Below are 144,179 nucleotides of genomic sequence, written 5' to 3' on the forward strand. Positions count from 1 at the left end.
TCACCACAAAGAACCTTTTGCGAAACAGAAAGGTTCTTTATGGAACCATTTAGACAAAAACGTTCTTCTATGGCATCCTGAAGCACCTTTATTTTTAAGAGTGTGTGTTTTAAACTCTCTTTTAAGACGTGTTATCGCCTACCTCTATAACACATTTCATTCAAACTGGTAATTCAAATCCTTTTTGCATAAAAAAACATCTAAAAATATACACGACAAATTCAATCAAATTAAACATTTAACATGTATTTTATGTATCCGTTTAACACAAAGGATGATGACTATATAATAATGATATTGATATTTAGCTGCTTTCCTTTAATTCTCTCTTAAATTGTTGCCATTTTTCTCCAGTTGTGTAGTTTTTGTCTTGTTCTGCTAAAAAGTAAGACTACAATGACTTTGTCCCTTGGCATGTTGGGTAATCTCCCTCAGCCCTCTGTACGCACCAAAATCACAAACCAAACCAGATGAGAAATCACACAGTGGGGCGGTGTGGGCACAGTGTTCACATCTCTGTGGTCTCATGATCTCCTAAAGCCTTTGTTTAACCCACCATCTCTCACAGCTGCTAAATATTCAGCGTGTTTGTTAGCCTGTTTGACAGGAGTTAACTGATGCTCGTATGAAGGTCTGGAGCATTCAGCTGATCTACCAGAAGAACATCAGAGGTCAGTTTTATGGACTTTTATCAACTTCGTATCTCAAATCGACCCAAATTAGCCGATATTTACAGTTAGAGTTTAGCTCATTGAAAAACCATGGGATGAGAAGTGTTTGTATTTTTAGAGTGTAGTATGAAAAAAAATGCTATGAAGTCAATGTTTTGGTTTCTAGCATTACTCAGAATTTTTGTTTTGTTTTGTGTTTAACAGATGAAAGAAACTCATACAAGTTTGGATCAACCTTAGGGTGAGTAAATGGTGACAACTTTATTTTCTGTGTGAACTGTCCCTTTAAAGTGAGTTTATGCTGAAAATAAGAACAAATGTCTGCCAATGGAGTCAGAAAAAGGAAGTTAACAAAGAGGTAATGGCTCTCATTTTAAGCATTAAAAAACCCCACTTAATTTGGATGAATATGCTATAGCATTTTGTATCTCTGAGGAAGAACACTTTTTACATTGTTGAGATCATTGACTTCAACGTCTTTCCTCAAATTTTTATTTCATCCAATCTTCATCCGATCTCAACATTAACCCAAACACTTCTCTTCCAAAGATCAAGAAGTTCCAGAAAAGAAGAATAAGTTCCATGAACAATGTATAAATGTTTTTTTGCGCTGATGTTTAAGAATGTTATTAAAGATCAGATAACTCTGATTGACTTTATTTTACAGTCCTGTTCCCCATGTACATACTATGTACTTATTATAGTTATTACAATAACTATGTAATAACTAGGTACTAACCCTGAACCTACCCCTAAACCTAACCCTACCCCATGTAGTTACCTTGTATTACCAGAACTTTCTTAGATAAATGCACTGTAAGTACACTATACGTACATGTTAGTACACGTACTGTAAAATAAAGTGCAACCGAAAGTTCTATTAATATAAATAAAAGAATGTTTCTTGATAGCTTTGATAGAACAACCAGAGAACGCTTCCTGTGAGCTGGTCGTGACTCATTTATTACTCCTGCAGAATTGTAGGAGAAGTATCTAATAGTTTGAAACACATTTCCTGCATTGGGAGATTTAATTACAGTTTGGTTAAATGCGGAATAAAAGTGACACCGATTTGCATATTCTGCTCTCTTAAGTAGATGGCACTGATGACGAATGAGCAGATTTACCAGCCGTCCTGATTTGATGTCTGAAGCGAGCCTGGCGAGGACACATCAGAAAACTCTCGTACTTCCTGTAGCAGCTTCAGAACCGAACCACAACTCTCACAACCAGACGCATCTGCATCGCCCCGCGTCTGGACGCCCGAGGGTGAGTCTGACACCAACACACATACAGCTACAGCTATAAATATACATTGTAAATGCTATATATTAAAAAAAAAAAAAAAGGAAGAGCAGATCGTTGTTGTGCGTCTAAATCACTTTTACCTTGTTTAGCTTTTAATCTTTCAATGCTGCAGGTGGCTCTTATTAGTGCATCAAAAACAAATATATATGCTAAATTAAGTGTAATTTTGGATCTTTTATTTTCCTTTTACACCAGTTTAGAGAAACTTGGTCAGAATGTAGTGCATTTGACACGCTAAACGTTAAAGTGTATGTGGAGAGCTCATGTGAACAATGCCTCTGTGATGATCTGGATGATTTAGGAGACGTTTGGAGCTGCAGGTGAGCCGGTGCAGGTGTTGATGCTGCTTCACGTCTCTAAACCTCAGATTCTGTTGTTCTAACTGAATTCAGTCTTCGACAGCTGCATCGCACTCAACCGCACACAAAACATTCAAATCTGTTCTCTACATTACTGTCGTTCGAGCAAGCAATCTTCATATCAGAGGCAAAAACCTACAGCAGGGTTATTTCTATATTAGTATTCATATATTCTCATAATAATTGAATATTTAATTCTTTACGGGTTAATTTTCTACTGATGTGGAGAATTAAAGAAAATAATATACATTTTAATTCACATAGTATATACTGATATTTTTCTATTTTCTTATTTTCTCTTTTCTTATTGTATAAAATTACAATATTTACCTTCCTCGTTTATCATCTAATATGGAAAATTGCGAAACGTAACAATACTGATTATAGCAGCTATATATTGAATACATTCATACGTTGTTTAATATTATGATAATTGCATAGATTCATATAATATATTAATATCATGAAATAATACTGTCACCTAGCATCAAATTTTGAATCAATATATATTGAATATATCATTTTCTGTATAGTATTTTTTCTACGGTTAGGTATGAATGCTATATCCTCTTATGATGTATTAAATGTAGTATATGTATTATATTTTGATATGTTTATCTATTATATGTTTATGTCTTATTCATTAAAATATTATATTGAATTATTATTATTATATTAGATATTAATTAAACATTTTAATATTATACGTACATTTAGCAGACGCTTTTAACCAAAGTGACTTACAAATGAGGACAATCGAAGCATTCAAAATCAACAAAAAAGCAAAAATACTCAAGTGCTATGACAAGTACATGTAACATTAATATAATTATATATATATATATATATATATATATATATATATATATATACATTTCTTTACATAAAAATAACTCAAGCACATATAAAATAGAAAAAGACTAGAGAAAGCAAGTGTTAGGGGCCTTTTTTAAATTTACATTTAAATTAATTATTTAATAATAACACACACACACACACACACACACACACACACATATATATATATATATATATATATATATATATATATATATATATATATATTATTAATTATATTTCATATTATTTAGATTTATTTATTAACTTATCTTCTAATGTGGAGAATCTAAATAATATTTTTATTAGTTATTTTGAATAAATAAACTCATTAACAATGATTATTATGAATAAACGATTAAAACATTTGGGATTTGTTGTGCTTTCATTTCAGATTGTAACTTTACCTGATCTGACGTGGCTTCAGTCCCGCTTTTAACAATGCCTCGATCGTTCCTGGTGAAAAGTAAGAGGGCGGGGCATCACTCCACACGCTCCGCCCACTCTCAGCATCAGCATCATGACGGATGGACATCCAGCAGGCGCTCTGCGGCTCTGGAGCTGCTGCCGTGCACATCCACCGACGACAGCCGAACTCATAACAGCACCGAAGCAGCTGGAGATGAACCCCAACCCTGGCCTTCATCCACTGCAGGTACATGAAGAACAGGAACAGCTCAGCACTGTCTAACACCAGCGCTGGCTGGAAGAGAGCGGCAGATTGAGCATGATATACGCAATAAATGCATTGTTGGAGTTTCACATGAAATGTCTAGACAACTCATTTAGAAAATAGGATCTGAATTACAATCTTTACTCATGAGAATATGACAGCCTGAGAACTTAACTTGAACAAAACTCCCGCAAATGATCAGCTTGAATGACTCACCGTGATATTTTTTTTTTCCAAGAACCAAAAACCTCACCACTATTCTGGTTAATTAATAGCCCAGCTAGGTCATGAAAATGTTTCATCTGAATGTTCTCGGAATGTTCAAAATGACTAGTTAAAAAAAATATATAATTTTTGCATACGTTAAGGGAACATTGTGTATTCATTTTGCAAACGTTATAGGAACGTTACTTTGAATGTTCTCTGAACGTAGCAATATTTACATTTACAATGAATCATTTAGCAGACAATTCTATCCAAAGCGACTTGATGTTCTCAAATTATGAGAACAATAGAAGCAATCAAACCAAAAAATAGAGCAAAAAGTGAATTTTCATGATTGTTTAATAATAACAAAAACATTTCCAGCTGCCTTTATACTGTGCTGTTTAGTTTTAACAATATATTTCCCATAATGCTTTGCAGAGAGAGAGCCTGAGAGCTGTAAAGGCCGAATCAAACCAAGGGAAATATAACGATAACCATTTATATACATATAAATTTAATCTATTCTACAGTTATAACAAAAATGACACAAAGTAATGTGCAAACGTTTAAAGCGACAGACAAAACGGCAGTGTGCTCTAGGAATAAACTAACCTGATCTCATTAATGTGCATTTCAAAGGCATGATTCTAATGTTTCTTTTTCTACTTTTGCGTACATATGATACAAAACTGGCATCAGGGGTGTGGTATAGGTGTGTATTATATGTATGCCAAAAAGTGTATTTTATGCACACCAACAAAGTGTATATCATATGCACACAAAAACTGCTAATATATATATATATAAAAACTTACATATCATATGCATACCAAAATCTTTTTTTTTGCATATAAAAAGTATTGTTGTGTTTTCATTCGGTACTGTACTGTACCAAATCGAACCGGTACTGTACCGAAGATACCATTCGGTACTGAAATTTTCAAAACGTCCATTTTCTACTAAGATTTCACTGGTCATTGTATTCACATGAGTTTATAAGGCCCTTTTGTGTGACTGTGTGTGCGCTCGGTGAAGAGTGTGAAGAAATGATCACTAAAGCAAATGCAGACATATTTGTTGAACGCAGGAAGACAATGACCAATCAGTGCTGTTTAAGAATCTGGTCAACAGCGCACACATCTTAGCATGAAATGGATGTTTTAAAAATGTACTTTTGACAACACTAGTAAGTTGCATGTTAATACACACCCAAAAAAAGTGTTATTGATACACATTTTAAAGAGACCGGGCTCAATAAACAGATTGTTAATATAGCTGTTGGTGTGCACGGTCCTTAATTAAGAGACTGAGTGAGTCATTAAATGTGTGGGCTCCAAAAGTGATTAAATCCTTATACTATGCAAAAACATCACTTTTTATTTTGTTTTATTTTAATTAATGTTGTCTATAGTCCTTTTTGCATTCTAAGATGAATCATATTCCATTCTCTTGTATTGTGTGTGATGGTAGTGAAGCAGTCTGGAGTTTGTCCGTTGTCTAAGCTGTCGTGCTCTGTTGTGATGGAGAGACAGAGCGAGCTGGAGTGTCTGATTCAGGCTTTGCTCAGTCACCATCAGCTGAGCAATGTCCAGACGCCGCTGTGTGAATGTCCACTCTGTGAGAAGGTGAGGAACGGCCGTGTGTCCTTTACTGAACTACCCTGATTGCAATTATTAGCCACATCTGTTTCCGCCTTGGAAATAAAAAACAAACAACAATTCCTAATTTTCCTATTCAGAATTTTGACCTTAAATTAGGCAATTAGGCTACCTTTCTTAGCTATGTTCAGTGGGGGGGACAACACTATCTCTTGACAAGTTCGTATGTATTTTAGGAGGTCGCTAATTTGTACAAATTCGTATGACCTCACGCATACAAATTTGTAAGATTTGTCTAAACTCCAGGGACGGGTAAGTTTAGGGGTGTAGTTAGGTGTAGGTCTTTTGTACAGATTCATACTAATTTTGCAACTCGTAAAATATATACGATTTAGCAAAAATCATATGAATTTGTATGAGTGAGGTCATACAAATTTATACGAGTTAGCTACTTTGTAAAATATGTACGAATTGCTGTTAGATTGTACGGAGCCCTGCACATGAAATGCAAGAAAAAATAAATAAATTGTGAGCACGATTTACTAATTCGTTCCCTCAATGTATTTAAATGTGCACACGAGTATCATTGCGCTCCCTCGATTTACTATTGCGTTAGCTCGAAGGAACGAATTAGTAAATTGTGCGCACAATTTATGAATCGAGTGAACAAAATAGTAAATCGAGGGAACGAAATAGTAAATTGAGGGAACTAAATAGTAAATCGAGGGGACGCGATAGTATTCGTGTGTACATTTTACGGTTAGGAATGAATTAGTAAATCGTGCATACGATTAAAGGCCTGTTCACACCAAGAATGATAACTTTAAAGTTAACTATAAAGATAGCGATATTAGCCTCCACACTAGTGAACGATATTGTTTGTGTATTCTAAGCGAACGCACCTCTGCTGCTTTAAATTCTCGAACTCATTACAGCAGGATTGATTCTGATTGGTTGGCAATATTTTTATCGTTCATCAGAAAAAAAAATCGTTCTGAAAGGGATTCCAACGATATCGTTTCTCTGTGCCTTTATCGTCATAGTTGTGGTGTGGACTCCACTATTCTTTAATATTGAGAACGATTTTTTTTTATATCTTTATCGTTATCTTTATAGTTATCGTGCTTGGTGTGAACGGGCCTTTAGCCTACTATTTTTTTAAGCATGCCATGTGCGGGTCTGCGTAAGATTGGGCTAAAAAAATTAATTAAAAACGGAATTTTGAAATTAAAATATTAAAATTAAAAATTGCAAAAAATTCTGAATTGTAAGATCCCAAAAATGTAGATTATTGACTTTTCTATTTATTTAATTATTATTATTTTTTTACATCCCATGGCTAGAAGAATACCTATATTATGCAGATGCAAAGCATATAGCAAGAACAATTTATAAAATAAAAATGAATCGAGTCAAATAAAAAGATGTACTGATCTGATCACGATTTAATGATTTGAAAGTTCAGATTTGACAATGATTTAGTCCTGATCTGATCACCTGACAGGATTTTCACAACTCATACAAAATCACATTTGGGTTTGTGTGGGTTTCATGCTCAAACATCTCATGCTTCATATGTGATGACATGCACATTTTAAACCCAGAAGTTGATACACCTCACAGATCACATGTGGTTTAACAATAACACATTAGAACAATGTAAAACACATTGTTATTTCCATTTGTGATATGGTGTGATATTAATATTGCTATGTCTTCTGTAGCTCCTGTCTTCTGCTGTGAGTTTGGCATCGCACTTGTGCAAGTCACATGTCAACAGAGCTGCTCTCCCATTGGCCGACTCCCCAGGCCACCCCCAACAGCCTTATGGTTACAGACCAACAGGAATACTGAGGGTGAAAATACTAAACAGCTGTCTGTATACAAGTACATACTGTACAGAGATTATTAGAGTTAACTAAAAAAAAAATGCAATAACTAAAATAAAATAGTAAGATGTAGTAGGTTATCCAAATATCATGCATTCAGAAAGTTACCATGCTGCATGAAGAGTCTACATACTATATACAGTATAACTAGTTTGGCAGTACTCTATTCTAAACACAGCTTGTGTGTTTCAGGAGCGCAGTTTTGGTTGTAAGGTTTGTGGGAAGGTGTTTAAGAGGTCGTCGACTCTCTCCACACACCTGCTCATTCACTCGGACACTCGGCCGTTCCCGTGTCCCTACTGCGGAAAGAGATTCCACCAGAAATCTGATATGAAGAAACATACCTTTATACACACAGGTAAAATACATAATGGGGTTTCCATTGACTTCAGAATGCAAGATGCAAAAAATGTCACCTAAAAAAAATTTGTTCCCATTTGCTCCAATAACCGAAGAAATTTTTATTTTCAAATGTGCATATTTTGTTTTACAAATACACTCACAGTCATGCTAATTAAATTTAACATTTAACTACTTTAATGGCAAGAGTACAGTAATATAACAAACTGTAGATAAGTGTGCATACACACAGTGATACTGGAGGTCCAAATTCAGCACACACCTACCTTATTAAAGAAAAGCAGAAGAACTTAAAATATGAACATTTCACAATAAGTGTTTGAGAACTTCCCATTTGATCTCCACTTGAATATACTGTTTTCCAAAGCAAAAATGTGATCTGTGTGAAAGACTGCTTGTATTTCAAATTGGCATGTGTCATATTAATATAATTAATTGTTTTATTCATAAATACACTACTTTGTAACGCAATTAGTTTTACAGTTTACTGCACTTTTATTATTCTAGTTTTACCTAAAGCATAGCGCATTCACAGAAATTAATTAAAATGCAAAATAAGGTGGATAGTGTTGCACAACTGAAAATGCAGGTTAGCATACTTGCACTTGTTTAAGGTTAGATTAGCTGCCTGTGTAGTCAGTAGTAAAGCAGTAGTATTAGGGGCAGGGCTAATGCGTGTGACTGCTGTCATCTCTCAGGTGAGAAGCCTCATGTGTGCGTGGTGTGCGGTAAAGCATTCAGTCAGAGCTCCAATCTGATCACCCACAGCAGGAAACACAGCAGCTACCAGCCCTTCAGCTGCTCACACTGCCCTCTCAGCTTCCAGAGGAGACTGGACCTACAGCGCCACCTACAGACACACATGCAGAACGACAGCGCACTGTATCATGGGACCTGAGAGAGACCAGCTGCACCTCAAACACCTTGGGTGGCTTAATGTACAAGGGTCATGTGATGTTTTACCAAAAAGTCCACTATATATGTTTATGAAAGATGTTTGCACCAAAACAAATGTTTGCTTATGTATATCTATCTTGATTGCACACAATGCATTGTGAGATCTGTCAACAGGCTACACATTACTGTAGATTTATTGCTTCAAGACTTATGATTGGCTGCTCATGGTTGTGATGTCATAATCATGGAACGTTTGTTTCAGAAGATTTATAAAGGAACAATAATCTCTCTATGCACATGATAGGGCATTTAATAACAAATGCAGTAATGCAACCGATTTTTAAGGACATTAATCTCTTTTTGAAAGTACAGGTATGTATTCTCAAGCTCTTAGCAGAAGTTTTTATCTTGTTTTAAAGTAGGGTGAATTCTGCAAAAGTGGGACACTTTTAGGTAAACTGATTTAAATACAAATAAATAAACTCTTCCAAACACATGTATGCTTTAAACAAATTCTCAAAGTCTCTTGTATCCCTCAGCATGTTTTTGAATATCGTTTGATGTTTTAAACATACAGAGATTCAAAAATATTAAGTACCCATGTTTTTTTTTCTTCTTCTGGGTTTTTCAGGTAAGTTGGGAGACATTTGTATTTAATCTGTGCTTACAAAATACAATTTCTTACAGTGGGTTGTGTTATTGAATTATTAAAACAGTCGAACAGAAGTACAAATTTAAACAACTGAAACATTCCAATTGACAATAACTGAATAATTTCAGCAGAAATACAATATACTATGTAGTATAAAAATGACATGATTTCTACTTGCTTGTGTGTTTGTATTTAACTGTGTGCTTAAGTGTGTGTGTAATACATGCTTTCATATTGGTGTGTTCATGTTGTGTGTGTGAGACATGCTTTCATATTTGCATGTTTATGTTGTGTGTGTGTGACATGCTTTCATATTTGCGTGTTTATGTTGTGTGTGTGAGACATGCTTTCATATTTGCATGTTTATGTTTTGTGTGTGAGACATGCTTTCATATTTGCATGTTTATGTTGTGTGTGTGACATATGCTTTCATATTTGCATGTTGTGTGTGTGACACATGCTTTCATATTTTGCATGTTTATGTTGTGTGTGACACATGCTTTCATATTTGCATGTTGTGTGTGTGGCCTTTTTTCATATTTGCATGTTGTGTGTGTGTGTGTGTGGCATGCTTTCATATTTGCATGTTGTGTGTGTGTGTGTGACACATGGTTTCATATTTGCATGTTTTGTCTGTGAGTGTGTGTGGCATGCTTTCATATTTGCATGTTATGTGTGTGTGTGACACATGCTTTCATATTGGTGCATTTATGTTGTGTGTGTGTGACATGCTTTCATATTTGCATGTTGTGTGTGTGACACATGCTTTCACATTTGCATGTTGTGTGTGTGTGTGACATGCTTTCATATTTGTGTGTTTATGTTGTGTGTAAGAGTGGGTGTGAGCAGGCATGTGTTTGTTTACAGACACTTTTTATTCACAAAAACTTAATAATAAAATAAAAAAAATAATCTGCCTACAGTTTGAGACAGTTTCTGTAAAACAAAATAATTTCTCACATTAAGCAATGTATTATCTTTTAATTTATAGGGTGTCCCGCTTTAGCTGAGTGCTACTGTCTCATTTTATCTAACATGTTCAGGTGAACTGGAACAGTAACAAAACTTAATGTTTAAAAAAATATAGAATAAAGAAACATGTACATCACTGCATAAAATATAAGGATCACATGAATGCAAGGGTAACACTTTAGAATAGGTGACACCTATTAGTTGCTTATTAGCATGCATATTACTAGCATATTAGCCATGCATTAGTGCTAATTAAGAACATATTAATGTCTTATTCTACTTTACCTTATTCTACATCCCTAATCTTACTCAGTACCTAAACTTAACAACTACCTTACTTACTATTAATAAGCAGCAAATTAAGAATTTATTGAGAGAAATGGCGTAGTTAATAGTTAACAAGTGTTACCTATTCTAAAGTGTTACCAATGCATGTAATAAAAAATTATTTTATAGATTGAATTACTGTTTGTATTAGAAATTAAACCTTAACACTTTTAAAAGGCTTAAACTATGTACGGGGCACCTAATGTAACTTAACATCTGAGTGTGAACCACGCCCATATGATTCAGTTTAGTTCAAATTAAGTACTATTATTAAAAATATTTCAAGACCACCCATTATTAGTAGTATTTTTTTTTAAGAGCAAAACACCAAAAGCTTGTTTGTCCCATTTTAGCTGATGTCCGGATTTTGCTGACTTCACTCAACATAATAAAATATCCTTTCCAAACCTTCACATAAATTTATTAAATACTGACACTTTAAAACATGATTACTACACAGTGAATTAAAAACAATTAAAGGACTGAAACTGAAACAGATTTAGGAACATTAAAGGACAAATCTATAATAGTTTTACATAATTTACGCTCTTACATTTAGCAGCACAACAAAAGCAGCCAGTAAAATACGTTAAAAGCACCTCAGAACAGTGGTACACAAATTCAGCCTTAAAGAAAGCACATGAAGTTTGACCGTTTCTGTCAAATATGATGGTCATTTCTCAGATAGCACACGTACATCTGTTAAAGATCACTTGATCTGGAAAGCATCTGCAAATATCTGAAAGACGTCTGCAAGATCTCAGTTTTACATTCATTCGAAATCACAAAGATCTTAAAGACATCTAACAGACATCTATTTGACATCTGATAGGAATAGACGAGTAGATGAGCAAACGCTTTTTAAAAATACGTCTGGCAGATGTAAATGCAGACATCAGACAGACGTCTCCTTGATGTTCGTGTGCTATCAGGGATATCTTTAGTCCACCTCGTGGAAACCGCCCGTTTGCTCCTTCAGTGTCCGCGAGTTTCGCTGTCCTGTCGCGTGGTTTCTATAATACCGTCTCTCTGGCTCATATCACGCCTCCCTGACAAGCAGGAAAATATGTGTTAATAACCAGCTGTCATGAAGAAAAAAAATGCTGTTAAATTACAATGTTGCGCGAGGGTCTACGTGTTTGTACCTGTGTGACTGTAAATGCACCACAGCGCCCCCATCAGACACAAACCCATAACAAACGCAGAGAACACCACCATTAACACTGGACTCTCGTATGTTTCTGAAACACAAACCAGGTAAACAACAGTTTCCACCTTATTTTTAACAATTATGATTGTGCAAGGCCTGTACTTTACGCAACGCTAACTCACAACCAATTTGCACGTATTTTACGAGGTGGCTTATTCCTACGAATTTGTACGACTTCACTCGTACGATTTGTCTAAACCCCAGTGACGGTTAGGTTTAGGGGCGGGGTTAGGTGTAGGTCATTCGTACAAATTCATACGAATTGTGCAACTCATAAAATATGTACAATTTGGCAAAAAGTGTGGTCGTACGAATTTGTACGAATAAGCCACCTCGTAAAATATGCACGCATTGCCGTAAGATCGTGTTGACTTTTCGATATTCGATATCGATATTTTTTAAATCGTAATCATAAACACAGTTTATCCCCCTGATAGCATACGTATATCACAGAGATGTCTATTTGATGTCTATATTTACATCCGCAAGACGTATTATTTTAGAGCATTTGCTAATCTGCAATTCGCTTATAGGATGCTTTCTATCAGATGTCGAATGTATAGGTTTATTAGATGTCTTTAAAATGTTTATGGCATAAAAGAATGAATGTAAAACTGACATCTTAAAGATGCCTGTCAGATGTTTGCACACAGCAGATGCTTTCCAGATCAAGCGATCGCATGTGCTGTCTGTGATGTACGTCAATGGCGAACAACTACTTAAAAATATTTCTTAAAAATATCTTATTTTATGTTTAACAGAAAAAAAGAAACTCATACACATTTGGAACAACTACAATATGAGTTAATGATGACAATTTTTATTTATATCTCTTAAAAAAATCCTTGCATGGCAATTATTAACCAAAAATGATTCATGATGGGTGAAACACACCGCTGTGTGCCGGAGTCTGTTTCGACATCTCAGCAGGCTTTTGAGAAAGTTTACCTGATAAACACATACACAGAGACACAAACATAAAACATTAGTTTAGTGTTAAAGTAATGCAAAACGTTTGCGTGAATGAGAGTTGAGAGCGAGGGTGTGTACAAACCAGCAGGGGGAGCCAAAAACCCAGCAGAATACGTGACCAACACGGGCCGAGAGAGATTCCTGTACTCACACTGAACCATAGAGAGAGAGACATATATGAAACGTTTACTAGCAGATATTGACAGATGTGATTAGTAAATTATGTTATTAGTGTTCGTTTCTTCTGATTTTCTTCTTTTGATAATTGGCCCTATGCATGAGTTTGCCTTTGTGGCAAACACAACTTAGTACAGTGTATGGAAATTGTGACAGGACAAAGCAATGTTGATGCATTGTGTCTTTAAATGCCTTTAAAGATTATAGAATTAATTTAATGGTATGCTATTGCGAAAAAATGGTATGATTTAATAAGAGAGATAGCAACTTGAGTCATTAAGACACCTGGGTAATAAGAGTCATTCATCATGAATCCGACTTTACTGATGATTTGCAATCAGCAAAAACACTGAAACATGAAGACATGTCAATTTATTGTCTTGTTTTAATCATTTGAATAATGCACTGCATGCATTTATGAATGCTTCGAAATAGTGAATCTTTTTGCGAAACCGATTTTGATTCAACCGATTCAAAGATTCAAAGAGCTCATTTTCCCACACGAGTGTTTGTTACCTGTTGAGAAGCAGTGGTGTGTGTGAGAGCAGGTATCTGAGGGCCGTCTGTGCAGATGCGAGGGGTGGCCCTCGAGGGTCCCTCAGCTGACGCACACAGACGCAGACGGCAGTGCAGGAACTGGATGGAGTTATTAAAGACGGGCCGCAGGATGAAACTGAACTGCAGCGTGTGTGCGCTCTCGTGTTCGTCCTCCCGTCTCCTCCGTCTGCGTTCTTCAGGTCTCCTCACGCCGAGTCTGTCGGGTCTCTTCACTTTATTATTTCGCCTGGCTCTCTCGTCTCCAGGGCGGCTCGCCATCTGTCTCCAGCGTGAGAGCGGCTGCGACAGTCTCCTGTCGTCTTTCCCTTCAGTCTTCTCATCTTCCTCATCGTCCTCATCGTCCTCGTGTCCAGTGCTGTCTGTGGATTCCTGGGCTTCTCTGTGGCTCAGTTTGAAGGACGGGTCAGATGGACAGGAGTCTCTGATGATGGACCAGCCGCTGTGAGCGTGTGGATATGAGAGAGGAGAGACCAGACACGACTGGACCTCCACGGCCTCCGAAACACCAGAACCCACCGAGATCTGACACAGAGAAACAGAGAGAAGTGACCTTAGTCAACCACTCAAGACAGCCCAGCAAACACACGGAAATAACAGCATATCAACCATCCATAAAACCCTAGCAAACACACAGCAACATGAAAATAATAGAAATGTAACACTATTTGTTGTACAAAAGTTACTTTTTTTTTCTTTACTATTCTTAATCACTCAGAACACATTAGCCATATGCTAAAAAACATTTTAGCAATCTTATAAACGTACAAATAATCTTGTAATTTATGAATAATTCTAACAATATATACCACCTTATTAAACGTAACACTAATATATTTTTAGATTTCATCTGTACTATTCTTATGCATTGATTTTTGTTCAGTTTGTTCCTAAGTGCAGGTTGCTTACAAGCTCTGACTCTGAACTATTATTGTTATATATTAGATTTATTTGCTGTTATTTATGGGTAATATATATTTATATATATATATTATGAGTTCTATCATTCACACAGCGTACGTGGAAAAGCTGTAAGTGTAGTTTGTTATGATGTCCGTTTGTGGCCTTGATTGAGACACTAATGAAACCTCCATATGGCGACAGGAGTCTGACGTCCTTGAGCTCTTTTAATCATGTTATGGACTCCAGTGTTGTGCTATCATCCGCTCTGTCCTTCACGAGATGCCAGAGAGGAGACAAGCGCACGAGTGCAACAGATAAGGCTGACCTGCACGTAGACGCGGTCGTACGCGGTGATCACACAGGGCCCCACGGCTCTCCTCTCGTAGGCCTCGGTGACAAACAGCTCCATGGACAGCACCGGAGCGGCGTGGCCTCTCGGGACCCAGGGACTGAAGCGCAGCGCCTCCTCAGGCCTGGAGGACGGAGCCGTGACTGATGGTCTCGCAGGAGTGACCAGAGACGATTCACAGCTGATCTGAACACAGAGAACCCAGACAAGAAAAGAGAAACGTTTGTCACTTACAAACTGTTTGTGGTCAGTTAGATTTTTTATTCATGCTTAATTATTGTATGCTACTGCCTTAACTTATTCTTTTAGGGTTTTTTTACTGTCTGTTGTGTACAAGCTTTGCTGACTTACTGTTGTTCGTGTACAGTTGATCAAGTAAATGCAATAAGAGACTTAATCTGAATTGTTACATATGGTTTCAAATCAGTAAAATGTGAGCATCCAGTTCCCATAAGAGTTCAGATGCTGGTACTCACATGAATGGCTATCAGACTGGTCTCGTCCGACACCTCCACGTCTGTCTCATTGTTCAAACCCTCGGATGGTTTCCGTTTCCACAGGAACACCTTAAAAATACAGTTTAGATACACAGCAGTAGGAAATGAGCTCCATCACCAAAGCTGTTAATAATGGTTTGTTCAGCTGTATCTGGTTCAGTGTGACCCGGGTCATCTGTTTTTGGTGTGTGGTTACAGCTGACAATTTGATAATCTTCATTGATGGCGAGGCGGTGTGACCCAGATCGGGTTTATTTACTGCACCACAGGGCCATTCTACTTTTACAATCACTTTATGGTACTCTTTGAACTTTCTTTTTTAATTAAACCAAATGACAGAATTTTATGCTGAAAACAAGACATTGCATCAGGTACACTGATTATATACATTATTTTTGTGATAATGTATCTCTCACTGTATTTGTGTAATGAACTCTTCTGTTCACTTCATCCATTTCTCCCTCCGTCCCACAGGAAATGACCGGGAAAAGCAACAGGAAATGGCTTCCATTAAATTCACCGTGGCAGTTGTGATCTCGCAGGGTCACTGCCGACACTGGAAAAATCTGTGTGTACATAAACAATTCAGTGCATCAAATTCTGACATGTGAAGAATATTGAATAATGTTACACACCTTTTCAGGAATTTGAAGTTGGTGAAGTTGGTTAGTTTTTTATAGTTTGTGAAAGAAGTCTCTTCTGCTTACCAAGACTGCATTTGTTTGATCAGAAATGTATTAATATTTTGAAATATTATTACAATTTAAAGGAACTGTTCTGTGAATATGGTGTAAAATGTCTATGATTAAAGCTGAATTTTCAGCATCATTGAAATTATCCTTCAGAAATCATTCTAATATACTGATCTGCTGCCCAGGAAACATTTCTGATTATTATCAATGTTGAGAACAGTTGAATTGTTTATTTAATTTTTTTTGCAGAAACTGAGATACATTTTATTTTCCAGAATTCTTTGATTAATAGAAAGTAAAAAAAAAATATTAAATTGATTTTGCAACATTTATTTTCATTTAGCTTAACTTTAAATGTGCTAAAATAATTACATTTTATGGAGCCCCTAAAGCGACATTTGCAAAAATGTTTTTTTTTTTTTTTTTGCGCATGAGAAACATTTTGCAAGCTCATGCATTACAGTTTGTGTCACTTCTGCCATCTTACAAAGAAAAAAAAGTGTGTGGATGCGCATGAATGAGCCTAATTGAGATCTGTTTTAAACTTGGCCTTCAATATGAAAACATTGTTTCTGTTCTTGCATTCTGTCACAGATAAATAATCTTATGCTGCTCAGTGATGATTTATCTGTGTCGGAATGCAAGAACAGAAACAATGTTTTCATACTGAAGGCCAAGTTTAAAATAGATCACAATTATGCTCATTCATGCAGATCCCTGCTCTTCTTTTCTTTTTTGTAGGGATGTACATCTCAAATGCGATACGCATCTCAATGCATAGCCAACAATGTGATTCATTAAACATACATGAAGCGGCTATTGATGCGATACGATCCCCTCCCATTACGATGCAATGCGATCCGATTTGGATTCGATTCAACACAAAGCAACTCAATGCAATGGAAAAAATATGATTGCTTTTATTTCTTTGATTCAGACAGACAGCAAATCATAAATGAAGCGTCTTCTGACTTCTAACGCAAGCTTACCAAAAAAGCCAGGCTTATTTCCATTAGTCTGAGTCATTGTAAAATGATTTGGTTTCATAAAGCAATTTTTACACGGATCAGCCTCGCTCTAGTGACTTATATAAAATCACTAAACAAAAATAAGACTAAAAAAGACCACATTTTAACTGCTATAAGAAACACACATTACTTCATTTGATCTTACTAATTAGGACCGTATTAGCTTACTTTTTATTCACCCATTACAATAGTCTCTTTACAGCTACTGATATCACAAAAATACACTCATATGAATGTTTAAAATTCTACAAAAGGCACATTTAATGTCCAACAATAAATATTTTAGCAGAATAGTTATATCTTACTCAGAATTATTTACGCTACTATTCTATTGCCCACTCCTGACAGATAAATGTATATATATATGTATGACTTTCTAACTTGTACAGATGAAGAATATACCTGTGATGTGTCAGTTATGCACACAGGGAAACACAACATCTCAAATGCATTAAACAGCACAAATATATACTGTTTGCCATGCTGGATCAATTTGATCACCTCTTTTCCCAGGTCTCTGTTGTGTTCTTATACATCATATTCACGCAGCAGTAACAGTGATGAGAGAACGTGCTTGAGAATCAGTTTAGAGAGGGGAAATCAATCTACATATAAAATATTGGTCACAGAGTATTGGTCACTTTCTAAACAATAAAAGTATAGCGCATTCACTAGTAATTTTATATATATATATATATATATATATATATATATATATATATAAATCAGTTTTTACTGATGCAAATATGTTTGAAACGATGCATCGTTATACAAACGCTAACTTGTAGCTGATGCACACATTTTAAACCGATGCATCGCATCATAAAGTTTTCTGCCGATACATTGAGCGAATCAGTGAATCTTTCCATCCCTTCTTTGTTAGATGGCAGAAGTGAAGCTAAAATATTCTCATGAGCTTGCAAAACTTTTTTTTTTTTTGCACATATCCCTTTGTGGGCTCCATAACATTTAGACTAATAAAAATTCATAAAAATGATATGGACATGAAAAAGATCCAAAACAGCTTGATATGAGAAAAATACAATTGCGAAATTATACTTTGATTAAAATGAACAAGAAAGCTGAAATATATATATCCAGCTTTGATGAATAAAATGATTTCTTTCTTTCAAAAAGATATGTAAACACACACACATTTACTTGACAATGTACCTACAAAAAGGCTAACTTTAAGAAGAATAATGAAAGCAGTAGTGTGGCAGTGTGTCTATCGGTCACCTGCAGCATCTGTGTGTCCACAGTAACAGTAAGAGCTCCGCTCTCACAGTGACAGCTGAGCGCCTCGCTGCTGACATCCTGCCCCCCGTCTGAAGACCTCAGGTCTGTGTCTGACCCTCCTGAACCACAGAGACGGCCCAGTCACAAACCCTTCCTTCTAAGATCACATCTCAATCTACTGAACGCTTTTTAAACAATACTTCATTAAAGTGCAGTATTAAATAGATTTAATCTAACCTTTAATTCAATCAAATAATCAAGAAAATGTTACAAATCAACTTTTCCACCTTCTCTTAGCCTGACGACGAAGCGATTGGCCAGATCAGCCTCAGTGTACGAGGTCACTTTGGGAAAGCCGTTCTGATTGGCCCATTCTAGAAGGTCGGGGGTGCTGAGGAGGTCAGAGGTCACGGTGCTGGTCACGCTGAGGCTGGGGGATTGAGTTCGGTACGGCGGACTCACGCTGTTGGACGACTGAACGAGAGAGACGCAACTGTTCATAGCTGAAGAAAAGCGCACAGGTTAGAAATGCAAATGTAACTTACATAGACCCTGACGTGGCCTTTGACCTCTGGAGCCACCAGAGCCCAGTTGACTGGAACCGCACTGCTGAGGATCAGGACGATCCTGTGATACACTGAACAAGCCACTGGAGGCAGCAGAGAGACAGACACCTCCACCTGCAGAGAGCTGAGAGAGAGAGAAGCACTTTAACATTCATTATTTCATTTTTCCCAGTATCTGTGGTGTGCTGTCAATTATGAGTTTTCAGATTTGTTAAATAATAAAAGAAACCAGCCATGGTCTTATTATCGAGACCTGGTAGGGAAACAGAAGGTTTTAATATAGAAAAATGAAACTTGTGTTTTTATTAAAATGAACCGCAATGTTTTACACTGATTCTTTTATTAAAACTTTTTTTTTATATTGTTTTGTTGTCCTCTTAACGCATGTATTTTCCTTTCGATATATAGGTTTATTTAAGTTTAATAAATTAATAAATGGCTATACTTTCCTTAGCTTTTATTGTTATTTTATAACCTTTTATGACTTCTATTTTTGATTGAATTTTATATAAATGATTTTTTAAATTAAATCTAAAATTACATAATTTTTATATAAAGCAGTTTGAAATGTGTATGACATTGTTATTTTATTAATTAATTTAAATATTCAGATTAATAATTTTATTATTAATTACATTTATTTATTATTAATGGAATTTTATGCAATCTCTTTATTATTATATTTTATTAATTTGTTTTATTATTTTAATGTTAATATTTTTTTGTTTTTGTTTTTTGCACAAAAACAAATAAATATGTGGAAAAATGATTATTGTCAACCCTCTTTCTAAACCTCTCCCTAAAATGTCCTGTTTGTAAGGGCGTGCCATTCAAGGCTTCCTCAGTAATTGGCCACTGTTATGTAACATCATCATGGCTTTTGACAACATGATTAAAATAAAGTGGTCCATTTACTTACAGTGTGTGATGCAGCTACAGTCTGATCTAGTACTGCTTCATCTTTCAACAAATGTTTCTTTGTGAACTCTCCATGACACTGTGCCTCGTTTACAAAACGAAGGGTGTTCGGCAATGAATCACCTGCGATTATGAACGTGATATTGCATAGCTTGTCAATGAACTATGGCTCGGTGTATTACATGCCGCTCCATCTGAAAGCAAGAGCTGAGATCTACTACTAATCACAAAACCGGCTTTACTGACGAGATGTGCATGAAAGTCAAAAGATCAAGACAAAATTTGATTTGTCGTCATGACCCATTTAGTTCATTTATCCATTTCGTCAATTTTAATTTCTTACTTTTTATTGATGACTTCTAATTTTATATATCTACAGTATATAAAACTCACCCGCACAGACCGGATCCTGAGGACCAGAGGCGGATGATGTGGACCTCTGTCTCCATGGGCTGGTCTGACGGGACACAGCCGTGAATCTCCTGCTCCTGCAGCTCTGAGGCCAGATAGTTTTGGGACAGAAACGGAGACTGCAGGCGGCACTCGCTCGGCATGCTTGCATCTGGAGTCCAGACGGAATGGAAATGAAGACAAAATAAAGCACACCCCAATTTTCAGACAATTGAAATAAAAGGATGTGCGTGTGTTTTTACCCTCTCCCAGACGGAGGTAAACACGGTTCGCGCGCACAGTGTGTGTGAGTGACGAGACGGTGGCGTGACGCTGGAGGACCCAGCGCAGAAGGACCCGAGGACGCCGTGGCAGAGAGGGAACCTGTGTCACGCGGATGGACAAACTCGAAGAGACGGCTGTGGAGTTGAGAGACACCTGGGAGAGCAGGTGAAGGCCTGCATTAAATGTTTCTCTAATGGCAACAGGATGGCAGTTTTGTCTTCACAAGACATTAATCCCATGGTCCACCCCCCCAAATGTCTGTAATAGCAGTTATTTTGTTTGTTGAGTTAATTATATGTGACCCTGGACCACAAAACCAGTTTTAAGTGTACATTTTCAAAGTTAAACATTTAAATAATTTCAGATGATTTATACACCATCTGAAAGCTGAATAAACAATATTTCCATTGATGTATGGTTTGTTAGGATCAGACAATATTTGGCCGAGATACAACTATTTAAAAATCTGGAATCTGAGGGTGCAAAAAAATCAAAATACAATATTATGTTCTTAGCAATGCATATTACTAATCAAAGATTACGTTTTTATATATTTAAGGCAGAAAATTTACAAAATACCTTCATGGAACATAATCTTTACTTAACATCCTAATGATTTTTGGCATAAAAGAAAAATCGATAATTTTGACCCATACAATGTTATTTTGGCTATTGCTAAAAATATGAAAAACAAATCATCTAATCTGAATCAGGAGAGAAATCTGCAAGATGTGGGTGGAAATTGATTTGATGTGAGAGGAGAACAGGGGATGGGCTTTTCCCCCTGGAGGAAGCATTATTATGGATTATGGATTAGTATTTTGACCAGGAGTGAAGTAAAAAATAGCTTAATTTAATTTAATTTATTTATTTTTAATCAACTGTTTGGACTCTCATTCTGACGGCACCCATTCACTGCTGAGGATGTATTGCTGAGTATGTGATATAGTGCTACATTTCTCAGAATCTGTTCCAGTAAACAAATAAACTCATCTACATCTTGAAATGCCTGAGCGGGAGTCAGTTTTATAGCAAGTTTCTATTTTAGGTTTAACTTTTCCTTTTAAAAAACTAAATTAAACAGTCAGATCAGTAAGTCAGTTTGGGACGATAAGCAACATCACACACCTGCACCAGCACGTTGATGTTGTGCGACAGTCCTTCATTCTCCAACACCCAATGCACGGCATGCCGGGAGCTCAGCACCAGAATCACCGGCCGGTTGATGGGCAGAGAGACGGTCAGAGGTCTTAACACTACTGTTACCTGCGGACAGGACACCCAAATGAGACGTCTGGACACCAACTGCAAAAATACCAGCTTACCAATGTCTCATACTTGTTTGTTGGAGGCTTTGCCCACAGAAATCACGTGGGTCTCTTTAGCTCCACCCTCTCTGGCCGCACAACCTGGTCCCGCCTCGAAGCGCTCCAGTTGAGCCTGCACTGGATGCAGCGCCCCCACAGGCCACATGGAGCACTGCAGCTCTCTGCTGGACACTGATACACACAGAGATGACTTAAAGGGGTCCCAAACTGAGAAACCAGAATTACCTCTATCTTTTGACATATTAGGTACAATGATCTTTTGGTCATTTTACTATCCCTCTTAATTACTAACCCAATTCTATTAATTTTGGTGATTTTAACTTATCTGTCAGGGCAACATAATTTTCAATTGATTTAAGTTTTCATCTAATATTTATATTTTAATTTAGTTTTTTTTGTGCTGTGGTTTTAAATAGTACAGTCCCTTGATATGTAATTATTAATACTGCATTTTTACCATCCATAAATTACATCTTATTACTGTACCCTGGTACGTCACAGTACTCTAAAACACACACATGCTAATACTTACTCATGCATATTTAACGCAACAGTTTACGTCCAACTCAGAGACGCAAATGAAACTCGCACTCCCTTCATACACGGCGCAGGACACTGTTAATGCATTCGCACAAAATCACCACACAGCTACGCAAGCTTTCACACGCAGCCTTGAGAAATGTGTCTGGCTGCTCTCTCTTTCACCTGCAGTGTACCGAAACAGCTGAACCCACAGCTTTATCATCTTTTGTATTCTGACTGAGTGACCCCTTGGGCATTTTCAGGTGAGTTTTACCTGCACTTCTGACCACAGCCAGCAGGAGGAAAACTAGAGCACCGCCTGTCCGGGGCATCATCCTTCAGCACTTCACAGATTTCAGACAGAATTCAGTCTCACTCCAACATGAACTGAGGGATGTGAAACTGAGAAAGACAGAGGTGCAGAGACAGAGGGAGATTAAGACAGAACCTTAATACCAAGATTATTTTTTTATGACTTAAACTATATTTATTTTAAATCATACGCTCATAATAGTCATAAAATAATTTTTTTTTTTTCAGTTTAAGTATACAAACTGTCCATAGCCTATATTTTGTGCCCACCACATGTTCTGCATACTAAATTAAACCAATTAATTTATAAAATTATTTTAAAATAATTGAAGAGTTCAGATGCAAAAGCCTCAAAGTTGCTTTTGATGTTTATTAGTTTTTTTTTTCTTCAAAAATTAGTGCATTTTTATCAGGCTCATATATGTGAAGTTTCACTAATTAACTTTAATGCAATGAATAGGTTCATTCCATTGACATCAAAGTGAAATAACTGAAAATAAACATAGGAGCTTGATAAAATGTAAAACATTTCAGACAGCACTTTGAGGCTCTTGCATCTGAACTCTCCAATTCCAAACATAGTAATAGTAAATTATATAGCTAAATATAATTTCATATTTTAAATATTATCTTTATTTTAAACCCATCGTTTATCTTATGTATTCACCCATTTAAACTAATAGTATTTAGTTCCTCCTTAACTCACCTGCAGCTAGGCTTGGACCCAAATGAAGTCAGTGATGCGCCCGTTTACTCGCTCACCCGAGGCCCCCAGCAGAGGACAGGACAGCAGCATGGACCCTGAATGGACAGCGTAGAAGAGTTCGCATAGGTTGATCCGTGTCTTCTGATGGGGTGAGAAAAGTTCGGGTCAGCTGATGTAGTTCGGAGGGGGGCGGGGCCGAGCGCTGCAGAGATCGACGCGCGCGCTGGAGGCGGGAAGAGCTTTCCCGCGCGCAGAGAGCTGAGGGAGAGAAAGAATGAGACGCCAACGTCGAACACAGGTATATAAAGACGCGTCGCGAATATATAAGATAATTAGTGATGTGGTAAGATGTTAATGAGATATTTTGATTGGTACCGTACCATATCCAGTCATCATTGTAATACTACAGTACTTTTGGTATGTTAAAATTAATTTCGCTGTTGGAGCACTGGATAAGAGTAACACAAAACACGATTAACGTTACTTACATTTTGTTAGATTGGTTTCTGACGAAAAAGTACTCTTGTGATACTATATTACAGTTATACAGGACATATAGTAGATAATCAGATGATAAAGAAGAACTTTAATTAAGTATATGCCAAAGCATTATCATGGTAACATTTTGTTATCATCAAATCTACCAAGCATTAATTTAACTGATTATTCATGTTAATTATGTACACAGTGATCGATAAACACGAAATCAATTTATTTAATAATGACATTTACTTTTAAAGTGTTCAACTAAACTCTTGGCTTAATTCTTGGTTTGTTGCTGACTGCCATAAATGTTAGACTTCATCCAGCAATGGACTTTTCTAATTAGACCAGTGTTTTGCTTATCATTATTTTCTTTTTGGTCAAAGTGACATATTTCATTGAATTAGATGTTGTTTGTTTTCACAGAAGAGTAGGTGAGGGTTGGGCGCTGCTAAAGCTTCCTAAAGTGAACCTTTCAAACTAATGTAATGCTATTGCCAGTTCTTGTCTCCACAGCAACAGTATATAACCGAAGCCCTGTATTAGCAGTAATTCAGTGTTAAGAATCTGGGTTCGACAGCTGATTTCCAGAAAGCATCTATAGTCTGAATAGTGTGTTGGTTAAAAGAATCTGCCAAATAAACAACAGCGGTGGATAAACTACCTGAAAGCCATAGTAAAGTAAAAGTACAGATATCTTACCAGAAAATAACTTTGGTAGAAGCTGAGGTCACCATTTAGAATATTACTTGAGTAAAAGTCTTAAAGTAAGTCATATTTACTGTACTTAAGTATGAAAAGTATTTATATTTTATATTAAACATACTTAACAATTGAAAGTAAAAGTACAAGTAAATGGAAAAGCATCATACACATGGAAAATGTTCATACACTGTTTGTGTAGCAAGATTGTGTTTAGTTTTTAGTTCTTTATTCCATTTTGTGTCTTTGAATAAAGAATTAAAACTAAGTAGATTAAGAAGCTCTTCATCTACTTAGTATCTTTCGATCCAGCATACTAATTTTTTTTTTTACACAGTTCAGTGTAGCTCAGGGGGGGCATGGATGCATTTAACCTGCATTTACAGATGCATAAATAGGCCTAATGTTTTGTTTTTAACATAAAACATATAATACAAAACATGAAAAAAATAGTCAAAATGTGAAGTAAAGCCCCTTTCACACTGCCATTCCGGCAAATACAGGGGTAAAGTGTTCCTGTAATTGTTCCCTGGTCGCTAGATTTGGCACTTTCACACTGCCAGTGATGACCCGGTATATGTGCGTGCTTTCACACACAACCCTTGAAGATCCCGTAACGACACGTGACATCATCGCGTGACGTGTAATGTACGAGTCGACAACGCTTGGCACGTTATACTTTAACTGAAGCAAGCAAACGATCTCGGCGTCAGCGCGGAAAGTGAGGAACTAACTGATCTCTGCTTCATTACAGTTTGCACATATGTTTTCGTCACGAATGTTGATCTTCCTTCAAAACAGCCGGTAAAAGAGTCGCGCGATAACGCGCGTCATCACTTCGATACGGAATTAGATCTGGCTTTTGTTCACACAGCGCTCGTTCCGGATCGATTACCGCAATGTTACTAGGTCCCCGACCCGGGTTCAATTCGGTAATCAATTCCGGGACGTGGTTGCTTTCACACAGAAGGCGACCAGGCAATTGTTACGGGAATATTGCGGGTCCGACGTGCAGTGTGAAAGGGGCTTAGGTGACAACAAGTGACTGTTAATGAATGAGTCATTTAGATTCAACCGATTCATTCAAACTGCTGATTCATTCAGGGACAAAGCTTTTGACCATGTTAATGAGTGAATCACTGAATCACTGATTCAACCGATTTGTTCAAAAAGCTGATTCATTCAATAAGTGAATAAGTTCATTGCTTGGGGACATTGCTCCTCATTGCAGAACACAAGATATCTGGAGGAAAAAATGGCACTCTTTGTGTGATTAAACCAGGACTAGGCCTTAGTTAATTTAATTATAAGCAGTTAACTTATTTAAGCAGCTTTAAAAAAATTATCTTGAAGAAAACGTTACAGGTGTGAATAAGAAATGTCAGAGGCTGCGTTTAAAATTGCCATTATAGCATGTGACCTGTATCTGGATGTTATCTACATACACATCAAAAAGACGTGGGAATGCTACCGGCTCAGCGTGTCCTGGTCCAGAAGTAGTCGAGGACGCATTGTGATCGGATCTCAGTATAATGCAAATGCAATCCAGCTTTCACGTGTACATTTGCAGATCGACATCATGCAAAATGACCAATCTCTGCAGACTTATTCAAATATGGAAAGACAGATCCGATCGGTTATCCAGATAGAAACGTTAGGTGATGTTGCCAAGTGTAATATCAGTGTACACCTGATGATCCGATCTGCTTGTTTTGATCAGGGTGATCACATGTTAATACCAAGTGTATGTTAGCGTGTACAAATTATTTTACATCGATTTTATAGTGGTGTCCAAAACCATAAAACAGAATGTTCCTATGATCAAACCCATATTGTTTAAACTACATCTGATTGGCTCACAAAGTTGTACTTCAGTGATAGGTTAGAATTTTATGAATGAAAGACCAAAAGGAAAAGCAATGCAGATTTATTTTCTGCTCTTATTTTCCAGAGGTACCAATATTATTGGAATAATAATGTACTGCAGATAGGATAACTTTCAAGAAGTGTGATTGTTCATTACCTTTACTAATCTTGTGATAATATTAAATCATTGGAAGGTAAGAGGCTTGATTAAAATTATTTTAAATAAGTCAACGTGAGAATAATGGGAAAATACCTCCAGAAAAGGAAATTCCATTTTATTCTATTGAGTCATTGAAAGTTATTATACAATACTTAATTTAGAATAAAAGATGTGAAGTGGAAGAAAGAATTATGACTTTCGTAATACTTGGTTTCCTAGTGGCAAAAGTCTTCTTTGTTTTCAGCCACTTATCGACATTGGTATTCATTTTACACTAAAGTAAACAAACAATAGTTATGGAGAGTTTTTTTTTTTAACATTTGGAGATTTTAACTTCTCTTTCTATATCTGCATTTTCCACCCCTCTCTCTCTCCAGGATTTTTCATGTCTTTGCATGCAGAAAAACACAGAATTTCACAGAGAAGCACCACAGACGTCATGAACATCTAAGGTACTGTGAGTATTTAACATGTTTTCTGATATCTCATCCACACTGAATTTTGTAATCGATCGATCAACATGGATTGTTTTCAATTGCTTGTCACTGGAATCCTAAAACTCATTATTCATGAACTGCAAAACATAATTGACCAATTGTCAACACTTGCACATAACCCCATACAATTTTGGAATATATAACCAAGAAATAATTAGTATCAGTTTCCCACCATCAGATTGAGCAGCAGTCCTTTAGGATCATGGACACAGTTTTTCCCTCATAGTCGACTATCTGAGGGAAGATAGCTGATTGCTGATTGACTTTGGAGGACTCGTTCTACAAGATGAAAACAAAAAATGATGTAAACACACAAAAAGACACACACAGAAAGAGATACACTGAGAAAAAGTGCAAACAACTTTACCAGATATAACATTTTTTGGAGTCAGTGAAAAACAAATATGGCTGTTATCTTCACCTTGAGCAGAAAAATGCTGGAACAGCGAGCTTCTGTCTGCAAATGAACCGATTATTCTACTGTTAACAGACACACAAGACAAACATCTTGAATGTTCAGAAGCTCAATCACATTGTTTTAAGAAGCATCAAGGAAAAACTACATTTACTGTGTTCACAAAAACAAGTAACACTATAACTATAGTTAACTGAAACTAAAAAATAAAAAATATTTGAAATAATATAAATCTCAGTAAACACACACACATGCTCACACGCGCACACACACACACACACACTGACACACTCTAAAACTTTAACTAAAACTAAAAAGGCAACAGGGAATCCACAAACTAATTCAAAATGTGATTAATACAACTATATTGACAAATAAATGTCCTAATGACAAACACAACATTTACTAAAATAATAAACATAAAATATAAAACCTAATAAAATACTATAATGGTAACTAAAATAAAAATTTATAAAACCATATAGGTATATTAAAAAAAAAATGTTTTATTTAGATTAAAATTAAAATAGGAGATATAAAAATAAAATGAATCCAAACTAGAATAGTATTTCAATAATAATAAAATAATACTGATTACTGCTTATACTTTGGATGAAGTATATGAACAAACCATTAAGCTTAATTGTTATACTTTAGGATTGTACAATTCTAGTTTCTAACGTTAAAGTTCAACAACGTTGTATGTACTTTACCAGCACTGCCAGCTCGATCATCTCCGATGAAGAGTGCAGTATTTAGTCCTGATTTCTGCAAAGGGACACAGAGGTCAGCTGTGTGGAAAACTATTAAACCTGCAGAATATTTTATGTGATGAGACCAGTACACACCTGAGCCTGTGCAGAACGAGGCAGGAATCTAAAGTAGCTTCAGCAATCATTGGGAGATGTTTAAAAACATCATGCAATTTAATCACTTTAGTCTGCTCTGATGACATTCAATTAACTACCGTCAGATGTTTTGGTTAGTCTGGAGGAAGTTCATTTGGACTGAGCATTTTCAGTCTGTCTGAGTGGCCTCTTTACATTAAATCATCACAAACTACCGGGAAAAATACAAGAGTGGAACGATAAATGTTTTCTACTCTTTTTGTACTCCCACATTCTTTACAGGGTTTCTCAAACTTTTTTGAAGCACCTGTTTCACATAATCTCCACTGTTATGTCGTTTTTAAATTACTTTTATTCCTAATGAAATTGAATTATACATTACTGGTTATCTAAAAAATCTTAAAGCAAGATTTCTTGAAAAGCCATAAGATGTAAGAAATGAAGCACTGTTGTCTGAGAAAAAAGACCAAATTTAGGTGAGTTAATGCTTAAAACATGACAAAAACTAAAGACTATCAGTGGGGTCACAAAATAATCTTTATTTCCCTTTGGATGACGTTCGTGTTAGATGCATTAGTTTTCCACTACAAATGTGACATGACCAAATGCATCACTGCTTATCTGCGTAGGTAGTTTAAGTGATCAAATCCAAATGTTCCTTCAAGATCAATCTTACCCTGCTTTATATTTAGTGTGTTAAAAGGGACCATTGTACCATACCAAGATACTTAACTACAACTGAAATTAATGGTAAACATGCATGTTATGTTACTGGAGTTAAGTGCATTGTGATTTGCTTGGAAAAAGCCAAATTATGGAGCAGATAAACAATGACTCGATTAGTGCATGAGGAAGAATAAGATATAGGAGTATAGTTTGTTCACAGAACAACATGACCTCCTATTTTACAGCTCCATCTTTTGGTCTCCATGGATACTTTCTCCTTCTCTCCTCTAGGGAATAATGAGAAATTATCTCAAAGTGCTTCAAACCATCACTTCACCATGTTTTAAGCAAGTTCCTCACAGCACACTTAGTGCTCAATGGTTCATTTGCTGATGTAACAGATGTCCTGCTACCTTCACTCTGCCCTTTTCGTAAAAAATAGTTGATGGAGTAAATCATTTGATGTGAATGTGTATGTGTTGGGATGTTCACATATTACCTTTAGTTTAAAGACATCTGTGTGGGATTGATCTTTATATTCTACTCCTGTTCAGTTACATCCTGCAACACTCAGAATATTAATTTCTCTTTTTAATTTAGCTCAGTTTTCCACAATTTTACTCTGGTAAAAAAGAAACAGAAAAGAAAAGGCAGTAAAAAAAGAGCTCCACTGTCCCAAAAAGAGTTGAATTGTTTAATATAGTAATATTCAGGCGTAGGATTTCCATAGTCAGGTTTCAGTGAGATAGAAAAACAGAATCTCCAAAAAAGATAAATCTAGAGGTTGATGCTGCCTTTCAGTAAGGGACATGCTCATAACACAGTAAAAGCATACAAACTCAAGGATCTCAAAACAACAGACACCTGACACAACAGTGTTTCCACTTTTCTCAAACTCTCTACCGCCCTCATCTGGTTAAATGAGTTTAATACAGAGGAAAACGGTCTCTGGATTCTGTGTGATATACGGAAACGTTGGTCAAAAAAGAAAATTGAGACAAAAAGCAAGGAGAAGGGAGAATTCGGTGAGCCATTTTACTTGGGTCAGTAACTGTAGTCTGTTAGTCAACAAGCTCCCATAGAGCACTGCAGTGATGTTTTTTGTAGGCCGGCAACCCGCAAGTTAGGACCAATCCCAATTCTATTTTATACCCCTTTCCCTCTGCCTACCCCTTCCCCTTGTCCCTTGAAACAGACTGTCAAGGGGTAGGAGTGAAAATATTTCCCTAAGGATTGGGACACCACTACTATGCCGGCACACATCATCATTCGTCGTCTAGCTCCTACAATACACACATACTGGTGTGCATTAGAGCCTTTAATAACCGTTCTGTATTACTGAGCTGCTTACTGACACACACACATAATGGAAATCGCGCAGCTCACACATCCAGGAGAAAAACTTGTTGACATTGTCCCACAAGGTTTATTAGATCAGTTTAAATGCTGAATCGCTACATTGTATTTTCCAGCAGTGAGAGGATAAAATCATTGTTTTTAAGTAAACTCACTCTAAAAAGAGAAATGCACAGACGCGCATACACGCAACTTCCATCTCTTTCTCTCTCTTTTTCTTCTCCCACTCTTGATTTGGCAATATTTGCAAAAATGGTTTAACGATTTCTAATTATTGGGGGGACTAGCCCCCTTGAATGTCTACAGTGGTCCTCACTAACAAAATATGTTGTGGTACTGTCGTGCAGTCTATAATGATATGACATTAGCAAATATTAGCAATTTTTTGCTAACATTTCTTTGAGTAACATGACCGTTAATATGAACTCACGATTGAATGTAACAAAACAAATGATTAATTTTCGTTAAAATCTTTATTAATTCCCAAAATGCTTACATTTATGTGTCTTGTTCTTCGCTCAGGCAGCCTTGTTGCTGAGATAATTCATACCTCTTCGTCTGAAGTGTGGTCCCAAAACATCTTCAAAAATCTGGCCCTTCCCCTTCCCCCTACCCCTCCAACCAAAAGAGAATCGAGACACCTCTACCTCTTCACGTGAACCCGCGAAACAGAGGGGTAGGGCAAAGGGTAAGGGCTAAGGGGTAGAATTGGTATTGGGCCATAGTATCACCCTGGTTCCTTTTAGCTTTTTGGATTATTGCAGAAAATAAGCTCTGTGACCGACAAAAGTTTATGATTTTTTTAAACATTATATTCAACATGATAATCTAACAGCTTCTATGAATTTTGAAGACTAAATATAATCACTGGAAGTAAACTGCTAAATGTAGTCTATGAATTAACTACACCACTACATTTTACAGCAGCTAATTAAATCATTATTTAAAAAAGGTTTCCCCTGAAAGTTTAATTTATAATAGGTTTATGGAATGACCATTATAATTGGAATGAGGCTGTGCAAGCGACTTGTGAGGGGATGAGTTTAAACATCACTGAACAGGTAACATCCCCAACAACCTCTGTAGCCCCATTTAGACACTTGTTAAAAACTGCCTTTTTCAAGACAATAGGGTATTATTGATGCACTTTATGTTGAAGAATAAAGCGTGAAAATATGTTTAGCTTGTGTTAAACCCCTAGACCTTAACCAAAAACCCATAAAAACAAAAAACAAAAAAAAAACATAAACTTTGCAATGATGGAACCAGAATTACTCAAATGCGCACTGGCCTACAAAAGTTTGTCATCCCTACAGTACTCTATTCACAAGATTAATGATTTCATTAGCACCTGGTGCTAAGGATAATGTCATGAATGAGGCTTACTGACCATTTGAAAATCGTGCCTCTTTGCAAACAGGGCAAGAAAACATCTTGGCCGCCGGCTTTCAGAACTTCACATTATGTGGATTCTTGAATCTCTACATGTTTGATGTACCTCCTACAATCAGATTGCCTCAAGGTTCAATCACTCTTATGGGCCCAGTTCTCTTACTTTCTTTATGGTTTCATGTTGAACAAACCCATGTTCCATTGGCAGGAAGCCTGTTAGGAAGCGTCAGTCTTCACGCCAAGCAGCCTTGATGGCGACTAGGATGTGAGAACCACATCTCCCGTACCTAGCAGTGTCAGTATGCACACTTATGTCCTAGCAGAAGTCAGAGACATAGTCAAAGTCCCTGAAGTAGTCCTGGTCTTTCCGCGATAGGGTCCGTCGTTCACGAGGAGGCGTCAAGGTTGGCGCTTCGTTCGTAAACTCAGCATCAAAGTTACTGACATCTTCCTTTCCCTTCACTGCAGGCACGAAAGGAGGAGGAGCTCTCCTCTGCAACAGCGCATCCCAGTCTATATTCTACAGAGCGAGAGAATATGATTGAGTCACATCATAACTAAGATTGCAACTTTGTCCCTAAATGAATATGGCAATAAAACAATGTATGAGATGTGAAGAAAAATGCTGATGTTTTCTTGCAACCTCATAGAAACCTTTGCATTTACTTGCAAAAGCACTGACTTTAATTTCTTTTTACCTCTCACCCCATATTATTTCTACTTCTACAAAAGTTTTGCAAGGTAACACAAATGGGACTTTTCCATTGAATGGTACAGCACTGTACAATTTGGTATGGCTTACTTTTGGGGAAATTTCCATTGTGTATAGTACCTAGTACTTTTTTCAGTACCACCTCGGCTGAGGTCCCAAGCGAGCAGTACCATTAACAAAATGTGTACTGAGTTATACCAAGCTGCATTATGATCTGGAAAGCACCAAAGGTTTCTCTGTGTAACACACAAATTTTGCAAGAGAACACAAAAGTATTTAAATATAACATTTCTTCCCATCTCATGTTTTTTTTTATCATAGCCACATCTATTTAGGGACTTCCGTATTAATAGGGCCTTTCACATCGCTTTAGTTTAAGAACTAAATATACAGTACTAAAGTACTAACGATTTTGTGCGAACTATTTCCCAGTACCACTGGAAGGGTTGCATTCACACTGACAGTGTGTACTAGGATGTCGTTTTTGCGCGATGCTCAACAACGAAAACAAAGAACAACGTTAACAACAAGAGGATGGAGGATGCTGTGATCGGAGCCGTTTTTGTTGTGTCTCGCGGGTTTCACAATAATGGACATGGAATGTCGACTCCAATGACAACCGGCAGTGCTACATTTCCTACAAGTGCCTGCTCTTCAGCATCCGTCCATCTATTGCTGTTCATCATACTTGCGAAATAAGTTGACACAATGTTTACAGTATGTTACACAGCGTTTCAAATCATGGCGTTTGAGGGCGTTTTTGAACATGTCTGGTCAATCAATGTCTCCTTATGTCACAGGTAGTACCAGCTGTGCTGATTAGACCCTGCTCCGGAGTAGCAGCTAATTTGGTTCTCGAAAAAGCCATTCCGGTACTAAAATCACACCCAGCTCCGGTGGTGCGAAAATGCCCAAAATTGGGTAGTTCCACAATTAGTTCTAGTACTATTAATAGATTCAGTGCGAAAGGCCCTGTTTGTAGCAAGTAAAGTCTTCATACCCTAAAGAAGGGTTGTTTCTTGATGTCTTCTGCGTCTCTCTCACTGGAGCCCAGTCGTCTTTCAGGATTACGCCTTAGCAGCTAACAATGAAAAACAAGGAAATTCCTATCAGTTAGCAAACACAGCCCATCAGAACAGCATTGGGAAAAAATAAAGTCTTACCCGTCTCATGATACCAATGGCCTCAGTGGAGAGGAATCTTGGGTAACGTACTTCATCATTTACAATGCTGTCGAACACCTCCTCCTCATCGTCACCTGGGAACGGTGACTGAACAGACACAGATTATGTATCAGAAATTTGTATCAGATTATTTCTCAGAAAACAAGACTTCATATTTCAACACTTTGAATCTGCAAAGGTATGTTAATTTATGTATGTACAGGAAAACAAGCAAAAATACTGAAAAAAAAATCTCACCTCGTGGTGAACGTAATTAGATTTAGTTAGATTTATGTTTCAAACACTGAAAAACAATATAATAAAATGTTGCACAAACTCACACACCTCTCCAACCAGCATCTCGTAAATGAGCACACCAAGACCCCACCAGTCCACAGCTCTGGTGTAGGACGTGTCTGTTAGAATCTCAGGAGCAAGAAACTCTGGAGTCCCACAAAATGTACTGGTTCTGTCTCCATGACCCATTCCTACAGGACCGAAAATGAAAGGAAGACATTGAAATAAAGAAAAAAAGAAAGGAGCAAAAAGGAGATAACGTGCATCTCTTTTGCAGTTTATGTAAGCCCTCTAGTTCTGCTTGATTGTTTCTGGCATGGCAGGTGGACATGCTAACTAGGACGCTAAAGGCCGCAGCCTCTAGAGTTACACTGTGTCTACACTGGACGTGACAGTTGTCGTGTCACGCCACATGGCAAAAGCTAAAGTCTGTCTAGACTGGACCTGACAAATCTATCGTTGAAAATCATTTAAAATTTGCGTCAATATGCCATAAAATAGAATGCGGCAGCAGTTTACTGTCTGGGATCTGTCGTGACCTTTAGTTTAAAATTTTGTATTTAACAAAAAATCCTGAAAAATTAAATGCATCAAATTATCCATAAAAATATAAAGCAGTACAACTGTTTTCAACATCAAATAATCAGAAATGTTTCTTGAGCAGCAAATCAAAATCATGTGACATTAAATGATGCTCAAAAATTTGCTTTGCATCACAGGATTTTGCAAATATATTTTAACATGTATTCACAATGAAAACAGCTATTTCACATTGTAGCAGTGGCGGCTCGTGCACAAATGTTTGCATGATTAATGAGGATAGGTCACCCATTCAATTTATAAATTAACGGCTAGTTAAAGATGTAAAGGTAAACATACATGTAAACATGTAAATTGTAAAAATAAACATACTCTAACAATCAATCTCGTACTCCTTTTGTTTCTATATGCATATTAATACAAATAAAGACTGAATCCAGAATGTGGTTTTCCAAAAAACATTTGACTTCAAAATCAGTTTTAATAAGAGTCACATAAATCACTATTTACTAGGGCCGGGACTCGATTAAAAACTTAATCTAATTAATTAGAGGCTTTGTAATTAATTAATCGAAATTAATCACATTTTAATCGCATATAAATATTTGACCTGAGAACAGTGAGAAGTAATTTGTTTTCACATGGATTTATAGTATACCATTGAATAATGACTGAATACATAAGCTTAAGCAACAAAATAGTTTATTTTTGTTCAACCAAGTCTAGCAGACCAGTGCAATTTTTGCCATGAATTGTAGCAATAGCATATTTAGAAACAATTTAGAAATAGTACATTTCAGAAATTCAGGAAGCTCATAGGTGCTGGAACCTTCTGTAAAGTGTTTTTTAAGTAAAACACAATACTGTCAATTACATTCAGAACATTGGAAACACTGACTATTAGAAAACATCTCTCTGTTGCTTCAGAGTCCAACTCTCAATAACCTTGGCCAAAACAATAAAGAGTTCAACATAAACTGCCAGTTGCACCAACAAAATAATAAATAGTTCAACATAAAGTGTAAAGTCCACGCTAGCTGCTATATGTTTTGCGTTGTGGTGATACTTGAGGTTCGATGTGCTGCTGCGGTGATATGCGAACGCTAGTTGGTGCTTCAGTATAATTGGTCCGCCGAAACTCATCCAGTGAGAAACGTTCCGCGGTGCAAAAATAAGTTATTAAAAATGCGGGAAATTTTTTTCTGTAATTAATTAATCTTAATTAACGCATTATTTTTTGTGTAATTAATTAATCTCAATTAACGCGTTAAAGTCCCGTCCCTACTATTTACACAACTCACTTATATTACACTGCTCATTTACAACATTCCTTATATTATTACACCGCTCATTTGTATTACACTGCTCACTTAAATTCTATTACTCACTTATATCAAATCTTATTGCACTTCTCCCTGACATTAAACTGCTTATTTGCATTAATCACTTAATCTGTGCTGAAGTAACTTTCGCCATGATGTTGATGAAGTTCAGCTGACAACTCAATTTGACTTGGCATAGCTGTCCCCGCCTCTCTCGGTTTTCACATTTGATAAAGATATTTAAGCAGTTTTTCATTTTTTTGTTGTTGTTAAAATTCAAAATAGTTTTTAAATATTATTGGATGTCACTGTTCCCACCAGTCGTTGCACAAGTTAAGGTTACGCATTTCACATTATAGCAGTTTTTTGGTCTTCTTTGAAAAACCTAACAAAAATCATACCAACCTTAAAACCTGAATAGTAGTTATTAAAAATAGTATGCTGTTAGCAGCACATCCGGTCATTCACTCTGATCTATGAGTGAACAAACATCATGTTCTTTCTCCATCAGCTCCATCAATTTAATTACGAAAGGTACAGTCAGTGACTCACCCTCTTTACAAAGACCAAAGTCTGCAATCTTCACATAACCTTCAGTATCCAGCAGCAGGTTATCCAGCTTCAAATCTCTGACAAACACACAGCCACAGATGGAAGAATTAACTATTACTTTTACTAACTCATAGTTCATAAAGAGTTCATAAAATAAAACAGCTGTATGTTTTATGTTTACTCACCGATACACAATCTTATTATCGTGAAGAAACTGAAGCCCCAAAACCACACACGCAGAGTAAAACCTGCATTGCACACACAAACAAACAATCAAACACACACACACACACACATATATATATATATATATATATATATATATAGAATGAAGAATATAGAAAAACACTATATACATATGAATACAGGAACAAGACATCCAAAACAAAAAATTTTGTTGTTCAATAACGTTGTTCAAAAAAAAAAATTTCCTGCAATGGTCAATTTTGAGAGCTTTTTAGTTTTCCATAACATTATACAATCTTTAAATTTACTTTTGGGAAGTGTAATAAACTTAACGTTCCAGAAAACCAGTATTACAAAACTATTGTGATTAATTAACTGGGAAATATGGTAGAATCTTTTACCTTTAAATTTATTTATTTATTCATTAGTTGAAAGTTTTACTAAATTTACCTGTGATATTCAGTAACGATTGCGAGTGTTGCATGTTAACTAGGTGAGATAATCACACTTACACAGATCGTGTTTCGGAGAAGACGTCTGCGTGTATGTGCATCATCAAGTCACCGCCAGCCGTGTACTCCATGACAAAACACACATGTTCTGGCGTCTGAAAACACGCAAACAGGTTGACCAGGAAAGGATGCTGTGTGCTGTTCACCGTCTCAAATATTCGCTTCTCGCACATCAAACTGGAAGAGAGTGGAGAGAGTTTAGCCAAAACACTAAAAGGATGAGCTGTAATGTGTACTTTTGCATTTTAAGAAAAAACTAATTTTGTGCTAGTTATATTTGTGCTTAAAGCAAGAAACAAAATATTTGCAAATTTATTTTACCAGGAAACAATATAAATATCAAGCATCAGAAAAGCACATAAACAGTGTTAAAAAGCTATTTTTATCTCACGCTACACTTAAATGAAGTTCCTTACCTTTCCACCTCGTCTCGTGCCACAATGTCCCCTTTCTTCAGTGCTTTGATGGCATACACCTTCCCTGAGCGTTTGTATTCGGACAGCAGCACCTGGAAACACACACATATATCATGCTTAACAGACACCTGAGTCTTCATTCACACCTGCCTCTTCGCAAATAAATATTGTCTAAAATGGAGATAATAAAAAAAAAACTCTCATTGCTTTTGTTGTTAATGCAGTGTAAAATTCGAGAATTAAGAATAACTGTATTTAATTAGTTTTGTGTAGGACTTGCTAGCAGTGTAGTAATTTGTAAAACTATATAAATTAGAAATGGAACTGAAAAAAGTGTGTGTGTGTATATATATATATATATATATATATGTGTGTGTGTGTGTGTGTGTGTGTGTGTTCAAAATATATGCAAAAAAATAAATAAATACAATAATAGTATTTAAACAAAAGTATTTAACATTTTCCTTAATTTCTGTCCAAAAATGTGTTCAGTAAAGAACAACCAGTAACTAAAGTTGTTTATATATATATATATATATATATTTTTTTTTTTTTATTAACAGAAACAAAACTCCAAGTTGGACAAAAATGTATAATACTGAAATAATAATAATAATAAAAAAAAAGAATAAAAATGCCCAACATTTTAAATGTCTAAATCTTTAAATGAATAAGAAAGCTGAAAAATCTAAGAATAAAAACAAATTAATATATAATCTAAAATAGTACTGAAGTGTATGAATAACACTGCTTGAAAATTTTACTAGTCGGTAGGGATGTAGCGATTAACCGAGAGCCGGTTGAAAATCTCTTTAAATATGTGACGATTCAAATCAGTTGAGATGCCAAAAAAATCACTATACAATTGGAGTAGGAGTTTTTATGAATGTATCTGACTGTCTTTGGAAAAGTTTACGTGGTTTTTCTTTTCTTCTTTCCTCTGAGCGATGCATATTAAAGTAGTGTTTATAAGCACAGGGCTGTTTGTTTACAGCAGTAACCCAGGAAACACTGTATCATTGCTGTCCATAAGCGCCACCTGCTGTTAGAGAGTGAATCTGCGTCTCATTCAGCTCGTCCGCTGCTTCCTTCAGATTTGTTTTATGTAGTATAGTTTCACAAAACTAAAGTCAGACCATTCTGTTTTTGCTTTAGATTTCAAAATTAAAGAGTCTAATTTACATTCAAAACATGTAAAAAGCTGAATTTTTTGTTTGGATCATGATTAAACTCACTGGATTTTTAATTGCCTCCAATTTAAAAAGGAAAGAGCACAGACAAAGCCTAAGTTTTACATTAAGATTTGTTTTTTATTTGTGTAACTTGCTTATTTGATTTGGGGTTTGTTTTAAAATTTCAATTTTGTTTGGTTATATTTCAATTTCACAAAAAACGTGCAGCAGTAGCCTTATAAAAGGACACCTACTCAGTTACTGGACAATGTCTTCAGTCTTATTTAGTAAAATAAATAAAAAAATCTTGAGAAAACCGAATCGTGAATCCCAAACCATGAATCGAATCATGAGTTGAGGGAATCATTACATCCCTACTAGTCGGTTTGTCCAAAAAAGTCACCAACTAGTCAGAAAGTGTAAGAATTTTTAGTAAAGTATGTTAAATGCAAATTAGGCAGAATATTTAAAGCAAGCACAGGAAAAATTAAACAGTGTTGGTGGATGTGTAGGACTTTGTGAATTGTGTTGATTCTGTCTGACTAGTTGCTTTGCTAATAGTTTTGTGGCTGAACATGTTCCAGTTACCTTGCCAAAATGTCCTCGGCCCAGCACTGCGATCATTCGGAAATCCTGAAGACACAGAGGGCTTTTGGACGGCCTGCACACACACACACACACACACACACACAGAGAGAGACAGAGAGAGGCCGGATGTAATTAAACTGAAGGGAAGGGCTGGTGTGAGGTCAGAAACAACATCACAGGCATCGTGTACATGTGAATGTGTGTGTGTTTGTTTCATGCCGTGTCTTGGCTCGCTCTGGAAAACATATTGTGTGCTGGTGGGATGTGTACCTGCGCTGGGAATTATGGGAGCTGGTCCTGACGGCCCTCTCCGGAGGAGCGGGATCAGGAGGAGAGACCGGCTCAGACACCGGGCCAATGTCCACCTGAGAAACAGATAATTAATATTATTAACAAGTTATTATTCATTAATCATTTGCATTTTGTCATTCATTTATTGTTATTAGCTTAGCTTTCGTTATTTAATTTCCTTTATTTTGCAAATATTATTTCACTTTAATTGTTAATATATTACTGGTGTTAATTGTATCTCATTATCCACAGCTTAGCAGCAAATGCTCTGGTAATACAAGTGTACAGTTCATGCCAATGAAACACGAAAGATCTGACAAAGAGTTGTTTTCATTCACTGTACATTATACATTTACAAAATAAATAAAATCAGTTTTAAGTTTACAAACGTTATTAATTTATATGATGCTGCTACACTTGAAAAACAAATTGAAAAATATCAAACTATATATATATATATATATGTATGTATATATATAAATTGTCAATCATTTCAATGGTGCCACACAGACAGAAGATAAAATATCAAATTATATATAAAAAGGAATGTGTTTGCATTTTAAAATAGAATTAAAAAAAATAAACAGTTTAAATAACTGCCTGTAAATAAATACATAAATAAATAACATTGTAAAATTCATAAAAGCACTGATTTAATTTGTTCATAGGAACAGTAAAAGACAAGTTATAAAATATATTAACAACATATCAAATTATATTTTAAATAAGTTTGTTTGCATTTAAATGAAAATAAATACAATTCAGTGGTTTTAACTGCCTATAAGTAAGCAAATAAATAAAAATCAGTGCTGTTACAAAGTTTGTAAAATGTTGTAAAAAAACACTCAAAAGATAAAGTAATTAAACATGAAATAAAGTGTCTGGGGTTTACCGTGTTGGACGTCTCTGTGTTTTTCCTCGTCACAGATGGAGGAGAGTCGCCGTCCAGCTGGATCTTCTGGATGGAGATCTCACTGCTGAGGAGAGTGTGAGGTTCATGACGTGTGTCGGGACAGATGTCAGGTGATCAGGTGTGTGTGTGTGTGACAGTACCTGCTGTGGTGTGTGTCGCTGTGTGTGGAGGAGCTCATGGGGATGGCGTTCTTCAGCAGACGAACCCACGTCGCTATGTCCACGTTCATCTGTTTCGCACGCAGGAACGCTTTACCTGAGCAAACAAGCATATCATAACTAACTTACAATATTATATCATTTAATATACAAGGTTTTTTGCAGACTAAAATAGAAGAGCTATAAGTTTTTATAATGTTCAAGTATATTTTACGTAATATTTTTGCAGCATACGCATCCATATGAAACTTCACGCTGATTTTCAAAAGTAAATCCTTTACCGCGACCAGTGCATTCAGCATTGGATTCATCTTTTGTGTGAAGTGTCTTTTTGCTTTTCCCAGCATGCACTGCTTACAGGCAGTGAATGTGATTTACCCTGCTGTTTGGAAAACACCTTCCTCTGCCGCTGTAGACGTGGACCTCGCTCTATCACAGGGTTGAAGAACATCACCTGTAACACACAAGCGTGAATACAAACCGGCTTTCATTCTGCCGAAGCAGGAGGCCAATACGAGAAACTTTTAGTGCAAAAATAAATGAAAAATAGAAATAAAGGAATTAAGGTATGTTATAATAAATAATAGTACTGTAATTTTTCAATTGTAATATAAAATATATATATTTTTTTACATTATATTATGTTTTTAAAATAATTTTTATTATTTACGTTAATTTTATATATATTATATTATATATAATTGTATAGGCCTACAAACAAGCACAGCAAACCAGGAATTATTTTTCAATAGCATTTTTAAATCAGTCACAGTTTTTTTTTATCAGAAAATTTGCTTTTTTTTTGCATTCCAAAATTTTATTAATTAATTGATTATTAAATAAACATTATTTTCAGTTTTGGTTCTCGACTTCATAAAATCTTTAATTTGGATTTCAGTGTTATATGAAAAAATGCATTTTGGTTGTCATTGTTTTGATGTAAACACCACTAAACTCATGCAAGTAGCGTTTAGTACAGGTTTTTCGGCCCTGTTTGCCCCGTTTGTGTGTATTTGTACCTCTGCGAGCAGCAGTCCCTGCGGTTCCAGCTCCAGATGTATTCGGTGTCTCTGATTGTCCAGAAAGTCCTCCAGCTTCAGGTACTTGAGCGCACAGAGCGAGCGATAGTCCCTCCAGTACACCGCGATCTCCATCTCTCTGGACTGAACCAGAACATCAGCTGAATATCTGAGTGTGTGCGTGTGTGTGTGTGTGTGTGTGTGTGTGTGTGTGTCACTCACTCTCTCCAGCTCCAGAGTGAAGGTCTGATCCCAGGCCTGTTCACCAACACTTCTCCAGCACGTCTGTCCCACCACACAGTTCTCCAGCTTCAACACGGCGCTCACCTCCGCTAAACACACACCAGACGGTCACTGACTCACTAAACACATCCATCAACTAAACACTGTACTTACAATACTTTAAGAGACTTTTATCATGGAAAAATAATCATCTTTTTGTGCACTTTGGACATGAGTTTGAGGCTGTGTGACACACTGAATTTCAAAACTTTAAACTAGTAAAATAAAAACTGCAAAAATCACTCCCTTTATGAATATTGAATATTTAGATGTCACATCTGAGAGCTCATTAACATATGACCGCCAGCATTTATGTGAAATAGAGATCGATCGCAACATTATAAATGTCTTTTCTGTCACTTCCGATCAACTGAATGCATCCTTGGTTAACAGAAGTATTAAAAGACAACAACAGAACCACTGAAACAGCATCTGTCAGTAGAGATGAACACGGGACACTCACAGGACAGCTCCTCGCTCTTGCTGGGGATCTTCAGGCTGAAGCTGCTGTTTCTGCTGCTCAGAGTGAGTTTGAAGTGTCGGCTGTCTCCAGGACTGAAGTGAGGCAAAGCCACCGGAGACGCACGACTGCGGCCTGGGACGACCTCCAACAAGCCCATACACCCCAGCAGACGCACCTGCAGCGTCCCTGAGCGGGACAGACACCTCACACGGTCAGATGGGGACGACGTATTCCACATGACATTTACACTACAGTTATTAACGTAATGCTCTCTAAAACACGTGAAACAAACATGATCATATTTCACCCAAAAACAGCCTATTTTAAGCCCATTTTAGCCAGATTTTATCCCTCATTCTAAGTATTTTTCATTTTCACCATTATATAATAATTATAATGCTACCACACTGTATAAATACTAAGTCTGTCAGTTTAACACATTAACTTAATTAATTAGTTATGCATAAATAATGACATAAAAATATATTTTTGTAGTTAACACACTGGTCCCATCCCTTGACATGTACATCATCTTACATTTAATACAGTTGACCTGACAACTCCATAAATGCAGTTATGCCCTAGAATTCAAGATATTGGAGCAAAATGCTCCTGTATGAGTTTTGTCTCATATGCATATCATATAAGCCATATCACACGAGCAGCAAGAGCAATATCACACAAGTGTTTTTTTTCCCCAAATAGAGTCCAGATGTGATTTTATTCAATTGTTCAGTAAATAAAAAGTTAAGATTGTATTAGGTTAGGGTTGGGGATTCAAACCTGAAGGAGTTACTTTCATTTGTGGAACATAAGATAAAGTTTTTTCAAAGACTGTTAAAAACTAATAATAAATATATAATAATTTTATTAATTTTTATTAATAATAAAATTCATGAAAAAATTACTTTAAAAAAGTAATTACATTTTTATTAAACATTTTGAATATTTTCTATAGAATGTAATATTTTTTAAGTTTAAACGTTTTTAAAATCAAACAATATATATGACATTTTCTTTCATAATACTGTATTTTACTATCTTTAATCAATTTATCATTGTCTTTGCCACTGTAGTCATGCGAATTAATTCCCCCCTTTACTATCATAAAGTACATTTTGTGTAGATTAGTTTTTTAATATATTTTTTTAATGATGTTTACAATATCATAATATGGGAACCAACTAAGAATGTGATTTTAACATTACTTTATCAGAAGCAGGGTTAAAATGTGTTAATGGTATTAACTTTAAATAATATTTTAAGAGATTTTATTTTATATGCAGTTTATATTTCTTATTAATATATATTTTTTAAATCAACATTTTTTATTTCTTTTGATTTTGTGGTGAAATGTGAGCCATGTTGTTGTGGACAGGTTCTTGAGACTCGTGTGACTGAAGTACCGGTGAGCGGCGAGGGTTTGCTGAGGGTGCTGTACTGATTGTGGACGTAGGGGGCGCTGTGACTGGAGCTGAAGGCCGAGGACGATGCCAACACTAGCTCTTCCTTGATCAGACACACTTTCGGATGATCTTCTGGTAGATCGACCAAACGCTGCTCTAACGACACTCGCAGGAGATCCAAGCGCTGGGACGCTTCGCTGAGACGAGACTGAGCCTGGAACGACAAACAAAACATTCACCCTTGTTCCCCCGATCCAAACAAACGCCAGCTCCTGCGTATAATCGGTGTCAGCTTTTGTTTCTCCTCAGGTATTTGAGGAGGTTGCATGTGTGCTTCTCACACCTCAGCCATGGCCTTCTTGTCCTGTGCTTTTCCAGCCCCCAGAAGCCTCAGCATGTTTTTGGCGCCCTCGGCCATGGCATGTTCAACACGGTAATGATGCCAGAGCTCCTCAATGCGGAGCTCCACCCCACACAGATCCGGTTTACCTGCTGAGACACACACACACATGCGTTAAATCCTGCTGGGTGATGCTACTAATAGAAACACACAAGATCACAAGACTTCCGCCACTGAGTGCAAATCTGTAATGAGCTTGTATTTGATTTATGATTGCAATCAGGAATATTTAACAACTGGTACAACTTTAAATGAAAACCAGAAATGTTGCCATGCAAACTATTTAAAATAAAATACATTGAAGAACAAAACGGACTACAACTGAAAATTAAACTAACTGAAATAAAAAGACAAAAAAGTCAAAAACACAACAAAATTACTAAAACTTACACTAAAGTTAAAATAAACATTATTTATCATTAAAGTGCCCCTATTGTGCCATTTTTACAGTTCCTAATATTGTCTTGGGAGTCTCCTACAGTTGGATTACATGCATGCAAGGTCAAGAAATGCTTTCTTTTTCTCAAAATATGCATCTAATATCACCTTATTGTCCAGAAATTCTTAAATGATTCGTCCGAAGCAGTTCAAAGATTCAGTCTCTCTAAACCCCTCCTTTCCGTGAGCCTGCTCTGGTCTGATTGGTCAGAAGGCCGAGTCTGTTGTGATTGGTCTACTGTGTACTGCGGTGTTGGAAATTATTTGCCTATTTCAATAGTTCTGTATTTTGAACGGTCTGTAGAAAATATAAACATCTATTATTTATATGGATTTAGGATGTGATTCAGTGGAGCAGCTGGTCCAAATAAACAGATACTGCAAGTATTTTGTGAATCCTGCGTTGAACTCCCCGAGATCAGAGAAGCAGTCGTCCGTAGAATGATCTGTTTGTGGACAGGGTCAAGTTGTCCGCGGACGGCCAATGTAGAAGATAGGCACGCAATTTGCAAATGTATTACAGAAAAATTTCTCAATTTTCATTTAGTTTGAGTTGAAGAATTGAATTGTGTAAAACTAAACTAAAATGAAACTGAATAAATTTAAATACAAATAAAAATCTGTTAAAAATAAGAAACTAAATCTTAAACTAAGATTAAAATAAAAATTGAACTTAAAAAAAAATCTAACACTAAATTATATTCAGAATGGCAAACTGCTCATACTACTGTATTTTCCGGACTATAAGTCGCACTTTTTTTCATAGTTTTGCTGGTCCTGCGACTTATAGACAGGTGCGACTTATTTATCAAAATTAATTTGACATGAACCAAGAGAAATGAACCAACAGAAAACATTACCGGCTACAGCCGCAAGAGGGCGCTATATTCTGCCAGAGATGCTGCTCAGTGCTCCTGAAGTCTACACTGAAGACATAGAGCGCCCTCTCGCGGCTGTACACGGTATAATGTTTTCTCTTGGTTCTAAATAAATGCGATTTATAGTCCGAAAAATACGGTATATTCACTGCATGCAGTGACAAGTGCAGTGACCAATATAAATGACTACAAAAAGTGCAGTATACAGCCAGAGAGCAGTGCAAGAAATGCAGTGCGCTTGGCCTGACTTTCCATTTCTGAAATGACAAATCAGAAATGACATCAACCATGATTTCTAGCACTTTAGCTCTTAGAATCAACATTACGATGAATCAAACTGACAGGACAAAATCTCATGGACATGATATTTCTCTAAACTTAAGACTCTGGAAAAGCAGAAGACTCCTTAAATGAAACAACAGATGTTATGGATCAACAAGAATTATCAAGTGAGACTGCAGATCCTGCTGAAGGAGAGACCCATCCTCAAATCCCCTCACAGGACGTCAAACGTCATCCAAACAATGGACGCTGATGGCCGGAGGGTGGAGCGGCATTAATAAATCTATTCTTAACCAGTCGCTGCCGTCCAGCCCTGGGACACTTGAGAGTCCAGCGCCGAAACATGCCATTAGAGTCCATTAGAGCCGCACGCTTCAGCTCTGTTCATTTCCTCACTCCATCTCTTCTCCAGCTCTCATCTTTCTGTTTACATCTCACGTCTTTCTTTAAATCGGACTCTTTTACTCAATCAATGAAGGCATGGAGAAATACTTCACTAAGGGATAATACATCCAAACATTTTCATGCAGCTCTTTTCTATACAACAGCCCAAAAATGTCACGGTCCAAAAAGCATCTACTGGTACTAAAATACCAGTCCATACAACTTGTGCACTATATTGTAAGTCTTCTGAAGTCATTGTGTGAGAAACAGACTTAAACTTAACTCATTATTAGGACTTTAGTTCCAGAACTCAATGTACAGTACTAAAGTACTGGGATACGTATCGACGTACGTGTAAAGCGATTGAAAGAACAGAAAGGAGGACTAAGAATCTCCAACGACAAGTGGCAGTGCTACTTTTTCTACAGCTGCCTGCAGTTCAGTGTCCGTACATTTATCGCTGTTCACAATACTTGCAAAATAAGTTAACACAAAGTTCACAGTATGTTACACAGTGTTTTAAATCATGTCAGTTGAGGACGTTTTCGAACGTGTCTGGCCAATCATTGTCTACTTAAGTCACGGTTAGTACCAGTTGTGCTGGTTAGACCCTGATCCAGAGTAGGAGCTAATTTGGTTCTCCAAAAAAGGCAGTCCGGTACTAAACTCGTACCTAGTTCTGGCAGTGTGAAAACGCCCAAAAGTTCCACAGTTAGTTCTGGTACTATGAAAAGGTTCCTGCTGTGCAAAAGGCCCTATTGACTGAAATTCTTCCTTTATGCCATTGGGTTGTTGCAGCCAAATGCCATTGGTTTGGGAAGATTGCTGGTGAATAGTTAATTAAATTTGAGTCTGTTCCTCACAAAAGTTTAAAAGAACTGTCATTGTATAGTAAAGATTCATTTAAACGTTATTCATTTCTCAGTTTTTGTTTTTCTAAACAGACAAACAGCGGTCTGGAAAGACACAGTCATTAATCACTTGCCAGAATTAGACTGTTTGACAAGATGACAGCAGACTGGTTTGCAAAACGTGTGGATTCATGTCCTCACCATGTATGAAATATTACACTAGATGCAAATAGTTTTAGTGCCCTTATATCAGTGTCACTGTTGAATGAACCTGGGCGGCAGTATGGACAAGACTAATTAGGCCAAGACAGGGCAGTTGTGGCCTAATGATTAGAGAGTCAGACTTGTAACCCGTAGGTCGCGGTTTCGAGTCTCAGTGCTGGCAGTGATTGTAGGTGGGGGAGTGAATATCCAGCACTCTCTACTTTCAATACCATGACTGATATGAGACCCTTGAGCAAGGTACAGACCCCCAACTGCTCCCCGGGGGCCGCAGCATTGGCTGCCCACTGCTCTGGGTGTGTGTTCATTGAAGTGTGTGCTGACATTTATGGGTTAAATGCAGAGCCCAATTTCCGAGTATGGGTCACGATCATTGGCCACACGTCACTTCACTTTCACTAATGCTAAAGAAGTGTGACTGTGAAATTAGACTTCCTCCAGAGAGGCAAACAGAGAAAAGTGATGTTAAGGGATCTTTACACTGTGTTTAAGCCATTAAAGAGCTCTATGACAATGTTAAGCTGCTAAACTCTTATTTGTCAGAGTGAGAGAGACAGAACACGTCTGTAGCAGTGAGACATACCCTGAATGTCCTCTGTTTGTTCGGTGGCCTGCATGGCTTTACGAATCTGCATACGGATGATGTCAATCTTCGTCTTACTGTCCTGCAGCATCTGCTGAGCTGACTGAAGCAGCTTTTTATCCTGGAGCACAGAAAGATGGATAGATGGAGACATTAGATAGATAGACAGACAGACTTCCTGATAGACAGATAGATAGACAGACAGACTTCCTGATAGACAGATAGATAGACAGACAGACTTCCTGATAGACAGATAGATAGACAGACAGACTTCCTGATAGACAGATAGATAGACAGACAGACTTCCTGATACACTCAGATAGATAGATAGATAGATAGATAGACATTCAGATGGACAGACACGTAGACATCCAAACAGTCAGATATAGACATTCAGACAGATAGTCATAAACATTCAGATAGACACCCAGATAGACAATTAAATTGATAGACATCCAGAAAGACAGACATCCAGATAGAGTTAGACATTCAGATAGCTAGACTGTCAAATATAATCCGTCAGAGAGAGAGAGAGAGAGACAATCAGATAGATATATAGACAGTCAGTACCTTGGTAACCCCGTTGGCATAGATGGGGATCATGTTCTCTGCCCCCTGTTTGACCTTCAGTTCAATGTTGAGCTGTCGCTCCAGAGCCTTAATCCTGTCCTGATTGGCTGAGGAGCGACCTGGCGTCCCAAGAGACTGAAGGTCATCTGCGGGTCAAAGAAAGGGTCAAACATTCATCTGGGGTCAAGGTCTAACAGTATTATGAGGACTGTAGATATATATAGACATCAACAAATCACATCATCAAATGACAATTTTATTACACATTTTCATTGAACACATTTCTTGCATGTATTCTTAAAGATAAGATAATAATGATGGCCCCTGACCTTTGCTGTCATCGTGACCCTTGACCACAATGTGGGCGTCCAGTTCTTGCAGCTGAGTGTGGAGCGAGTCCAGTTTGCGGCTGGAGCTGCGTAACTGGCTCTCCACCTGCTGGACGTTACGTTTGTCAGTAGTGACCCGCCGCAGGTTCTCCGCACCAGCTTTTATCTTCAGCTCCTTCCGGATCTCCCTCCGGATCCTCTCTCGCTGCTCGTCCAGCCGCTGCTGCACGCTGGAGTCTGAGAAATCAGAGTTCTGGTCCAGTCCCAGCTGCTCCAGGACGGAAAAACCATCCGAATCCTGGGAGAAACAGGAGGGGTCATGCATCAGTGCTGGCAGACTGAGGTCCCGTATGACACAATGATAAATAGACGAACGATAGACAGAAAACAATAAGACAGCTAGATAAAATAACAGATAGAAGGATGCATAGAGACAGACAGATAGAATGAAAGATTGAAAGAGATGATACATAGAATGATGGACAGAACAAACGACAGAGAGACAGACAAATGGAAGCTAGAGATAGATCAATAGACAGAAGAGATAGATAGATAAATCTGCAGTTGATGAAATATCAATGAAAAATGAAAACACATGGAAGTACAGTAAATATGTGTGTAGTTTCTGTAATCTGATTTTCCATCCAATTATAACAATAATGGTTGGGTGATGGTCATTCATCCAGCTAGAAATGTCACTCAGGCTGTAATGTGAGCAACTACCGTCGGATCATCTCTTATGAATGAGAGGTTGAGTGTCATCAGCGTAGCAGTGATAAGAAAAGCCATGCTTCTGAATGACAGATCCTAATGACTCATGTAGATGGAGAAGAGAAGTGGTCCAAGTACTAAGCCTTGAGGAACCCCAATAGCAAGAATTTGTGACTTAGAAAAAAATAACACAAATACATAACAAACACTGAAAATCCATGTATTAATGACAGATCTTGCAGACTCATTGCAGCGGTAAACAAGACTGTTTCCTGGTGGACTGATACAAAGTGCACCTCGATTTCAAAAGAACAAAATGAAGAGTGTGATGTCTGAGACTGAGACTCTTAACAGATCCGGGGTCAATGACGGCACTCTGCTGTACATTGATTCAGTACCACCATAAATAACTCCTTCACAGCGGGACATAAACACACCACCTGCTCTTAGACATCTCAAACCTCCAGCGACAGTCTACACCAGATTCAGAGTGTGTTTGAGAAGAGGAATCAAATATTAGACCTGTGAATGTCACTCATTAGATCAAGTGTCTGATTCTGCAGTGATCTTTTTAATGCAAGTATGAAGTCTGAACTGAAATATATGGCATCATTAAACATTTGGGTGAACCAGATGGAACTCTTATAGCAAAACAACACAAAAAATGTATGTGTGTGTTTGTGTGTGTGTATATATATATATATATATATATATATATATATATATATATATATATATATATATATATATCCCTTTTTATGTTTACATAAGAACTAGTATCTGTCCCATACCAAGGCTGCATTTATGTGAGCAAAAATAGAGGAAATACTTAAATATTATTATAATTTAAAATAAATCCTCCAGAAATCATTCTAAAATGCTGATTTGCTTCTCAGGAAACGTATAAATGTTGGAAACAGTTGTGCTTGACACATTACAATATAATGCATTTTTGATGAATAAAAATGTTTGACTTTAAAATATATTAAACCAGTTTTTACTTTTTACATTCATAAAGCACTTACTTAATACAATACAAATGTATTTAAAAGGAGCTTTACAGTAAAATTAATCACAATACGTTTTAGCAAGCAATACTTTCTTGTATAACTTCAAGTGCGACGAGGCTTTCCAGAGGATCTAATACAGTTTCAGTGCTTTCAAACTGGTCTTTGCAGCTGTAATTGAAACTAGTGTTGTAGTCTTTGTTAGCGATCAGTAATGAGTCAGCAGTGGTGTGAGGAGAATCAAAGGGCAGGTCTGTGGTTCAGCGCTCATGCAGAGGAAGTCAACAACATCAAGAGAAACCTTATCATCATGGATAGTTTCGACCCAAGTTCTCTTTTGCGTTTTATTTTCATTGGCCAATGTGGACACAAGAGACACAGACAATCACACAGACTGAGCCGAACTGTAATCAAACATCACCCTGCTGAAATATAACACAGTTCACACAACCATTTAAAGACTAAACACAAGTCTGGCAGTGTAAATAGAGCAGGTACAAGACTCAAGACACCGCAGAAACATTCAGCCCGCGTTATATTTCAGCTGACACACATGAACATTGTGACTCAATAAGGAAGTTCTGCCATGAGCGGCTCACTTAACAAAACACACAACTTCAGTACGTTCAACACGTGCATAAACCATGTAGGAAAGAAAAACCACAATGAAATCTCTTTAAGTTCCTTCAGTTTTGCTTAAGTTTGTTTCTTGTTTCAAAAAGACCCAAATCATTTCAGATTCATCTCGTCTAAAGTTTCAGAAAAGATCTCAAAAATATCACAGGGAGGACATGCAAACTCCACACATAAAGGCCTACTGTCCTTGCTGGGGCTCGAACCAGGGACCTTCCCACTTTGAGACAACAGACAACATCCAAGCTGCTCTCCGTGTTAATTTTATAGCACTACACAGTCAAATTTGTATTTAAAACCAAGTTATTAGGAGTATGTTTTACAAAACACTATTTCTTACATGAATCCTATGTATTTTAATACTCATTCCTGATCTATTGCTAATGATCCTTCAGATGTTTCTAAAGCAAAAAAATGTTTGTCTTCATGCTTTGAACTTTCTACTCCTCTGCAATGACTTTCTTTTCCTTTCTTATTCATCAGCCACCTTCAGACAGAGACACATTCACCATCCAATCATTTATAAAAAACAACAACTCATGGTCTAATTTTATCTTGATATCCTGTTTCACTCAGAAACACGTCACATTACGGAAGTCGAATGTTTTGTGAACGGCACTAAGCTCTGAGCAGCAATAGTTTCATTACAAACACGGTTCAGAAACATCAGAAAAGCTAAATCACAACAGCTATGAACCAGTCGTAATGATCTACATCTCACAGAGGTTCAGTTCAGGATTTAAGGGCATAATTAAGCCATAAATGTCCATTCTGTCATCATTAATCCATCCTCATGTTGTTTCAAATCTTTTAGACTTAAATATTAAACAAACAATGCAGAAGATGTTTAAATGTTTTTTTATTATTATTGAAAATCGATGGAATCCACTTTAACTTAATTTATTTTGTTAATTTAAATAAAATAATTAAACTTTATTTTAAGTTAGTTGCTAAACCCCAAATTTTCATTTAATTCTAAAACTGAAATCAGTTTGAATAAAAACTGCTACTTTACGAAAAGGTCCCATTTGTTAGCAATGGTTAATGCATTAACAATGAGCAATACATTTCTTACAGTATTTGTTTATCTTTGATAACTTTAGTTGATAAAGTCACAACTATTAGTTCATATTAGCTCAGGTGCATTACATAATATTAACAGATGCAACTTCTATAAATGTTGAAATTGATTTTAATGATTTCAGATCACCTGACATAAAAAAGATTAATAAATGTAAACTAATAAGTGTCTTACCATAAAAAAAATTATTAAAACTTTGACTAATATCTTAAAATATAAACTAACTCAAACTATTAATACAGCTACAATAATTGTATAATGAAATAGCTATACTAAAGTTGCTCCAATCTTTTTTAAAATATCTTCATTTATGTTCCACAGAAGAAATAAACCCATACAGGTTTGGAACCACTTGAGTCTAGCAGGTTTTGAGCTCCTACCACATGTTCGGCCTCCACCGGGCTGGAGGGTAACTCCTCCTGTGAACAATCTCCTGCATCTTCACTGTCCATCACCTCCTCTCCTCTCGCGTTCTCCTCAGATCAAACACGCTTCTGTCTGTTATTAGAGCCACTGACACCACACACTGCGATGGCTTCCGCTCACAGAGAACGACAACAACAGCTTCCTGTTAGTCTCGACATGACACACAAGAGACAACTGCTGTTTGCACACGCACACACACACACACACACACACGGGCACGTGGATGGTTCTCTTTTGAAATCTCTCGACCAACTTCCTGCTCAGAGAAGAGCTCTGCAGCTTGGCACCATTACATGTCTGTGTGTTTTAATACACAATATATATTTATGATATTGTGACTTGTGACTGTTCTGAGCCAAAGAGGAAATGAAACAGTACAAAAAAAAAAGTGCATCAGACAAACAGTGTCTCAAACTTACTTCAGCTGAAATACCATTTCTAGAATAAACAACAATGAATAGCGATCCCAAAGTCAATCCATGATGTAGATGAGTTTGTTTCTTCATCAGATTTGGAGAAATGCAGCATTTCATCGCTTGCTCAGCAGGGGATCCTCTGCAGTGAATGGGTGCCGTCAGAATGAGTCCAAACAGCTGATAAAAACATCACTAGTTCTAACTGAAGGAAGTGTTAGTATGGATTATGGACTCATATTTTTAAGCAGCTTGAAGTTAAAAACTTCTTAATGATGGATTTGTTTCTTACAAAGATGCAGCTTAAGGCTTCACAAGACATTAACTGATGGGCTGGAGTGGTGTGAATGACTTGTGGATCATTGTGATGTTTTTATCAGCTGTTTAGACTCTCATTCTGACGGCACCCATTCACTACAGAGGATCCATTGATAAGCAAGTGATGTAATAGCCTACTATATTTCTTCAGAACTGATGAAGAAACAAACTCAGATAGTCTGAGGGTAGATACATTTTCAGCAAATATTCATTTTTGTGTGAAATGTTCCTGTAATCTGTGTGTTTATCCATATAAAGGCACGTAACTCGTGGTCTCTACTGTCCTCGGATAGATCTGGCTGCAACATCTAGTGACGCAAAGCAAAGAAGTGAGTTATTACTGTATCAAGCTGTTCTAAAGAAAGAGGTCTATGTTCTGAATATAAACATGAAAAATAAATTTATGATCAGCACTTTGATCCATGCATCTTTCACCTCAGGTCCAAATTTGACCAGGTTAAATTAAGTGACTACATTCCGAAATGACACTGGAAACCCTCCTGTGATGCTTCACAGGGTCTGCCAGGCTCCGCCCATGAGGCCCCGCCCACAAATCAGACTGACAGCGTAACGCTCAGGTATTCCAGCTGGGAACGTTTCCCAGAAGCCATCTGACCGCTGTGTTTACAGACAACATTACGAAGTGACTGAACAACACAAGTTCACATGTCTGAAAAACTGAGGTATACAAACTCATTTTCAAAAAGAAACATTTGTATGCAGAATTAAACACTTTCTGTCTCTGCAACCGTAAAATTGAAAATTGGAGGTAAACTATAGAAAATGGTTGCAGAACTACAGCAAACCCAAAAACAAAGACAACAGATATTAGACCTTTTTTTATTGTTTTATAATGTTATATAATAAAACATATACACAATAAAATCAGCATCTTCAAAAAGCTGGTCAGCAGAAGCAAGCATGAAGTGCTCCAAAATTTCTTGGTAAATGTGTAAAGTGAATTTGGTTTTCAAAAAACACAATGGACCAACACAGACTGTGGAAACTTAACACTGGTCTTCAAGCAACTTGGGCTTTGAGCTTCTCCACCCTTCCTCCAGACTCTAGGACCTTGGTTATAGCCCAGGTAAGATGCATCTGATGTTGTCTGTGGTTCAGGAGTGGCTTTACAAGAGAAATACGATAAAAAACTGTAGAAAAACTACAGAAAAACTGTAGCCAAATTCATTGACACATCTGTGTGTGGTGGCTCTTGATGCCTTGACCCCAGCCTCAGTCCATTCCTTGTTAAGTTAACCAAAAATCTTGAATCGATTTTGTTTGACAATCCTCAAGGCTGCAGTTCTCTCGGTTGGTTGTGCATCTTTTTCTTCCACACTTTTTCCTTCCGCTCAACTTTCTGTTAAAATGCTTGGATACAGCACTCTGTGAACAGCCAGCTTCTTTGGAAATTAATGTTTGTGTCTTACCCTCCTTGTGAAGGGTGTCAATGATTGTCTTCTGGACAACTGTCAGATCAGCAGTCTTCCCCATGATTGTGTAGCTGAACCAAACTGAGAGACCATTTTGAAGGCTCAGGAAACCTTTGCAGGTGTTTTGAGTTGACTAGCTGATTGGCATGTCACCATATTCTAATTTATGAGATTTGGAGTGAATTGGAGCATTGTGAGCCAAAATCATCACAATTAAAAGAACCAAAGACTTAAACTACTTCAGTCTGTGTGCATTGAATTTAATTAATACACAAGTTTCACAATTTGAGTTAAATCACTGAAATAAATTAACTTTTCCAAAACATTCTAATTTATTGAGAAGCACCTTGAATATATTATTGTTCAAATTTCATTACATTTGAATCCCTCCCAAGAGGTTAAATAAAGAATTAAGCCGTAGACCTAGAAACTGCCTAGCTACCATCAACAACATCCTAGCGACTGCCTAGCAACCACGCACAACACCCTAGCAACCACAATAAAGTCCTTTCAACTTCTCAGAACAACTGCCTAGCAACCACCAAGAAAACCTTAGCGACTGCCTAAGCTCTAGCAACTGCCCAGCTACCACCAAAAACACCTTGACAACCACCAAGAACACTTTAGCGACTGCCTAAGTCCTAACAACCACTTAACTACCACCAAGAAGCCCCTAGCCACTGCCTAACTACCACAAAGAACACCCTAACGACTGCTTAAGCCCTAACAACTTCATAACAACCACCAAAACACCCCAGCAACAGCCTAGAAACCACAGTAAATCCCTAGCAACTACTCAGTAGATCCTATCAACCACCCAACCGTGCCTTAACACCACCTAAACACACCCATAGCAACAAGATACTGTAGCAGCGCAAACACAATGCTCCAGGAAATAAAATGAAACCCCAGAATGAAGCTCCACATATCATGTTTGTTTTATGTTGTGTATCATGGGTTTTGTGCGAAGGGGATCAGATTTCAAGAGATCTGAATGATTGCTAGTCCACACGTCTCACTGAGTGAAAACTACACCTGAGACTCTAAACATCTCACAACGGATCAATGAAAGACTCGTGTGGACGAGAGACACTGAAGACATTGAGAGAGAGAGAGAGAGAGAGAGAGAAAGAGGGACAGGAAGTCATTAGTGAGGCTTGAGTGGACTGATCCATTTCTCTTAGTGCTTTTGGCAGAAACAATGAGCAACTTAAATGTAATAAAAACTGAATTAGCAGGAGGACTATTGTTGCTGAGAAAGACAAAAATCCTATGAACGGATCTCAGAAAACCAACCGAATCAGGCTAAATCTACTTCAACACTAATCAGTGCACGTCTAAATAACTTCTTGCACCAGCAGGTTTTTTTTATATGTATATGTGTATATATATATATATATATATATATATATATATATATATATTAGGGGTGTAACGGTTCACAAAATTCACGGTTCGATACGATACACTGATGTCACGGTTCGGTTCGGTACGTTTTAGATACAGCAAAATGTAAAAACATCTCAACTTTTCAGAATGCCACAAGCGCACCGCGGGTCATGTGACAAGAACTAACCAATCAGCTTCATCCTTTCCCGTAACAATGTTGAAAACTCAGCCAAGATGAAGGAACAGCTGATCATAGTTGTATATGGATTGCAATTTTGAAATAAATTTAGTAGCAGAGCTACTGCAAGCGATTTTTAGAGCTGCAAATCCATTTATCCTTCGCTGAAATTTCCGCGTCTCATGGAGAGAGCACGTCATTGTTGCTTAGCAAAGACAGACGCCTCATGAGCGCTTCTGCCCGAGCGCTTTGGAAAGGAGCAGAAAGACGCGCTTAGCGTTTTCCATGCGTTTTTAGGCGCGATATGTGAACGGCCCCTAAGGCGCTCGCTCACTCAGCACGCGCTGAAGGCTCGTTGCAAAATGTCGAATGCATTTAACAGACCAGAAATATAAGATCCTAAAATAACCAACAAGTCTGGTGTTTGGGTGCACTTTGGATTCCCTGTAAGCTATAATACCGGTATCTAAATGCTGCAGGGATAGTTTGTTGCGTGCATGTTTCTCCTTTTTTTCGTCTTTTCCCAGATAGTACTGACGCATATATCCCAGATATTCCCGCTGGTGTTTTTTTTTTTTTTTTTTTTTTTGTATTCCCGCTGGTGTACCCTGTCATGTTGCAGATGCGACATACCGTTGTTGTTTTATCCACCACTCTCTTGCCATCACCATTATAGCTTAAAGGGAATCCAAAGTGCACCCAAACACCAGACCTGTTGGTTATTGGAGGATCTTCTCATTTCTAGTCTGTTAAACGCATTGGCTATTTTGCAACGAGCCTTCAGCGCGTACTGAGTGAGCGAGCGCCTGACTGAGTAGCCTAACATAAACATATAAGTTGGTGTTTTTTTCTTCTTCGGGAGTGTCAGGGGCGTTGCCTGTTGCGTTGTTTGGGTTATTGGGCTACCTTGTTGAACGCATATCATTATATTTCTCTCTCCCGTTCGGTATACATAATGCGTACCGCGTACCGAACCGAAAGCGTCGTACCGAACGGTTCAATACGAATACGCGTATCGTTACACCCCTAATATATATATATATATATATAGCTCCAAATATCATATAATATGTGTGTTTGAGTTTAGCATGACCCTTTAGACTTTTATAATCATTTTATTGTCAATGCGAAACGCAAATGCATTTTGCTTGCAAAATATTTCATAACAAAACCATATATTCACTGAAAAACAGTGAAACATCTCTATATCAGCTGGTTGAAAAAATTAGATTAAAAAGAACATTTATCTTTTCTGATGAATCAGTAACACTGTTCTATGAATGCAATTTTAATAAAGTCCATTTTTCATTTCATATTTGAACATTTAGGATCTGAACTCTAATGGAAGCTTCAGTGAAGTATCGTTTCTGACAGGACCATCATGATTCGGAAAGCAATCAAACACAATCATGACTGTCTGTGAAATCACAGGGACATTTCAGATGAAACTCTGCTGCACACAGATGTATTATTCAGAGTCACTTCAGAGAGAATAATGTGTGTCTGCCGTCAGCACATTTTTTTTGCATATAATTAGTGACTCAACTGATGAGACACTGCAGGTCTAAGAATTAGAAAATAATTTTAGACGCCATATAGCCAGTGGTCGAATTCGAAAAATTCAAGGGGATGCTGGGGTGGAGGGTACTGTGATTACAAAAGATTTTTTTTTTTTTGTGCTGTTTTTCATGCCAAAAGTTACAATTTGTATTTATAAGACATCTGGTCCTCATAATGAAGGTAGGATAAACCAATGCACACACACTCGGCTATTTGGAGCTATTTCATTCGCAAAAAGACAAAATGTGTCTTAAATAGAACTCACTCAATTAACTTCTTGTATGTTGAACTACAGTATAAAATGTATTTAACAATTGTGATCATGCACACGTGCTGATTCTTGACATATTACTTAAATAGCCTATCATATAAAGATTAGAAATAAAAACTCAAAACTTGAATTATAGAGGCATTCTAGCAACATTCTAATTGGCTTCATCATGCAATAAATGCTTTTGGACTCTTGAGATTTTTATTTTTATTTTTTTTTGGGAAAAGACGCTAACATTAATGTTGTTAATTAGTACCAAGAACATGTCACACTGTATTATAAAAGTAATATATAAAATGTTATACATAAAACTCAAACGCTTGGTGCAACAGCAAAGTGTGAGTTAAGAAAAACCAAGCACAGCAATGTTACACATCCATCCTAAAGCAGCCAAACAAACGGAGGTGGTGCAGCATGACATCATTTCCTGTATGTACAGGGTATATCCTGCTGTTATTTAGACTCTATGGATTAGGGTTCTAACCATTATAATGGATCACTCACTGAAAGACTGTATATGTTTCAGGACTTTGTCAGGATTTACCTCAGAACAAAAAGGGATAATAATTCACCAAATTCTATTAAAAGAAAAGCTGATTACATTTACATCATCTCTGACCCAGATCATGATGAATATTTGCTTTAAATCATGCTTTTACTTTGCTTGAGATTATTTTAAAGTAGGGTTAGGGTTCTGTCCTTTACCCACCAAATGTTGCACCAAATCTGCATGACTATTAATTTGCAAATTTGCATCAAGCTTTCATGCGCAAATCTACAAAATTGGTTTCAAATGAGGTGGTCAAAATGTGCTCAAGTGTTGTCAAAACATCAGTCTCTCATTACGTGCCGATGGCGCTCATGTTTCTCTTGTAATGTAAACAGATGGTGGTGAGTTTCACCATAAGGGCCCTTCAAGCCGTCAGAGATGTTTCTCTCCAAACACAATGGACAGAAAGCTTATAACAGGAGCGCTCGCATTACCAGCGGTGACACTCACTGAGCCTGAGGGCATTAGGGCTGATTTCTGCTCCTCTCGCAGAAGAAAAACATTTGGACAATTGTTTTAGCAAACGACCCACAGCAGGTTATTGATTTTGTGCAATGAGCTTTAATGCATCTAATGGGCTGCAAAAGCCGGGGGTGAAGAGGGACACAGCCAGGATAAAAGACCAATCTTTCTCCAGTGAGTGGGCCAGTTACACAAACACCTCACAGATAAATCTCACGGGCAGAAACATACCAAACAAGTACACTAAAGCAGACATGACTGCAAGCAATGTGTCATTTAACACACTAAACCTTCCTGTCGTGTTGGGCAATTTGACCCACACTCGATTTAATTACTTGAAAATGGGTAAACTATTAATTTCTTCTTAAAATGTTGTTACTTTCTCATTCAGCGAATTTTGGTTACATCTAAATAGCTTTGTTTCAAATTGACCCCCATTGGTTTCCAGTGTTATTCACCAAAAATCAACACTTTGAAAAACAGCGAACAATATGAAATTCAAGACTCAAAACTAAAGGCTGGAGTCATAATTTGTTGTGAAATAATGTTTTTAGTTGTTCTGTTCTTTTTGGGGGGATCTCAATTATCAGTCTACTGCAGGACTGTGTGAGAAAGCCAGTTTACCCTCACAAGGTTTTGAGAAGCAGACATAAAGACAGAGGTTATTTACACCAAATACAAATAGCGGTTAATGCTATTTATACTAAGTACAAATAATGTTACATAACATTAATGGTTAGCTTTAGTTATTTGCAGGAGAATAACTGACTGTAGAATTGTTTTTTTTTTTTCAGATAAACAACTATGTAAGCTTAGCATGTTTCTTAAATATCTGCAAACATATTGTTGTATTTTTATGCTTTAGAGTGAAAAACTTACATACAGCACCTTTAATGTAGATTTTTGGAAAATTTTAAGGAAACCAGTAGGGGTCAGTTTGACCCACCGCACAAAAGTAATATTTCTATTTTCAACACAACAGGAGGTTAAGCTAATGCTCAATAGCGCCTCTTGTGGCAACACTTAAAAACCACATGTACCTGCATTTTAAATCGCACTCAAAATGCAACCAAGACAAAATAACAATTACAGATAAATGCATTTGCAATCATCTTGAATAGAGTGTGTTTGTCTGCCTCTGACCATCAGTTCAGTTTAACATTTGTGCTGAAACATTAAAAACGAGTCAAAACCCTGGTAGACATACCGTACTGACAGAGAACAGCTGAGCCAGCCAGCTGAAACAGTTTCTCGTCTACGGTAGAGCAAGATGGGCTCGGAAAAAGCTGTTTAATTTTTAATTCTTCCCTGGACGAAGCTGAATCATCAATGTTACACAGGGCCCTGATTTTCTGTTGCATTTAGCAGCAAGAGTTCCCGTTCCTCTTTCAATGTGCATCTGTGGGATTTTTAGACATATTCTAATTTATAATGTTTATAATTTATAATCTATGTTTAATCATAATGCAGGGCTTCTTGTTCTAGAGGTGATTTAATTTATTAAACAACAAGAGAGACACACACAAAGAATGCTTATTCCCATATTAACAAGAACACCAATATAAAAACATCATTAAATGTGGTCTATTTTCCTTGAATTGAAGGACTGCAATTTGTAAATATATGCATCTATCTACTACATATATATTATTAGAGTGCAATATGAATGACCTCATGTATAAAAATAAATAAACTCCAATATTGACTTCATGATGTCAGTAGATTTCAGGAAACTATTAGTTTTCTCATCCGATCACACCCTAATGGTGGCTTGTACAATGAAGCCACAACAACAGACAGTCCAACATCAAACAAGTGTTCTGCAAAACAGCAGAGAGAAACCAATCCAATTACTGGCCAGATATTCTCCTGAAGCTCCTGACACATGCTGGCAGACCATCACTGATACAGTAACATTTACAGGAATCATGTAAACAAGACTGACCACACTGTGCACCAGCACCTGCAGAACAAAGATTACCAAAAGAGCTAATCTGGGCAATTACCCTACATCACACCAGCAACAAGATCACACTGCAGTCCAAATGCTAAACAAGAGAAATCATTTTCACAGAGCTCATTATATAATCACAACACTGTAGTAAAGTGTGACTGAGGGCAAAGGAGAGTTCACATAACGTCCACCTGCTTCTGTTTACTTCTTTATACAGTCTATAAGCTAAACCAACGAGAACACTGAAAAGTCCGTTCATAACACTAACGCTCTGTTTATTATTAAGTGCACTGCAGTTTTGCAGAATAAATCAACCCTATCACTTAGTAAAAAAAATGCAATAAATAACCCAGTCTTCGCTACATGTATTAAGATAGTAAGAGACAGAAGAATATGTTCATTCTATCTGTTTAGTATCAATTTACAGAAGTGGGCTATACAGGTAGCTTTAAAGACCGCGCGCGCTCACACAGAGACTAATGAAGAATGGATGATGTGAAGTGCGTTAGAGCCTCACAGGAGAGACCGATGGTCTACACTTACACGCATGGAGCCGGGTTTGTTGATGGCCATCTCAGGTGACAGGGAGCGGAGATGCCGATGCTTCTCACCTGAGCAGCTTCAGTTTGACTCTAGCGACGCGTCATCACGCCCCCAACACGGCGATGAAGCAGATGCGACGAACTGCGTCCTGTTGCGCTGCTTCGCTCGAGCATAAAGATCAAAGCCAACGGGCCATTTCTGCGAAGATGCGTGTCGTGAACTCCCTTCATAAAGCAGAGTTTCATTAGTCGCCTAGTTTAGGCTGGATCGCGTTCATGAATGTGTAGTGTAAATAATAAAGGGAAAGTGCATGCGTCCGGGACAGATATGCACAGACCCTAAAGTTCGTCTCCGGACGATCGAATCCAAACCGACTGAACGATCCCCGGTCTGGTGCACTGCTAAGAGAGGTTCATCAGGAGGGTCCTGTCGCCGTCATCCTGTGATGAGACTGAAGCACGCGCAGACAGTACCGTCACCCGGTGATCCCTGGCGCTCGACCAGCCGCCTGCGCGCGTGTGATGCACGGTTCTGTCCGCCGAGCATCGCGCTTTCCTTCTCACTTTCATCGTTTTACAACACGAGTTGAGCTTGAAAATCACATTGACGCTCTAAAATGTAAACCCCCGACAATTAATTTAATAACAACAGTTAGAGAACTATGAAATCGTATTAAAATTACCTGATAGCATACGTGCATCATGCATTTACACCTAAAAGAAAGTTTTTTTTTTTTGAGTGGTCATATGATGGACGTTTCCTATCAGATGTCAAATATACGTCTATAAGATGTATTTAAGGTGTTTAGGATTTAGAAGGTATGTAAACTGACATTTTAGAAATGTCTGTCAGATTTCTGCACACAACAGATGCTTTCTAAATCAACAGATTTTTTTACAGACATTTTGCAGACATATGTGTGCAATCTGGGTAATATCCCGGCAAACACATGTCCCCATAACGTAGCTGCATTAGCCCTAGTTTTATCTTTGTAATTTAGCCAAAAAGTGAATGGTCGAGTAAACACTAGATTGGAGTATATATACAAGCAACTACATGTAAATGATCTGTAACAGTATTATTCTGCAAATTATTCCATAATTAGAGTAGATATGATATGTTACAAGCAAACGCTGTTAATCTGTGCACGCTGAATAAGCGTTTACTTATGGGTTCTAGTTGAAAAGGCGCCCCCTTGTGGATCATATTGACACCTTCGACACCTAAGATTTCTTTAAAAGGAGGTTTAAAAAACCCGCGCCAGAAAAATTGATTTTATTTATTTATGTTTTTTTCCAGACACATTAATCACATCTTCAAAATATAGAGAACATGACACATTAATCACATTTTCAAAATAAAGAGAGGGTTTCTATTATTATTTCGCTGCTGAAAAAAAAATACCATTGACTGATTTAAAAAAATAAATAAATCGGTAGCTCAAACTAAACCTAAATATCCACCACATTGTTTAAAAAATTGAGCTATACGTCTAATAAGTATAACTAAGAATAAATGTTAATAGAAAACCATAAATAGGATAATCATATAAAATACATAAAAAATGACTGAGTGAATAATTCGCATGAAGCGCAGCGATTGGTTAACCATGTGATTTGCGCGCGTTTGTAATGACGCGGTAAAGCGAGAACTGTCTGATTTACTGAAATTAGTATTTTTTTTTTTTTTACCAAAATGGGTAATTTATGTCGACAGTAAAGTACGTTCAAACTATAGCATTGTAACCATCACACCAGTCAGAAAGTCAAGACGTTGGAGAAAGGTAGGCTAATTCTAGCTTAGTTACGACACAAACTACAGGCTAGAATTAGCATAAATCTCTTATGGTTAGGAATCGATATGTTTTATTAGTTATAGAAAGTATTTAGCCTGTAAACTGATGTAGTATCATTCACAGCTATATGGTCATGACACACAAGACTGATAGTGAAGAGGAGGCCAAGATGGTGGAAAACACTAAACCTTTAACAATGCTAGTTATTACAGAACGCGTGGTTTCACCGTAGCTACTTTTGAGTATAGGCTTGATTGATGACTACTGCACTCACTTGCAATCAGGACACAGATAGAGGGAGCTGGAGGACAAAAAGAGAGCACAGTACGAAAGGATGGTGGTAAGATATAATATAATAATGTAGAGTAGTACTCATCCAAACGTTCAGCTTTCACCAGTAATGCCAAACATATCAAACATCAAATCTAAAAAAATCCTTAAATATATATTTAAAATAAATACAATTTATATTGAAATATATATTTCGTGAAATAATTATTTTAATAAGTATTTTTAAGTAATAAAATCCGCAGCTAATTACTTGACAGTAAATATAGCATATGTATGTGTACAAGCACTCCTCCTATGACCTTCATTTTTTAAATCCTTAATTAAATGTTTAAAATACTTAAGTAAATATGTTAAGGAAATGAATATTAAATATGTGGCTGCATCTAATTCATCTATCATCATATATTTAAAAAGAAAAAAGGAAACTACAACCATTTCCTATAATCAACAGTTAACACACCAATACAACATGGTACAGTTGTCCCCATTAATTGTTTATATCTTTATAAACAATAATAAAAAATAAATTAAGGAAAGGAAACAAGAAATTTACCTCAGAAAGTTCATTTAACTGGTGACTATAATATATTCCTTAATATAATATAATGTGAATACATATAGTATAATGGTTGAAAAAACTAGTTTTGTCTTAAGAAACCAACACCATATAATTTTTAATGATGCATCATCTGTAGATGGCGCTACTGCAACAGGTCTAATCAATACCCCTAAATGTAACGTTTCTAAAAGTGAAGACAACATTCATTAACCAAAATGAACAAAAGCTAAGAAAATAGAAAATGAACAACAGAAAGTGCTGGAGAAAATATCACAGAAATATTAATTATTTTAATACTAATAATAATTCTTGTCAACAGGCACACGCTCCAACCCCTCCATCACACACTGTATATCTACCTCTGTATGCATTTCAAGAAAATCAGATTGATGGCATTGACAACAAACAGCTCATTTACTAAAGCTTTGTGTCTTTGGTAGAGTAGAGAACACACTCTCCCTCAACCTCCTTTCCCCCTCATGTGTCTTTTAGACACCTCCTTTTTTCATTGACATCATCACCAGTAACCCAGGAAACCCATTGAAACAAGAAGGACCCAGGAAATGAAGTAATGGATCAGGAATGTCGGGAGAGAAGAGTTTCCCCCACAGCTGAAAGAGAATGGCAAACAGAGCAGCTCTGTCTGAAGACATATGTGAGGTCAACAGTTCTTAGACAACAAAACTTAACCTTAACCCAACAGAATGGATCATCTATACCTATGCAATCTATATCGATGTAAAAGTCTCTATTAACCTGATAATATATAATTGCCATTAAAACAGAGACAAACAGATCAGGTTAAGTCTGAATATGACAATTTGAGTTTTTGAAAAACTTCACCCTGGCAGTTTTCAGAAATGTTCGGTTTCAGTGACCTGCTGCTGCATTTGTGTGTGAACAAACCGCATAGAAAAATCTGTGGCTTTAAAAATACCCTCATTTGTGTGGACAGGGCCTGAGGCTCCCCAACACTAAACATTTTCAAAAACATTAGCAAAATTGCAAGACTTGAAACGGATGAGTCAGATAGACGTCCAAAATGTATACTGTGGGGAGAAGAGGGTTGGGAAACACTGACCTAAAACTACGCCCAATTAGCTACTTGGCTGTTGTTAAACTAATTGACCAATAACCCACAGCTCTAAACAAAAGTAATTTCAAATGCGTAGCAGATTCTTACATTTGATGAAAGATTAAATCAATGTTTTCTCTTTCACAATCATTTACAATATGACCAAGAACAAAGTAAATATACTATAGTTTTCGTGTTGAATTAGTTGTCAGAATTCTACAGAAAGTCATTAATAAAACACTTATCAATGCATAAATGTGTGTAGATTTGAAATGTTTAAAATATGTTTGAGGAAGAGAAATTATAGGAAGGAGTTTATGCTACAATGAAACCCAAAAACTTTCAGGAAGGTGTTTGCATATTAAAGATCTAAAATGACTGCATTCTGAATGGATGCGTATTAAAAGGCTTATGGGATACATTGGTGAAATGCAGATGCGGATTTTGGATATTTTAGTGTTTCAATAATAGTTTGGGATAGAGGGTTGATATTGTATTATTAGTGTACATGCTGTGTTTAATGGTGCTCAGACACTCAATGATGTGTCTCCAGTTCCACCACAGTCCAGTCGTCCTGCGGGGAACTGGCCTGGCTGCTGGGGGAGTAACTACTGACAGAGGCCACTGTTGCGGTGGAGCAGTCGAAGTGGGACATGATGTGTGACCACAGGCTGCTCTCTAGGGGGCTGAGGATGCCCCCTCCCTGTCCAGGTAGGTACAGGAGCGGAGGACAGCCATCATCCCCTGCCAGAAGCAGAGCCTGGTTAATCAGCTGCTGGACCATGTCCAGTTTTGTGTTCCAGTCCAGCTCCTGCGGAGGCGGTCGGCGCAGATTTCCGTTGGCCATTCTAAGTGGAAGGTCTGTTGGGATGGTGTGGCCTGTCTGGATGGAGGAAACGTGTTTGCCGGTGGATTCATTCTCTGCATCTTCCTCTTCCTCCTCGCTGGTCTCCATGGCCTCATAGATGGTGCAAAGTCCTCCAGATGAGGGTGACAGGAGACACGGTTGCCCTTTCACCTGTGACTGCTGTTTGAGTCGCTGTTGCTGCTCTATCTCAAGCTGCCGTTGCAGGAGCTGTCGGCGGTGTCGGTGTTCCTGCTGCTGTTGTTGCAGCTGCAACTGAAGCAGCTCTCGACGTTGCCTCTCCAGTTCCCTTTGCTGCTCCTTCCGCTGCCTTTCTTCCTCCACACATAGCCATTGCAACCGTTCCTGTTCCTGGCGTTGCCGAATGTGCCGCAACTGCAGCTGGTGCTGCTCTAGCCGTCGCAGCTGGACATTAGGCGCCAATGGAGGCTGCGGGACCCTCGGAGGAGCATCAACATGTTGAACATTGAAATGAGGCAGTGGCTGCTGTAGCTGCCTGTGGGTGTTCTGCAGTGGGGCAAGGTAGTTATTTTCATTCATCTCTTGGGTTAGCCTTGGATAGTTACCATTCTCTTGTTGGCTCAGTGAATGCTGGTGCTCACCAGTCTGTATAGCGTTCCCAGTTCTCCCTGTGGACAGTCAAGAGCACTTGCAATATGTGTTTACTGACAGAAGCATTTGTTATAAAGAAGGGTGTGACCGAACAGGAACAAAGGAAATTAACAGACAGAGAGAGGAACATGCAGACAGTAAAAGTAAACATAAACCAAAGAACAAATTAGACAAAACTCTTAACGAATTCAAAAATTGGGTTTTCCCACACATCTTTCCTGTAAAAACACGTCAAGGTATTTTTCAAAACCAGCAAATCATTGCATAAGGAATATTCTGGGTTTAATAATGGTACTGGTGTTTAAAAATCCCCAAAAATATATTGAACAACCAAGTGGACAGAGCTTGTATATAACTTAGAATATTCCTTTCAAATAACATCCAGTCTACAATTTTGAAGATATCATCAGTGAGATTCACCAGAATAGTTCAGCACTTTTGACTGAAAATATTTTAACGGTGTAAAAAAAATCAGCAAATCTTTCAGAGTTTGTTTGTTATTTGTGGCCCTACATGTATGTCATCCAATTAATGAGATGTCATATTTAAACCAGTCCAAGAATGTTAGTGGGTTGGAGAGGGTCTGATTCGTTGGAGCAGTAACTGGGCTAAAAATAAAATAAAAGCATGTAATTTACCATTTTTTGACTGTACAAATACAGGTGCATCTAAAAAAAATTGATTGTTGAAACGTTAATTTATTTCAGTAATTTAACTCAAATTGTGAAACTTGTGTATTAAATAAATTCATTGCACATAGACTGAAGTAGTTTAAGTCTTTGCTTCTTTTAATTGCGATGATTTTGGCTCACATTTAACAAAAACCCACAAATTCATGATCTCAACAAATTCAAATTCTTCATAAGACCAATAAATAAATTTTTAGTGAATTGTTGGCCTTCTGGAAAGTGTTAATTTACTGTACATGTACTCAATACTTGGTAGGGGCTCCTTTTGTTTTATTATTGCCTCAATTCAGTGTGGTATGGAGGTGATCAGTTTGTGGCACTGCTGAGGTGGTCTGGAAGTCCAGGTTTCTTTGACAGTGGCCTTCAGCTCATCTGCATTGTTTGGTCTCTTGTTTCTCATCTTCCCCTTGACAATAGCCCATAGATTCTCAATGGGGTTAAGGGCTGATGAGTTTGCTGTCCACTCAAGCACACCAACACCATGGTCATTTAACCAACTTTTGGCAGTGTGGGCAGGTGCCAAATCCTGCTGGAAAATGAAATCAGCATCTTCAAAAAGCTGGTCAGCAGAAGGAAGCATTAAGTGCTCCACAATTTCTTGGTAAACGGGTGCAGTGACTTTGGTTTACAAAAACCACAATGGACCAACACCAGCAGATGACATTGCACCCCAAATCATCACAGACTGTGGAAACTTAACACTGGACTTCAAACAACTTAGGCTTTTGAGCTTCTCCACCCTTCCTCCAGACTCTAGGACCTTGGTTATAGCCCAGGTAAGATGCCTCTGTTGTTGTCTGTGGTTCAGGAGTGGCTTAACAAGAGGAATACGACGAGTGTAGCCAAATTCATTGACACATCTGTGTGTGGTGGCTCTTGATGTCTTGACCCCAGCCTCAGACCATTCCTTGTGAAGTTCACTCAAATTCTTGAATTGATTTTGTTTGACAATCCTCGTTAGGCTGCGGCTCTCTCGGTTGGTTGTGCTTTTTTTCTCCCACACTTTTTCCTTCCGCTCAACTTTCTGTTAACATGCTTGGATACAGCACTCTGTGAACAGCCAGCTTCTTTGGCAATTAATGTTTGTGGATTACTCTCCTTATGGAGGGCGTCAATGATTGTCTTCTGGTTATCAAATCAGCAGTCTTCCCCATGATTGTGTAGCCTAATGAACCAACCTTTGTCCAAGTGTCCCAGCAGCCAGGAAACCCTTGCAGGTGTTTTGAATTGACTAGCTGATTGGCATGTCACCATATTCTAATTGTTGAGATAGTGAATTGGTGGATTTTTGTTAAATGTGAGCCAAAATCATCACAATTAAAATAACCAAAGACTTAAATTAATTTACTCTGTGTGCACTGAATTTATTTAATACATGGGTTTAACAATTTGAGATTAATTACTGAAATGAACTTTTCCACAACATTCTAATTTAGTACTTGAAATGCATGAATAGACTACCTGGATAGAGTTTAAATATGAAATAATAATTGTATAATATATGTATAAAAAACAAATATAGTAATGTAATAAATTAATCCAAACATTATGGGAAGTAAATAATGCTTGATTTCCATTAATAAAGGACATTTTTATATGATACATAAACATATACATCCAAAAAACTATTTATGATCTAAACTTGCAATTTAGCAATTTTATTTAAAATAAGGGCTAACCTCCACCCCCAGATATTTTTTATGTAAATGTAATATTTGTAATATTTTTGATGGCAGACGGGTAATAAAAATGTAGAAAGTGAAAAGGAGATGAGATTCCATACTTAGAAGAGAAGAAAATTCCCTGACGCACCCGCATAAAACCAAATTAACATTAAGGGAGGATTTTGAATTTTTGTGTTGCGTTTGTGTTCATGCTTTTAAGTATATTGATGAAAACGGGCATTTCTTGAAACCCATTAACAACTTCCTTAAGATACCATGCAACCTTCTTGTCTGGGCTTTCAGGATGCGGTCCTGTTGAAGAGTTTAAGGGTGATGTTATGCTTTAGTAGATGGGGATCATAGCCCATGAGTACTGGCTGTGATTTAATCAAAAATACATCTGAAATTAACACCATTTCAGCAGATATCCATTTCCTATTAAAAAAACATAGGAAGACTCGGATGAAACAGACCATCATGCCACTTAAAATAAAAAACAAAATAAAAACAAACAGGAACAGATAGCCTTGCAATGATGTTTAATGGAATTTTGGGTAAAACCTTTTAGTTATCGTGAATCATTAATGTACATACATCCCTGGATCATGTCTGGATTCATAGCAAGATTATAACAATTTCTTAATTAGTTGCACATGCACTTCCAATTCTTCTAGAAATGTCCCGGTACTCGCAGTAAACTGACCTGCGAGCATCATTTAAAGTTTTACAAATGCAGGAAAACACTTCAACTTCCATAAACAGAATAGTTAGTCTGTTCCGAAATACAAATGTAATAGCTGTAAATGAAAGTATCCATTTTAATCTGAGCCCAGTACTTTAAAACACTTAAGTTACGTGCCAATGAGAATCAATGTTATCCTTCACAAAAATGTGCAGCAGTAGCTCAAAACTAATAAAAGACAACCAAAAATGAAGTATGACCTGCCATCTAACACTCATTCACCTCTCTATGTCAAACACTGTGAGCATGAAAAGCTTCTGAAGAATATATAACCGGTATTTAATGCTAAAACAGTTAGTGCTGGAACACGTTTTAAAAGCGAAAGCTGAAATGAGTTTCAAAAGACAGTGCAGCTACTTTTACAGTGCAGGAAAACTGATGTGTGTACAAACATTAAGGTAAGACAGGGATCTTAACAAATCAAACAAAAACAATAAGAAAAAAAAAACAAAGTATAAAAAAATTGACATTTGATTGGTAAAAACAGTAGGATAAATACAAAGGTAGTTGGAGTCCACAAAGAGTGTTTATTTAATTTTTTTTTCTTTTTTTTTTGCATTTTTGTCCTTTCATTAAAGGACATCAACTTAACTTAGTCTAACATTGCAGGGTCAGGGGTGCCATGAAACGCAGTGTTATTTAAAAAGTACATTCTAATAGAAAATGAGAATAGCTACTGTACATACAGAAGTTTTAGCCATACAATCATAACCATCACCGTGGTAATAGAAGAACACAGAGCAGCTCAGACAAAGCTATAATCCCTCACCCGATGGCTCCCCTTTTCTTCCCCCCTTCTATCACACATTTCTATTCATTTTAACCCCACATTTGGAAGAAATTAAGGACACAGGGTAGGAGCATGGGGTTTGGGGTAGACAAGGTGCATTCCAAAAGAGGGACTTTATACGTTACCTGCCAGAAAGTTATCAGTCTTATCACATATAGCAGAGTAATACGGTGGCTGGCCGTCAGAATCGTCCCCGTGTTGGGGTGAGAGGTGCATGGGGGACTCAGGATCCATTTCCTCAATAGCGCCTGGGTCTGTCTTACTGCACATCATGTAGTGCTCATCAAACCCAGCATCATTCTCTGTGGGCTCGCTGATAGGCAGCAAATCCACTGGGCAGCCCAAGTCATCACTGTAGGCGGAAGCTGCTGGCAGGGTGAGTTCCTTGATGAAAGAGGGATCCTTGGCCTCTTCCGGAAGCTGCTCTTCATTTTCCAGGCTAAAGATGCCTGGACTCTTTCCACAGCTCTCAGCCATAGAGTGGGCATTGGAGATGGACGCGGAACAGTCAAAACCATACGAGGCCACAGAGTTTGCTGACTGAGGCGTACCACCATCTTCCTCTCCAATACGTTCAGGAGCCTCCATATCTTCCTCCAGACCCGCGAGGTTGTCAGGATCTGTTGCATTGTCATCAACTGCAACATCAGGATCAGTGATTTGCATCTCACCCTCTATATCACTGGCCTCATCACCAGAGGTTGATGGTGATGATGGTACAGAGGCTGGTGCTGTTGCAGCATCACCCAGTACTTCATCGGCTGGTAGGGTTTCTGCCTCTTCCTCCTCCCCATCACCTCGCTCAAGGTGAATACCTAAGTCCTGCTCTATGTCTGTTAGCATGGCAGGGACTGGCGTCTGCTGCTTGTCTGATCGGGATTCTACACCTGAGCTGCTGTCATAATCTCGAAGCTCTTCAGGTGTGCTGGTCTCACTGCTGCTATGGGCAGCCAGGGCTGTTCCACTGAGGGTGCTGGACTGGGACATTCCAATGGCAGGAGGAGCCAAGATACCCGACTCCACTGGGACTGAGCTCCCAGTCTCCTCTTGGAGGTCAAGCTGAGGTTCTGAGGCCTGAATCAGGGATGGACTCATGTCCAGAAAATCTTCAGTTGGGGATTTGGGGGTTATATCTGGTTCAGCTAGGAATGTGGTGGTTGTATCTGGATCGCCTGGGAATTTGGTGAGTGTGTCTAGATCTTGAACTCTTGAAGCTGACAGGTTTGATTCAGACTGGACGGAAGAAGGCTGAGCCCAGGAATCAGAGAATGGATTGGAATTACTCCATGCTGCTGTCAAAGGCATAGATGTTGCTTGAACAGTGTGACCCATGCTGTTGAGGTCTAGATGACTCTCCTCTCTGTAATCATTGTCATCTTCATCTTCAACTTTGTCATTTCTACTAACCCCAAGTGCACTCTCATCCATGCCCCTGTGGACCATATCTACATCTTCATGTTCTACATTTATGTCTTTCTGTTTTTTGTGATGTTCATCATCATGCTCTAATTCTAGATCCATGTCTTCCTTCAGATGCTCGTCTTCTTCATCATCTTCCTCATCTTCACTACCAAATGACTGTATTCCAGGAGGTCCTGTGAATGGCTGATCCCTGTCTGCCTCAGTCATGATAAAGTCACCTGTCTCTTTCGCAATGCAGCTGTCTTCAGCATTAAAAGGAGATGTCACTTCTGAGTCATGTTTGTTACTGCTGTACTCTTCATCTGAGTGCAACATACCCCAATCAGAACTGGCAAAATCTGCCACCCCCTTTTTGAGGTCAATTTCTTTCTCTGTTTGGTGACCTGATTGCTTTATGCCAATGTCTTTTACCTCCTCTTCTTCCTCCTCCTCTTCCTCTTCCTCCTCCTCCTCATCGTCTTCATTAATCTCTTCTTCAGCTTTCTCCACCGCCTCTTCTCGTACTTGTAAGGGAGAGACAGGAGCTGCATTTTTGATGTGATCCCCACCAGTGGAGCCCATCAGATCAAAGTCTTTGATCAAATTCTCAGCTGCAGAGGGCATCTGTATGTCATCCTGATTGTTTTCATTATCCTGCTCACTTTCTTCATCTTGCTGTCTTGCTTCATCCTGCTCCTCATTCTCTATGGTCACAGAACTGGGGCACAGTGAAGAGGTCTCTGCCCATGGTTCAATTGGACCCTGCATGCTCAGGAAGGGTTGATCTTGGGTGCTCGACTGGCATGGATGGTGGTCTGGTGGGAGAGGATGGTGGGGACAATACTGTCGTTCCCAGGGGAGAAACAGCAGGCACTGGCTCCTCCAGACTGACATAGTCTACATCAGCCTCCAGCTGAGACATGGCATTGTCATCTCTATAAGTGTCCATCCTCTGGGGGACGTCCTGGGGATAGACAAGTTTCACCTCATCAGAAGTAGGAGAAACAACAGGTGTAACAGTGTCTTCAGGTTCCTCTTCAAAGGCTGGAGAAATTACTGGTGAAGTGTTTTCTACAGGTGCCTCGTTAGAGGTTGGGGGAATATATGATGCAGTTGTTTCTTCAGGTATTTCTTCAGTGGCAGGAGAAATGACAGGTGAAAATGATTCTTCAGCTGCCTCGTAAGAGGTAGGGGGAATGACAGCTGCAGTTACATCTTCAGGTGTTTCTTCAAAAGCAACAGAAATTACAGGTGAAACAGTTTCTTCTCGTGCCTCATAAGAGGTAGGAGGAATGACAGATGTAGTTAAGTCTTCAGGTATTTCTTCAGAAGGAATGCCAGGTGACAGAGTCTCTTCTCGTGCCTCATAAGAGGTAGGAGGGATGGCAGGTGTAGTTACTTCTTCATAAGGAATGACGGGTGAAACAGTTTCTTCTCGTGCCTCATAACAGGTAGGAGGGATAACGGGTGTAGTTACATCTTCAGGTGTGTCTTCAGAAGGAATGACGGGTGAAACAGTTTCTTCTCGTGCCTCATAAGAGGTAGGAGGGATGACAGGTGTAGTTCCATCTTCAGGTGTTTCTTCAGAAGGAATGACGGGTGAAACAGTTTCTTCTCGTGCCTCATAAGAGGTAGGAGGGATGACAGGTGTAGTTCCATCTTCAGGTGTTTCTTCAGAAGGAATGACGGGTGAAACAGTTTCTTCTCGTGCCTCATAAGAGGTAGGAGGGATGACAGGTATAGTTACGTCTTCAGGTGTTTCTTCAGAAGGAATGGCAGGTGAAACCATTTCTTCTCGTGGCTCATAAGAGGTAGGAGGAATGACAGGTGTAGTTACTTCTTCAGTTGTTTCTTCAGAAGAAATTACATGGGAAACAGTTTCCTCTTGTAGAATGGCAGACATAGTTGTGTCTTCAGGTATTTCTTCAGGTCTGACAGGTGTAACAGAATCTTCTGGTGTTTCCTCAGTGACATCAGAAATGACAGGTGTAACTTTGTCTTCAGGTTCTTCAGTAGTGGTAGGGGCAGCGACAGGTTTGGCCATTTTGTTATAATCCTCTTTAGGGTCCTCAGAGGAAGCATGAATAAGAGTTGTAAATGGGGCTTCAAATTTCACTTCAGAGGCAGCAGGATTGACCTGGGTTAATGATTCCTCAGGTGCCTCTTCAGTCGCAGCAGGAACAAAAGTTGTAGCTGAGTCTTCAGGTGCTGCCTCAGAGGTCACCACAGAAACAACAGCAGCAGCTACAGTAGTGGCTGCAACCACAGCCGGTACCACATCCTTTTTCTCACCCTCTGTGGCTGTTGCATCCACAGGCTGGGAAGCTTTTGGTCCACCCTTCAATGCCATTGGTGTGCTACTGCCAACTGACTTCTTTGGGCTGCCTGTCTTAGTGCTGAGCTTGCTGCCTGTGGTCTTGGGGCTTGCGCTAACCTCCTTGGAAGGTGTTGCTTTGCTCTCCTTGGGTTTACTAGTCTTAACGTCTGCCACCTTGCTAGGGGTGGTGGTTTTTTTTGGGACTGATTCTGCCTTGACAGTGGAGGCTGACTTAGGGGTGTCAGACTTGGTGGTCTTGGTTGGTGCTGGCCTGGCAAGTGGAGAAGAAGTGGTCTTCTTGGCCGCTGGATTAGATGGCTGCTTACTGACATCTAAAGAAAAGAGAACATATCATTTCAACTCAGTATTACAGCTTCAAATAGGAATGAATCTAAACTTTATTAAACAACTAAATAATACTGCAAAGTTAATGTATTTTATGAAAATACAGCACTATAATGGAAGATTTAAACATTTACATCAGTATTTTCATATTACAAAACAATATCACTGTTATGATGGTTACAAGTGAACTACATGCATGCATTTATTGAATTTTATGAGGTGTCCACCTTTCTTGACAGGTGTTGTGGTCTTAGGAGTGGGAGTGCGTCCAGCAGAGGGTGCTGTGGTTTTAGCAGGAGAAGGTTTAGCGGTAGTAGATGGTGTCTTGGGTGTTGCAGTAGTGGGCCGGGATGCGGCTGTAGATGTCTTGCTGGCAGTTGTCGGTGTCCCAGGCTTAGGGGCAGCAGGGGAAGAACGGGCAGCAGGAGCAGAGCCAGCCGACCTACACATAGCAGATGGGACAAGAAATAGATTAATCATTACAGAGGTAGTTCATTAGTGCATTTTTAGGTCTGGCTGCTCCTAGCTTGCAAAACTCTGTGTTAGTAGACTTCAGTTGAGCTTTTAAGTCCAGCTAGGACAAGGACCTCCTGCATTTATAAAGCAGGAGAATGCCGGAAGAAAAGAACACCCAGAAAGGTTATAATATTAGTTAAAACTCCACTTCTGTTTTCAGTCATTGGTGATGTATCGTATATCCCATTTAAACCAGTGACTCATGAGTCAAAGCTTTGATTAGTCAGCACAGAAGGCCTGAGGCTCAGACAGGTAGCTAAAGGAACACAACATGGGGTTATGTTAATACTAGCAAAAACATTCTTTTCAAGAAATCCTCTCTGCACAGTTATCTACCCTTATTGTCTCTGTTCTATCCTGGGGTGCCTGACTCAGTGGTAATACACATGATCTGCCCTGACGGGGTTTATTTTTTGTCTGCTTTAGCTTAGCACACAGTAGTGACTCAGTACATGTCCATGTCAAGTCTGAATAAGCTAACCTAGATCCTGTGGGCCTGGCAGCAGTTTCTGATTTCCTGTCTACGCTCCACTGCATATGTCTCTCCTGTTCTAAATAAAAAGCTGGAGAGCACGAGGTAGTGCGTGTATCAGTAAAGAAGACACCGAGTCTGTAAATATATCATTGTGTTGAGTAAAAATAACCATGCAAATCCCACTTAGCATGGATCTTGCTAAAACACATGCCCAAGTTCCACATTTCGTCTAGGCAATGTCCATGCAGGATGGGCGGGATGAGATTCTAAAAAACTATTGGTGTCCTACATATAGAGTATCAGGTGAGAGAGCAAGCAACCACATGAGAGAGAGAGAGAGAGAGAGAGGGGTTCTGTGAACAAAGAGGCCAAGTCTATAAACAGATAAACCTGACAGAGAAAACCACACATGAATTAATGCAGTAGTGTGTTGTAGATACTCAACCTAGTTTCATTTGACAAAACACTTACTTAAGCACAAAACCTGGATTAGGACTTTAGTCTTTGAGCTAACCTGGTAATTAGACCTGTGTACAGTTCATGAAAAAGCGAAGACTTTGCAGTTCTTCTTTTTCTAAAGGGCTCATATGAAGTAAAGAACATAATTTTTTAGCAGAAAAAACTCCAGTGCACATCATGACAATATAGACACCTGTCCTCTTCCAAGCAGATTTGCAACATCTTTAGTTGATTGGAACTTTTAATTATATTGGTGTGTGTGTGTGTGTGTGTGTGTGTATAATGAATGAGTACAATACAGAGAGAGCGAATGTGAGGTTCTATAAAAGTCTTCATATTAATCTTAAACATAAAGCCAATATGAATAATCTACAGTGACAGGACGACTCCGTATAGGAAGTGGGCACTCAAGATTAGCAGAAAAATTGTTCTCGTTGAACACCAGAGACAGAGAGCGAGTGAAAGTGAGTGTAAGAGAGAAAGAGATACAAAAACCTCTTTTAATGATGGCATAGAATGACCAGGTGCCATCAAGCTTCAAAAAGGACACAATAAAGAAACAATATGACTTGTGGACTGTATTATTTTGGTCCTTTATGGTAAATTAATAGAACACTGGTGGTACACTATTGTCCTTGCAAAAATGTAGCAGCCTTTATCAAATAACTTTTGCAGAATAAATAAATTGATATGGTCTAATTCATTCATTTTTTACTTAACAATTCCACTAATTGAGAAAAACAAACATATCATCAAGCCATTACATCACAAGCTAATCATTTTTGTCCTGGATCTGTGTGAGGGGTTGAGAGCAAATATAATGCACATTAAAACCTCAAAATACACTGATGATTAGAAACAATCCAAGCACATTTAGACGTGCATTTGCTTTAAATGCTTCAAGCAAACAGCACACCATTCAACAATTTTATAGATAACTCTTTGATGTTTTGTGAGCAAGGTCGAAGCCTGCGGCCTGATTGGCTAATAAACACTGTTTAACTTGCCGTTACATTTGTGAGTGGCAAAACTTCCCCTGAAGCCACAGCAGCAATGAGGAAGACAACCTCCTCCTGAGCCAGCGATGGGCAGACTATGGCTGACGAGATTTTAATAAGGCACTCTGGCCTGAAGTGAATCTTTAACCTCAATAACGAGGTTCATGTCCCTTCAGGATGAATCCTAATGCACTGCTATAATTCAGCAGTGCGTCTACCTGTTGGCTGTGTTAGCTTAATATGGGCCAATAGCCATTCATCTGAACTAGATTTTGATTTATGTACTTTACCCCAACAGCATAAATGTGTAGTGATTTCTTGGCTTGCAGTGGCAAATCTGTTTCAGATCAAATATGCAAGTTTTCAACTGTTTACAACTCTTGCCTAATTTAACAATGCATGGGCCTGCACCCTTTTTTTATACTGTGCCCTGCGGAAAGGATACCTAGAGACGATTCCTTTATTACAAACATTTAAATAGAAACTGTGTCATCTTACTGGTGGAATAAATGTGAAACCAATTCATATGGATTCGGAAATATATGAATTAAAGTGAATGATCACAGTATAGAGACATGTTCATTATTGGGATCTATATATTCTTTAAGACTTTCAAAATCCAAGAAAATAAACTATTCTGAAATAAATAAATAAAAATAAAATATAAATCAGCAACAGGCCACAGTCAGAGTGGATAGGGAAGACAAATGAGCATGTCCAAACTACAGCCATATCAAACTTGAGGAGTGGGACACTAGCGAACATGCACAGCCTATAGAAATGCAGAAACACATGAAGCACTGCAGCAAAATCAGAATCACTAAAGTGTTATAAACCATCAATCAAGTTGGCTGTGGGGAAAAATGCACGCTCCATTTGGAGATTAGATGCAGTGGCTGCAATAAAACATCTCTCTGGAGGACTGAACTCTACCATGACTTAATGAAGGAGAGAAAGCAGGGCATTAAGATACAGAAAGCAATTCATTTATGAGTAATGACGTTGGATGCTGGACGCGCCCCGACCAGCCCATAGTTCTTACATCAGTATGATGTCATTATCAACAGGAATAAGCTCAATCATTAAGGTTGCACTAAGAATTTATTTTTGGCCAGTTCTCTCATGCTAGCACCCAACGCAGGACTCTTGCACTGCTTTTATTTTATGCAAACATGCACCATCAATGCCAAAGGCATGTTTTATTTATTTAAAATCCAGTAGGTTAGATAGATGCAGAATTCCCTGCAGTGTAATGTCTACTGCTGAAGGCAGGACGCACACATGGTTGAGTGCGTATAAATGCACATTACACAAACACTCTTTAGACGCACACAAATGTGAAGAAAAAATGTGACGCACCCAAAACTGAGTCACAAATTACTGGACTGTGAAGCAAATGTTGAATTAATTCAATATCAATTAATCCATTGATATTAATATTAAGATAACAGTTTTGCTATGCTGCTCAGCTGTGCACATTTTGACTGAAGAAGCGTTAAATATTTGTCAGATCGGAGATGCCTACTGGGTCAAAAACACAAACTTGGATGGCAAGTGGCCTTTTCACTACTGTTTAGTGTTTGAGTTTTAAATCATAATGAGGCAGAAGCAGAAAAAAGCCTCAGGGTGGATTCCCCAGATGATCTTTCTAAATCCAGTGCTTGAATATATTGCAATGCTAATAGTGTCAAATGTGTTTCTTTTTCAAGCATTGTGTGACCTTGTCTGTGTAAAGGACAGCAGTTTTCCTGTTCTTAACACTGTATTAATCATGAAATAAACTTCCTGTTCAGCTGTATGACGTGGGAGGAGAGATGCTACATGTCGTGGCAGACCTCTGTTTGGACTTTACTAACATGGACTAAATAACAACTTGGATCCATTCTTTTTCTTTTCTTTTTTGTTGTTGTTCTATTTGTCTTTTGTTGTCATTGCCAGGTTATTCTTGAATACTTTTTTTATTGTTACTAAGCAGCACTTAATTACGGAGCTTCTTGGAACAAGGACCTAAAACTCTGCTAGAAAGAACACTGGCAGACTAACTTTTGTCCATTTTAGAAGAAACATACTGCATTTTTAAAAGTAGCTAAATTACAAATCAATGTGGTAATCAATGTCTGTCAAAACTGAAAGAGATCCGCAAAAATATATGGTTGTGGGAAACATGTTCACAAACTCGTACAAATATTTCTCCCCCACCCTCACATAACGTCATGAGTCTGAGCTCATTTACAGGCCTCAGGATGTCCCTCATCGCCTCTATAAACAAGTAACAAAAAACTTCACTGTTCATGGTTGACTACAGACATCTCAAATCGGCTCCTGTGAGCTCTCTGTTCTGATTCCTAGCATGACTCATATTGTCTCCCTGCACGATAACCATCCTAACATCTCTCAGTATCTGTCCTGGATATGTGGGGAGAATCAAAACTCTCTCCCACTGCGAAGAGAGTTTTTTATCATCAGGAATTTTAGGACTGTGCCAGTTCATTTCCCAGCAAACTAAACTCATTCCCTTTTGGACATAAAATTGAAGCCTAATGCTTTAAGTACTTGTAATAAGGAGTCGTGATTGTCTCAGAGAGATGTGGACTGCAACGTAAGGGGGAATAAGCAATGCCTGAAGAACACTGCAAATGATAATGATAATGAGCTACTCAAATGGCCTACATTGCCGAATTCTAATGACCTTACCCTGTCTGAGAGCTCAATTTTTGACATTCCCAACCAATGAGATGCTTACCTGGCAGTCTTGGCGACAGGTGGCTTATCAGGTTTGGGAGAGCCAGTGGTGCTGGTCTTAGTGGTGGACGCAGTGGCAGGTCTTGGAGCTGGAGCTGTAGTGAAGGATGGTGTGAAAAGTGTTTAATAAAATTTAAACAAGAAGATGATTACACACAGTTCATTTGAATTTCTGATAATATGCTACATCAGAATTTCTCTCATGGAAGTCTAAAGGAGTTGAAGACCCCTGTCCTACATTGAATTAATGCTGTAATGCAGTAGTTCCCAACCACTCTTCTGAAGACATGCAAAATGTGCAGTGTTGGGGGTGGGAATCACTGCTGTAATTAACAAGCTCAGATGATGCTTTTGAATTACCTGTAGCTTTTGGTTTAGACTTCAGACCATTGACTGGTGCAGCAGTGGCTTTCTTTATGGGCTGTGCGGCCCCTGTTGTTTTCACGCCATTGGCTGGAGCACTGGCAGGTCTCGCCATCCCCACCGGCTTTTTCTCAGCCACCTTGGTTGGTGGTGCAGAAGTAGAGCTAACTGTTTTTTTAGTGGCAGCAGTGGTTGAGGCTTTCTTCTCCAGGCCTGCTGTGGTGGTCTTTTTTGTGACGCCATTAGCTTGCGACTTCTGTGCCCCATTTGTCAGGCGGCTTTGGCCAGTGGTGGGACGAGAGGTGGTTGTAGATGCCTTGGTTCCAATGGTGGTTGTCTTTGTTTTGGCAGTAACCTTCGTCTTAGCTTTGGGATCCACAGGCTTGTCCTTTTCGGGCTTGTTGGTTGCCTCTTTTTGCTGCGGTTCACCTTCTGTTTGCGACGCAGGCAAAGCCTGGTCCTGAGCTTCGCCCACCGGCATCACCTCGACCGCAGGACCTGCATTCAATGCTTCCATTGGCTCCATTGCTGCCGTGTCAACACCATCCGGTTTCATCTTGTCCTAGTCCTGGAGGTCCGTCTCAGCAGAAGAGGAATCAGGAACCCAGGACTCAGTCTACTAGTTGGAGTTGATTATGGCTGACCTGAAAACAAGAGCAACAAGAGTTGTAGTCTGTTCTGAGACTTCAGAGAATAAACAAACAACAAGTCTGAACAAGAGAGAAGTCTGTATCCCTTCTCACTGGCAGACAGTCCTAGGAGAACAGAATCAGATAAAGAATCAGGTCTTAGAGAAGCTGGCTAAAAAGACATTAGGAATAAAGTAAAGAGTGTGCTGTGGGAAAACAACCGCTGATTCAGAGCTCAGAGCTTGTGGATTTGCTTAAAATATAACCAAACTGAATTAAAACTACACAAGAAGTAGTTTCCAGCTATTAGGAGTGATGATTATTTGGTGTAAGATTAGAGTTGTCATGAATACAGTTTTTCATTTGGAAAGACATCTATTCCAAGATTATTTGGGTGCTATTTCATGTGTAAAAATCTCTTGGTTTTCAAAACCCTTTGGGGGAATTTCTAATTGCAAAGCAGCAATGCCAGATGCATTACCCACAATGCTTTACTAAAGCAGATGTTGTTTGCATGATTTAAGAGCAGCAGCTCCATAGCAAAGTTCATAAAGTGGAAGAGGCCAACGAGAGGAAATGACTTGGCTCAAGGGAGCATGGGAAAAATAAGAGTCAGTCGACAAACATTGAAAACGCACACACATAAAGCGAACGTCAGTGTCACTGGACACCTCATCCACATTATATTCCAGAGCTGCAAAATCTCCCTGATTCTTTCTGAGGTCGACATTCATTCTTCCGCCCCTCGGACTCATTCTGCCCATTACAAAATCTCCTCATTTAGTCCTCACACAGATGGTCCAGGCAGCTGAGCATCCCAAATTAGACAGACTGGGGGGAAGGGACAGAGAGAGTGATGGAAAAAGAGAGCAAACCCGGGAGAAAAGAACCCATTCCATATATGCTGCCAGATATGGACAAAAAAGATATGAGAAGATATATTGCCTTGGACAGAGATCTAGCTATTTACTTGTGCACTTGAGAAGATTAACAATGACCACATTTACTTGCAAACAACTGTTCCCATGGCAAATAAACAATAGTATTTGTGTCAAATGGGGGAACTCTGGACACTTGGAGTGTTTTCAGACCTGCAGAGCATTTGCTCCACACTGAAACAGAAAATTTTTACTGTTTCTTCTTGGTTCAGTTCAGTTTTTTTAACCATGATAACTAATGTGCTCAGAATCAGAAAATGCTTGCTTTTTTATGTCACGCATTCCCATTATGAATTCACGATACAGCTTGATTCGTTGGTCTGTTGGGTTGCATTTCTTTCTCACCACAATTAAACAAGAGTTTATTTTTAATCAGGCTCAGATACCTCATTCGGGTGATCTCGGACTGTTTATTTTGGTGTGGATTCAAGTGCAATTGCTGTGTTTATATGTGCCTAAACAAACCAAACTAAGGGAGAAAGTGTGCCAATATCTAACACGGACAAGTCAGATTTAAAAAGTTATGGTACACTATACCTGCTTAGTTTTAAATTATGCATCACAAACAGAACTATACAGCCAGATTAAATAACACACAAGTAAGCAATGAGGAATATCAAAGATTTGAGTCTTTTAGACAAGCACAACCACATGCAACATCACTTCCACTTCATAGACCTCAAGGGCTGTTTTCTCTTCTGAACAACAACTCCTCTAGGTCACATCTCTCTCTATTTTAATATTGGTTGTAAATACAGGCATTGTTGCATCTGTTCCACCGCTCTTGGCTTTTTTCTCTTGATCCTGTTTAGAATGATAGATGAGAATCGGCCTGTGAGAATGTCAGGTGGTCAAGATTAGAGGGGTAAAACAGCCTTGTTCTGAGAGGAAAACACACACCATCACACGGCCTTACGACCTTGATCCTGCTGAGGGATATAGACTGCTTCCTCCTGCATATAAACAACAGTGACCCTGGGGGGAGGTCAGAGGCCTGTGGTGTCCATCTAATTCTGGGGGGGGGGGGGTCTGCTGACTTCTGATGACCTCTGTTCTACACAGTGGCTGATGAAGACAGGCATATATGGAAAAAAGCATATGCAAATTAAATATTCAAAGTTTGAGGGAAGTGGACAGGGGGAAATGCATTTACATGTATCTGAAGATATTTGAACAAGATATTTCTAGAGCCCTAGCTTTAGTTTTTATTATATAAAATAACCTTATTTTATGTTAACTTAAATCATATTTCTTTTTAGCATCCCCTTTATTAACTCTTGTTTTCATTGAAAAACATACAGTTCTGCAACCTAACACAATGAACCGTGGCTAATTGCGATAATTTAATATAATATGTCAGTATTCCCAATTTGTGTTTGAAAACCACCAGTTTTGTCATAAATATTTTGTCATATAATTATAGCAGAATTACTAAAAATGTCTCTTTTGAATGTAATGTTTGTCAACAGTGAGCCCTTAAATCTTGATTTGAGAGCTAGTGGTTTAGGAAACCTAATAGCCAAATCAAAAGGGTTTATATGTTCAAATAAATATATATATATATATATATACTTAGAAAGCACAAGCTAGAGAAAACCAGAAATGATAGGTGTAGAGGCTTTGTGACCTTACAAACATAAGACCCATCGTACCTTCTTACCCACAAACCCTCTTACTGGCACTCCGTCACTCTCAGGGACGAACCTGCACATGCCTAATGCTAGACGCCTCATCCAATTATTGTAACCAATCCTGGTGCAGGTGCCTAATGTTCCTGAAGGGATGACTCTGCGAAGCGCTCATCCTCCAAAGACCCACATATAATTGAAACAAACACTGCAGACGCATCACATACCTTCTAGAAGCAATTTTTTGGCAGGTCTCCAGCAACGGTTCATCAGAGTCTTTACATTGTCCCAATGCAAAACCGCTGATCACCCCTATGCTAATGGGGTCATTATAGCGTCAAAATGCACTATGGCCTCTTTCTCTGAGGAACAAGCACAACACAGCCTTGTGCGTGCATGCATGAATAAATTCATATATAAGTGCTGCATTGTGCCTTAAATGTGCCTTAAATGTCCCCCCATGTGCAAAGCTTGCTTCTCACAATCAGCTAACCACTGCGGCACAGCAGGTGTTAAAAGGCTAATGCCATCTTAGCTTTAGCCAGTTAGGGCCAAACCAACATGTCTAATAACTGGAGAACAAGAAAGCAAACTGCACAATCTCAATGGCTCACTATAGGAAATCTTTTTCCCCTCTAAATTGGAATCAATGGAGAGATTGTGCTGGGAGGAAGCGCAAATTTGCACACCACAGAGATGCTTCATAAATCGCATGACTTCTCCTGGGCACTTTGCATGCATTGGGGATGTTGTTGTTGGCCTCTGATTTGGCATTTGGTCAGAGGACGGACTAATTAGCCGTAATTTATCACAGTTTAAGATTTCACATATTAAGACTGTCTGGCCAATACTCCATTGAGCCTCTGCAGAGATGATGCACACTCAAAAATATTTCTTGCTTATTAATGCATGTCTGATATGCATTACATTAATGATGGATTACACATTAATCTGTAATCTAAATGAAATTTGATATGCAATTCAAAAACTTACACTTTAAACTCAGGCCTAAATACATTGAGCAAACAAAAGCCTGAGGCGCACTGCAATGAAAAATCTTTATGCACCCTTTCACACCCCCCTTTTGCTTGTACCCTCCGGAGGCTGCAGAGGTTTCCCTCCACCCGTCTCTCACTCTGAAACAAGTGAACACTGGATCTATTCAGCCACCACCACCACCACCACAAAGAGAGGGCCACCGGGACTCACAGTTTTCTGGTTGAGGAAGAAACACACTGCTGTGCTGCTCTGCAGGGGAAAGGTCAGCAAGTTTGAGGCACCTGATTCTCAACCCTCAGAATTAAACAAGAATAAACCACAAGTCAGGAACATAAACTAAAAAAAAATCCATTATAAACCGCATCAGTGATGAACCGAATACATTTATAAATTGATTTGCAGGGCACATTAGTGGTGAATATCAAATTAATTTCCATGATAAATGCAATTTAAATTGATAGCTTTGCTCACTGTCAGATATTTAAGAGTCTTTTGTTTCCTTCTTCAAATGCTAGCGAGTCTTTTATAGAAAAGGCTCATTTGAATCTTTACTAACATTCTTTCTCCATTTGTTAAATGTATTATTTAATTTAGCCTAGGCTAAATTTAAGAATTCTTAAATGCTTTTGCCTGTACAGACTTGCTGTAAAAACTGTACCAACTTGTATTTGTAGCAATATCAGTATGAGTAACAATACAGTCTACGGTACTAAAATTAGTCACCAAAAACTTCAAACCCTCTATTCATCATATAATGCTAGCCTTCTCAACAGCAGCACAAGCAAAAGACTGACTGGAGGTGTGACTGGGGTCTGCGTCACAGAACCGCTTTCATGAGTCCATGAATAGCCCATTGGCCGCTGGTGTCCATAACACAAACTAAATTACATAATAGCACTCAAGAGCGGACGCATCTGTGTGGAGATACTGGTCCCTCTCTATCTGCCGATCACATGACTCTCTGAGCAGCCCTTTATACAGAACACACACAGCAAGATGAAGTCAACCGGCCTGAGGCGCATTGCAATGAAACAAGTCACCAAAGAAGGGATTGTTGGGGTGGCAGCCCTCGCGGAGGAGTGAAAAGAGGATAGACACACATGACAGAACCGCTGCTGTCCAAGCTGACAAAAGCCATTTTAGTGCCCCCACTGTCGAGATTGCAATCGTGGCCAGCGCATTCCCAAAACACCCTTGGCCAAAGGTCAAACAGATCGACCCATTCTACTGAACAATCAGTAGAGGTAGTGACATCAGACTGTAAGAAACCGCTCTAAGACCATTACCCTCTGGTCAATGTTGGAGACAAATCCATGCAGTGGTAAACTGAGACTAAACTAGCTAGCTAGTTCTTTCTGCCTGAGTCGCCAACAGCCTGAGTGGCGGATACCTGGACAGAATCTAGGTGATGAAGAGGTAATCCTTGTACTGTAGGGAAGATTTACATAAGTTTTCTAGAACATATGCTACTCCAGGGCGTGAGACACTCGACAACTGTCTGAGATGCAACAGATTAGTGACCTACACAAGAATGCTTAGAGGCCATTTGCACTGGATACAGACTCGTGTTCCGTCTTATGGTGAGGGAAAAATATATTGAGCTTTCATGCAAAACGTTTGCCTTCCCCCAAGAAAAATTTGCATTCGCTTACAAAATTTTGCATTCCACAAAAAAAACTTTGAGCTCTTTTGAAATACTTTTGCTTTCCCTCAAGAAAAATTGTGCTCTTTTGCAAAAAGTTTGCCCTCCCCCAATAAAATTTTACATTTGCTTGCAAATATTTTGATCTCCCCCAAGAAATTTTGGGTTTGTACACAAAACATTTGACTTCCCCAAAAACTATTTTTGCATTGTGCATAATTTGCTATCTAAAAAAAAAAAAAAAAAAAAAAAAAATAAGTACAGTACTACAAATCATTGACATGTAAATGTGATAAAGAAACATGCATGAATGACCAAATAAAAGGTACAAGCAAATTTGCAAACAAATTAGCAATCATTCTGCAGGATTTTTTTGTGTAATGCATAGCTATTTTATATCTAGTATCATGCATAATATGGCAATGTGTTTTGTTTCAAAAATGCAAATTTTCCATGAAATTCTGGAAATGATCACCACAAAATCTGAATTAAAGGAACACTCCACCCCAAAATGAAAATTTTGTCATTAATCACTTACCCCTATGTCATTCCAAGCACGTAAAAGCTTAGTTTGTCTTCAGAACACAATTTAAGATATTTTGGATGAAAATCATGAGACTTGTGACTGTCCCATAGACTACCAAGGAAATTACACTGTCAAGGTCCAGAAAGGTATGAAAAGCATAGTCAGAATAGTTACACAGAAGAGTGTAAGCAGCCTCCGTTAAGTCATATTCTCCAAAATGGCGCTACGGTGATCTGGAGAGAACCACTTGGGGGTGAGTAATGTCAAAAATTTCATTTTGAGATGAAGTATCCCTTTAATGTCACACATTCTGTTTAATCTCAAAAAAATTGAATAAAAAAAAGTAATCTCTTTAATTTAAAAAAAAAGTTGCTCCAGAGGCGTGCGACCTCTGACATATGTAGCAATTGTAAGTCGCTTTGGATAAAAGCGTCAGCTAAATGAATAAATGTAATCTTGCTGCAGTTCATCTAGTGCAGGGATGCCCAATCCTGTTACTGGAGATGTAGACACACTGATTTCCAGAGTTCAGTTCTAGCCACACTCCAACACAACAGCCTGTAATGATGAAGTTCTTCTGAAGATATGAATAAGCTGGTTCAGGTCTGTTTGATCAGGGCTAAATCTAAACTGCAAGAATGTAGATCTCCAGGAACAGGGTCAGGCACAACCAGTCTAGTGGTTTCTGAACACAACAGCACATCTGGTGTAAACGGCCCCGAAAACAACACCATAATATGCTTAAATGTAATAAAGCAGTGTCAGAGCAGGATTGCACAAACTGGTACCAGTACCTCTGTTCAGTCAATGAACAGCAGCAGAACACATCACAACCAGCTGCAGACCAACACGGTCCTCTGGGGACAGGGAGATTAACACATGACAGAGCTTGTTAACTCTGGACAAAGCATGATGCTAATCCTGGGCGATCCTCCGATGGACACCCACAGAATGGGATGCACACAGGACACGGGCCAGATACGGGCCCCAGCCAGCATGCCATGCCACCTGGCCAAGAGAATAAGTGGAGAAATGGTGAAACCAGATGAGAAAGACAAATATTGATCATCAAGAGAAAGTGCAGGGCTCGCAGCACAGATGGGAGAGTAGAGCAGTGCATTAGCAGAACATGTGGACACACTAAAATTGGGAGGTTTTGGGGGTAAAAGGGAATTTAACTAATTTGTAATTCGAGGAGCTGCTTGATTCTATTATCTACTGGGAGCACAAAAAAGCTAAAGAGACAAATTACATAACCACTGATAAAAACCAGATGGTGGGGTTTGATCAATGACATCTGATAGTGTGTGTTTGCCTGTGACAGCATGGCCACAAACATCATCTGCAGCAGACAATAAACATACCCTTCAGCAAACAGGAGGAAGTGACACACACACACACAAACTCCACAGGAAATGACTGTACCTATAAGAGGATTATCCTTCTGCTCACAGCTGACCAGCACCTTCCAGATGGACTCTGAGCCTCTGTTCTGACTCAACAGAAAACTTCATAATGTGTCCGTTGGCAAAGAGCGAATCTACATGAAGCCATCTTATATACAACCAAATATTGGTATTAAATGGTTATGGTTGGGGATTTAGCAATCCAAAGGTTGTAGGTTCAAACTCCTGCATAAGTGATTGTCCTTCCACTGCTGTGACTCTGAGCAAAAGTATTCAACCCCTGGTTGCACATAATAGAGTTTATGTTCTGTTCTGCTGTTCAGCTGCTTTAGATGAAGAATATACAAAATAATTATGTCCTAGATTAAATTAATATTACGCAGATGTTCTTTTTCAAAGTCTTTAAATATCCCAAATTTCTCTCCAACAATTTTTTAAGATAAATTATTAACAGCAATATAGACTTCTGTTTTGATGAACTGATCTTGAAATATAAGAATTCATAGCAAATGAATGAATGAGCAAATCTGAGCAAAGCTTAAAACACTCCACTATTTTTGAAAATAGGCTCATTTTCCATAGGCTCAGTTTAACCATTTTTGAATCCATTCAGCCGATCTCTGGGTCTTGTGGTAGCAATCTTAGCTTAGCTTTGCATAGATCATTGATTTGACCTATCTGATTAGACCATTTTACTCAAAAATGACCAAAGAGTTTTGATATGTTTCCATTTTTAAAACTAGACTCTTCTGTAATTACATAGTGTACAAAAACCAACCGAAAAGTTGCAATTTTCTAGGTTGATATAGCTAGGACCTATATTCTTATTCCGGCGTAATAATCAAGGAACTTTGCTGTCGTACCATGGGTGCATGCCCAATTTTCTGTCGGTCTTAGTACACGATGTAACTACAGAAGAGTCAAGTTTTAAATTGGAAAAACATCTAAACTCTTTGGTCATTTTTGAGTGAGATGCTAACAGTCTAATCAGATTCAATGATCTATGCTAAGCTACAGCTAAACTGTTACCGCCAGACCCGGAGATCGGCTGAATTGATTAGAAAACGGTAAAACCCAGCAGTTTAACTCTATGGGAGTTGGAAAATGAGCCTATTTTCAAAAATAGTGGAGTGTTCCTTTAAGATGCTGATTTTATGAACACCTTGAGGTTGATGCTGAGAAAAAAATTTGTCTCATGCCTTTGTAAAGTAGGTTGCAATTTTTCACTGCATGGAGGCCTGCAGCAGTAAGACACCTAGTTTTCAGGACAGATTATTTTAATATGGCATTCAGACACTGAACGGATTCTTACAGAATGTGTACTGTAACCTTTTTAAAAAACAGCAGGTCAGTACATCCATCAGTGAACTGCAGTACCCCATGAAATCTCAAAGACACCATTCACTGAGTGACATCTGCCAAGACTGGAACAAAGGATACTGAACCAAAATGCACCAAGACAGGACTGCATGTCTGCTCTGATATAATGTTGCTCCAGACGGAGATTAACACAGCAAGAGTGCTACAACTGCACAGAAGACGTGTTTACAGAAAGCTGAAGTGTAACCGCAAAACACTCCCCGAAAAAAAGAACTCAGAATGCAACAAACCCTTCCAATTACCACAGCTGCAACACGATATCCCAAACTAACAGCGCCAACTGTCCACTGCAACAACTGCTCAGCCCCCAGGGTGCTATCTTTACTGGAGGAGTGAGTGCTTCAATAAGAGAGAATTATCAGAACGGGACAGATGACACAGGAAAACCACTGCAACTGCATCCTAAGACGACAACGCTGACTGCACTTTTAAAAATGAAGGGTCCAAACAAAGGCTTTAAGCAAAGCAACAGAAACACCATTTTGGATCATTCAGTGAAAAATTCTTAAAAGAAATTCTTAGTGTCAAGAACATTTTTTTTAAATCCAAAGAACCTTTTTTCACTATACAGAATTTTTGTCCAATGAAAAGGTTCCATGGATGATAAACGTTATTCATGGAGCTCACAATGCCAATATATCTAAAAAAAAGAAAGAAAAGATGCTACTTTTAAGATCATACAGTGAGCAAGCTAATGTTGGTAAGCCAAATAATGCATAGTCACATTCTCTTATGTCTCTTCAGATAATCATAGACAAGAATATGACCTTTCTGATGTCATCTGCTGTAATTTCTTCTCTAATGAGTCCAATCCCCATTCCTCATAGAGTCACTACCCATCATGCCATGACACATTTCTAATGGCTGGCAATGCCTCCAACCAAGAGCCTAATTATCCCTGTAGGCTGGAGTTAGACCGCTACAGCATTGTATCGGAATCATAATAAGACAGAACAATGCCAGTCAAATAAAACTGGATCTGGGATAATTAGCGAGAATTATTCACTGTGACCTTTGCAGTGAGTCATCAGCTTAAAATAGTCTGTATTACTAAAATGATCTGTCATTTAGACATTATATATGTGTGTGTATGTATAAAATTTGTTCCATATTTATACTAAATATACCAGACAAAAGCAGAAGAACTAGATCTGATGGAGCCTCACTGGAGCAGTGAGATGCTGGCCGCAGGGGGTTGAGGCATCCGTCTTAAACCTTTTGTTTGCCAAGAAGAGAGAAGGGAACTATTAAGCAAGACAAAAGGATGATCTGACTTACAAAGCCAAGATTTAGCAGCGGGACAAGCTAAACCAAGCCGCACCTGCTGCGAAACGTATCATTTTGACTCCGGTTGCGCAGCGAGCGGAGCCAAGAAACCACCCTGTTGATTTCCATTGTCCCTAAACCACCAGAAGATGAAAATACAGACATAAAACGAATCCAAATGACCCCACAGGCCCTTTGGAAAGAGTTCACCCGGGATCCTCTCTAAAACTAAAAGTACATTACTAGAAATCCAGTCCGATTAATCACCCTTGTTGCTTTTTATATGGAGAAATATCAATACTTCACAGTAGAGCGTTGAATGGTATCGAGCTGCTGGTTGTTGTCTGGTCTCTGTCTCTTATAAATGGACAGGGTTTGGACAGCACAGACGGGCGTGTATTTTGGTGGGTTGGGTCCTTTAATTAATTCCTGCAGTATCATTATGAGGTCTGATACACCAGCATCAGCCTTAATAACACTTCCAATGGAAAACAGATACTCATATATTTCAATAGTTAATATATATATATATATATATATATATATATATATATATACACACTTGAGTAGGGGACAATTTTTTTTTTTTTTTTTTTTTTGATTTTGGCCAATGATCCAGTACAATATAGCCTACCAGCAAATTCAGTGACTGTTATAGGCTACATTGTATACGGCGGGTTTTATACATTATAGACCGGGTCAATACTATATGGACCGTACGGGTGAATACTGGATGTGGAGCGGGCGCGTGAAGAGGGGCGCAGAACAAAAGACTCGCGCGCACAGACGAGCGGAAAGTTTCACTGCTGCGAAACACACAAAACACACCAGCACATGCAGAAAAACTGCATTATAATTCATCTGCCAGCGCGATATGTGTTTTCTGAACTGTTCGTGGTTTTCTATCGCTCACAGTTAGGAGTGGGCTTGCCGTCACCGCCCAGACATCCACCATTGAAACGGACTCAAAGGATGAACAAGGCGACACGGAATAAAGGGAGACAATCCGTGCCGCTTAACATACAGTAAAAACATCAACCAAAAACATATCTAAACCGGTGTGGGAGATGAAAACCTATGAATCAAACCGGTGTGAAACCTGATCGCTTCAGGGGCATTTTCATCTGATGATCTCATGTATTCCGCCGGTATTATAATGACCGATATGAACAGGAACTCATACATATTCATGGACACATCAATGCATGCAGTCGTAAATCATGCTGCTGAGTGAAAAGCATTTCTTAAACTGACACTGACATTCATTTTTTTATTTATTTAATTAGTTTCGAGAATGAAAAACGCTTTTAATAAATCGCCGGGTTTCTCTAGGATCGGCACAGAGCGAATCTTACCGAGTCTAGCGCTTTTCCTCCAGCAACGCCCAGTCCGTACTCGCGTCTTCCACGATTTTTTATTTTTTTTCTTTCTTTTTCCAAGTGGAATCGGAGGACAGCTCTGCGAGTCGAGAACAACCGGCAACAAATGTTGAGATAAAAATCAGTAGCTCTGACAAAGGTCGTTTGGAGCTGACTGACTGTCTACCGGCGATAAAAGAGATGCGCGTCTCCTGGCAGCAGAGAATGGAACGGCGCTCGACGGTCCGCGCACGCACGCACGCGCACACTATGCGGTCGCGGGAGGGAGCATTGAAAAGGATGAAAAGCGAGAGCAGCTTCGGTGACCAATGAGCTTTCAATTCAGGCGGAGATTTATGCAAATGAGGGATGATGTCATCGCAGAAGAGGCCACCTCGCGTCCTTTCTTTACGCGCTGTCGCTCTTCTTTTCTGTCGCCTCGGACCCCAGTGCGGCCCCTGCCCCCATGAGCCCACCCCCCACGCCCGCCTTCCCGCCATTTCTTTTCACTTTCACTCTTCACTTTTACTAATGCACACAAGTGAGCAAGAGGAACAGGGGGAGGACTCACTAAAACTTAACCATTTAACATTTCTGTTTCTCGACATAAGATAAACGTTGACGGAAACAATTAAATGTTTTTAAAAGGGGGATTTCATTAGCAGGGCAAACCTTTTTATTTTCTTTTAAAGTATTAAAATAATTACAATTAAAAATAAAAATCAATAAAACGTATCATTACATATTTAAAAATAAAAATGAAAAACACACCAAATGTACTAAAACGTGTAAAACAAATACATGTTAAATACATTTCAAATATGTCTAAAAATATATATAAATTATACAATTATAAAAAACTGTAATAGTATTTGATACTAAAACAGCAGAGAAGTTATGTTTTACTGCAGGACATGGATTACACCTTGACCAATACTATATTCAAAATTATTTAAAAGACATAAGCTGAATAGAAAAAAACTGACATCTGGTCGATTTTGGCAGCATTTTCTCCTCTTTAAAGGTTGACACACCTATTTACTTTGCTTTTATGGCTATGCATGATAATATTGTTTTATTATTTACACTTCAGATTATTTTTTTGTCTCTTTGTGCACAACATTTTCGATTTGCAGCTCACCAGTTGAGAACCACATGCTTATACATATAACATTTTAAACCTTGGGGGTGAAAGTAAATCAAATAGGTTCTGGTTTAGCATTTAGAGGTGTATTTAAACAAGAAGGACATTTCAGACAGATTTATTTGGCCTACTGCTTAAAACTGATACTCCGCCCCAAAATTAAAATTTTGTCATTAATCGTTTTACAAGATTTACAACCCTGTAAAAGCTTTGTTTGTCTTCGGAACACGATTTAAGATTGGATGAAAACCGGGAGACTTGTTGACTGTCCCATAGACTGCCAAGTAAATAACACTGTCATGGTCCAGAAAAGTATTGAAAGCATCATCAAAATAGTCCGCCATCAGTGTTTAAACCGTAACATTATGAAGCGACTGTAATGAATACTTGTGCAAATAAAACAGGGGAGAGGAATTGTTGAATTAAGTCTTCACGTATAATGATGATGTACGTGAAATGACAAAATTGTCCTTTTAGGGTGGAGTAACCCTTTAAAGACACCTGTGTAAGCACATTAAAATCTGCTCAGTGGACAGTTTGAATGCATGCTCATATGTGCAAAATACATATTTGTTCTATTATCTGAATGCGGTTTGGTAGCGTTTGCTTGTTAGCCTGTTTTCCCAGACACTCCGGAGAAGCCTCTAGACTGCTGCTGCTCTCATGCAAGTCTTTGTCTTCCTTTCTCTCTGGCGCTGTTGAGACGGTGGGACACAGGGTGGGCTTTCGGCATGTCTGTCTGCCTCTCTGTCTCGTGAGTGTTCTCCTTTTCTGACAAACAAAGCTGCATGTAAATGTTCTTCTAGCAGAAGCCGATGTATTTCTGATACACACACACACACACACACACACACACACGCACACACAAACTCCTGTTGTGCTTATTCTCTGCAGTTTTCACCGGGTCCCATGAGCACAGTCTTACAGATCTGTCAGTATGAATTGTATTGGCAACAATAGCATTGCAAAACTGAATAGAGATGTCAGTGGTTCTGTATGAGCTCATGCTTTCCTAGTTTTGTTTAATTTCAACCTCATCATTTAAATACAAACACATGTCAATCTCGACAGGCTCCTGTACACACCCACATAGAAATATTACAGAATATACATGTACTCTTAAACATAAAGGTGCTTCGGGATGCCATAGCAGAACCTTTTTGTCTCACAAAAGGTTCTTTGTGGTGCAAGAAAGTTCTTGAGATTATCAAAAGGTATGAAAACATTGGTTCTTTAAATAACCTTTGACTGAATGCTTCTTCTCTGGCATCGCTTGAAGAACCTTTTGAAGCAGCTTTATTTTATTTAGGTGCCAAAAACCAGGCTGGATTTATTGTATGTTGATAGAGCCTATGACATCATAGAGCTTTTGGAGTTGTGCGGTGACCTCATGCTTAGCAACAGCAGAGTATCCAGGCAAAATAAAGGGTGACATTTTAGAGAGTCCAGACCTCTGAGCGCTCAAATGTGAGTGTGTTGGCTGACGGACGTTTTGGCCCCGTTCAGTAGCGGACACAAAGGGAGGAAATATCCTGACCCTCGTGGTAAGAGCCGGTGCCGAACCGGTAGGAAGGGGCGGGGCATTAGACCCGCCACTCACTTCCTATGCTATTTATCTGATTGTTTTCTCCCCAGTGCCAGCGTTCAGCCTTGAAGCTGGGCAACACAGCTAGAGAACACTGGCACTCACACAAAACACAAGCCTGAGCTAGAAACATGACAGGAACAAACACTCCCTAAAACAGAAACAGCCCAATGCGGAAACTCAGAGCAGAAGCGAAGGAGGAAAAAAGTTCAATCCTTATTTGTTTTCTACAACTAGGGGGCAAAATGCAACAATCATATGCAAATGTTAAAAAAATATTGTAATATCAGATTTGATTTGAGATTTGAATGCTATTATATATTTGTCCTCCTGCTGCCAGATGATGTGTGATCATCGGTTTGTGACCAGATGCCATGTTTTCTAATCAAAACTATGAGTTAAGTTCCAGCATTTTTTCATTAAAACATTATTCTTAAAACACTATTATTATCAAATGGTGGTCACGAATATTGTGTAATTAATTAGCCATTTACCGGCCTCAAGCCATCCTAGGTGTATATGACTTTCTTCTTTCAGATGAATACAATCAGAGTTCTACTAGAAAAATCTGTAGCGTCTGCTAACTGTCATAAGTACGTTCATAAGAGAGTGGCATTCCAGCAGATAGCATAGTGTAAGCTCTGGTGGGAAGTGTTTAAATTTCACTATAAACCAAGAGGAGACTGGTTTTCCTTTGCTGTAAACAAAACTTAGTTCTCACGAGACCAGCATATTCTGACCAGAGCTTACACTGCATCTACATCCTACATGATCTGCAGAAACACTACTCATAAAGAGCGTAGGACAGTTAGTGGAAGCTTGAGATTACGGGTTATAAAGATTCAAATATGGATATTTTTCTGACACAAATGCGTTGATTGCTTTGGAAGGCTTTTATTAACCCATGGGCGCCATGTGGAACACTTTTTATGAAGGACAGACGCACTTTATTGGACTTCAAAATCCCACAGCCATTCATAAAGCTTGAAAGTGCCATATTTTTGTATGACTCCAATTGTATTCGTCTGAAAAAATAAAGTCATTGTCTTGAGAGTGAGTAAATAAAGAGTTAACTTTCATTTTTGGGTGAATTATCGCTTTATTTAAAATGTTTTGCATTGTACCATATTTCAGTTACGCCATTAGCAATGATTATAAATAATTTAAGCACACACTTTGTCTTTTCAGATACCTTTTTGCACAGTGATTCATAAGCTGGTTGGTTTGGCTCATGACTCAGGACTCTTTTGTTTTGTTTTTGTTGTTGTTTATCACATGCTTAAAGTGAAAAAGAGTATGATATAACCTACTTCTTGAACCAAGGACACAGGAAAAGGGTCTGGTTAGTGTATAATTCCCTTCCTATGATAATATGAGAATATCAGGCAAGTCAATGTAAACACAGGGAAAGGCCTACCATTAAAGAAGAGCGTCTCTGATACGACAGAAGAAATACTACGCACTCTGAATCAGAAACACGCTCAAGGCAAACACGCAGATGGACTGGGAGTGAACACACACACACACACACACACACACTTATGTACGGGTGGAGATGCCAGCGCATGCAAATCCCGCGCTCAGCGTCCTGCGCGCGCACACCGTCTCGTTCGCACATGCGCGCGGTTCCCCTGGAGACAGGACTGCACCTGATTAACATGCAGCTTATAAACGTTAACGAAGCACACGCTCGCGCATGCATCACGCCCGAAACACCCTCAAACAGCAGGACGATTATGAGAACGGAAAAATAATGACTAAATAACAGCATTAATTAAATTGTCTCAGTACATTAGCCTTTAGATAAAATGAACTTCATTTAAGAAAACGTTTATGCAGCCTACTGTAAAACACAGTGAACTTTAAATGAGCCTTTACTATGCTCTCAGGCATACCATTAATAAGATATGCATTATAAAACATTATTTATAATCAAGGAAGTCGTACAAAAATTATAATACTGTTAATTCCTAACCTCATGAATTGATTTTTGAATAAAATGATGTGAGGGATTGAAAGGCTTTTACATCTGGCAATATCTCTTGTAATACATGTCATTCTTGTGCTCACAGGTCTGCAGATTCATCTTCTGGAAGTACAAAAATATATATATTCAAACAATTATTAATGTACTTGAATTAATTTCACTCACTAGGACAGAATGTATTCTGAGAAAACTGGGTTTGTTTCCACTTGGCTTCACTTTTGGTCTGTTCTTGTCAAGGTCCTTCACCTGCTTTTAAAAGCCTCTTCAACATGACTCTACATGAGCACAGTGATCGCCTGAAACAAACGCCGTATACATGAAATATTCAGGCCTCAGGTGACAGACTGACAGGTAACAGGCCACCTTTAATGCAGGACATGGAGGAACTGCGCTCTCTTCTCTCCCTTGGGCTCCAGTCTTCAGTCTATCAGTCCGTCTGATGGTCAGTCGATTGTGCTTCCTGCGGCTCCATCCTGCACTGAATAATGCATGAGAGCGTTAAGAGGACCCAAAGACACATCTGATCACACCACCCATCAACAGCATCTTAAAACACATGTCTCCCACCATCAGAAGGTTCGGTTATCTTCTCAAATGTCATATAATGATGTTTCTTGTGTTTGTGTTGTGAAGGATTGGCTTTCCTTGTGATAATAACTCAGTCTGTGTCTCTAGGTGAATGTAGATCTGTGCTCTTGGCGCTCGTGTTGTGACTGAAGCGCAGAGGCATTCCAATGGTTTGCCAGCTTTCATTTATCAATGTCAGTTTTATTGTGTCTGTTTTCTTCAGTAGTCTGGCTCTTGATGCACAGCCCCTCCTCCAGCTGTAGTCTCAGGATGTTCACTGCTCCATCTACTGGAGCATCTGTGTCAGCGCACTCACTTTAGATCAGCAGGTAGATCACATTTTTCTCAGAATTGCCCGTTTAAATCGCACTTGCATGACATAAATTCCAAATTCTGAGGAAAACTAATTTTAGAATTCTGAGACGAAGATTCTTAATTCTGAAAAAAAAAAAACTCAGACCTGTACAATGTACGTTCTAAATAAGTTTTAAAATATGATAAACCAGCAAAAAGTTTTTGTTATTTTAATTTACAAACGTCAATAACTGATTTTTGTCTTTGAAAAATAAAATAAAAAGACTTGAAGCCTGATTTAATGCCCTGGGAATTCTATATTTGTTCTCTTTATGTCAAGCTCTACATTTGGAAGGGCTGCACATAATAAAATAAAGTCCACTCAAAATTGTGAAATCAAAAACATAAATGTAATTATGTCTACACTCATGTCGTTCCAAACCTGTCTGAGCTTCATTCTTCCAAGCAAAAGGAGCAAAAGGAGAAATTCTTAACAATAGTCTGCATTTTAGGTTGATCACCATTATCATATGACTATATTTGTTTAGCTTAATACTGTATATTATTAATATTATTATATTTCAGAAAATTAAAAAAATTGAGACATAAAGGACTCTTGTTGACACATGGGCAGAAAAAGCTTCAGTGATTCAGTCCACAAATCAAGAAGACAGAATGTTTGATGTTGACATTCACAGATGTGTTTTATTTGAGATTTGTGTTAAAATGAGTCTGTGTTTATGATCAGAATGAAGAGCATTCATATCAACTCATACACAAACCACAAACACACATTCAGAATAGTCTCTCCAAATAAATTACCAGCTTAAAAATGTGCAAAATTGTGCATTGTAAAAAAAAAAAAAAATCCCTTTGTTAAAAAACAAGAATGCCACTTATGAGAAACAAAAGCCAAATGCATCTCAGCTTACAGTTAGACACAATAAATTAAAATATTCAACAAAACAGCATTTCAAGTACTTTAAATCACACATCTCATTAAAACATCCCCCAAATATCAGCAGTAAACTCAATGTATGTCATGAAACTACATCAAAAAGGCATTCTGGGTAAGAAACGATTACATAAAAGCAAAGCTGCTGTCCTCCTCACGACAGAACAACAAATCTAATCAGTTTCAGAGCGCTCGATGAAACACACATGAACGGATCTGATATTAATCTGCCACAAGCTGGAAGTCCATGACTAATATCACGAATATAACACACCGAGAGCTCATAAATAACACAGTAATCAGAACGAGACATTGCAAACATTCCCGTTCAGTCCTGCATTCAGATTCAGCTGGTGTTCGGTCCTTCATGGTGATGCTTTCTAGGAATTAACCCAGCTAATAACTAACAATTAATGGAGCTAGGCATTAATAGACAGATATTAGCTCGCCATCGACCAAAAACACAGACAACAATCAAAGCATGTCTGTGTCAGTCGAGAACCTCCCTGATGAGCAGAGAAGAGCTCTCAAGATGCCCGAGGCTCCTCAAACATCAGTGTGTGTGTGTGTGTGTGTGTGTGTGTTTGAGAGGAGCAAATGCACCAGGGACAGGTACAATAGACTAACCACATTAATATTAATGACAAGATAAACCTGCAAGCTATGCTTCCTGTAAAACACACACACACACACACACACTCGTGTGGAGAAACATCTGAAACAAAGCACTGACTAGAGAAGAAATAAAGACATTATCATCCATATAACGCTCCTCTGCTGACAAAGCATTAATATCTTAACATGTTAAACTGTATTAAAAAAAGCCTAAAATCATAAAATCATAAAATACACAGCTGTGAACGAATAAAAACCATCAGGCGACTCTCACAAAAACACATTCATCTCATTAATTATAACAGATTTAAAAGCTGCATGCTGAGATGCTCTGTGAGTGCAGCCACAACATGGAAACAAACAAAGAATAGCGTGTTCCTCCTTTCCTGTGTGAGCCGGACGAGTAATGTTACCCAGAATCCCCTTCACAGGCACAGTCTCTCTAGTTGCAGCAGCAGAGGAGTGAGCACGTGGACGGCTCTGGGCTGTGGAAGTTTCCGGAGGTCGGTGTGTCGGTGCATTCGGCGATGAACCGGTGAAGCTCACACACGTGAGGAACCTCATGGGCTTGATGCTGAACACAAAACACACATACACAGAGAAAACAGCGTGAACGAGTCAATCTTTCGTTCGTTAACTGGCTCGGCTCGGTGTTCATCACATCAGTTCAGTCAGTGTACTGTTTGAGTACATGAATTACTCCGGGATATTGGTTTGTTTGAACTCAGAGAGAGTGTCAGCCACATTAAACAAGTTAACAGCTTAAGTCATTTGTGGATTAATGCGTATTAAGAGATGCGAACCGTTTAAAACGATTCAGTTTGATTTGGTGAACTTGTTCAAGAAGATCCGGCTACATCGAATGATTCGTTCGCCAACCGGATATGAGAAACTGCTTTGTTTTGAACTCTCTCTCACACAGACACGGAAGAGAAGACAATGCTGAATAAAGTCGTCGTTTTTGCTATTTTTGGACCAAAATTTATTTTCGATAGGGATGGGTATCGTTAAGGTTTTAACGGTATTACTACTCTTACCGATACTGCTTAACGGTCCGGTGCTTTAACGGTATTCTTATCGGTACTTTGTGTTGTGTTAGGCAGTCGAAAACTTTGCATTTCTCTGTCTGCACATAATGCACTTTTGAAAGATGCTTTGACAGATTGCTTGTGTTTCCGCCCTTACATGCAAAAATATTGTTGCACTTATGACAACCAGCGTTGTCTGCATCAACTCTAGTGAAATATAAACACACTTTGGAACGTTTTGCTGTCTCCGCCATCGTCACTCTTTGTATTAAGCAGGATTTTTTGTACTGTAAGGGGCCGTTTGCATATCACGTCTAAAAACGCATGGAAAACGCTAGGCGCGACGCTTTCTGATTTTTTTCCCCAAAGCCATCGGGCACTTGTCCTCCTGAGGAGTCTGCCGTTGCTAAGCAACCATGACCTGCTCTCTCCTTGAAGACGCGGAAATTTCAGCAATGGATAAATGGATTTGCAGCACTAAAAACTGCTTGCAGTAGCACTGCTACTAAATTAATTTAAAAATCCACATACAGCTATCAGCTGTTCCTTCATCTTGGCTGAGCTTTCAACGTTGTTACGGAAAAGGTGAGGAAGTTACATGACCTGCGGTGCGCTTGCGGCATTCTGAAAAGTTGAGATGTTTTTTACTCGATGCGTTGTGGACGCGCCTGGAGAGAACGAGCTCGTCGCACCGCTTCCATTATGAGCACGCATACTGCGCACCTGCATTAGAAATAACGAACTTGAGCACGCAAAAGACGAGATATGTGAACATCCTCTTCGCGTGTGTGTGCTCGTCACGCTCGTTCTTGTTGTGTGTGGGTGTGACTGACAGACAGCCTCCGCGGCGCGCATGAGAAATCTCTTAGATCTCACAGACAAACTTCTTAATAATATCGCAAATTAGAAATGTTAATGGTAAGATAAAATGTGCACGATAACATCATTAAGCAAATCTCTTAATATTTGGCTGAACTAACCCTTTAAGACAGTTGCAAGATATTAACTATTCAGCATTTACTTCTCGCAATTCATTCCCCCCCACCCACACATTGAATAAAAAAATAAAAAGTGAGCAACATTGTCTCACAATTTCTTTCTTGAAATTCTGACTTTGCTTCTTGCAATTCTGAGAAAAATGTCAAAACTGCAAAAAATGCTTACATTTCGCAATTTTCACTTTTCTCAGAATTTACTTTACATCTAATAATTTTGACTTGTCTGATTAGCATTTAGACTTTTTCTTAGAATCATGAGTTCACATCTCGCAATTCCAATTTTAAATCTCACAATCCTGAAGTTTGTGAAGTTCACATCTCACAGTTAAATTAAAGATGTGACTTTTATCTCACAATTCTGACTTTTTCCTTGCAATATCGAGGTTAAAACTTGGATGTTCTGAGTTATTTATTTAAATTAATATTATAATGTTTTTCAAGTACATTTATAAAAACTAAAAACTACATAAAAATGTGAAATATTTCCTGACATTGAACATTAATTGTATTTGAATCGATGTAAATGTTTTTTCTGGTTTAGTGAAGTGGACTCACGGTGATGGTGTCGTAGGCTCCGGTTATGAGTGCGATGAAGAGCGACAGCACCATGTAGATGAAGAGCGAGATGAAGGTGTAGAGATAGATCTGACTGAACACCCACACCAGCATCCCGCTCTGCTCCAGCTCCGAGAACGTGGCAAACATGTCGTCTCCGTTAATGAGGGAAAACAGACACTCGGACACCGTAGAGAGAGAGCGGAACTGAGAGACAGAGATCACAAGACATGGACATGATATTAAAGAAATATATCACACTTTATCAGGGTAATATAATATTGATACAGAACATACTTTAGCGTGGTAGGGTCCCAGGACGATCCAGCCACAGAAGCAGTAGCCCAAGTAAATAGCAGCAGCGCAGCAGCAGAAGCGGATCACGCTTGGAAACGCAGCTCGAAGAGTCACGATCAGAATCTGACAACACATCCACATCGTCTCAACATCTTCATATTTGCAATATTTCCAGAGATCCATAATTACTCAAAGAAAGAGGAAATGTGAATCTCACAAAGCCTGTCAAAAATGTCATTTTGTATTTCAAGGCAAAAACAGAAAAAATTCAATAAAACCCGAAACAACTTTTTTGATGAAACAACCTAAAATAACTAGAATTGAAATAAAAATGAATAAAAGCTTATAAATGACAATCACTTTAACTGAGATTTAAATTAAGATTAAAATACAGGAATAAAGGAATAATTCAAAACATGAATAAAAACTACAATCGTATCTATAATGGAGGAATGAATGCATAAACTCACGTTGTATTTCTGAAAGAAGCTGAAGTATCGTAAAACGCCGACCCACACCAGCAGGGTGGAGGTTCCCATCAAAATACTGCAGACGTCATACGACGACAGGTTCTGCAGCAACACAAAGTTTCTCAGACACAGCGGGACCTCCGGCACTCGAGGGTAACCTGTGTGTGTGTGTGTGTGTGTGTGTCACCTTGGTCTCGATGGCGATCTTGATGAAGGAGGCGATGATGGTGAGAACGTCGCTGATGATGAGCAGCAGATACCAGCCGTTGATGAACTCCAGACGGTCGCTCCAACTCACCGAGCGGCCCAGAGACTGACGGAAATAACACACAAACTCCTGCCAACACACACCCACCGGCAGTCAGATCGAGAAATAACATCTCAGGAAGAGCCCTGTCAAATCAACTGACTATGTTTGATTCTTTTTCCAAATTCCATTTGGACTTTTACTGGATTACATTCCTTATTTTTCTGGACTCAGTTTTAACAGTTAAATGAAATTATAGTCATCAAAAAATAATAAAAAATATATTTATTTATTTAATTACAATAATTTTTAGGGCTCTATGAAATACATTAAATGTTCCCAAAATATACTTACTTTTTTTTTCACTATTTTAATGGTTAAATTAAATTTTAGTAATAAAAACTTCTACAACATTTACCAAATTTGTTTTATTCCACCGCACTATTATATATTTATCTATTTATGTGATTAGATTTTTTTGTAACCATACTGTTTGTAAAACAATTAGTTCAATTTAGTTTTTATTTTATTTTACATAATCAACAAGCATGTCTAATCAATTAAATTTATAACAACAACTTCAGAATTTACTAATAAAAAAAAAATCATGAAACTTCTACGACGTTTAAACAAAAATTACATTTTACAGCACTATTGTATATTTATTTATTTATTTGATTCGTTTGTTAAACAATTAGTGCAATTTAGTTTTTTTATAATCAACAAGCATGTCTGATCCATTTAATTTCTAACAACAACTTCAGAATTTATTAATCAAAATTCTTTTAACAAAAACATTTCTACAATATGTTTTGTTTGTTCTGACATTCTGTTATGAATTTGAACTTTTCTTCTAATCAAATGAAAGCATGAAACATTAACAATTTAATTAATATTTTAGTCAAATGAAACTTAAACAATTCATTTTTTTGGCAGACAAATTGCTTTACTGGTTTACTGCAAAAATTAAAACATGGAAGGTAAATCATGTGATTACTCATTAAAAAATCAAGTTTGAAACATTATAGTTTACATTGAGAGGTACTTTCTACTGTACAATAATAATACACTTCTGTCACAATTTCAAGTTAAATCGAACTTTTATTTCCTGTGACCGTTTATTTACTTTAGTTGCAGCAATGTTTCTGTGTATATGACATGAGATTTCAGAGCAGCTCTGGAGATGATGTTCATGTCCTTATATAGTGAGACACTATGAGCATCACCTAAACAAACCAGAGGCATGCAGCACAGGCTGGATTCATGTTTAAATGAGCTCTTACTGGTTTAATATTCACAGACTAGTCCATATCTGTTTTAAGTCTACCGACATGCGTTTGATTTATTCATCCCAAATGTAACATACTCCCAAATGTTTCACATTACAGGATTGTGTTTCCATGAGTCCAGGGCCCTACTCACGTTCTGCAGGACGATTCCTCTGAGGATGGAGCGCCCACACAACACCAGAGACAGACCGCAGACCACCGCCACCAGCACATCGAAGGCCACGCGTGCGTAACTGTCCGCTGGACACACACACACACACACACAGAGAGACACCTTCAGCTTCAGCAGGAGCTCACACAGACTCAAATGAGCGTGGTCTCACCGTGTCCCGACACATTGGTGTCTCTGCACTCTTTAATGGACGCCTCGTTGAGCAAACTCAGCTTGACTTTCCCACTGTGAGCCTTATTATCAAACAGGATCTGAAACACATATGCAGGACAAGCAGATTTTATCCAGGTTACAGTATAGTCAGATAATAAAAGATCTCCGTTTTTCACTTGATGAAATGTAGCCTCAGTGAGACTTCTTTCAAAAGACATTAGAAATCGTGAAGACGCCAAACTCTTGAATGGTAATATAACACGACTGCTTCCTGAAAGGTTATTTGATTTGGTAAATCGAGTTGAGTGTGCTGCGTACGGTGATGGAGAAGGTGTAGCAGTCGGGAATCTCATTATTGATAATCGTCTGGATGTTTATCGCCTTCAGCTGAAACTGGATAGTCACATTAATCAACCTGAGGAGAGACAGAAAGACGAGAGAGAGAGGAACTTCAGCAACAATTATGCAAAAAAACAGCACATTTACACAGATCAGCGATCGGTGTGTGTGTGTGCTACTGGACTACATTTACTTCAGGAAGGAAAAAAAAACTGGTCCCGAGACTGAGCTAAACCAGCCTTTTTGGAGAAACACAAGCACAAAACCAGTCTTGAGTAGCATGGTTATATGTATAGCAATAACCAACAATACATTGTATGGGTCAAAATGATCAATTTCTTCTTTTATGCCAAAATCATTAGGATATTAAGGAAACATCACGTTGTATGAAGATATTTAGTAAAATTCCTACCATAAATACATTAAAACGTAATTTTTTATTAATAATATGCATATCTAAGGACTTCATTTGGACAACTTTAAAGGCCATTTTCTCAATATCTCAAACAATTTTCATCTCGGCCAAATACTATCCTATCCTAACAAACCATACATCAATGGAAAAATGACTTCTTCAGTAAAACAAGATGAAATAAATCTCATTATAAATAACATTTATCAAAAAAAATTGCCCTATGATAAATGAGCAAATAATCGACCAATAAGGTGTGTTGGTCTGTGATCATTGTATTTCATACATAAAAGAAGTGTTTAGTATGTCGTCATAGATTTGTTATATATAAGGATGTGTGTGTGTGAATCTCACTTTTGGAAATTGAGGGTGATGTTCTTGTAGTGGTCTTGCGGTGGATTGGAGGGGTCCAGTGGTGGATCCACTCCGATACAGTCTAAACCAACACAAAACAAACAGAAACAGAGAATAAAAGCACTCCGATTGAAAACACCTCAATTATAATCACTGAGGATTCAAACGGACAGCGGCTTTGTGTTGCCAGGCAACATTCAGACTGTTTAGAACGTCATCTGCCATGAACCCTAGTGAGACGACTTCTTAGGGAGCATCTGCAGGAATCACTGCTAATGTTGAACACTAGTCCAGTGTATTTCTTCTGCGCTCTCAGATAGATGGGTTTGATTATAGTAATTATAGATGATTATCAGGCAGCATCATGTGTATCCTTTGTGGAGAAGACAATCCCAGAATCCATTTACAATGAAGTTGCAACCAAATTTAAGTCAGTTTAATTTATCAAAGTCTAGAGAAACGAAAAATTGGCATGTAAATGGAAGTTGCAACCAAATTTAATCCCATATTGTGGCATATTTCATAGTGAAATGACTGTTAAACATTTTTGCCATCGTTTAGTGAATGCATTGAAAAAAATAGCACTGTAAACATGAGTGGAGCACTGTAAAAAATATATATATATCTTCTTAATTGGCACTTCTGTCTTGTTTTCCATTACAAATATCTAAAGAGATTTTAAAAAAAGACATTTACTTGAGAAACAAAATGACTTACATTTAAAAAAAAAAAAAAATAGACTTGATATCTGATCAAACTGTGTTTCTGCTTAAAACAATTAAAAATACAGGTGCTGGTCATATAATTAAAATATCATCAAAAAGTTGATTTATTTCACTAATTCCATTCAAAAAGTGAAACTTGTATATTATATTCATTCATTACACACAGACTGGTATATTTCAAATGTTTATTTCTTACCATGGTCCTTAAACCAGGTACTGGAAGCTTTGGCACTGTGTGTATGTGCCAAGTCCTGTTGGAAAATGAAATTTGCATCTCCATAAATTTTGGTCAGAAGCAGGAAACATGAAGTGCTCTAAAACTTCCTGGTATATGGCTGTGTTGACCTTTGACCTCAGAAAACACAGTGGACCAACACCAGCAGATGGCATGGCACCCCAAACCATCACTGACTGTGGAAACTTTAATCTGGACCTCAAGCAACGTGTATTGTGTGCCTCTCCTCTCTTCCTCCAGACTCGGGGACCGGAGGAAATGCAAAATTTACTTTCATCAGAGAAATAACTTTGGACCACTCAGCAGCAGTCCAGTCCTTTTTGAAGCAAGATGCTTCTGACGCTGTCTGTTTACATTTATTCATTTAGCTGACGCTTTTATCCAAAGCGACTTACAATTGCTATATATGTCAGAGGTCGCACGCCTCTGGAGCAACTAGGGGTTAAGTGTCTTGCTCAGGGACACATTGGTGTCTCACAGTGGATTCGAACCCGGGTCTCTCACATCAAAGGCATGTGTCTTTATCCACTGCGCCAACACCACTCCCTGTCTGTTGTTCAAGAGTGTCTTGACACAAGGAATGCGAAGCTGAAACCCATGTCTTGCATACGTCTGTGTGAAGTGGTTCTTGAAGCACTGACTCCAGCTGCAGTCCACTCTTTGTGAATCTCCCCCACATTTTTGAATGGGTTTTGTTTCACAATCCTCTCCAGGGTGCGGTTATCCCTATTGCTTGTACTCTTTCTTCTACCACATCTTTTCCTTCCCTTCTTCTCTCTAAATGTGCTTGGACACAGAGCTCTGTGAACAGCCATCCTCTTTTGCCCTCCTTGTGCAAGGTGTCAGTGGTCGTCTTTTTTGGACAACTGTAAAGTCAGCAGTCTTCCACATGATTGTGCAGCCTACAGAACTAGACTGAGAGACCATTTAAAGGCCTTTGCAGGTGTTTTGAGTTAATTAACTGATTAGAGTGTGACACCAGGTGTCTTCAATATTGAACCTTTTCACAATATTCAAATTTTCTGAGATATTGAATTTGGGATTTTCCTTAGTAGTCAGTTATAATCATCAAATTTTAAAGAAATAAACATTTGAATCATATCAATCTGTGTGTAATGAATGAATATAATGTACAAGTTTCACTTTTTGAATGGAATTAGTGAAATAAATAAACTTTTTGGTGATATTCTAATTATACTGTATGACCAGCACCTGTATATTGGTAAGAAAAATATTATAAATAATAATAATAATAATAAACCAAATTATTATTTTGTAATAAAATCATTAGATAGCATACAATTATTCAAATATTTTCAAATATTTTTTTTACAAATAATAATAATAAGAATAATAATAATAATAAATACAATTATTATTATTTTAAATAATAAAAATTAAAGGGAAAAAAGAGAGACATTTCCCACTTTGATTGGGAAATGTCTTTCCATACTTTCCATACTCCACTAACATCACTTTAAACTCACTTCATTTGAATGCATTCTATCAGAAAATACTTAAAATAAATTATCTTGGTAAAAGAATAATGTTTATATGTTTGCCCTGGAACAAATCACACAACAAAAATTATAATAATTTTTTGCAGTGATACAGTCAAAGTAAAAAAGTGTAAGCAGCAGACAGAGTGACGACTCGCTAAGTTTTAAAATCAAGAGTTATTGATTTGTGTGATATACAAAACATGTATTTTCTGCCCACCGGTGACGACGTGAGGGTCGATGTCAAACGTGTCGTTAACCGGGTCGATGGTGCCCTTCTTGTAGTAGCGCTGGCACAGATAGAGGGCACTGTCATTTTCAGCCGAACCTCGAACGTATGCGTACCTGCCGACCGACGTCTGCGGCAGAACCAGATACTGAATGAGAGACAGAGACGGAGAGAGAGAGAGAGAGAGAGAGAGAGAGACAGAGACAGAGAGAGAGAGAGAGGTGAACTTCTGCTGGCATACCGTCTCCAGAATGTATGCATGAGCTCAGACGATCTCCATTTTTGGTAAAATGTGCAAAAAAAACCCAGAGCTAACTGCCTGAGATACTATACTGCATACGGCTTACTGCTTGGTGTAGTATTTGTTTAAAACTGTATGCAGTATTTTGCATTTACTGTACAGAATGCAGTAAGCATTACGCTAGCACTGATTTGAGAAAATAATCTTAAAATAAAGAGATATAGCATCATAAATAATCACTTTCTTTATCTTTATCGCTGCTCAGCGTTTCGACATGAAGGTCAGTGTTTCATCATTCATCTGATGTGCTAATATTGCTAACATCCTGTTTAGCCAACAGTTCCTTAAACAACACTGACTGTAGCAATCAATGTTAACGTCTTTAGTGAGTTCAACTCATTTCATTAATGAAACTAGGCTACACTCGCATTCAACAGTTTAGAGTTTAAATGGAGTTTAATGTTTTTGAGAAAAGCCTTTTTTCTGCTCACTGAGGCTGCATTTACTTGATCAAAAATACAGTAAAACTCTGAAATATTATCCCAATTGTATATGTGTTTTCTATGTGAATATACTGTAAAATGTAGTTTATTTCTGTGATCAAAGCTGAATTTTCTGCATCAGTCTTCAGAGTCACATGATCCTTCAGAAATCATTCTAATATGCTGCTCAAGAAACATTTCTGATTATTATCAGTGTTGAGTACAGTTGTGCTGCTGCATATTTATGTGGAAACAGTGATACAGTTTATTCTTCAGGATTCTCTGATGAACAGAAATCTTTAGCAGGATTATAAATGTCTTTACCGTCACGTCTGACCGATTTAAAGCATCCCTGAACAGTTTTAGTATAACTATATAAATTAATGTAAGTGTGTGGCTCAGTACCTGCTTGATGGCGTAGTGAATGTGATCATAGACGTCTCTCTGCGTGTGGACACACAGCGGCTCGGTCGGATCATCCACATAGTCTCTGAGGAACAGATGCCTGAAGGAGTCTGTGTTCTCCTCCTTAAACGCCACCACCATCTGATTACTGAGACCGAACAGCACCAGCTGACGCACACAGAGACATGAACACAGGCACAGGCTTAATATATTACACATATATGTATATGTTACACTGTTACACACTAACCTGTGCAGTGACTATGATGATCTTGAGCAGCTGAAGGGCCAGTTTAAAGGGTTTGCGGCCTTTAGCCTTGTATTTATCACACGGGCTCATGAAGAAGTACTTCAGCTTCCTCCTCAGGGCCTCCTCCTCTTCCTCGGCCCGCGGCTGTGACCCCGGGGTGCTCACGTCCAGGACGGGACGCCCACCGTTCAGATCCCCGGAGCCGTATCCCATCACAGGGGTCAGCAGACGGTCCGTCTCTGAGGAGACACATACAGATGAATGAGGGGGGTGGATCTGTGCTTAAATATCTGGGATCGTAGCGTGAATAATGGAGGTTTGAAAAAGTTACAACTTTAAAAATTACAATGGTGACCTTTGTTTTTGCAACATTAACATAGCTACTGTTATGCAGTTTTATTTTAGAATTTTGAAGAAAATGTTGTTACCATCGAGATTAATGATATATATATATATATATATATATATATATATATATATATATATATATATATATATGAAGGGATTTACTTGGGTACTTGCTGTCTAACATTATTCAATATCTTATTATAAAGCATTTTTATTATAGCCATGTGACACTGAATAGGTTTATTCAATGGTAGACCTGATAATGTAACCTCAAACACATTAATGTTTAAAGACACACATCTGTCTTCAAAGCTTCAGTCGTGTCAGTGAGATATAAACATAATAGCGCAGATTAATAACATGATATCAAACCTGTGCCTCCTTGAACTGAAGGTCTGGAGGAAGAGCTCGCCATTTTAAGACCATCGATGAGCAAAGACAGATATTGGTGGATAAATCACGATATCGTTGTGATCGACGGGTTTAGGGAATAAAAACAGACTCGGATGAAGCGCATCGCTGCAGTCTGAGCACGAGCAGAAAACAACACAAACATCATCAGACGCTCTGACCGCGAGAGCTGTCAAAATAAAAGTCCCCTTTCAGAACATACGTGAAGTGTTTGCAAGCATACAACATGGATGATGCTGTATGTATATGAAAATTGCATAATGAATTACCACGCATCTTTATTACAATTGATTGGCAATTTAAAATAATTTAATTTTATTTCGAAAACATTCATAAAGCACTTGTGATCAAATGAGGAAAAATGCTGGTTTTATTGATAGATTTTCAGCACAGATTCCTCACTTTGTTTATTTATTAATTTTGATTGTTTGGTGTATTTATTGTATACAGTTACACGAACGAATGTAACCATATAGTCAACACTGATAAAAAAAAAAACTAACACATATTATAATATTTTAAGAGTCTATGGAAGTCTATCCTAGATTTGAAAAATACAAATAAAGTAAAGAGTTCTGAAATATTTGAAGATTTGCTAACGTTCCCATTATGTTTTTCTGAATTTCATGCAAACGCTAAAAATTTCCTATTTATAAAATGTTTTTAAAAGTTTTCCCTTATGCTAACATTAAGGGAACATATAATTTTAAATTTTTCAAACATTATGGGAACAAGGGGGACTATTCCTACTGGGTGTACGTCACGTTGCGTAATGAATATTAATGAGCCAGACGTTTAAAGGCACGTGTTTCCGCTCAAACCGACATTCGCCACACAGACACGCGTAGGTCGGTTCGTGCTGAGTTGGAGTTTCTGGATTTACGGTATTCAGGTTGTTTTTATAATATTGTTTATAGTGGAAATATATTGTAAGATCTTGAAACGGTGCAGATATATACATATTTTAAGATCTTGAAACGGTGCAGAGTTTATATAAACGATTTGTCTTCTGCGACAGGAGCGCAGTTACCACGTGTTTACCACGTGGACATAGCGTAAAGTCGCTTAAACGCATGCAACTTAATGTTTAAGAAAACTTCTACTACTAATAATACAATGAAATTATAATGAAAGTTTATTACTTTGTAAAGATATTTTGTGCTTTGAACATCTCTCATTGACTCCCGTTGAATGTTAATGGACATGCTATCTGAATGCTAGTTTGATTAGCATTAGATTAGCAGTCCTTTGGACCCCTAATTTATTTTGAATGTGCACACAACTAGAGCCCTGCGTTGCTTGTCGTGCATTGTAGGGTGTAGGATGTGTGCTACAGTACAGCAGGGTCTCTGTTCTTTTCTCTCTGATCTCGTGAGAGCCGAGACGCTTCAGATCCTGCTACAGATTCATAGAGTTTTTCATTCTAGCTGCTTCTGCATTTTAGACGATTAATATAGGTATGTGCTTACTACAGACTATTTCATACACTTATCTCTGTTGACTTGCAGGACTATGCAGAATCTGGGTTGTAGGTGCTGCTTGTGTCTCCCAAACACCCAATCGGATGTTTCACTGTGACCTCAGCATGTGAAGAAATAACTTTGACAGATCTGATCACGACAGACCCTGGAGAATCTCTCAACTTCAAACACACCAACAAATAAAGAGTAATAAAACATTTACAAAGGAAGCGTCTTGAGTCGGTTTATCAATCTTTGGTCTATATTTGTTTTATTTGCTCTGAGATTTAATTGCATCATTGGAGCATTTAAATAAAGTTTTTAAATGCATTTTGTTAGAATTTATCCCTGAAAAACATTTGAACCCCCACTTGTCTTAAAAAAAACTAAAAGCTTGAGTAAAACATTTAAAAATTGATGCACCAATTGTTTTTTTTTTTTTTGTCACAAATATCCAGATTTTCAGGAATGCCACGCTCACAGAAAACCTGGAAATATCAGAGCATTTTAAAACTGATCTGCAAGTCTGGAAAAGTAATGGAACTCAAATTTTAATGTCATGTATTTATATATTGTAGTCATTACATTCTATAATACAGTCACGAAAATGTAAAATCCCAGTAAGTTATTATATCCCTGAATCATATATTCTTAAATTAACCTAAACATTATTAAACTGAATGCGCACTTTAATGCTTCATGAAAATAGTAGCTTCAGTGAGATGTTACTGACATCTAGAGGTGAAAATGTATAGCTGACTCAAAAATGAACACTGAAGCATTGAGAGAGCACCTGTGGACGGTCAGTGCAGGTCCAGATGCACACATACAAAATTAATGAAGCCACACTGGTCTCAGAACATCTGGAGGACTTCTGGGAAATATAATCTCTTGAATTCACTGTGCAGCAGACACAATCCTCAGAAATGATGACTGAAAAACTTTCCATTACTGATTGACTGTAGTATTGCTCCTAACCTGAATCCAGATCGGCCCACCCTGCTGAAAAAAACAACAAAAAAGAAACCATCACAGAAATTCTAATGGTTTCCACCACAATACCATTAAACACAATCAACTTTTAACCATTAGTGGTTTGACCATGAAAACATTCCCCTAATGTTACCATGTGGTTCCCTGCAGGTTTTTATTTTTTATTTTTGTGAACCAAATAACGTTCTGGGAATGTTCCCTGTAGGTTCTTTTTTAATAACCTAAAAAGAACCTTCCCAGAATGGTCCCTGCAGGTTATTTTAGGATTTATTTTCATAACCTAGAGAGAACGTTCCCAGAATGTTCCCTGAAGGCTATTTTTAAGTGTTCATTTTATAAATCATGAGATTAGATTGGCCATTGAAGAATTTTCCACTTTTTACCTTCAGAGACTCCTGGGTTGCTTTTGCTGTACATTTGTACATTGTCCAGCGTCTAATAAACTTTGCTCCATTTGACTGAATCTGGGCAGACATCTCTATACACCTGCCACATCATTAATAAACAGCAGTAACCCAGTGCCACTGGGAGCCATGCTCACTCATGTTCACACTGCTCCATGTTTCACAGATCATGTTGTGTGCTTTGGATCATGAGCTGCTCCAAGCCTTCCCCATACTTCATTCTTCCTGTCATTCTGGTACAGGTTGATCTTAATTTCAACCGTCCAAAGAAAGCAATTCCAGAAGTGGTCTGGCTTATTGTTTTAAGAATTTTTTTTTTGTCAAAGTCTAACCTGGCCTTGTTTGCAGCTTGTGGTGAAGCCTCTGTATTTGTTCTTGTGAAATCTTCTCTTGATTGTAGACTTCGACAGTGACACATCTACCTCCTGGAGAGTGTCCTTCTCTTGGCTGGATGTTGTGAAAGGGTTTTTCTTTACCAAAGGATTCTCTGATCATCCTCACTGTTGTCCTCCGTGGACCTCCAGGCCTTTTTGTGTTTCTGAACTCACTAGTGCAAACTTTTTTTCTCAGAATGTACCAAAAAAAAAATATATACAGTCTTGTTCAAAATAATAGCAGTACAATGTGACTAACCAGAATAATCAAGGTTTTTCGTATATTTTTTATTGCTACGTGGCAAACAAGTTACCAGTAGGTTCAGTAGATTCTCAGAAAACAAATGAGACCCAGCATTCATGATATGCACGCTCTTAAGGCTGTGCTATTGGGCAATTAGTTGAATTAGTTGAAAGGGGTGTGTTCAAAAAAATAGCAGTGTGGCATTCAATCACTGAGGTCATCAATTTTGTGAAGAAACAGGTGTGAATCAGGTGGCCCCTATTTAAGGATGAAGCCAACACTTGTTGAACATGCATTTGAAAGCTGAGGAAAATGGGTCGTTCAAGACATTGTTCAGAAGAACAGCGTACTTTGATTAAAAAGTTGATTAGAGAGGGGAAAACCTATAAAGAGGTGCAAAAAATGATAGGCTGTTCAGCTAAAATGATCTCCAATGCCTTAAAATGGAGAGCAAAACCAGAGAGACGTGGAAGAAAACGGAAGACAACCATCAAAATGGATAGAAGAATAACCAGAATGGCAAAGGCTCAGCCAATGATCACCTCCAGGATGATCAAAGACAGTCTGGAGTTACCTGTAAGTACTGTGACAGTTAGAAGACGTCTGTGTGAAGCTAATCTATTTTCAAGAATCCCCCGCAAAGTCCCTCTGTTAAAAAAAAGGCATGTGCAGAAGAGGTTACAATTTGCCAAAGAACACATCAACTGGCCTAAAGAGAAATGGAGGAACATTTTGTGGACTGGTGAGAGTAAAATTGTTCTTTTTGGGTCCAAGGGCCACAGGCAGTTTGTGAGACGACCCCCAAACTCTGAATTCAAGCCACAGTACACCGTGAAGACAGTGAAGCATGGAGGTGCAAGCATCATGATATGGGCATGTTTCTCCTACTATGGTGTTGGGCCTATTTATCGCATACCAGGGATCATGGATCAGTTTGCATATGTTAAAATACTTGAAGAGGTCGTGTTGCCCTATGCTGAAGAGGACATGCCCTTGAAATGGTTGTTTCAACAAGACAATGACCCAAAACACACTAGTAAAACGGCAAAGTCTTGGTTCCAAACCAACAAAATTAATGTCATGGAGTGGCCAGCCCAATCTCCAGACCTTAATCCAATTGAGAACTTGTGGGGTGATATCAAAAATGCTGTTTCTGAAGCAAAACCAAGAAATGTGAATATGTTGTTAAAGAATCATGGAGTGGAATAACAGCTGAGAGGTGCCACAAGTTGGTTGACTCCATGCCACACAGATGTCAAGCAGTTTTAAAAAACTGTGGTCATACAACTAAATATTAGTTTAGTGATTCACAGGATTGCTAAATCCCAGAAAAAAAAAAAATGTTTGTACAAAATAGTTTTGAGTTTGTACAGTCAAAGGTAGACACTGCTATTTTTTTGAACACACCCCTTTCAACTAATTGCCCAATTGCACAGCCTTAAGAGCGTGCATATCATGAATGCTGGGTCTTGTTTGTTTTCTGACAATCTACTGAACCTACTGGTAACTTGTTTGCCACGTAGCAATAAAAAATATACTAAAAACCTTGATTATTCTGGTTAGTCACATTGTACTGCTATTATTTTGAACAAGACTGTATATATATATATATTAAAGTGCTGTAATTCCTTCACCTTTCCTCCAGTTTTGATGAGAATAGCCTCAAATTAAAGCTTTAAACCCATAGTCATTATATAACTGTAACTTGAATACGTTTTGGTGAGCAGCTAAAATAATACAAACTGTGCCTGTGTCCAAATATAAATGAACCTAATTTATATATAGTATATAATTATATCTATGAATCTAAATCTCTAAAGCTCATTTACACCACCAGCAACACAGCATTCTTCAGACAATTCAGTCACAAATTATATATATAGTCTTGTTGTTGTTAGCAATAAGATTAAGATACAAACCCGATTCCAAAAAAGTTGGGATGCTGTACAAATTGTGAGTAAAAAGGACTGGAATAATTTACAAATCTCATAAACTTCTATTTTATTCACAATAGAATATAGATAACATATCAAATGTTGAAAGTGAGACATTTTGAAATGTCCTGCCAAATATTGGCTCATTTTGGATTTCATGAGAGCTACACATTCCAAATAAGCTGGGACAGGTAGAAATAAGCAGCCGGAAAAGTTAAATGTACATATAAGTAATAGCTGGAGGACCAATTTGCAACTTATTAGGTCAATTGGGAACATGATTGGGTATAAAAGGAGCCTCTATGAGTGGCAGTGTCTCTCAGAAGTCAAGATGGGAAGAGGATCACCAATTCCCCCAATGCTGCGGTGAAAAACAGTGGAGAAATATCAGAAAGGAGTTTCTCAGAGAAAAATAGCAAAGAGTTTGAAGTTATCATCATCTATAGTGCATAATATCATCCAAAGATTCAGAGAATCTGGAAAAATCTCTGTGCGTAAAGGTCAAGACCGGAAAACCATATTGGGTGCCCGTGATCTTCGGCCCTTAGACAGCACTGCATCACATACAGGAATGATACTGTAGTGGAAATCACAACATGGGCTCAGGAATACTTCCAGAAAACATTGTCGGTGAACACAATCCACCGTGCCATTCCCATTGCCAGCTTAAACTCTATAGGTCAAAAAAGAAGCCATATCTAAACATGATCCAGAAGCGCAGGTGTTTTCGCTGGACCAAATCTCATTTAAAATGGACTGTGGCAAAGTGGAAAACTGTTCTGTGGTCAGACAAATCAAAATTTTAAGTTCTTTTTGGAAAACTGGGACACCATGTCATCCAGACTAAAGAGGACAAGGACAACCCAAGTTGTTATCAGCGCTCAGTTCAGAAGTCTGCATCTCTGATGGTATGGGGTCGCATGAGTGTGTGTGGCATGGGCAGCTTACACATCTGAAAAGATGAGCACCATCAATGCTGAAAGGTATATCCAAGTTCTAGAACAACATATGCTCACATCCAGACGTCGTCTCTTTCAGGGAAGACCTTGCATTTTCCAACATGACAATGCCAGACCACATACTGCATCAATTACAACCTCATGGCTGCGTGGAAGAAGGATCCGGATACTGAAATGGCCAGCCTGCAGTCCAGATCTTTCACCCATAGAAAACATTTGGTGCATCATAAAGAGGAACATGCCACAAAGAAGACCTAATACAGCTGGGCAACTAGAAGCCTGTATTAGACAAGAATGAGACCACATTCCTATTCCTGAACTTGAGCAACTTGTCTCCTCAGTCCCCAGACGTTTGCAGACTGTTATAAAAAAGAAAAGGGGATGCCTCTTTGAAACTTCCACATCATTGCATTCTGTTTTTATTCACAATTTGTACAGTGTCCCAACTTTCTGGAACCGGTTTCATATAAGACATTATGATTTGACTAGTTTTCTCATTGTAAGAAGTTACATTCTGAGGTTGGAGAACTTTTTATCTAAACTACAGCACTATTTTAAATGGATTAAATCATTAACCAGATGAACAACACCTACTTTCTGTTGCCAACAGTCACTGTACCAGAAGTAAACAGTTCTCCACTGAAATGAACAGGATCATGTCACATTGTCACCGCATGTTACTGATGGTGTGAAGAGGCCAACTCTACAGTTCTGTCATTGACTTTATATGAGGACTATTCACACAGAACTGACTCTGTCCATCCATTCAGATTCTAAAACACAATCCAGAGATCAGAGTCAAATCATGCAGCAGAGGGTCAAAGAGCGTAAGATACAAACAGGCAAGATAATAAAAGTGCATAAACTCCCCCCATTACAACACTTACCAGGAAGAGACTGTCTCATTATTTCTGTTCTGCTGCCTCCTTTCTGTGTCTCTGGGAGAAAAAAAAAAGGAATCGGTGATTAGTGGAGAACAGAACATTCAAAAAAGTGGATCTCTTGACAACAGTGAAAATGGCTTCATTAAATGTATCTGCAGAAGAGCTTTCTTGTCCCGTGTGCTGTGAAATCTTCAAGGATCCTGTTGTTTTATCATGTAGTCACAGTTTCTGTAAAGACTGTATTCTACAGTTTTGGAAAACCAAGGAAACTCAAGAGTGTCCTCTCTGCAGGAGAAGATCCTCGAGAGATGAACATCCATGTAATCTAGTGCTAAAAAACTTGTGTGAGTCGTTCACGGAGGAGAGACATGAGAGGATTTCATCAGGATCTGAGGAGGTGTGTAGTTTACACGGAGAGAAACTCAAACTCTTCTGTCTGGAGGACAAACAGCCGGTGTGTTTAGTGTGCAGGGATTCACAGAAATACATCAATCACACATTCAGGCCCATTAATGAAGTCGTTTCTTCTTACAAGGTAGGACAGTTTAATGATTTTGATGGCTTTTTTTTTTTTCTTTGTTTTTTAAATATGTTTGTATTTTTTTCCTGCTTTGTTTCCAAGTACAACATTTGCAATGAACTTGCAAATAGCAATTATGTGTAGAAAAAAAATGCACCACTGAATAACAAATATGCAAATTACAAGTCCTAAAAATGGCTTTCCTTATCACTTTTATGCAGGCGCTGATTTTTTTTTTATAGCTTTATAACACGACGTGTCTGGACAAAGGTTCATTAACAAACTTCAACATTTATTTCACAGATAAAAACACCAAAATATACAATAAACAATATTAAAAACAACAACAAATAAATAAATAAATAAATAATCAGTCTTGTCTAATGCATTACCTCTCAATTGCAATTATGCTCTTGTTTTCCTTTATTTTTCACAAGCTTGTCCTTAATACATGAACACAAGTAGACTCTAAGGAAACAGTTCAATTTTCCTCGTCTGATCAAAATTCATGTCAAAATCATTAAAACCTGGTTTAATGGCTGCTAGTGGAGAAAAGCAAGGATAGAAATCTTTGTCTACATAAATATAATAATAAAGCGTTCATATAATTCAAAGTACAAATCTATACTTAATAGCTTTAAAATGTACTAAATTTAAACACAATCATAGAAATTGATATGTTGAAAAGCCTGAAAATAACTTTCACAACCGATGTTTTAGAGATTTACACTTTGTCAAATTGTAGGAGGAGCTCAATACAGCACTGAAGACCTTACAAGAGAAACTGACACACAGAGAGAAGATGAAAAAAGAGTGTGTGAAAACAGTTCAACACATCAAGGTGAGGAAACAGAATCAAGACTCAAATGCCCAGCAAGTTTATAATCGTAAATGTGGGACACATTTAGGCTTATGACTATAATGACAGGATGGGAATCAAGAACCAAGAAAATCTTAATCATAAATGACTTCATAGTTTGTAAAGACATTTGTAGTGTATTGACTGAGATGATTGAAGTGTGGTTTGATTTCAGTCTCAAGCTGAGCACACAGAGCGTCAGATTAAACAGCAGTTTGAGAAACTTCATCAGTTTCTCAGAGATGAAGAAGAAGCTACAATCATTGCACTGAGGGAGGAAGAGGAGCAGAAGAAGCAGATGATGAAGGAGAAGCTGGAGGAGATCAACAGACACATCTCAGCTCTTTCACAGACAATCAAAGACACAGAGGAGAGGATGAAAGCCAGTGATGTCTGTTTCCTACAGGTTTGACTTCAGATCATTGATAGATAGATAGATTGATTGATTGAGTTGTTGATGATCAATGGTGTGTTTGTTCTGCAGGAGTTTCCAGTCTCAATGGAAAGGTGAGTGATCTTCTGGTGTCTCTGGTCTCTCTGCTTCTGAAGTCAAAGGTCATTTCTGATCCTGAATGTTCTTCCAGAGTCCAGATCTCACAGCCGGATCCACAAACACCTTCTGGAGCCTTGATTAATGTGCCACGATATTTGGGAAACCTGCCCTTCAGAGTCTGGAAGAAGATGCAGGACATCGTCCAATACAGTGAGTCTCCAGAAGAACTGTGTTCTTACACATACGCTGAAAATGTGTGAAGATTTTACAGATTTCTGATGTGTTTGATCAGTTGGTCAAGTCTCATAAAAGCATCTGTTGATTGTGTCTCATCAGGACCTGTGATTCTGGATCCTAACACTGCAAATCCAGATCTTATCGTGTCTGATGATCTGACCTGTGCAAGACACAGCTGGAAGAAACAACCTCTTCCTGATAACCCAGAGAGATTTGACCATTATTCTTGTGTTCTGGGTTCAGAGGGGTTTAGCTCAGGAACACACTGCTGGGACGTGGAGATTAAAAAAGCAAATGCTGGAATCTTGGAGTAACTACAGCATCAAACCAGAGGAAGGGACGTGATTTCTTTAGCGCTGATGTGTGGTGTGTGTGGTATGGATTATTTGAACCATCAGGTTTTCCTGTTGAACAGGATCTTGAGCGTGTGAGAGTGGATCTGGACTATGACAGAGGAACAGTGTCCTTCTCTGATCCTGTGACTAACACACATCTACACACATTCACAACCACCTTCACTGACACGGTCTTTCCTTTCTTCCGTTGTTATAGGTTTTTCCCCTCTGAGGATCTTACCATTATAGTCAATAGCTGAAGTTAATATCAAGTCACTTAATTTCATACACAATATTCTCAGATATTTTCAGAGCTGCTACAATCATGGAAAACCTGGAAATATCATGTCATTTTTAAACTGTGATATCCGGGCCTGAAAAACACATGAAACCCAAAAAGTGAAAAGTCATGCATTTCTTTAATATTTAATGTATTAATGTTGTTCCAGACATGCATGACTTGCTTTCTTCTGTGGAAAACAAACCTAGAAAGACACGGTGTGGTGTAATGCACGGAAGCAAACACCACAGTGTTGTATGTGGAAAAGAGTGACACAGAGCTGAAATAAAAAAAGCTTCCTGTAGCAGATCACCCAGACCTCGGCACTTGTGATATAGAGCTGGTTATGCTGATTGATGCAGGTTATTGGTGGTGTTTAGTGTCAGTCAGGTAGAGAGAATAATTAAGCTTTAACTATTCGGTCAAAAAGACATTATTTTGAAATGTAGTTGGCCACTAAAGTAATAATATAGAGTTTACATGATTCTTGTGAAGTCTGAGATTATAATTTTATAATATAATTTTATATTGTGAACTAATCTAAATTGCAAACGAGTCTTCTGAGCAATATAGACAGTATTAATTACTTTTGGAATGGATTACTTTTAAGATGGATGGATGGATGCACTTTTTGGGCTTCAAAATTGTGAGCACCATTCACTACCATTATAAAGCTTGTAAGAGCAAGGATATTTTTAGATATAGGTCAGATTATGTTTGTATGAAAGACACCTAGGGTGGTTTGAGGGTGAGTAAATCATAGAATAATGTTCATTTTGTGGTAGAACTATCCCTTTAAGGTTAATTTGTATAAATATGGTGTACTGACAGAAAATCTGTGAAATGCTTATATATAATTAAACGCTTACACCCCAATAAAATACATTTTTCAAGTTGCCAGACACAAATAAAAATAAATATTCTGTAAAATTTTTAAAATGAAAAAAACTTTTGCCTTTTTTACTATAATATAAAATGTATATAAGGACATGTATTGTTGTGTTATGAATAATAATAAAAACTAACACACTTGTGTTATTTATGGCCTGATCTTGTGATGCCTGCTTGCTTTACCCGGACATCTTTAGAATCTCTCAGACTTAGCGCAACTGCATTTTGCTACCTTGAACTCCTCCCCAACAGACGACAGAAGGAGCTGCAGTGGTCCTGATCGAATGTAGTGGCCCACTGAAGAGAAGCTTGGGGGAATCCCAACCACCTCCATAGGTGCTCGTTACTTTTTCTCTCAATGGCTTCCACAACTGTTAGAAGGAACTAATAGACTGTTAGGAGCCAGATTAGGAGCCTGAGCAGAAGGGCATGCTGATACAGCCAGGATTAACATTTTCTAGGGAGTCTGGACCTATTGATCTTCTTCAACCACTCTTCTGTTTGCTTCACAGTGTCTGCAACATTGGCACCATCTTTCAGTGATTCATTGAACCACTTCCCCAGTCACTTTATAGGGCTGTCCTCGATGGTTGGAACTTGCAGGCAAAACTTACTTATGACTTTGCCCTTCCTGATGACTAGCCTTCTGGATTTCCTGGTCTTAAATGACAACCTCGCCCAAGTGACTATATAATCCAATGTTTCCAGTACCTATCTCGCTTGAACATGTGTCACAGTTGTTATTGTTAGATCATCTATAAAACCCTGGAGCACTTACTGAATAATGCCTGACTCTAGGATGGGGCCACAGGTAATGCCTTCTGCTGCTATTATTAGAAGGTTTATGCCCATGTTATAGAGGGTAGGGGAGATGATACATACCATTGGGATTCCCTTCTGGAGATCCTGCCAGTTGTTTGCTCACTGGGCTGATGTAAACCTCAGTTTAATCCCCCTAGATAGCTGATGATCAGTTCTTGAATAACAGCTGGGATGTAGTAATGGTCGAGTCCAAGCTGGATGAGGTAATGTGGAATAGATCCATAAGTATTCATTAGATCCAGCCAGACTACTGTTAAATTTCCTTTCTTCTGTTTGGCCTCTTAAATCAACTGGCTGATGAGACAGATTCTGTCTCCAATTACTCCAGTTTCAATTACCAGTCTCAATGGTAAGAACTTGTGTAAGCTTGTCTAAATGGAGTGTTAAATTATGGAGTCAATTTAACATTTTTTTTTTTTTGCTGTCAAATGAATCTGAAGGCCATTATTAGTTCAAGTGTGTTTAATTAAGGTTAAACTGTTCAGGACAGTGGTTCTTCAGGAGCAGGTTTGGGCACCCTCGCCCTATAGGTAAAATATTTCTAGATTCTGGGGCACTGAAAAAATTATCTGGAACTGTGTGGAGTGACTCAGGTAAGTGCAACAGGGTTCTTTATTAAACAGGTTTTCATTTGGAGTGAAGTGATGCAAGACAGCAGGTAAGTATCTCATAATCTGAGAGGGTAACTTGGCTTGTAACAAAATTTAAACAATGTCACTTTTCCTTCCTAGGAGTAGCACATGGGGAAGACAGGACGAAGGCTGGCAATGATGGCAAACTTGCAAGAAGTCCAGGCAGAGACTAGCAAGCCGTCCTTGAAGTGATATGAATGAGAATAGACAGTGCGATGAGTGGATTGAGTATAAACACATTACCGTGTTTATAGAACAAACTTGTTTGTGTTTATAGTGCATACCTCTGTTTTACCGGAACATTGTGTTCATAGTTTATCTTCCTTCATTTCAAATCTCATCCAACCACATTCCTAAACATAAACGTTCCTAAAATTTCAGAGCTTGTTCTACTTTTTATTTTTTTAATTATTTAGAATATTTTAAGAAAAATTTTCCTCATTGTGCTTGTTTCATCATGTACATGATGAATTACTTTAGCTCACATTAGTGAGTCTCTCTCATGTCTCAATCATGATTCAGTTATGATATTGTGCCGTTACATAATTTATATTATTGTGTGGTGTAGTTTGTGATGCTAGTACTATTAGAACCAAATAAAGTAGAATACAGAGTTCATAAACAGTTTACTGGATTTTAAACCACTGTGTCATCTAAACAGTGTAGTTTTTAAACAAAAAGTTACAGTAAGTCACTCCCTGCAGAAAAACCTGTTTCTCAGGTATGTTATCAGGGAGATATATAAACCCTTTCCCTTAAAATAAGGATCTCAACTGTTGAGCTCCAGTGCATATCGTCTTTCTCTGTGTGTTCACACAGTAAAATGGCAGAAGCCAGTATCTCATGGGCTGAGGATCAGTTCTGCTGTTCAGTGTGTCTGGATCTGCTGAAGGATCCAGTGACGGTTCCCTGTGGACACAGTTACTGTATGAGATGCATCACAAGTTGCTGGGATGAGGAAGATTGGAAGGGAATCTACAGATGTCCTCAGTGCAGAAAGACCTTCACACCAAGACCTGTTTTGGGTAAAAACGTGGTGTTTGCTGAGATGGTGGAGAAGCTCAAGACAATGAGACTCCAGTCTGCTCCTGTTCCTGCTGCTCCTGCAGTTCATCGCACTGGATCTGGAGATGTTCAGTGTGACTCCTGCACTGGGATTAAACAGAAAGCAGTGAAATCCTGTCTGGAGTGTCGTAGCTCTTACTGTCAGAATCATCTTGATCAGCATGAGAGTCTGTTCAGAGGTAAAGGACACGATCTGATGGACGCCACTGGACGACTGCAGGAGATGATGTGCTCTCGACATGGTAAAATACTGGAGATTTACTGCCGTACTGACCAGCGATGTATCTGTATGCTGTGTTTAGTGGACGAACACAAAAATCATGACACGGTATCAACTGGAGTGGCAAGAGCGGAAAAACAGGTACTGCTCAAAACTGTATCTCTTAAATGAATTTTAAGTGAAGTAAATGTTGTTTCTCTCTTCATTTGGTATATGATTTTTCTCTCAATCAGGGAAACTGATTGTGTTTTAGAAAGATAGACATTGTGTTTTTGATCAAATAAAGTCAGACTTAAAGGGTTAGTTCACCCAAAAATGAAAATTATGTCATTAATGACTCACCCTCATGTCGTTCCAAACCCGTGAGACCTCCGTTTATCTTCTGAACACAGTTTAAGATATTTTAGATTTAGTCTGAGAGCTCTCAGTCTCTCCATTGAAGCTGTGTGAATGGTATACTGTCCATGTCCAGAAAGGTAAGAAAAACATCATCAAAGTAGTCCATGTGACATCAGAGGGTCAGTTAGAATATTTTGAAGCAGCGAAAATACATTTTGGTCCAAAACTATGACTTTATTCAGCATTGTCTTCTCTTCTGTGTCTTTTGTAAGACAGTTCAAAACAAAGCAGCTTGTGATATCCAGTTCGCGAACGAATCATTCGATGTAACCGGATCTTTTTGAACCAGTTCACCAAATCGAACTGAATCGTTTTAAACGGTTTGCATCTCCAATACGCATTAATCCACAAATGACTTAAGCTGTTGACTTTTTTTAATGTGGCTGACACTCCCTCTGTTTACAAAAACTTTTAATTCAATTCAATTCAATGATATATATACAGTGGGGATCGAAAGTTTGGGCACCCCTTGCAGAATCTGTGAAAATATGTGTAAGTTTCAAAAAATAAGAGAGATCATACTAAATGCATGTTATATTTTATTTAGTACTGTCCTGAGTAAGATATTGTGCATAAAAGATATTAACATTTAGTCCACAAGACAAAAAAATTGCTGAAATTATTAAAATAACCCCACTCAAAAGTTTGGGAACCCTTGGTTCTTAATACTGTGTTCTGTTACCTGATGATCCTCGACTGTCTTTCTGTTTTGTGATGGTTGTGCATGAGTCTCTTGTTTGTTCTGAACAGTTAAACTGAGCAGCGTTCTTCAGAAAAATCTTTAAAGTCCTGCAGATTCTTCAGTTTTCCAGCATCTTTGCATATTTGAAAGTCACTGCTGGAAAGGGTTCAAATATGCAAAGATGCTGGAAAACTGAAGAATCTGCAGGACTTTAAAGATTTTTCTGAAGAATGCTGCTCAGTTTAACTGTTCAGAACAAACAAGAGATTTCAGCATTTTTTTTGTCTTGTGGACTAAATGTTAATATCTTTTATGCACAATATCTTACTCAGGACAGTACTAAATAAAAAATAACATGCATTTAGTATGATCTCTCTTATTTTTTGAAAATAACTCATATTTTCACAGATTCTGCAAGGGGTGCCCAAACTTTCGATCCCCACTGTACATATATATATATATATATACATATATATATATATACATATATATATATATATATATATATATATATATATATATATATATATATATATATATATATATATATATATATAATTGAATTAAAAGTTTTTATGTACAATATCAATTATCATACTATGATATTGTAATATCAAAGTACAATATGAAATACCATTGCTTTTGTATTGTACATATTGTTTATATATATATATATATATATATATATATATATATATATATATATATATATATATATATATATATATATATATATAATTATACATATTAAAATATCTGTTTTCTGCAGAGACATTTAGAGGAAACACAGAGGAACATCCAGAAAACAATCCAGCAGAGAAAGATGGATCTAAAGCGGATGAGAGAGGCTCTGGAGTCTCATAAGGTGAGTTTGGATAAGTTTGAGAAGTCTCCTTCACACTTCTGAAAGTAAAGGAGCCAGGAAGAAACAATATGCGCTTTCGCACCGGAGGAACCTTTTTAAGTTTCTAGAAGTATTGGCGGATATGAATTTGGTGTGTTCCCACCTCAGGAACTAGGAATGTATTTTAAATTAAATTATTAATTTACATTCCATCTTTTTTTTATCACAAAACCTTCAACACACAACAAGAACAGCTTCAAACACAGTGTCCTCCATTCACTGGTTTTTGGCATTTGTAAATACTGTTGGAGCTGGTCCTTTGTTAGTTTAAACTGGTCCTTAGCTGGTCATGTGCTGGTCATGTGCTGGTCGGACCAGTTTAGGACCAACAAATGACCAGCTAAGGACCAGCTTAAACCAGCAAAGGACCAGCATAAACCAGCTCAAATCAGCATCCCAGCTTCAAAACATACCTAACCAGGGTAGGAACGACCCTGCTGGCTTCCTAGAACTACAGTATGTGGTGCAAAAGCAATGCTGTATAATGATGTTTTTTTTTTTTTTTAAACTGACAACTGAAATTGATAATCAGATAAATATGTTTTTATTGTGTTGTGTGTCCTGTAACAGCGCTCTGCACAGACAGCAGTTGAGGACAGTGAGAAGATCTTCACCGAGCTCGTCCGCTCCATTGAGAATCGTCTCTCTGAGGTGACGAAGATGATCAGAGATCAGGAAAGAGATGCAGTGAAACAAGCTGAACAAAGACTGGCTCAACTGGAGCTGGAGCTTGATGACCTGAGGTGGAAAGAGACTGAACTGAAAACAGCTTTCAAACACAGATGATCATATTCATTTCCTCCAGGTAACAGAGATCTTCTTAAAGAGTTAGTTCACCCCAAAATGAAAATAAGTCTGTGTTTTTACCATAATAAAATGTGCCTCATGTGGCTCCAGTGAGTGAATGAAGGCCTCCTGTAGCAAACCCATGCATTTTTGTCAGAAAAATGTCCATATTTCAAATGTAATAAACACTATTCTATCACTTCTGCTATCTATCATACGTGGAAGAAGTTACGGCAGATGATGTCGATGTTGCATGAATACTGACAAATGCAAAGAAAGAACGAAAACAAACGGCGGTCCTGAATTAGAAGCACAAAAAGAGTACTTGTAATTAAAAATGTTGGAGGATATCAATATAAGCCATGAGGAGACTTGCATATCTTAGAGGTGCACACGTGATACATACATCCTACATCCGCTGGAATGATTCTGAATACAAAAACCCATGGATTTGCTACAGGAGGCCTTTATGCATGCCCCAGAGCGGTGTGAGACACGTTTTATTATGGTTGCATGGCTTTATTTAACTTGTCTTGGACTGTTAAACAGAAACATCCACCTGCTACAATGTAACTCTAATTGGATATGTCTGAAAGAAGAAAGTCATATACACCTAGGAAGGCTTGAGCGTGAATAAAACACAGATTAATTTTCATTTTTGAGTTAACTTACCCTTTAAATAAAGGACTGAAGACTACAGGCTTCTTTAATTGCACAGAGGTAATGTTTTTGTGTTTGTGTCTATAGAGCTGCCCATCTGTCTCTCTCTCTGGATCTACAGACAGCTTCACTGTCAGTTCTCGTCCCAATTTTGATGAAGTAGTGAAGACTGTCTCTCAGCTCAGAGATAAACTGCAGCAGTTCTGCACAGATGAAATAGAAAGGTTATCTAAAACAGGTAATAGGCTACTGTTTTACTCTCAGAAAAGAGTTGAGCACTGTTCAATAAATATAAAATGGTAGTATCTTAATTCTTGACTTGGGAATTAAAGAGTTTGCACTGATGCACACATATTCTTTGATGTCTATAGTGAAAACCGTCCAGGTTATTGTCCCGAATCATCAATTTACGACTAGGAAGGAGTTCCTACAATGTGAGTTACAATAAAAATACACACAAACACATCTAAATAATGATGATCTTGCCAGGGGTTCATTCCAGAACCATATAAGATCATTGGAGTGAGATGTAAACTGGGGTTTTTGTTTTTTGGAAACATTATAGGCATAGGCATGTGCCTTTCTACGGAGCCCCGCACATGACATGCAAGAAAAAATAGTAGGCCTTGGCTAAATCGTGTGCATGATTTACTAATTCATTCCCTCAATGTACTAAAACGTGCACATGATTACTATTGCATTCCCTCGATTTACTATTTAATTCACTCGATTTATAAATTGTGCACACGATTTACTAATTCATTCCCTGCAATCTTGGGATTTATGGATATGGATATGGACATTTCCAGTTATACCTTGGAGGTTGAAAAGTTTGTACAAGGGTGTTAGGACCATCATCTCATTGTAAAAAAAACAAACAAAAAAAACCCCCCCAGAAATAAATGATTTTTGATCCCGGGGCATCTGGGGGACCATTCTCCACTACTGGTCCATAACAGTTTTATTACCCAGGTTCATTCGTACAAATACTTGGGTGTGTATATTGACTGTAAACTGTCTTGTTCTGTATGTACTAGCGACTTTATTTTCTGCGAAGACTCAGGGTGTTTGGTGTTAAATAAAAGGGTATTGATGTTATTTTATCAGGCTGTGATAGAGAGTGTCTTACTTAATGGAATTGTGGCTTGGTTTGGTAACTTATCAGTTAAGCTGAAATCACAAATAAATATGAATAGGTATAGAAACTCTTTCATTCCTTTATCGGTGAATTTTCTAAACTCAGGACAAAAGCTGGAGGTGAAATGAAGGTGTTGCAGGTATTGTAGGCACTTAAGTTATTTTTTTTTTCTTGGTTGTTGCTTTTGTTGTTCTGTTATTATAATCCTATGTATTCTTGTATGTGGCAGCCCTTATGTCCAGGACAAATTTCCCTAGGGACAAATAAAGTAATAAAGTAATCCTAAAAGTACTGCAAGAGTGATTTAAGGTGCATTCTAACCTGATCTCATGGGAAGGTGGTCAATTCATACAAATTTATACAAATTGATTTGCAAACAGTATATTGCTCATCACAAATTTGTAATTTAATTTTACCCCTAAATGAATACCATATGCTAGCTTTTATGTGAAATGCCCTTTTTTGTCCCATGAAAGAGTTTTTATCTCAGGAGCAGGATTAAAATCAGCAGACAATATTTTGCAGAGATCTGTACAGTAATATTTGTTTTGAATAAATTTGCCAAATGAATAACATTTATTTTCATGTAAAATAAGGAAATCAGTGTTTTTTTTTTATCTGAGTTATCAATTACTTCAGACAGAGTCAGAGAGACACACCCAATTAAAATTATTATGAAATGATGATACTAATGAATAGACCCATTTATATGTTATATAATTGATGTAAATCATGAGTAATTATGTGTTTATCTCCATCAGATTCCCGTCTGTTGACCCTGGATCTGAACTCAGTGAATTATATTCTCCGTCTATTTGAAGAAAACACAGTGATCACTTACTCTGACACACGTCTGCTGTATCCTGATCATCCAGACAGATTTGACTGTTGGACCGAGGCACTGTGTAGAGAGAGTGTGACGGGACGCTGTTACTGGGAGGTGGAGTGGACTGGTGATGGGAGGTTAGGAGTAGATATAGGAGTGACATATAAGAGCATCAGCAGAAAGGGAGATGGTCCTGAGTGTGCTGTTGGACGTAACGATCAGTCCTGGAGTCTGTTCTGCTCTCCAGACTACTGCTCATTCTGGTACAATAACATAGAGACTGTCCTTCCTGTAGTCAATATCTCCAGTACAATAGGAGTGTATGTGGATCACAGCGCAGGGATTTTGTCCTTCTACAGCGTCTCTGACACAATGAGTCTCTTACACAGATTCCAGGCCACATTCACTCAGCCGCTCTGTGCTGTGTTTGGATTTGATAGACAGACAGCGGTGAAACTCTCTAGACCATTAAACAATCCAGATGTTTTAGATATTCTTAATCCAGATATCCTACAGGCTTTGTTACTTCGCAGACTGATGATGTCATGAGGTGTATTTTCCACTACTGAATGAGCTAGATATTTTCAAAGGGTTTTCAAACTTCTGTATGTTAAAACATTGTACTTTCCTGCATGTTAATAATACACAAGTCTGTCATTTCTCTTTTGCTGACTCAGTTTGTTTAAAAGAAATTGTTTAGTTTCTGCATTAGCTTACTGGAACATTGTGTGCATAGTTTTTTTTTTCTGACCACAGTTAAAGACATCTCTAACATCTTGTCCAACAGTATTTGTCATTTTCTGAAAACTCAATGCTTCTGCTACTTCTAGATCATTAGGATGAACATATATTTAAGATTTTTCAGGCTGTTTTTAGTGCCCTATTATTTCTCATATGCTGTAGAACAAATAATTTGCCATAATGGTTTCTTCTGTCATGATTTATTGTAATACTGTTAAACAATTAAAGGGATAGTTCACCCAAAAATTTTGTCACTAATTACTCAACCTTGTGTTGTTCATCGGAACACAATTTAAGATATTTTTGATGAAATCTGAGGACTCTCTGACCCTCCCATTGACAGTCTCTACTGCATCGTTGTGAATGTGTGGCAGTGCCGGCGCTGACGTTTCCTCATTTACACTCAGGCCCAGTAGCACCATATGAATATGTGTGTGTGTGTGTTTGTGTGTGTTCATGGTCATCCTTAACAGGCACCTGTGGCTTACCCTAGCTGACCTGAAGAACGCTGACCGCAAGACGCTTTTAAACCCTACAGTAACTCCTTTCGGCCTCTTTGGTGACAATGTAGAGTTGGTGACGGAGTGTTTCTCCACGAAGCAGAAGTGCGCCAAGGCGATGAGCCACGTGATGTCCCCGTTGCTCACTCCAGTCAATGTCTGCAAGGTCCCGGTCTTCTTCTGCACCTTGCCAGGCTCAGGGACCAGCTAGACAGCCCCCTGTGGCGCCCCGCCCAGACCCGGATGCTAATTTCAGCCGAAACAAGCAGTGGTCAGGGCCTGGAAGGAAACATCAGGGTCAGAGGAGGAGCCCATGCAGCGAGAGAGCCAGGGCGCCATCCTCGGCTACCCAGCTATCTTCATGACAGACTGTTAAGAGGGCAATGTTTAAGGCATCATGTCCCCCGTGCTTCTATGTGCGACGATTGCTATGTGGGTTCAAATGCTGTTTTAATGTGTGAGTAAAAATAAATGAATAAACAAATAAAAATACACAATAAAAACATGTACGCTTTTTCTTCCTCTTGCACCAAACACCGTGTCACTCGCTCAGTCTCAGAGCATAGCAGAGCCACAACCCATGATAATAATGGCCTATAATGACCACACAATACCCGCCGCGAGCCATCCTCCCACCATTGCTTCTAGCCTTGTGGGGACGGGGCTCCAGTCAAAACATGGCATCGGTTGCTACCCTGGCCATAGAGCTAACACTCTCTTCCTGGACACGTGGAGTTATATTGGGAATAATTCAGCACAGATATTCTCTTTAGTTCAAACACAGACCCCCCACCCCCCACCCCCCCACTCCGCTTCAATGGGGTGGTCCTGTCACTGACTTTGCCCCAAAACCTTCCCATTCTGAGACAAGGATTCCTCAGTCTGCTTGGAGATGACGACAGCCTTCACGTGGCCCCCTCCGTGAGTAGCAAGAAATGGTGCAAGACCAGCTTGCGAAACTAATGTCGCCAACCAGTCATCATCTTAGCTGGCAGACCGAGGTGCAAGAGACCGAAGGGACATGGTGCGTCCATGTCAGGACGAGTGACCATCCCGACCATCGAGTACCAAGGTCTGTCGGTGTTCCAACTTAATGTAGAGGGCCTTACCACCGCCAAAATGGAAGTCATCTACCACCTCGCTGACTCCCACAAAGTAGCAGCCGTCCTCCTCCAGGAGACACACCGTGACAGTGATAACATCCTCAAGCTGCCCGGTTTCCAGCTTGCTGGGTCTACCCACAGCAAACAGCACGGACTTGCAACCTTTGTAAGGAACAACCTTAGTTGGACAGCCACTGGCCAATCTCCACCAGGCTCGAGTATCGAATGGCTGTCCACTAAGGTGCAGACCACAACGGTTGTCAATGTCTACAAGCCCCCACCATCAATGCTGACCATGGCATCACTTCCACCGGCACCTGCACCCGCCATCTATGCAGGGGACTTTAACTGCCAACACATAGATTGGGGTTACAGCCATACTACACCAAATGGAGAGATATTAAGCCAATGGGCCTCCAGTGCCAATGCGTTGCTGCTATTCGACCCCAAAGAACCTCCAAGCTTCTTTTCAGCACGCTGGAATACCCACACCAACCCGGACCTGGCTTTCGTTGTGTGGCACACGGCTCAAAAGCCAGATAGACGTGTCCTGGATAGATTCCCCCGCTCACACCACCGACCGTCCATAATAAAGGTCCCATCCCTGGTGCAGCCAGTTGTAGGGAAACCCGTCAGGAGATGGAACTTTCGTAAGGCAAATTGGCAGTCATTCACTGAGGAGACAGAAAAAGCATCATTCTGTCTCCCAGATCCAGACAACGCTGATGTGGATGCTGGGTATGCAGCTTACTGCAGAGTACTCCTTGGGGCAGCAAGGAAAACCATCCCCCGTGGCTTTAACACAAATTACATCCCGGGCTGGGATGGAGAATGCAGCCACCTCCTGCATGTCCACCAGCAGGCAAGCTCCAGGGAGGAAGTTGAAGAATCTGCAACGGTACTTCTGCAGAAGCTAGATGCCACCCGTAGGTCAAGGTGGATAGAAGTAGTTCAGTCAATTGACTTCACCCACTCCAGCCGTAAGGCGTGGCGGACAATAAACCAGCTGACAGGTAGAACACCATCGACCTCCCGGTGCCCAATAACAGCAAATGCCATCGCATCCCAGCTCCTTAAGAACAGCTGTTTCCCTGATGCTGATAAGAACTTTGCCCGCACAATATCACACCAGGTGACTTCCCTGTATAGAGCAGCTAGTGTGGACGCCAACTTGTCAGGGGAATTTACAACAGCTGAACTCCAGACTGCCTTGAGTAAGACCAAACAAGGGAAAGCACCAGGCCATGATTACATCCACCCTGAGTTTGTGACTCACCAGAGTGTAAGAACATCTGTATGGCTCTGCTCATTCTACTCGACATGCCTTCGGAGGTCCAAGCTCCCGAAGATATGGCGCCGCGCTGCTGTTATAGCCCTTCCAAAACCAAACAAGCCTGCGGAAGACCCCAAATCCTACCGACCCATCTCACTGCTCTGTGTTCCATTTAAAACCCTGGAGAGGCTGATCTATAATCGTATCGAGCCAATAGTGGACCCTCAACTCCCACGGGAACAAGCTGGCTTCCGGCGCGGTCGGTCAACGGTTGACCAGGTGACACTGCTCACCCAAGACATTGAGGACAGCTTTCAGGAAAAACAGAAGGCTGGAGTAGTGCTGCTTGATCTTACAGCCGCTTACGATACCGTTTGGCACCGCGGACTCCACCTAAAGCTACTAAAGATCATTCCCGACCGGCACATGGTGAAGTTCATCATTGAGATGGTGACGAACCGCAGCTTCACCTTAAAGACAAGTGACTGTCAATACAGCAGGCTTAGAAGGCTGAGGAATGGTGTTCCGCAGGGATCTGTCCTTGCACCGATGTTATTCAATATCTACATCCATGACTTACCGGAAACAACATCCCGGAAATATGGTTACGCTGACGACCTGGCCATTATGATGAGACAACAAACATGGGAGCAGATACAGGCCAGCCTAAACCAGGACATGGACACCTTGGCAGCCTACCTGCGTGAGTGGCGTTTACAGCTCAGCATCGGCAAGACAGTTGTAGCAGCTTACCATCTGAACAACAGTGAGGCCAGACGGGAACTGGACATATTCGTTAATAACAAGCGTCTTGAGTTCCAGCAAGCCCCACGGTACCTTGGCGTACGCCTGGATAGATCTCTAACATTCAAACAACACCTTGAAGAAGTGATGGCCAAAGTGTCATCAAGGGTGGCAATAATTCGACGTCTCGCTGGTACTAGCTGGGGTGCAACTGCCAAGGTGCTTCGAATATCAACAGTAGCTCTTGTCTTCTCCACAGCTGAATACTGTGCCCCAGCCTGGTGCAGAAGCCCACACGCCAGGAAAGTCGACACTGCCATAAACACCGCCCTTCGGACTATAACTGGCTGCCTGAATTCTACCCCTGTCTACCATCTGCCAACACTAGCAGGAATTGCCCCGGCCGGCCTCCGACGAGAGGCTGCTACCCTCGCTCTTGCAAGGAAAGCCCAAAGATGCAACTGGCATATCCTGCACAATACCACCACAACAGCACTGCCTCCTCATAGACTGAAGTCCCGCCACCCGTACAACAAGGCGGCACAAGACCTGCTCAGGTCCATCCCTGAGGACCTGTCTACAGAGGCATGGCTCGCGGCAGCTTGGAAGCAGGAGTGGGAGTCAGCAGGACCCTCACGAATCCACCGTTACATCTTTTACCCTGGAGGCGGTCTTGAAGGAGAGGATCTGCCACGTCGGCAATGGACTCTGCTAAACCGCCTGCGAACTGGGGTGGGACGTTACAAAGCATCGATGAGGAAGTGGGGCCTGGAGGACAGAGCAGTGTGTGAGTGTGGGGAGCCAGAGCAGACCGCTGAGCACATAATCACCACCTGTCCACTGTATAAACCACCTTCGGAGGCCGGCCTCTTCGACGTGGGACCTGAGATGAGAACGTGGCTGAGTTCTACTGAGCTGGACATTTGATGACGACACACGAAAGAAGAAGAAGAAGAAGAAGTCTGCTTGAGAAAGGAGCGATAAAGCGTGTTTTTACAGCCGCTACTTCATGGTGCCAAAGAAGGATGGTGGACTACGTCCAATTCTGGACCTGTTCAGAATGTCAACGTTGAAACAGATCTTGGCACAGATACAGCCTGGGGATTGGTTCACCTCAGTGGATCTAAAAGACACGTACTTCCAGATTCAAATAGCGACACACCACAGGCGCTTCCTGAGATTTGCTTTAGAAGGCACGGCTCATCAGTATTCAGTGCTTCCATTTGGCTTGGCCCTGCCAATCAGTCTGAAACAGCCAGTGTTCCACATGGAGATCTGATCTCACCATCATCATATCTGTTTGTTATTACATGAAGAAACAAATGAAAGTGAGACAAACTAAATCCAGAAGAACTGTGGTCGTATCTCCAAAACACTTGAGAAAACCTTCCTGTAAAGCTACCTGAAAAACAATGTGCAAGTGTACCTGGACAAAAGCTGTTTTTAATGCAAAGGTTGGTCATGCGAAATATTGATTTGATTTAGTTAATACTTAATTCTGTCACCGATGGAGTTTCGGTTCCTTGCCGCTGTGGCCTCTGGCTTGCTTAGTTGGGGTCACTTCATCTACAGCGATATCGTTGACTTGATTGCAAATAAATGCACAGACACTATTTAAACTGAACAGAGATGACATACCTGAATTCAATGATGAATCTTTAACTATCATTTTGCATTATCCTCATGAATGTTGTTCAGTGCTTTGACGCAATGTATTTTGTTTAAAGCACTAAATAAATAAAGGTGATTGATTGACTTAATCAGCGCATTTACAGCATATTTACACAAGTGCCTTAAACTTGTCACAGTATTTTTCGGTCGAAACTGGGCGTCAACATGTACTGATTCGAACCGACAACACATCTGTGGTCTCATTTGAACATGGTTTTGTGGTCTCATAAGTCGCCAGGGCAGCGTGCATTTCAGGGCTCTATTCAAACAGGCAGCAAGTCTCCAGTTGTGGGCAGACTGACACTTTCTCTCCATAAGAGCGGCGCACATCCCCAGTATCCTGAACTGTGGAGCGGACATGCTTTCAAGGAAAGGGATTCCTCAAGGAGAGTGGAGGCTTCACCCAGAATCAGTTCAAAGATTTGGGTTCAATTCGGGAGGGCGGAAGTGGATTTGTTAGCCACAAGTGAGAACACACACTGTCAGACGTTCTTCTCACTATCTCACTCCCCGCTGCCGGGAGATGCTCTGACAGTGCATTGGCCAGAAGCCAGGCTTTACGCGTTCCCTCCGTTGTAGATTCTGCCTATGGTGTTGTGCAAAATCAGGGAGGAGAGAGCGTCAGTCATACTCGTGGCTCCGTACTGGCTGAATCAGCCCTGTTTTGTGGACCTGAGAGAGTTATTGGTGGCTCCTCCATGGCAAATCCCCCTCAGGAAGGACCGGCTGTCTCAGGCGAATGGCACGATATGGCACCCCAGCCCGAGCTGTGGAACCATCATGTGTGGCCGCTGCGGGGACCCTAAATGAGCAGGATGCTCTGCACTCACGAGTGCCGAGCACACTTACAGAGGCGTGCACACCTTCTACCTGTTCCGTGTCGCAATGTTTTGTGCTTGAAGGTGTATGTGGCTGCTTTGCTGCTTTTCGTTCCTTTCGTTCCTCCTTTCGTATCACATGTACTTTTGATGAGTTAAGTTTCATTCATTTGTTGTGAACTGTTATAACCAGCTATACAGTAGCTACCATGGCTGCTAACTCTTTGTTAAACGCTATCGACTCTGTGTCTACTCTAATGCTTTAGTGTTCATTGTGTTGTGTCTTCCATATTCAGTGCAGCCTTTGTGTTCATTGCATGGAGATAAGCAAATTTTGTTAGGGTCGGAGCAGATGTTTCATTGGTCTAGTTCCACCTATCAGATGCGAGTACTCTTAGCGACGCGGCTATTGACTAGAAGTGTCCTGCTTATGTGTGGGTGTAATTGACCCCATTCAGGGCTTATCTTCACAGCTGTCACAGTGGTATTTAATACAGTTCCCATATACGTCATAGATGATGTAATGTTGAGTTGACACCTTGAAAGGGAATGCCTCTGGTTACTATCGTATCCTCAGTTCCCTGAGATGAGGGAATGAGACATTACGTTAGCCACCGTGGTTGCTGTTTGATCAGCTGTGTTAGCGTTTAGTCATGTTTCTGATGTAATTTTCACGCCCATGCATTTTATACTGCCTTCTGACCTGTCAGTATTGCATGCTTCGCGTCAATTGGCCAGCTGTCCCCAGCTTGATTTCAGCGAAAGTGGAGAAGGGAGGAGTTCCCATATACGTCATAGCTGGCGTAATGTTAGAAAGAAGTTACAAGCGCGATAAAACTCAGCACTGGACAAAAAAAAAAAAACAAAAAAAAAAAAAAATTTGTGACTGGAGCGGCAAGAGCATGGATTCCAACCTAAACTCCTCTGATTGGCCATTGCTTTTTAGAAATCAACAAATGTCTGTGATTAGCTATATTGCTCACCTCTGCGAAAATGCATTGTAAAATGCATTGCCTATGAGGCTATGTGTGAGGCACAGACTGTAACTGAAATCATATATGGTGGTGTTAGACTTCTGCATTTGTCCAGGAGACCCCAGTGACATTCAGTGGTTTGTTTCTGAAAAGCATTGTTAGTTAGGTATGGTCGCACATTCTATTGAACTCTATTGGTAACTGCAACCATACTGTTTTTGGGAAATGCACCCCAGATGAAGATCACCCACAGCTGGAGTGCTTCATCTCCTCCTGAACTTCAGTATCACTGAGCATCATGGGATGGTTTAAGGTTCTCATACAGAGTTTGATTTGAAGTTCGAGTACTGTGTTGTGTGTGGTGCATTGTGTGGTGCATTGTGGGATGTAAGCAGTGTCTCTGTTCTCTTCTCTCTGTCCTTATGACAGAGCTGAGCTGAGTTTCATTCTAGAGCTTCAGTACAGCCAGGCATAGAGTTTATATAGGGCTTTTAACAATACAGATTCTGTCACAGCAGCTTTGCAGAATTAAGCATGAAATAGTGTGTACTGTTAATATTTTTATGTGAATAAACTGTTTTTTCAGATTATAGTAGTTGCACTGTAGAATTACAGCTTTATTCATGCAAATCTAGCTGTCAGTTGTTTAATGTATATAAACATTACTTTTTTACAGTATGGTTCTTGTCATCTATCACCAGCCCACAGAATCCCCAAGTAAACCTATTACTTTTGCACCAGTAGTAGTCTTCCCATGCTTCCCACACATACTGTAATATTGACAATATCTACCCTGGAAGTTCCTTTCTTTCTGAGGTGAACAATGCATTTACTGACATTTTCAATCTTTATCAATACTCTTGCACTTGTACACGTACAAGTTGTACTTGCAGTCGTCTATACACTTTGTTCCGAGATGAGTAAAGAAAGTTTTTCCAGCACTCGATGAACAGAAGAGGAGGAGCAAAATGAGAGAGGTGTGTAGATACCCCATTATTTCTGTAAAGAGGAGAAAAAAAGTGAAGAGTAAAAGGTAACATGTTGTAATGTTTGGACTGATCATCGGTGTTGTGCAATAATGTGTTACTAGTAACATTAATAATATTACTTTCCCCATTAACGAGTAGGGTAACTATTTACTAAGAAACTAAAACTTCTTATTTTCATAATCATCAGGACGTGCGCGCACATGTGACATCACCATTGCAGAAAGATAGCTTGGAAGATGGAAACGGTTTTATTTGAGATGATCATTGGCAGGGTCAGATACTAAAACCTGGTGTACCAGACCTAATCAGAATGCAGATGTCGATGCCTCATTTCAATTCACACCTCATTTTATTTCAATTTCATGTCGATTGAAATATTTGCTCTCTGGTGCTCCAAAACATAGACATACAGTATAAAGGATCATCAACATGCGTGCGCGCTCAATTATACTGCATTCATGTAATGTCAGAATAATTAGAAAAATCACAACTCAGGAAACGAGAGCATCTGAGGAGTGTGTGAATGCAGTAATCACACTTGCTCTGATGGCTACAGGTAGTCTTAGCTAGCTACATAAACCTGTTGTCCAACAAAAGAGAACATTATAATGTTTTTATTCCACAACACCAGTCAAATGCATCCTTTTGTGGTCTGATGTGGCTTCTTGTCACGAAACAAGGAAGAAAATAAATGTTTATTAGCACACAATTATAAACAATTCTAAACAATTATAAACACACTTAATAATTATGAAAATACCATGATTGAATAACACAGATAAACAATACATTGCACCAGTGCCGGCCCGCAGGGTTTTGGGGTCCTAGGCATAGTAATTTGACAGGTGAAGAGACAGCACATAAAATGCACATAAAATGACAATTTCAATAGTTAAACGCAAGTGTGTATTAAGTGTAGCACATTCAACATTCATATGTAAAAATATTAAAACGTTTTTTTTTTTTTTTTACTGCAGTGGACGTGAGCTTGAGTAAATATATATGCCTATACATGAAACACAAATAAATAAAATGTAAATTAAGTTTACAAAAACTAAATTAAATAAAAATACAAATATGCATAAACAATAAGAAATTCAGGCTATTCGGCTTGTTTTTAAGGCCTGCTCTGTGATCACAAAAAACTGAATTTCATTAGACATTAGATCCGAGTCTGTAATTATTTACTTTAACATACTAAATGTGGCTCTATTTTCCCTCATATGATAAATCCGTCTGCCATCTGTGATCATGGGCACCATTGCATTTATTAAAACAAGTACTAATTCTGTAGAAATTCAGTCAACAACTTCGTGGTCGTTGGGCCCTCTATTAAAGCTAGATAGGACACAGTTGTGGTTACTGGGCATGTACACATCACTATTGTGTAGCCTAATTTTTGTCACGTTGAACAACAATAATTACTGTATTTGTATTATTGTGTGGGGTAGGTTTCGTATTGGAGGTGTAGACAATAATAAAACACAATCTAATAGGTAGAAAATTTTGTATCGTATAAATGAGTATCGTAAAAAACTATACCCAACCCATCAGTGATGACCACGAGATGCATGTCTATTAGAAATGTGTCCCAGTGAACTGACTCTCATGTCCAAAAAGTCTCATGACAGTGAGGTAGCTGTGAGTGATGAGCCACTCAGTATTATATATGCATGTCTTATTTTAAAACTGTATAAATTTCTGTTTCTTTAAGCTGTGTTTTTGGAAAAACTTTGCTGTGGTAAATCCTCGTACTTTCTCCAGTGTTTCTTCTTAAGGTGTTTTTTTTTTTTTTTTTTTTTTTACAAGTTTAAAGTACAAACAGTATTGTGCCATCAATGTTGTTTATGATCTTTTGAGGTTGGGGTCAAGGTTCATTGTCTTGTGGACAACTCCAGCTGCCAACTTTCAGACTGTTTTCTTCTGTTTTCTGAGTCCATCTACTACAGTAAATATGAGAACTGAGAATCTAAAACCATCCCTTCTCTTAATAAAATAATTAAAAATATGTCACTTTTAATAAACAAATCTGATCATTATTGAAGCTTAAAACATGTACCCAGGGGATGTAAACATAAATTCACATAGACCTGCACATCAAAGGAAGTTCATAGCTCAGTAATTACAATAAAATGTATTGTTAAAATATTAAGCACAACAATTTAAATGTGTGCCAACAAACTTAAAAATACATAAATGTAACAACAATGTAATGTGTATAATCCAAAAACAGTTTCACACCAATAGGTGGTGCAAGTGGACTATTTAATTTGACATAAGTTATTCATCAAAAGTCAACACAAATTCAGACGAAACATTATGAACAGTTAAAAATGATTGTTATTGTAAAACAAATGCAGATAAACCAAAATACAATTCACAATATGTAAGACTTGCCTTGCATTTTGAAATTGGAGTAAAAAAAATATTTTTTGTTTTAAATATGTAATGCAGACCAGTATTTCATTATTTTAACATGTTTTCTGATTCCTATTTCTGGCACAGACCTGTAATCTGTAAACTATTTACATACAGTATGTAAGGCTTTTTATTTTATTTTTCATAAACATGGTTTTCTCTAAAACCAGGTGTAAAAAGTAAAATGTTCAATTGGCTCATCTACCCCAGGGTAGACATGGGCTAAGGCTCCGTTTCCACCTGGAGTAATCAGTCCCATGCCTCTTGTCTTGTGTCTGCTCATTCGTCTGTGTCTAGTTCTGTGTTTCAGGAGGAGACGGTGGATTTGTCTAACGTGCCCAAGGAGTACCTCGACCTGAAGGAAGTGTTCAGTAAGTCCCGGGCTGCTTCCCTTCCTCCCCATCATCAAGTTTTTGGCTGTGCCATAGACCTTATATCAGGTATGTCTCCGCCTAAGGGCAAGTTATATTCGTTTTTGTGGGTAAGAAGGATGGATCTCTGCGACCTTGCATTGATTACCGAGGGCTGAACAACATCAATATGAAGAATACCTATTCTTTGCCGTTGATGTCTTCAGCCTTCGAGTGGCTGCATGGAGCATTTATATTTACAAAACTGGACTTACGTAATGCTTATCATTTGGTCCGCATAAGGAAGGGGGATGAATGGAAGACAGAATTGAATACCCACCGGGGCCATTTTGAATATTTGGTCATGCCTTTCGGGCTGTCCAACTCCCCTGCTGTCTTCCAAGCACTAGTCAATGACGTGTTGAGAGACATGGTAGATCAGCTCATTTATGTTTACCTGGATGATATTCTGATATTTTCTTCTTCTCTCCAGGAACATGTTCAGCACGTCAGACTAGTGCTCCAGAGGTTGCGAACAAATGTGTTTTTTGTCAAGGCGGAGAAATGCGTTTTTCACGCACAGTCAGTTCCATTTTTGGGGTACATTGTGTCATCCAAGGGAGTGCGCATGGACCCTGACAAGGTTAAGGCTGTGGTGGATTGGCCAATCCCAGATTCCCGCAAGGCCCTGCAGAGGTTTCTGGGGTTCGCCAATTTTTACAGATTTTTTATTCGTAATTTCAGCCAACTAGCCACGCCTCTGACAGCGTTGACCTCCCCCAGAACGACGTTCAAGTGATCTGGTGTAGCCGAAGCTACATTTTCCAAACTGAAGAGCCGCTTCGTTTCAGCTACCATTTTGTGGCCCCTGATCCATCATGTTAGTTCGTGGTGGAGGTGGATGCGTCAGAGATGGGGGTAGGTGTGGTTCTCTCCCAGCACTCTTCCTCGGACAACAAAATGCATCCATGCATGTTTTATTCCCACCGCTTATCACCAGCCGTACGCAATTACGACATTGGCAACAAAGAATTGTTGGCGGTCAAGCTTGCATTGGAAGAATGGCGTCAGGGGTTTCTTTTATAGTATGGACCAATCATAAGAATCTGGAAATACATCATATCGGCTAATAGACTCAACTCTAGGCAGGCTTGGTGGGCCCTTTTTTTTGGACGTTTTGATTTTTCTCTGTCATACCGCTCGGGTTCTAAGAACATCAAACCAAATGCTTTATCACGTGTTCTTGACCGTTCCGAACACCCGTCTACTCCCGAGTGTATTTTTCCTGAGAGACTAGTTATCTCCACACTCAGATGGAAGATCGAATCGAAGGTCATGACGGCCTTAGAAGGGGTAACGCCTCTGCCCGGTGGTCCACCGGGTCGATTATTTGTGCCAGAGGGAGTTCGGTCCGACGTTATTAGATGGGGCCATGGTTCCAATGTAGCTTGTCATCCAGGAGTTAATAGAACCAAGTTTTTGGTTAAGCAATGGTTCTGGTGGCCTGGTATGGCTTGCGACATCCGGGAGCTTTTTTGTGGTGTGTTCGTTTTGTGCCATGGGTAAGACTTCCAATCGCTCCCCAGATGGGTTACTCCAGCCGCTGTCTGTTCCTTCGAGACCCTGGTCACATATCGCTCTAGATTTTATTACCGCCCTCCCGCCCTCCAGGTCAAGACGGTCATTTTGACCATGGTGGACAGGTTCTTGAAAATGGTTCATTCCATTCCCTTGCCCAAATTACCTTCTGCCAAGGAGAAAGTGGTGGCTGTCGTAGATCACGTCTTTCGTTTACATGGTCTTCCGATGGATGTGGTCTCCGACAGGGGGCCCCAATTTTTATCAAAATTTTGGCAAGAATCTTGTAAATTACTGGGGGCTATGGTTAGTCTGTCCTCGGGTTTCCATCCCCAGAGCAATGGCCAAACCAAGCTGGCCAACCAGGATCTTGAGAGAGTGTTGCGATGTTTAGTCTCTAAGAACCCTTCCTCCTGGAGTCAGCAAATTTCTTGGGTTGAGTACACACATAACTTGTTGCCAGTGTCGGCTATGGGCCTATCTCCGTTTAAGTGTAGTTTAGGTTACCAGCCACCAATTTTTCCCAGTCTGGAGTCCGTGGTCACGGTCCCCTCCACTCCGGTCCCCTACGCCTTTGTCCACAGTTGTCGTCACACATGGAACAGAGCACGCGAGACTCTGCTCCAGGTGGGAAGACGCACCAAGGCCCAAGCTGATCGCCACCGGTCTAAGCCTCCCGTATACGTAGTGGGTCAAAAAGTGTGGCTTTCATCCAAGAACATTCCTCTGTGTTCCGTGAGTAATAAACTGGCTCCCAAATTTATTTGCCCATTCACGGTCACCAAAATCATTAGTCCGGTGATGGTCCGCCTCCAACTACCTCCTGCGTACAGGAGGGTTCACCCCGCATTTCATGTCTCCAAATTGAAACCTGTTTTTCACCACCGCGTCTCATAGATGGGGAGCCTTCTTATACGGCCAATCGTATTCTGGACTCGAGACGGAGGGGACGCGGATTTCAGTACTTGGTGGACTGGGAGGGTTACGGTCCGGAGGAGAGAAGTTGGGTTCCTGCTAGGGACATACTGGACCGCTCCCTTATTGATGATTACAATCAACAGGTAGGTCCTCCTGGGAGCTCCTAGGGGGAGGAGTACTGTCATGTTTCACAAATTCACTATTTCACCTTTTCTCTGCGTGCGGTTTTTTTGGATGCGTGGTTACTGATTTCCTATCACTCTGATCACCGCCACCTGCTGCACTCATCACCGGGGCTATAATTACCTGTCTCTCACCCACCCGTGTTGTCAGTTCGTTTCAATGTGTTTGGGGTTCAGGCTGTTCATGTGCTTTCTGGTCTTCACTCTCCGTTTCGAATTCCTGGATCCCGCCAGTCCGGTTCGCCCATTGCTTCCCTGCGTCACGGTCCTGAGCGGTGGTATCCTCAGCCGGCCTGCCTGCCTGCCTGCCTGCCTCAGAGCCCGTCTTAACTCATCTGTGATTCACACAGCGAATCTGACATTAACATTTCACGAGTGCCCGAGTATAATTAATCTCTGTCATTAACTCGCTATTGGATTCTCTACCTTTCTTTCTGCACCAGATGTAACAAATATACTACAATAAGCTACTGAGGTGCAGATAATTGCCACTTTTTTCATTAAGTAGTATAAATAGTAGA

General features: G+C 38.8%; 5 protein-coding genes, 3 long non-coding RNA genes and 2 pseudogenes across 8 annotated transcripts; 5 read left to right on the top strand and 5 right to left on the bottom strand.

Moving 5' to 3' along the window:
- The first annotated feature begins 502 nt into the window (after nucleotides 1–502).
- On the top strand, nucleotides 503–5,672 carry LOC113067824 (uncharacterized). Its single transcript, XR_003279445.1, has 5 exons — nucleotides 503–671; nucleotides 876–912; nucleotides 1,769–1,940; nucleotides 3,570–3,830; nucleotides 5,526–5,672. It is a non-coding gene; the product is annotated as an uncharacterized LOC113067824 (long non-coding RNA).
- Nucleotides 5,673–7,238: 1,566 nt separating this feature from the next.
- LOC113067543 (zinc finger protein Gfi-1b-like) lies at nucleotides 7,239–9,386 on the top strand. Its single transcript, XM_026239919.1, has 4 exons — nucleotides 7,239–7,286; nucleotides 7,378–7,509; nucleotides 7,735–7,900; nucleotides 8,601–9,386. Exons 1-4 carry the CDS (start codon nucleotides 7,239–7,241, stop codon nucleotides 8,798–8,800), a joined length of 546 nt encoding a protein of 181 aa, XP_026095704.1. The 3' UTR covers nucleotides 8,801–9,386.
- A 2,339-nt stretch (nucleotides 9,387–11,725) lies between these two features.
- LOC113067544 (transforming growth factor beta receptor type 3-like) lies at nucleotides 11,726–22,771 on the bottom strand. The gene is made up of 16 exons (XM_026239920.1): nucleotides 22,656–22,771; nucleotides 21,870–22,030; nucleotides 21,660–21,797; nucleotides 20,510–20,684; nucleotides 20,250–20,418; nucleotides 18,918–19,062; nucleotides 18,660–18,846; nucleotides 18,373–18,491; nucleotides 15,830–16,006; nucleotides 15,393–15,482; nucleotides 14,893–15,102; nucleotides 13,626–14,189; nucleotides 13,015–13,084; nucleotides 12,853–12,908; nucleotides 11,896–12,073; nucleotides 11,726–11,799 (listed from the first exon to the last, which is right to left on the bottom strand). The coding sequence occupies exons 1-16, from the start codon at nucleotides 22,714–22,716 to the stop codon at nucleotides 11,726–11,728; spliced, it is 2,574 nt and encodes an 857-aa protein (XP_026095705.1). The 5' UTR covers nucleotides 22,717–22,771.
- Nucleotides 22,772–26,984: 4,213 nt separating this feature from the next.
- Nucleotides 26,985–41,039, top strand: LOC113067822 (uncharacterized). The gene is made up of 3 exons (XR_003279444.1): nucleotides 26,985–27,062; nucleotides 40,463–40,566; nucleotides 40,951–41,039. It is a non-coding gene; the product is annotated as an uncharacterized LOC113067822 (long non-coding RNA).
- LOC113067826 (uncharacterized) lies at nucleotides 27,269–28,393 on the bottom strand. The gene is made up of 3 exons (XR_003279447.1): nucleotides 28,236–28,393; nucleotides 27,529–27,564; nucleotides 27,269–27,386 (listed from the first exon to the last, which is right to left on the bottom strand). It is a non-coding gene; the product is annotated as an uncharacterized LOC113067826 (long non-coding RNA).
- On the bottom strand, nucleotides 31,636–61,785 carry LOC113067760 (serine/threonine-protein kinase N2-like). Its single transcript, XM_026240215.1, has 22 exons — nucleotides 61,643–61,785; nucleotides 48,714–49,011; nucleotides 48,385–48,530; nucleotides 47,815–47,935; nucleotides 44,120–44,268; nucleotides 43,777–43,990; nucleotides 42,371–42,556; nucleotides 41,848–41,957; nucleotides 41,626–41,769; nucleotides 40,985–41,060; nucleotides 40,589–40,703; nucleotides 40,428–40,512; nucleotides 39,515–39,609; nucleotides 39,245–39,317; nucleotides 37,485–37,576; nucleotides 37,069–37,245; nucleotides 36,556–36,618; nucleotides 36,371–36,447; nucleotides 34,005–34,147; nucleotides 33,660–33,767; nucleotides 33,497–33,577; nucleotides 31,636–32,304 (listed from the first exon to the last, which is right to left on the bottom strand). Exons 1-22 carry the CDS (start codon nucleotides 61,670–61,672, stop codon nucleotides 32,101–32,103), a joined length of 2,787 nt encoding a protein of 928 aa, XP_026096000.1. The 5' UTR covers nucleotides 61,673–61,785; the 3' UTR covers nucleotides 31,636–32,100.
- Nucleotides 61,786–72,649: 10,864 nt separating this feature from the next.
- Nucleotides 72,650–80,964, bottom strand: LOC113067761 (mucin-5AC-like). Its single transcript, XM_026240216.1, has 4 exons — nucleotides 80,338–80,964; nucleotides 79,979–80,072; nucleotides 75,015–75,229; nucleotides 72,650–74,774 (listed from the first exon to the last, which is right to left on the bottom strand). The coding sequence occupies exons 1-4, from the start codon at nucleotides 80,894–80,896 to the stop codon at nucleotides 72,877–72,879; spliced, it is 2,766 nt and encodes a 921-aa protein (XP_026096001.1). The 5' UTR covers nucleotides 80,897–80,964; the 3' UTR covers nucleotides 72,650–72,876.
- Nucleotides 80,965–99,642: 18,678 nt separating this feature from the next.
- LOC113067769 (mucolipin-1-like) lies at nucleotides 99,643–110,554 on the bottom strand. Its single transcript, XM_026240226.1, has 13 exons — nucleotides 110,360–110,554; nucleotides 109,640–109,878; nucleotides 109,390–109,557; nucleotides 108,253–108,409; nucleotides 105,574–105,655; nucleotides 104,787–104,883; nucleotides 104,467–104,566; nucleotides 104,277–104,383; nucleotides 102,795–102,944; nucleotides 102,608–102,709; nucleotides 102,138–102,260; nucleotides 101,841–102,047; nucleotides 99,643–99,833 (listed from the first exon to the last, which is right to left on the bottom strand). The coding sequence occupies exons 1-13, from the start codon at nucleotides 110,400–110,402 to the stop codon at nucleotides 99,702–99,704; spliced, it is 1,707 nt and encodes a 568-aa protein (XP_026096011.1). The 5' UTR covers nucleotides 110,403–110,554; the 3' UTR covers nucleotides 99,643–99,701.
- Nucleotides 110,555–117,773: 7,219 nt separating this feature from the next.
- Nucleotides 117,774–120,771, top strand: LOC113067777 (nuclear factor 7, brain-like; annotated as a pseudogene).
- Nucleotides 120,772–123,542: 2,771 nt separating this feature from the next.
- LOC113067768 (tripartite motif-containing protein 16-like) lies at nucleotides 123,543–130,925 on the top strand (annotated as a pseudogene).
- The last annotated feature ends 13,254 nt before the right edge of the window (nucleotides 130,926–144,179 follow it).

The sequence above is a fragment of the Carassius auratus genome, linkage group LG28B, assembly GCF_003368295.1.
Source record: "Carassius auratus strain Wakin linkage group LG28B, ASM336829v1, whole genome shotgun sequence".
NCBI lineage: Eukaryota > Metazoa > Chordata > Actinopteri > Cypriniformes > Cyprinidae > Carassius > Carassius auratus.

Excerpts from the sequence above, each read along its gene's own strand:
- LOC113067761 (XM_026240216.1), bottom strand. The coding sequence starts at position 80,896 with ATGAAACCGGATGGTGTTGACACGGCAGCAATGGAGCCAATGGAAGCA. Across the intron at positions 80,073-80,337 it reads GTCTAAACCAAAAGCTACAG|CTCCAGCTCCAAGACCTGCC; the intron begins GTAATTCAAAAG and ends CCTTCACTACAG. Across the intron at positions 75,230-79,978 it reads CCTGTCGCCAAGACTGCCAG|GTCGGCTGGCTCTGCTCCTG; the intron begins GTAAGCATCTCA and ends TGCTATGTGTAG.
- LOC113067760 (XM_026240215.1), bottom strand. The coding sequence starts at position 61,672 with ATGGCCATCAACAAACCCGGCTCCATGCGT. Across the intron at positions 41,958-42,370 it reads CAAGAGCGAGGAGCTGTCCT|CGGAGGTGAGCGCCGTGTTG; the intron begins GTGAGTGTCCCG and ends GTGTGTGTTTAG. Across the intron at positions 37,577-39,244 it reads GCCGAGGACATTTTGGCAAG|GTGCTGCTGTCCGAATACAA; the intron begins GTAACTGGAACA and ends GTGTGTTTCCAG.
- LOC113067544 (XM_026239920.1), bottom strand. The coding sequence starts at position 22,716 with ATGATGCCCCGGACAGGCGGTGCTCTAGTTTTCCTCCTGCTGGCTGTG. Across the intron at positions 21,798-21,869 it reads GCAAAGCCTCCAACAAACAA|GTAACAGTAGTGTTAAGACC; the intron begins GTATGAGACATT and ends TCCTGTCCGCAG. Across the intron at positions 20,685-21,659 it reads ACATCAACGTGCTGGTGCAG|GTGTCTCTCAACTCCACAGC; the intron begins GTGTGTGATGTT and ends CTGCTCTCCCAG.
- LOC113067543 (XM_026239919.1), top strand. The coding sequence starts at position 7,239 with ATGCACATTTTAAACCCAGAAGTTGATACACCTCACAGATCACATGTG. Across the intron at positions 7,510-7,734 it reads GACCAACAGGAATACTGAGG|GAGCGCAGTTTTGGTTGTAA; the intron begins GTGAAAATACTA and ends TGTGTGTTTCAG. Across the intron at positions 7,901-8,600 it reads ACATACCTTTATACACACAG|GTGAGAAGCCTCATGTGTGC; the intron begins GTAAAATACATA and ends GTCATCTCTCAG.
- LOC113067769 (XM_026240226.1), bottom strand. The coding sequence starts at position 110,402 with ATGGCGAGCTCTTCCTCCAGACCTTCAGTTCAAGGAGGCACAG. Across the intron at positions 109,879-110,359 it reads TTCAGTTCAAGGAGGCACAG|AGACGGACCGTCTGCTGACC; the intron begins GTTTGATATCAT and ends GTGTCTCCTCAG. Across the intron at positions 99,834-101,840 it reads GAGCCTACGACACCATCACC|CATCAAGCCCATGAGGTTCC; the intron begins GTGAGTCCACTT and ends TTTTGTGTTCAG.